Genomic DNA, 138,153 nt, shown 5'->3' with positions numbered 1-138,153 from the left:
ACTCATAATTCTTACTCCTTCACCATCATCCCCCCCCAGAACAAAGAAAAATTTTATTACTATCCACTTCTCCCAGTGAAATGTTTCTTAGAATTGGCCTTAAAGAGACAGAAAATTACCTCAGTGCAATTACATAAATTGTTGATGCCAGTCCAAGAAATCTTAATATTTCTTTTTGATTGAAAAGTACATATGTGCTTGTATACATATATTGCAACTCAGAAAAGCTACTGCTTAGCAAATAAAAGCATATTGTCAATGGAAAATTTGTTGAAATCCCAATTTCTAAAGGCTCTTATTTTTCTAGCAGCTTTTATATGTCACCAGTGCCATTGCTGAGAGTAGACTGATTTTGGGGGTTTACACAGGTTAAATTACCTTATGACATTGTATGATTGCTTTGGAACACAGCAATATATCTACTAGATCCAGTGCTTAGGTTCTAGGCACTAGCAACATTACTTAAAGCAAGGAGCTGTCATGAAGATTCTGCACTCACTCTCTGCCCCCATACAATTCATAAGGAGGATACAGGTGCTTCATGCTTCCAAAGATTTTAGCAAAAGAAATCAAATTTTTTGTTCCACACGTTTTATTCTGCTTCTGCTATTTACATAGTTAGGATATAGACGAAATTAAAGATTTCTTGCATATTAAATGTAGTGAGAGCTCAGATCTGAAGGGAGAGGGTTCAGGAGCTGTAGTTTTATTATCAGTAACTTTGGGCATCTGTCCCTGATCTTTCCCTGGGCCCGGGATTATAACAGTTATTTCTGCATTGATGGAGGAGGAAAAGAAAAAGAGGAGCAAATGTCAACACAGTGATGTGTTTAAAAGGTCAAAATTAAACATGAAGTTAGATCCGCCACGGGACAGGACAGCAGTGCACTAAAAAAGGAATGACCATCCCTGAGGAAGTGTCCTGGCAGTTCTGCACCAGGGCAACAGCCAGGAGTTTTTTCACTGTATTTGCCAGCAAGGACACAACTCCTGCCACAGTGGCATCAGGGACAGTGAAAAGCCAGTCTCTGTCCTCTGCATGGACTCCACCACTCTGCCCAGCTGCCGGTGGCTCTGCACTGCCCCTTAGGCATGGAGATGTCACAGGTCCAGCCTCCTGAAAATCTGCTGGGCAGTTTCCAAGCCATTGTCAGATCCCACTGACAACAGACCTCAAGGCTCTTCTTTCCTGTATGAAAACAAAACAAATATCTGATTTATCCCTGGTTTTAATTTATAATATCTAATATGACTGGAAACAAGTAATTTGTAAATATGGACAATATTTGACTAATTTTTAATTTTTATTTTAATCAATATCCCAAGGCATATCCCCAAGGATTTTTGTTAATACTGACTTTAAGCAATTAACAGATGTGATTCTTCTGCCAAATGTTAATTAAGGTAGTATAGTGAACAACCTGTACTAAGACTAGATCTTGAAAGGATGTGCAGAAATTCTTCTTAAAAATCTGGTGCTTTTCCACAGCAATTAACAATCCTTTCCACTCATGTTACGACGAATCTATAGGAATTTACAGGAATCTCAAAGCATTCGGGATCCCAGAGGATGCCAGGGGGTGATGCCAAAACTAATCAATGCTCTCTCTCTCACCTATCCACCCCCTAAAACTCATTATAAACAATTGTCAGTGACATTATAATATTTACTGCAGGATGATAAATAAATAAATAATAATTTTAAAAAAAGCTCCCAAACAAATACATTTTGAAACAAACAAAAACCCCAAAACCACCAAAAAAAACCTCAGAAAACCCACCGAAGTATCTGTAGGTTACAGGGAAATGTAAACGTTAACGAGAAGCTTTCCCTACCTCTTGTTTTTTTTTTTTTTTTTGGTAATATATTTCATTTTGTTTGTTCTGAGCACCACCTGCTGGATGTCGCCAGCTTGCACGAATATCCATCCCTGCAGTGAGGTTATTTTCACACACAAGCTGAGTGAGGTGGATCCTGCTCCCACATACAAAGACAACACCTTTTATATAAATATCGCCCCAATCCTTATAAAGCAGAGGCAAGTGATATATGTTTTACCATTTATTTCTAAACACATGAGAGGCACTCAGGAGGTCATGGATTGCATCAGTGTTGGAGGTGCTGAAATGAATCAGTGGTCAGTGGTACAGCTGAGTGCTCCTGCATTAGGCACTAATCTGCTCTGACCTCCAGACAAGCACTGGCCAGAGTGTGCCTGGGGAAGGACAAGCTCTAGTCCTAATTATCAGACTCATGTTTACTTGGTGCTAGAAGGTGTAAAAAGAGGGGTTTAACCTTCCACTTCTGTTTTAGGCTTACTATCCTGCCTTGTAATGTAGCGGCCATATTCTGATGTGTTTGCTCCTTTGAAAATCCCATCTGAATTTCCCCAAATGTCTGGTTACACTGACTCTGGTACTTCCCCATTAGAGCTTAGTAGACTTGTATGAGGAAAACATAATCTTATCTCATCTTGTGATCCCCAAGACACCTACTTTAGAAGCCTTTCAAACTATGTGCATGTAAGCTGTGACATTAAAGTGTCCAAACTGGTCTTTATTAGCTGCTGCTTAATTTTTTTTACATTAATTTTGCAAAATTTAGGGGGTTTTGACAGGTATTTCATGCAAATCTTGGGGGGAAAAAATAGCAATATTATAAATTGTTATCTGCTGAATTGCTAACACACAATTATTATCTGTGTGGAGCTGATACAGTTATGAAGAGAACTGTACCAATTGCTTTTGAGCAGAAAAGTATCCCTGACTGAGCTATACCTTGAAGAGCAAATGAGATAAAGAAGGAACCATCTCTTCCAGAATTGTCTTTCATTTTTTGCCACAAATCCCCTGACTTCTCCCTGAAAACTGAGGCAAAATGCAGATGTTGCTAAGGGCAAGGCAAAGCTAACTAGTGCAGAGAGAAGGAGCAAAATAGAACATACCTAGAACCCCGTTTGAGAAGGATTCTATCCATGTGCCCCAAAATTCAAGCTATTTACTCCATAAAGGACACATGTTAAACAGAAACCACTTCAGGACAATTTCCACTTGTTATTTTTCCTTTGGTAGCACAGGATATATAGACCAAATTGAATATACAGTCTACAGTGTTTACAAAAATAAATTTGTTCTACTTTGGATTTTATTGTGAATATATGAAGAATATAGGAGTCTAGATAATAGTATGTGTCTGCAAAGGGTAGATCAAGAACCATCACTGTGAATTTTAAAACACCCTCATAATTCCTTAGAGAATTCTTTCCTTAGAGACTTTCTTTTCTGAAATAGAAAAATTATTAAAAAGTTGGGGTTTTTTATTCCTTAGTCCCACTGTGATTGCTCTAGCATTCCAAAAGATAATATCCAGGGTTCATAAGCAAAGAAATAGATTGCTGGGTGACAGAACAAAAGAGTGAGAAATCATACGCCATCATCAAAAGATGAAATCAGATGCACTATTGTTAATAATTTACTCCAGATGGCACAGCACTATTGCCACTGTGATCCAACTGAAGTAGAAACAAAAATATTTAAGATTTATGGAAAGATGGAGGAAGCTGATGTTCTTATTGCCTGAGAATGTTCTTGCAATATCTGATAACATTAAAATATGTTTACTGAGGTAAAATCAGAGTGTTGTGCCATAACATAGGTTGAAATGGATCTTTGGAAGTCACGTGTCCAACTCCCCACCCAAAGCAGATACAAAGTTGAATCCAAATTTGAAACCATAAGGTTTGTCAAGCCAAATTTTGTATCTAAGGATCAAGATCCCACAGCCCCTCTTGGCAAACCCTTCCAGTGATTTATCACCCTCATCAGAGTAATTGGCTATGTCTTACCTCTTAATTGGGATTTTGACTGTCTGCGGCTTGTGCCCATTTGCCCCAGCACTGGAGGCTGTGCACCTCTAAGGGGAATCCGGCTCCATTGTCACTATAAACACTCACTAATCCATTGGAGAAAAAGCAGTTTGTTTGCTCTTCTGTGGGCTGGACAAACCCACCTCCCTACAACGTCTCCATGTCACATGTACCAGTCCCCCAATCATGGTGGTGGCCCTCTGCCATTCTCAGCTCAGCTAATCAGTGTCTTATTTGTACTGAGAAGCACAAAATTGGACGTAGTACTTTCAGGGCAGTCTTAGGACTGTTACACTGAATAGACAGCAGCAATCACATCCCTCTTCCTGTACCTGTGGTCTTACTAGTATAGTTATTGATGTTCTTAGGCTTCACTGAAATACACACAAACCAGCTGCATATAAACCAAACACTGCTGTGTACTGTGTTGCTCTAATATAATTGTAATGTTGTTGTGTTGGACTGTAACTGAATTTCCAGACACAATGTGTTGTTAACTGCTGGTGTTATTTAATTAATAAACATGCAATGTAAGCCGTATCATCTATTTTTAAGATAATATCTTAATGAAGGTCTGTAAGCTGGAGAATCTCTCCTATGAGCTATACAACAAAATACCATGTGGAAAAACGCAGCAAATGCAACTGGAGTAGAGGCACACACCACTTTGCACTGCTGCAGTCAGTTTTATCCAACACTAATGAAGCTTTGTAGAACTCCTACAGAGCAGATAATTGTTATATTATACAGAGGGGAGGAACTGAAGCATAAATAAGCAACTGAACTAATTTTGAAGTCCACAGTTATGGCCTAAATGACCTCTTACTGAGTGGGAGTTTTAGGAATGATTTAATTAGAGAAGAACTGGGTCAAGGCTAAATGCTTTTTAAAATCTCAAGCTACCTTTTCTAACTCAAGGTCAAGCAGAGAACAGAAATCAAAGAAGGCTCCCCTCCTAATCCTACAATTTATTTAAGCATATCATACTCATAAACAGTAAATCAGATTCCTCCTATCCATGTTCTAACATTCCCATTGGGAGCAACAGAGTAAAAAATATGATAGTATATGGATTTTTTAAACCATTTAATAATTCAGATATTTAGTCTTTATGTACAATACACTGGTGTCCAGAACACTTTTTACACATTGCAAATAAATGATATCCCATGAACACCATGTTAGCAGGGCACCATGTCAAGCTACCTTCTTAAGAACATGTTTTCATAGCATGATAAGACACTTTGCTTACCATCAAATCCTGAAATATCTTTTAGAAGATGTAAGGACTTTTTATTTAACAGAATGAAAATTTTTGTTAGAAGTGAGATAAAAGAGCTCACAAATGTTTCTAGGTGAACAGTGAGATTTTCTTTAATTGTTTTCTTGGAAAAACATTTCACGACTAATATTAAAGACCTTAAAATCAGGGGTGCTTATTGTATCACAAAGAAATTTACACTCTTGAAAATGTCAACTTTATAAAGTAATATAACAGAAAAATCAGGAAATAGCCACACAAGTTATGAGTGCCACAAGATGGCACTGCTTCGTGCCATCGGCTCTATTTTAAGTGCCCTGATACTACGAACAGGTTAACAGAGATGGTAAAATAAAACCCATAAAGGATACATGTATAGGTTTATATATACAAAATTAATAGTAATAAATTAACACAAAATATGAAATATTTGCTAAATAGCAGATTCCATAGAAATAGGGTAGAACTCATTCAGCAATGACATATTTGCCTCAATGTTATCCAGAGGTGGAGAAGGCCTGGAGGTAAAGAACTCATCATTAAGATGGTCTAGTATTAAAGCTTTCAGTGTAAGACTTAAGGTTCAGGAAATATTTGTCCCCACAGCATTCCTCAACCTTTTTCTTTTCTTTGAAAGATAAAATTCATCTACACTGGTTTCTATGGTCAGAATAAGTATTTTGCAGAAGAAAGGAATTCTGTAGCATGGGCACTTACACATTTGTGCAGAATGTGTGTATTAACATTATTGACAGGCCTAAGAAGAATTGTACCCAAGCTTCCCAGAACAGCAGCGTGACACAAAGCTCCATGTTTTGATCCTGGAGAACAGGAATTTGTTTCAAGTTGGGAGAAAGGTGGATCAAAATAACTTCTTGGGCACGCCCAATACATTCAGTTTGGTATTGTTGGTTGAAACTTAAGACAGCTGATGCTTATTCAGACCTAAAAAGTTGTGTCTCTTCTATTAGTGGGTTGCTCCATAAAGCTCAGGTAGCTTTATTCCCCACATTCCTGCATGAATTTCAAGATCAATTTTACCTGGAAGGTCTTGTCCTGCACCTTCTCTGCATTTCTCAGGGAACATTTTGTTCCCAAAGGCCTATGGAAGAAGGCATTCATTCCCACTGACATCACTGGGAAAATGTAGGCCGTTAAATCTTTGTCTGGTTAGCAGTCTTAAGTTCTACATACAAGTCCTGCTGGGGAGTGCGTCACAAAATTAATGTGCAGCCTGTCTGTGTGTCTGTGTCAACACAGGTGAGGGCAACTTTCTTTCTTGTGGGAAAATGTTAATTTACAATATTTTTCAGGTGTATCTTAGAAAAACAGGCCTGGGACATTTGACTGTGTTTTGAGTTGCAACTCATCACAAGTAGATCTGTGTCTTCAAACAAAGCCAACAATAAAAGGAAAATCTCTGCTGAATTTAAAGGGATGTCTGAAATTCTTTCCTTTTTGGATTATTTAAATATTGCCCTTATTTTTTCTACCTCTGTATTTGGAATATGCAAGAAAAGAAAATATTTAGCTACAAAATGTGCATGTCTGTGTACAATATTACCTCAAGTAAGAAACATCAAATTTGATAAGCATTGCTAGAAGCCTTTCTAAAAAGTATTAATTTGCTATTCTAAAATATTTTCCAACCCTTTCTTAATAGTAGAATCAATTAGGTTGGAAAAGACCTTAAGACGGAGTTCAACCATCAAACCAGCCCTGCCAAGCCCAGCACTAAACCATGTCCCTGAGCACCACATCCACATGCCTGCAGGGATGGTGACTCACTTCCCCATCCCAATGCTTGACAACTCTTCTGGCAAACAGATTTTTCCTAATACCCAATCTAAACCTACCCTGGTGCAACCTGAGGCCATTTCCTGTCGTCCTGTTGCTTGTTACTTGGGAAAAGAGATTGACACCCACACCACTACCCAACATGGTGAAGCACACTGCAATAGACTGTCTTGAAAAGCTACGACTTCATTGATCAAAGGTCCGTTCACCTCTACTATTGGAAAAAATATTTTTTTGCAGGCATTATTTTAGCAGCCTTCATGGAGAAGGAAAGCAGCAAAAAAAAAAAAGGGGAGTAGGATGAGTGATTTGGGATATTTTAATATATTCAAGACAGGAAACGAATAATAACTGTGAATCTTGGCAAAGGGTTTCTCAGCTCAGATCTTTATGTGTTTGCTGGGAAGGGAGGAGAGGGAGGAGAGACAGGAGCAGGGAAAAACAGACATAGTGTTTGGAAGGTTGGCTCAGGACCCTGAAAAATGTGTTTGTAGAGAGTTCCTATTCTGCAGATAGTCCAGCCTTGTCATGTCTCTAAGCAACAAGATCTATAATATGCACTTGCACTGAGAGAGAGTAAATTGCCTCAAATGTGCATAAATTTTAAGCCAGACCTGAATCTTTATTTAGTGATTGCTTTCTTATCACAGTAAGTAGGGGAATAAATATTGTCATGGCTTCAAGACCTTCATAAAGCTTATTATTTTGCAGTATTCATGTAATATCTAGAAATTATTTATATTCAGAGTTCTGAGTAATGCTCAAAATTACTGTGTGGGCAAGGCCCTTCACCTGCAAAATTCACCTCTTAATATTTTTCAGAGGATAGTGATGACAGAATGTAGAAATCTCTGGATTATGGAATATTCATTTGTGTTATACCTTTATGTAAAATACACATTTTTATCAATGCTTGTGATCTATATGACACTAAAGGTTTACATAAATAGTAATAAATGAATGCTCTAAATCTAGGAATAAATTGAGTTGAATTATGAATAAAAGATTTCATAATTCCATTAGAAGTAGACTTCTAAATTGCCACATGTAAATATGTAGTATACTACCTCTATTCCAGGTATATTTATATATTTACATAATTATATTTAATTCTTTTATAAAAAATGTCACAAATTAGATTTAAATCTTTCTGTTTATTTACAACACTCATTAAAAACTGTACAAGAGCTGAAATAATATTTTTAAATGGAAAACCAATGTTTTGAAGATTAGAAAAAACCCCAGTATTTATGGGACTTGAAAATTGGACTTTTTTTTCTTTTTTATACCTGCATTAAGGTAACTAGAAACATTTCAATATGACTGAATAAGTCTACTATAAATGATTGAATTTTACCACACAGAAACAACATTCTACAGCTCAAAGAACAAAGAGAAGATAGTAACAGCTCAAATGACATATTAAAAGTGTGAATTTGGCCATCATGATAAAGTTGGTGGTATTGAAGATATGGGAGATTTATTTATTCATTAAATATGCCAAGGTAGGTGTATAGCAACAACACTCTGACTGGTAACATTGGAGGTCAATGTGTAATCAATACAAATTGCTATATAACTGTATGCAGGACAATACAAATTAGCTAGGTTGGACAAGAACTTGGGGGAGAATTTGGTATCTGTACTTCCCTTGATAAAGTCTCTTTCATTGGTAATGTCCTCTGAACTGGATCATCTTGTCAAATAATAATAAACACCAAGCACACATACAGACTCCTACAGTTAGAAACATAAGCATAGGTGCCTCCATCTGAAGTTTAATTCCATCCTAGATGTATTTCTAGAAGACCATTAGAGAGCTGACGTGATGGTCCATGCCTTGACGTCTAGGATTGTCAGATACGTGTTAGTGTTGACTTGGTCCCTACCTGCCACTGCAGAATGGCCTGGATCACCTTTGCATTTGACACATCTCGTCAAGGCTTCCAAATATGCAAGGCATGTCAAAAAGCAGTGGGTACTTATGTGTGAGCAGGTGAACAGAGGATATTTTGAGTTTATGTATGCCTTCACAGCAAAAATGGCTCAGCAAGCACTCATCATCTATAATTTTCCTGGTACCAACTAGCTTTAGTATCTTTTTTTTCCCCTTTCTTTTGTGGAATCTCTTACATAGTCAGGTCTCTGTTTTCAGATAGTTTAAATGGTATTCATCTGTCCTATTTTTGATACTTTTATATGATCAGATCTCTTAGAATAATTTTCTAGTCAAGGTGGCTACGACACAATTTTAGACTGCAATTAAACTCATTCTAAGGTACGTGGTTAAAATAGGTCAGATGAATCACATGCCCATTTCTCCTCATTGTCTGTACAGTATGGCTAATTCAGGTGTACACCTCTAAAGTCAGGTCAAATGAATCATGCAATGTGGTATCTCCTCAAGGACAGATTTGGAGGGAGGAGTTGCATTCCTTCCAAAATGACTTGTTACCACAGTGTTGTCAGAAGTCAGAAAGATTAATTCTACTTGCATATTTGTGTGTGATTGTCATTTTGCATGTTATTGTTTGTAAGTCTGAATAAGTAAAAAGTTTCACCTTAGGAAAATAGGTATATCATTAATATTTGACTGAGCATTTTAAAATGGTTTGGTTTAAAAAGAAGCACATAATCATGCTTTCACAGCATTAGCCTCAAACATATGGCACAAAATTTGTTGGTTTTATGTCTTTCTGCCATGCTGAACACAGGAGAACAGCAAGCATTTTATGCAGCACAAGGGGGACCAGATAGACAATGACTTAACAATGCATAAAACCTAGCAGCGCAAGGTCCATGCCTCACATAAATTAATCATTAAAAGAGACTTGAATTTACACAGCTGGTTTATACCAGAATAATTATTATTATCATGTGCTTATTTTGTTCTGGTGCTAGGAGTCCTAGACCTAAATTTGCTCTGTCCTCTAAACAAATACTGAGAGTTGAATGAGGCCTTTCTGGGATGAATATTCTACCAAAAGCTTTTTTCAGCATAGAATAATCCTCTTCGCTTTTGATCCAATTCATCAAATATTCCTTCATGCAAATACAGTTCCTACTGAAACTGGATTGTACAGATCAGTGAAATTATGGAAGCTATAAATAACTGGCAGCATCTAAAAGTTCAGCAAACAGGAGCAGAAGAAAGAGCAGAAAGCAGGAACGAGGAGGATGAGGGAGCTTCACTGTCAAGCTGGCTTCGGTGTCAAGAAAATGCCACATGTTTACTGCTAGGCAATAAATAACTGCATATGGTCATGACATATGCATATGCAAGTTGCTAAAGCTCAAGGCGCTGAACAACTATGAAATGACAAGAAAGTTGAAATACCTTCCTGATGGAACTGAGGACCAAGAAATCCTTAAAGAAGGAAAAGACGTGGAGGACTAAACCTGAATATCCTTGAAGGAAAGTTCTGAAGAGCTGCATGAGTTCACATGTGAACCAGCTCTAGTGCAGCCTGGAGATTTAACATTGGAGGAGGTACATGCATATGTGACTGTGAAGCATCTATAAGTTAGTCAGACGAAGGATGAGAGAAACCTTTAGAATCCAAATATTACATAAAAACATATGTTACTAGTATTTACATTAAAACTGTTTTCTAAGCCTTTATGACAGTATTGTTTACCTTTACACGTATGCCTTCTTAGTGAGAAGGCTGCTCTCTTTAGCAACTCCCAGTTGGATGACCTGGTTCCACATGCCCAAAGCCTGGAACTTGCAAGAGCTGGACACCATAGTAATGGATCAAAGTTATGTTTAACACCTTGCTATTTCACAGGAATTGAAAACAGAGAGACACCGAAAAAGAGGCTTTATAGAAAGGGAAAAGAGATAGCAAAAATTACCTGTAGTTTGCAGTAGTCAGGGAGATGTGAATCTTCGTTAAAAGGGATGTTATGTGCCTCAGAAATTTTTTTGCCTCTACTTTTGAAGCACATTAATGATTATTATAACATGGCATTTTTTGTTGTAGCTTCATGCATTATATATTATCTATAACTATTTTGTCTCTGGGAAAGTTATGAATATTGAAGTTATTTTACTGTCTTGAATTTTGCATCCTAACTTCCTCACAAAAAAAAAAAAGGAACAAAGGGGGAAAAAAAGCATTAAACATGTTTTCAAATGAAAGATAGTCTCTATAAAAAAGATCATCTTGAAATAAGCCAGTAGACCTCCCAGGAATGTTCTATTACAAATATTGTCGCAGTTGGAATGAATACCTCCTGCAGCCTAAGCCTGCTACCATAACTGGTCTGACTCTGTTACAAGGCGTCCCAACAGGAAAAAAAAAAAAAAAAGAAAAAAGTAGGGACATTTTAACGACGTGCGATGACTCTTAAGGGCTGTCCTCATTGACTATGACACAAACATCTAATGTTCCTAGTGTCACTTTCTACAGTCAGCACTTTAATATGTGCAGCAATTTTTTTTTTTTTTTTTTAAGGAGATCCTATTTCACTAGATCTTTTGTAAGGGCTTTTTAGAACTGGTTGCACAGAAGCTGCCAAGACCCATATTTGCCAGTTCTTTGAACAGTTAAGCCTTCTCTCAAGTGACCTCTCTGGTCGCAGTTGGGCCACCAGCCCTACACTTTGTTCCTTTTCTTTTAGCATGCTTATAAACAAAAGTAGCTGCAAGTGTGTATCTATAAAGAAGAAAAGCCATACAAGGTTTGATCAAGAGCCAACCTGTACCTTTGCAACTGCCTATAAACATTTGGCTTGTGACAGACTCCACATTACCTCCAAATGTCTGTATGGATCTCTGAGACAAAAATGACATGCTCCTGCAGGCATTTGCAGGTCTGACAGAAATGCTGGCCTCTGATGAAGATTCAGAATAGACATGTACAAAAATGGGCCACTGGATTTTTAAATAACTGTTAAGAAAAATAATTACTCATTTCTGACATAACCAGTGGGAAGACAAGAGTTAGGAGCTTTGCTTTTCTAGAACACTTTTTGCTTGAGCTTAAGATACACTAACTTCCATTAAAATTCATGTCTCTTACAGAAATACACTGTTAAGTAATTATAACAGGACTGCATTTTGCTGGCCTTGGCCACATGGCACCGTGGCAGGGGCCATGACTGACCCTATTCCCCCATCCTGGGCTTTGGCACTGGGAAGCGGTGCTGGCGGGGCGAGGGCACCCTTGGTGCTCCCCAAACCAACCCCTGGCCCACACCCCACTGCTCCATGACACCTCATTTGAAACAGAGACCCCCAGCCCTTCCCAAAGTGCCTTCTGCAGAAAATGAATGGAAGCAGCTCAATATGCCATGTCCTTTGCAGAGGACCTCCAAGGGCAGCTTTTACCCCAAGGAGAGGCTGGGCTGGCAGGCAGAGCTCTCCTCCTACCCTTACTGGGCTCCAGGAATGTGTTGACATTTTGTGCTCATCACCTGGCTGAAGCACAGGGCCTATTCCTGGTTCCTAGAATGGGCTTGATTTGTGAAAAGAGGGTGTAGATGCTTGCTCTAAAATGACAGTAATTTTAAGTGAAGGCTTAAATCAAAGCTGTGGGAAACACAACTGATGAAATATTGAGATATCTGTGAAATAAAGTAGGGATTTTGAGAACTGCTTTCCAGATTAAGATGCCTCAGCCACAAATATCACAACTTGCACTCATCACTAGGCACCACCTATGTTTTGAGGTGACAGCTGCTGCAGAAAAAAAAAGATTTCTACAATCACAATACATTTTTGTGAAATACATTTTGAGATGTCTTCTTTTTCTTTCCTTCATAGGGTGTATCACTGCTATGTCAATTATCCCAGCCCTTTATTGCTGTTCTTAGCAACTTATCCAGGCCATGATAGCCATCATTACTTGCTGAGATGCACATAGCACAGCACAGTACTAATGCTCCAGCTGTGAATGGGAAATCAGGGATGGAGTCACATTTTTCCCTACAGCATGCAGGTAGTAATTAAAGCTACCAGAGATTTTCTTCATTGGATTCTCCCCTGGCTCCCTGAAGTTCCACTCACAAACTTTATTAAAATACAATCTGTGCAATGTTTTTCTGTGCAAGGTATAAAGTCCCCTTGAGAACAATTGTTTGTGAAGTGATGGGCTTTTGTTGTGCTTTAAAGTAGTTCTGATATTTCTGTGTATACAGGAATACACGTCACTGTACACATCCAAGTACTTTGTTTGAAGTTTGAGTTTTATCAGTCTACACTAACATAAACATGCCCTTGACAGTTATGGGACTATGTAGATACAGTGTCATAACATTTTAAGACTTCAAAGATGAATTCTCACTATTAGAGGGTTTTGGGTGTTCTATTATATGCACAGAAATGGTTACAGACAGAAGAGAAGGGAATCAGAATGCTCAGGTTTATTTAAGAAAGTCTGATAAATATTGCTGCTCATTTTCAGCTCTTACTTTACAACTTCATGCTTCACATTTTATACATAAAACTCCTCTTGGTATATTTGTGACTTTTCCAAACTGCAGACTAAAAGTTCAGTGCCAGCTAACTTTGTCTTCTATCAATTTTTTCAATGACAAGAACGTGTGCACATGTGCTTCCTGCTCGAGGTGAGATTCATATTTACAGGATATGGAAAGTTAGCATGACAAAAGTAATGACTGTGTAGAAGGAAACTCACTTTCGTTAGCAGGCATCCTATTTACTCTACTGTCACCTCCCATGATACGCTACATGCCATTTCAGACACCAAAGTTCTTTCAGTGAAAACTTCCTGCAGAGAAAATGGAAACTTTGACAGAAAAACAACAATAACATCAAAAAAAAAAAAAAAAAAAGGCTGCGTTTACCCTGGGAAAAAATGTATCAGTGAGATCCTTTCCTCAGATATACCCACCCAGCTTCTACTGAGTCCTCTGATCACATATGAACTTGATCACAGAAGATTATTGAGAATTATTTGGTTTAATAAATAAAAAACCCACTTTTTTTTTTTTTTTTTTTTATGCCCACTGCATTCTACTCACTGAGAGGCCTGGCTGTCTTCAAAATAGTTTTTCCAAAACCTTTTAATTATGACCAAAGCTTAATTTTTCTGTCAATGGCAGAACTGCAGGTCTCACTGTTACTGCCCATCTGCCTACATCTTTCCGCAAGAACTGGAAATTTAAGGGAAATCATTTTCCATGCACTTTACTCTCCTACAAGTCCTCTGCACTTAAAAACTGGGCTCCATGTGATTGCAACTAAAAGCACTGAAATGAACATGAAACCAGAAGAAATTCCTGTGAACTAGTGCAAAGACTAATTTTGATTAATTTTTTTTAGGATTTCCAAAACATAATAATAATAATATTAATTTGAGTGTTTCAAGAAATGGCAAGCTTTGCATTTTTGCTTTTAAAATGAAAGTTTAGGATGCTGATTTCACCCCAGATTATAACCACCTGCAACCATTTTTTGCAAAGACTATAACACTAAAATTTAAAAGAATGTCATTTACCCACATGATAAATTATATTCTGTGAGGCAAGATTTGACTATAAGTCAGCTCATATGAATGACTGAATTTAGAATCATGGAATAATATTCTTCTGTGCTCTGTGATGCATGAATTTAATTTTGCACAGTGATACGGATCACTGAAAATGACCATTTGCAGGGTTATGGAAGAGCTTGTCACTGATTAGAAACCATTGAGTGCAGCTGAATTTAGGAACAAAAAGGCTGAGAATGAGTATAAAGATCTGAAGTTTTAGCTTCTGAGAAAAAAAATGTGTGAATGGTTCACTAGTTACTAAAATAGATCGAGTGTTACAACAGCAAGAGCTTGTAGACGTTACTTGTGTAATAAAAATATGGGTGGTTGCAAATTATATTGCTGTGAAGAGCAGATGAGGAGAGACGCCTACTGAAACCTGATGCTGCCTTTGAACTTTAAAATTTTGACTTAATAAGCTTTGCAGTGGCACTGCTTAGCAAAGAGCTGTCACGAAGGGCAGATTTGTTTCACAGCAGAGTTGCTTTATTAAAAATCCTCAGCATTTCCATGAAGTCCTGATTCAGAAACAGAAGGAGGAGTTACACTGAACTTGACTGCTGACCTGACAGTGAGAATGGAGCTATTGTGCCCAGGACTGAATATGCATATCTGTGCTTCTCGCCGAGCTTCACAGGGCAGTTCCCCTCCAAGAGAGATGAACCCTTTAGAGATCTGAAAGCTTCTACTGCCAGATACTGAAACCCCAAAACAGACCCTAAAGTCTGTAGGTTTCATAGCCATTAAGAGGTTAAAATACAGCTTTTAACCTTCTCCCTTTTTTTCCTCCGCTGTAGGGTAATCAATGGACTGCAAGCCATGTGCAGCAGCGTGGCCCATGGCGTCATCTTTGTGCTATTCAGCAAACTGCAAGCTAGATGTGCTCAATTAATAGTAAAGATTGTCAGGAAAGCAGAGCTGGAAATGCTTATTTGGTACTGCATGAATTGAACCTGCTTGTTTGAATAAAATACTAATTACCTCACTGACTCTTTTGCATTAAGCCTTCTCTTTATACTGTGCTTTACTTGGTGGGAAGGAGTTAGTACAATTCAGCACAAAATGTGATACAAACTAATGCTTGGGAAGGAAAAACTCTAATGGCACATTAAGTGTTGTCAATTGCATGGCTTTCTCTATTATTGCTGAGCTTTCAGGATAAAGAAAATACCATCTGTAATCATTGGTTGCACAAATAAAACACACAGAAAGGAAATTAATTCCCTCATCTTGAACCTCGGAAAAAGGCAGGGCTCTTTTCTGCTCTGCATGTGTTACTAGGAAGACTGGCATGCAACTAAATCACATTTTTTCCCAAGGTTTTAACTGAATTTCAGACTCTGTGATGCAGATAGATCTGCTTGTGATTTTATCTAGTAACGATGACAAGAAAAGGTATTTTAGTTGACTTCTTCTGTGCCATCCTTGAGACATAGAGGCTGTCTTTTCTAGGAAATTTTTTAATCCTTTTTCAATCTTCATCTGCGGTTTTCTTCTTTCTTCATCCTGATGGAAGCTGTGGTGCAGTTAACCATTTTCTTGTTAAGGCTGCACTGAGACAGAGCTCTTGCTTCACTCTAGCAGCTCCTTCTAAAAGTGATACCAGCAGCAGTAACCACTTCTTTTAAGCAAAGACATGCAGAAAATGCACTGAAAGACTTAGAGAATATGCTTCATTCCTGTTTTGAGATCTGTAAGGAGTCAACAGAAGGCTTTTTATGTTTCATTTGTTTTATGCAAAATCACATTGTTCTACAATTCAGTGCTCAGTTGCTCCTCTAACAACTGAATGAGCAGAATTTTTGTCATAGGAGAAATAGTTTTGTATTGCCACCTATTAATGAGCTAGAAAAGATGTTTGCACATACTGTTGTCCAAGAAATACTTTTTTTTCAGTGACAAACTGAAATCTCTCTACAAGCTAGAATTGCAGGATGTCTAACTAGGACCATTGCAATAAACAATGCCAATGAAAGGAGACCCTCCGAGCTCTTGCCACCAGTGGTGAGAAGCTCCTCTCCCTAGAATGAAAGCTCAAGGCAACATCATGATGGAAGATGGCTTTGTGAGCTTTGGGATGAATGGATCTCAAAAGACACAACAGGGAGGGGGATGAGATTAGGGAAGGTGATGTTATTGGGTAAACAGAAGAAAGTGAGATGGAATAAGATATTGATTTCCTATTCATAGCAATGGATGGGAAAAATGAGGCAAAGATTTATGATCTATTGCTTACCTCTACTAGGTGGGAACTAAGAGCAGCTTTCTAACCCTTGAGAAGGTTATCAAGAAGACCCATCCCTTCTGCATCCCTGGAAGTTTTCAAGGCCAGGCTGTATGGAGCCCTGAGCAGCATGGCCTCGTGGAATGAGATGATTTTTGTAGAGGGATTCCTTATGGAACAAGGGCATATGATACCCCTGGAAAGATTGGACAACCCAGGGTTGCTGAGGAAAGGCTCCTGAACAGGCCCCTGGCTGCAGGCAGGCCTGGAAAGCACCTGGCTGCAGGCAGCCCTGAGAGTCCTTGGCAAGGTATACACTGGAAGGCTCCCCCTTGATTAGAGGCTGTCTAGAGGGACTGGGGATGAATCTTTGCAAAAGTAGATATAAGTTGAACAATATATACAATATAGTTGAACAGTAAAGGGAGAACAATGCTTAATCGTATTGGTGTACGTGTCGTTTATCTGGCCAGCTCTCTGGACTTGGTCCCTAACAGATTTTTAAGGTCCCTTCCAACCCAAACCGTTCTGTGATTGATTCTAAGAGAGGGACATGCTCTCCTGAGTGGTGCATGGCAGGTGGAGGAGTTTCAACGCATGTATGGTGAAAAAAGGCAAAGTTCAGACTGGTTGTAAGGCAGTGTCCTCAACACGAGGACAGTCACGGGCAGAACAGCTTTCACGCAGAGGTTATGCAGTTTCCTTTCTTGAGGCTTTTCAAGGTCCAACTGGATAAACACCAGAGCAACATGGTCTGATCTCACAGATGACCCTACTTGGAACAGGATGTTGGACTAGAAACTGCCTGAGGTCCCTTCCAACATGAATTTTTTTATGATTCTGTGAGCCTATGACTTTTTAATTTTTTGTGGACACAGATCTTTTTCCACACATATAAATGAACCTTCCATTTATCCTTACAAGTGACTCAGAATTAATCATTGTTCATTATAAACATCTGTTTGACTGCTATTGACTTTCCATAATTACCACTGTATTTATCTTTCAGATTAGTGGTATTTTATTTCATTTACATATAGACTCAATGCTTGTAAGAAGAGATGTTAAGGTTATTTAGAGAACTCAGAAGAACATGTTTAGCTTTTCTAGTTCAGATGCCAGAAAAGGACAAAATAGTTTACTAAGAATAAGGATATTTACTTCTTTTTAAGTAGTTTTAACATCATCTAGCTGGAGGATAGTATATGGGCTATAATTATTCTCATTCTAATAAGACAGAATAAAGAATAATGCAATTTTGGAAGTGAGGAAAGCATTATCTCAATGTTCCTAACACTTCTGTTGCTGTGCTGTTTGAATTACATGCTAGACAAATGATAGTCTAGGCTTGGAATGTCTAAATTGTAGAGGGCCTAAATTTTCATGTTGGCACCATCTCAAATGGAATCTAACAGTACTGATACATGTATACTTTCTTTGAATTTTGTACACCTTTTTAAAAAGGTAGCATTCTTGATTTTTCAGATTTTAGGTGAAAAAAATAATTATAGGAATGAGAGGATTTTTTTTTGTCAAATGACATGTAAGACAGTTTTATACTTATCTCCCTTGTTCTCAAATAAAAGAAAAAAGAAGAAAGAGAGAGGCCAGTCTCCTACTGGCTTGCATGTAGTATAAATGTTCTACAGTTTGTCAAACATGGATAAAGAGAAAAAAGAGCCCTGCAGAAAAAAACTCATTAGATTTACTCCAAGTAATTTTTATACATCCTGATATTTGTTTTGACACAACAAAGATGTACAAGTGACTTTAATAAAAGCTATAGCATGTGCTTCAAGTTATTTCCTATAGCAGAAGAGCCAAATAATTGTAGGAGAATTCAGTTTTTTAAATTCCTTGAGTTTGCTGGGCACTAAGCTGATGCCCACTCCAGGAACAACCAGACCATCTCTCTCCACACTGTGCTGGAGGCTGTCACATCTGCTCATATCTTCTTCTAGAGTTGATAAGGTGAGCAACCTCTTAATATGATTCAGTCAAAATGAAGTGACCCAGGAGAGACCTACTACTTAAACTGTTTAATCTGTCTCATTTTTGACTGTAATAGCAAATCATCCCAGAAAATCTTTGGAGACAATAAATACAGGCAAGCTGGGAGTGGTGATGTGGTGGTACCAATACAATGGAACTGAGAAGATGACATCCATTCACAACTTAATGCTCCTGCAGAGGATGGTCTGGATCCTGCAAATCCTTTCCAAACAGTCAATGCAAGACAGGGTATTAGATCATATTTGGTTTGATGTATTCTTTAAACAATGGAACTGCATACATAAAGCATGCATTAAAAACAGTATTTAAAGCTGCAAAGTTAAAATTTCAAGAATTAGGAAATATCAGAATCAAGATTTTAATGTACATTTCCCATGGTCCGATTGGGCACCTACCCTACTTTCTGGCTGAAAATCAGAGGCTTGGAGAAATGGTTTATAAACAAACATGAACATTCATGTACCTGGATTTTGCCAAAGTGTAAGTATTGGATCCACACTGAGATAATATGGGAAATTCAAAGCCTGGCTTTTCCTATTACAAAAGATAGGAATCTAATTTAGCAATCCAACTGTTACTTCAAAGCACTTGTGTAATTTCCTATAACAACTGCTCATCACTTCATACATCTTCAAATTGGACTCCTGACCTTTTTAAATTACTAACAAATATTTCAGCTCAATTGAAGTCCACTGACTGCCATGTAGCAACGGGGAAAAATCAGATGGCTGAAATTCCATTTCCATCAGCTCTGCCCCCCTCTCCTTTGACAGAGCCTGCTGTACTCAAGGAAAGCTCTACTGCTTATTTCCTGAAGCATATTTTGAATATTGTGTTGGTCAGTAGCTATATAAAGGTCTAGGCCACCTGAAAACTTCAGTGGCTCAGGAGTTGCTTCAGAAACTGTTCTCTTGCTATATGTACATTTAACTCTGATATGAGTACAGGAAAAGTGACTGAGGACCATTTCAGCTGTCTAATTTGAATTTATTCTGGGTATAACTGAGTCCTACTGGTCAGCAGAGAAAAATAATTTCAGGAGTAGAACAACAACAGCTATCATTTTCATTGAGGAGTAGCTGTAGGGCTGCGGTTCAGCCTACCAGCTATGCTTCTTCATTTATTGATGTTGCTTTGAAAGGAGCTACCTAGACCTGGCTGTTCAGAGTATTCAGACTCCATGATTTTGATCCAGGCTGAGAGCTTGTGAGGAACACAAATTAAAAAAAAAGAAAAAAAAAACCAGGAAAGAATAATCTACTTTTATAAATGTTCTGCATTTATAGGGTACTATACATGGTACATTTCTATAAACAAGCTTTGTCCCTGCTGAACTCCATGGATCTTATCAATTTTTTTTTTAAATGTTTCATAATACTAGAATATACCAAAGATACACAGGTTTCTGTAAAACGTCTTCTATAGCAAATATATTAAAAAAACTGACACATAACCACCAAAACCAGAAGACAGCTCTCTGAGAAATGTCCTTTCAATGACATTCACAGATGATATAATAACGCATATATATAGCACCTCAACTTCATGTTTGCTGTAGATGCTGTGTTAGCTTCCCAAGCTTTCAAGTCAGCATTTCTAGGTGTGGTAATGTTGGGAGCCTTTGCTCCTCTTCTTTTCTCCATAAGTTCTATGTGAGTTTGGTGAAAAATAGAGGATTTTCAATACAGAAAATAATAGAGAAGAAGCAGGGCTGTGGTTTGGGATAATCATGACTTCACAACACACAAGTTGGGATGCTTCTTGCTTTCCATGTTTGAGTAAAAGTATGTGAATCGTGCCAGATACATGTTTAAGCTGGATAAATACACTGCAGAAAATGTTTAACAGATTATTAAAAAAAAAATCTAACTCACATAAATTCCTAATCATCTATCTATAGCTCTGAACGATGGAAGTTATCCATCTTGTATTCTCATGATTCCTGCAGTATTGGTTACCTCATTTGCATAAAATGAATAGAATAAATTGTTACGAATCCAAAAATATACGGTTGCCAGGATACATCTTGCTCGATGCAAATGAAAATGGGTTTGTGCCGACCAGCTTAAAGTAGTTTGGAACTTAGACATTTTCTTATTAACATTAATAGTGATAAATGAAACATTACCTATACAGTGAGCTATTGAAATTATTAATATTTGTTTTGCAAGAGGAATGTTATTTCAAGAAAATCTGAACTAATGGTTGTACAGTGTAATTCTACTAAAATATCCTGAGGTTGCATTGTAGAAGCAGCATTCAGAGTGAATATTCCATGCTTGCTCCTTTATAAACTTTTTAATTTAAAAGGTAAGTTTCTTGTTAATTGTTTTTATGATTTTCAGTGCTACAGCCTTAATAACAAGTATCTATCAGTGTATAGAAACACTATTATTATGCTTTATCCATGCATAATATGGGGGTAAGTTAGTTACAGTTGACAACCATATCCAAAAAAAATCCTAGGGTCTAACCACATTTCTATACAATGACATAGAGAAACTCTTATTTAATATATATTATTCTGACTTGCTAAAAATGACAAAAATATAATTTATTTTTATTTTGAGCACTATATTTTATAAATCTCGAATTTTTTAAGCTGCACACATGCATATCAATATTTTTTACAAGCTTATATCAGAAGTTAAACCTTTTTGAGTAAATTTATTTAATTTGCACTGAATGCCTAATGAAGATAATTAATGCATAAAATAATTACATTTTTATTGTTTGTCATTCAAGGTGTGTACATGTCTTTAAAGGGGGAATATATATCCTATATGTTGACGTCCAAAGAGGTAGATAACAGATCAGATTTCCAGCTGTATTCAGATGAGACTCCAGTGTTTTTGGTGAGTGTTGTAGCTGTTCTAATCTGCCATGGCTGGTCCCTTGTCAGCAATGTCATGTGCCAGTTGATACAAGAGATATACTGTTTCTGCAGTAAAGGCTCAACGTGCTCTGAGAAAGAAAGCTCTTCAAGCTGAAGATACTTGAGACAATTGAGGTGAGCAAGTTTTCTCTACCCCGTTACTAATGGCTGGTTCTTTGAGAGGAGAGAAAAATATTGACAAAGCCACAGCAGCACTGTTCTTTCATAGGAAACAATTTCAGACACAAGTCAGAGTTGTAAAATTATAGATTAACTCCCTCCTCTCATCTTTTGGTTTGTTGTGTCTCAGAAGTTACTGGCTTCACTGCTAATTTTCAGTCATATAACTGAAAAAGAAGATTATGTCCCTAAATTATAAAATAGCCCTGAGGTTCCTCTTCACAAGTTACCATTAAAAACAATATCGGTGGTACTGTGAATTATACAAATGACAGGATCATACTGAATATTCATATAATTTATTTCATAGAATATATAATTATCCTTTTTTTTCTGTGTTAACTGCAAAAATAAAGGGCTTCCAGACTGAGGAAATGATTAAGGGGCTGATGGAATGGGCACTGAAATTAAAGACCTTCTCCTTTGAATTTGGTAATTTCTGAGGAGAGCTCTAAACCTTTCTTTTCCTGAAAATGCTCTTTGTACTAACCTTCTTCCTTTCAGTCTGCACAGAGCTAAAATGAGCATTAAGGAAGATTTCCTTTTATTCTACAAATATACTCCCACATGTAATACTGGAGAAAAGTGCTAGATAAATACATTAGTTCTGCCTAGCAAGTTAAACATCAAAAGCTGAAAACTCATGTGCCCATCTGTTCTGAGACTGCTGGTTGCATCCAGGTGATTTTGAATGCAATTCTGCATAAAGCCATGAGTTTCAAGACTTGCAAGGCACCATACTCTACAAAAGACTAAACAACACTGTTCCAGGTAAATAAAAAACCAAGTATTTGCCACTATTGCAGATGACTTTATGAATCATTCCTTTTTAAAAAAAGAATCTATGTCACCATTCAAATTTCAGCAGATATTATAAGGCCAGCACCTAAAAAATCCAGAGATTGCTGCTATGCTGCTATGCCCCAGTTGAGCCATGGCAAATGGTTGTGTATACATTGTCATAACTGTGAAATAAAATGTGTTAAAATCTCCTCAGATTTCAGATTGCAGATCGATTTGGATGGGATTCAGCGTGAGATTCAGACTCCTAAACTTTAGATGTCTGTCAGCAGGTGTCTTTAGCTAAGTGACTTAAATATCCACTGCAGTGATGACAGATGCACTTAGCAATGGGCATTCTGAGCTACATCTACAGGTCACAGGACCTACAGGTGCTTCTGGAAGACCAGTAGAAAATAAGGCAAGATACCCAAGGGTAACTTAAAAATCTCTGGGTGTTTGTGCTTATCCCATCCGTGGATCAGGACTGGGGTAGCTTTAAGCTGTGATAACACAGACCATTACTGGCTGGCCCATTGCACCTCTCACCAGAGAACTGAGCATAAGTGCCTACCTGCTTCTTGTGATGTGTGAAACAACCTCATGAAAGCACCAGACCTGGACTTTAGCACTGCCTGTAATGGGAGATTAGACACCTAATTATTGTCTAAGAAATGGAGGTGTCTGTATACCCAGATTTAGGGTATATGAAGGTCTTTTCTATTCACACAATTCACCTCATAAAGGCAAGCACATCCTTTCACCTGAAAAAGTTTAGGGTGCTTGAGGTATTGGGATGGCACTGGTAGAGATGAACCAGAAATTTATGGGTATCCTGAATCTCTTCAAAGAAAAAACTAGGTGATATGTGAGATCACTCACAGAGTCTAAGTGATAAGAAATTACTTTATTGAGGAATCTGATCTCTTTGTGTACAAACTGAATTTGTCTCACACAAGCACTAAGATAACAGTTTCACACATACAGTTGTGGCTTGGCTAATATGCCAGTAGCCAGTTAAACAATTGTTTTCTGGTCTCCAACGTCATCGTCCAAAGCTGAGAATCTGAAATCTATCACTCGCCTGCCATTTCCCCTACAGGCTGATCAACTTCACTCTTATGGTAGTATGTGACACTACATGTAGATGTTCTACAGTTCATATCATCAATATCTAGCAGTCCCTTTGTTTTGGCAGGATTTAAAAGTTGGATTTTTCTAACTCCTAAATATTATCTGTATGCAGAATAAAAATATTCTTCTGGCTAAGTCCTTGATGCATTCAGTGCAGACAACTTAAGAGCATACATAGCATGCGGTCATAGAGTCAGAATATTTCCAAAAGATGGGTGATAGCTGCCTCTTCTTTTGTAAAAGTATCCAGTTAAAGACACGACCATTATAAAGCAGTCAGAATGCATGCCCCAGAAAAATAATTAAAAGGGGACATTACGTTGCTAGCTGGGAATCTGAGGTTCAGTTCTTTCTCCTGGTTCAAGTTTTCCATGTGACTGTTCTTCCCACTTGAAAGTGGAGCAATGCTATTTACTTCTTTTAAAAAGTACTTTGAGACTCGTGGGTAAAAAATGCAAGCCAGCAGCTCAGTGTTCTACTAAGCTGGGTGCTGAAAGGGTAGCTATACTAAATATGTGCTACAGCAACAGACACACAGCCTTTTAATAGACTAAGTATGTCACTTGAATTATTTTCTAGACAATTTGGAATTTTCAGACCAAAAAAAGAACAATTCAAGGACATCTGGATCCAGCCTGGGTAAAGAGAAGCAGTTAAATCATGGAAGTGATGCTGCTCTGGGGTACTTGATCAGAGGGAGTGACAGGCCAGAGGGTCAAGTCAGCAACAGGCCCTACATCCTCATAGCTCCACCAAACCACTCCACTTCTCACAGCGCTCCAAAACTTGCCTTATTCATGAGAATCACACCTCTCGGAGCACAAAGCTCTCCTCAACACATTTGCCCGAGGCAGGAGGCAGCTGTGAACTCTCAGGCTCACAGGCATAGAGCTGTGATAGCTCTGTGGTCAGCATCACAGCTTCTCACAATTAAAGAGCTCAGCAAGCAAAGCCCTGGTATGAACAAATAAGAAGATATTTCTGTACTGTACTCCCAATACTGTCACTTGTAGGTTTTTTTGTTTTGTTTTTCTTTTCTTGCTTTCTTTCTTGCTGTTAATGACGCACAGACTGGCTTTTGGGGAAGGGGGAAACCGAGTGCTGCACAGCCGTTCTGGCGACTTTAACCTCATTTAACCCTCCGCACAGCAAGAGGAAGTACAAAGTATTTTCACGAGCTGTGAATGGGCTCAGATCTGGTTTTGACGTCTTGAGGAAGCGCTGTCTTCTGCAAAGCCAGAAATACAAAAAAAAAAAAAAAGAAAATGTATGTGAAGTCCCGAACTCCAGCGTTTGTACAGACACCGTCCCGTCCCACCTACCCCCACCCCGAAACAGAGGCCACCGCAGAGAGGGGGATGGAATCTCTACGAAACGGGGAGGGTTTGGGTCAGCGCCGATGTTCCCCGGCGGGGCGCAGCGCGGGTGACAGCCACACGCACCCCTGCACTGATTCCTGAGCGGACACCCCAGCGCCCCGACCCGCCGACTGGGGACCCAGGGCGTCCCTGCGTACGGTCTGCACTGGGTGGGGGACCCATCCCTATCCCTATCCCTACGCCTACCCCTACCCCTATCCCCATCCCCATCCCCATCCTCATCCCCGTCGGAGGCCGCCTCGCCCCGCGGCGGCGGGAGGCGGGTCCGGGGAGCCGCGCCCGGGGCGGCCGCCGGCGGGAGCCGCACGCAGCCACCGCGGGGCGGGGCGGGTCTGCCAGCGTCGCGCTGGGCCGGGCGGGCTGGGCCGCGCCGCAGCGCCGGCGGCTGACTCGGAGGCAGCGGCGGGGGATGGACGAGGGTACCTGCGGCGGCCAGCGGCGACGGGCGGCCCAGGTAAGAGCAGGGAGGCACGTCGGAAACGGGGGCTGCCGCCCGCCCCGGGGGCTGCACGGCGTGGGGGCTGAGCCACCTCTGCCGCTCCTTCTCTCGGCGCCCCCGCATCGCGGCGGGGCGGGGACGGCGCGCTGCAGCCCCGGAGTTTCTCCGCTCCCCTCGCCCCCTGAACCTCCGCAGCCGCCTTTGTGCCCGCTCTCCGGCCCCGGGTCACCCTCCCCGCGGTGCCCCTGCCCCTCGCATCGCGGGGGCTGCGGGCGGTGGCGGGGGGACGCGGAGGGACACAGCCAACTGTTGCCTGGGAAGCGCCGGCCCCGGAGCGCTGCCAGCGGCCCCGGGGCCGTGAGCGCCGGGGGGCCGGATTCGCCCCCAGCCCCGCTCGGAGAGGCATCGGGTGCGGTGCGAGCCCGAGCGGAGGCTCCCGATTGGCCTCGCCCAGCCGGGGAGACGCTTCCCCGGCCACTGGCTCTCCCGGGTAGGCGCCTCTGGGTTTTTGCTGCCGCCGGTGGATGCCGGAGCCGCCGCGGCCGCAGGGACGAGCAGCGCCGGTGCGGGAGCCGGCTGTGCCCGCGGCAGGGCCTGGGGGAGCCCGGCGGAGCTCCGCGCTGGCCCGGGCTGTCGGTCAGACAGCGCGTCGCTGTGCCTGGCAGGACTGAGTGCGGTGCGGGGCAAAGGGAGATTAAGCGTCAAACTTTGATTGCTCCGAAAACTTTCTGTTCCAGCTGCTGGTGGTTGCTGGATGCGGGGTGCCATAAGCGTGGTGTTTCCAGAGGGATGTATCTAGACAGGAGATGAAAGACAGGCTCTGTAATGCTGCATTCATCTCGTTTGAATCGCTGTACATGTTGGGAGGTGTTACAGTGAACAGATAGCTCGGTTGCATCTATTCTTCCTATTATTGTTTTTCTCCTAATTTGATTCCAAGACCGTTTACTTTTACTTTTTTTTCAATCTGGGGTTTGTTCTGCTAAGGTCTCAGTAATACATTACGCCACTGTGCAAAATCGAATGCTCCATAATTCACTGGCAACACAGCGAGTCACTTAACTGTACAGGCTTTCAGTGGTGCTGCTAATAACTTGCCGAGGGTGATGATGTGAGTTGGTTTCCAGCCTGTTCCTAGTCTCTAATTGCCATACAGAGTATCTGTTTTTGTTACCAGTTCTAAAGGCAGTTTATATGTGTTTGGGGAAAGGGTAGGTTAAGTGGGACAGATGTGTTTGCTTTACTCCTTCTGTTTTGATCATCTGCAAGGCCAGAAAAAAATGAAAATTGCTTTGGCAGTGAACTCTTAGGTGGGGAGATTTGGAATGAAATGCTGTCGTGACATGAGGTTGCCTTGTGGGCAAAGATTTTCACATGCTCAGCACAGCTCTACAAAAATACCCCAACTCCTGTTACACAGGGAAGAACTGAGCTGATACTTCCCTTTTCTCTGTTACGGTAACTTTCGTATTTCTATGAAATGTAAGGAAGACTGTTACATCAGCAATGTACTTTTTAAAAGTAATTTTAAAAAATAAACCTTGTAATTTCTTGTGTTTAAATCTGCTTTCTACTCTCCTGTAATACCCCCGCTCCCCCATCTCACAAGGCCCAAATTAAAAACTAATGATAAAGTCCTACTACTTCCTACAGTAGACTTTATGTTATAATGAAATGAAATTACAGATTATGGGAACATCATGAAAGGTTTGACTTAACTTTATAAAAAGCATAAGGTAGCAACTAAGAATAAAATTCTTCAGTTTGAACTGCTGTAGTATTGTTTAACCGCTGGTCTTTAAAGTTTCACTTGATGTAGACGATGGCAAGTATAAGCAAGGCTTTCTGAGTACTTATACAGTTTCTCAAAGACTCTGCAATATTTTATTTTATTCTGCTGTGTACTTTTCCAGTACCCTCCTCTGCTGCTGCTTTTGCAGTGATGCTTTGTTTATTGGCCCGTGAACTTATGCTCTTTATTAAAAACTGAAAATAAACAAACCACAAGCGATTAAAAAGACAATGTATGTCAGTAATTAGAATAAAACCTCCTTGATTAAGTAAGAAAGGAAAAATGGTGATCATCTTGGATACTACTGCATAGTTACTGTCGTCAGATGTCATTTTGCCATGACAGTGAGCCTATTAGTGAATTTTACAGTGGTGAGAAGATAATTCATTGTTAGTGTGCTTAGCTTGTCCTCATGACATCATTTTTGACGCTGTTTTGTCAGGCTGAAATATCTTGTCCTCAGCAGTATGGCAGCCTTACAAAGACATTGAGGATTTGCATGTGCAATATGTTGCAGATTTCCAGGTTATGTGATATACAAAATGAGCTTAAGATGTCTGTCAAAAATACTAGATGTTATTTAGATGAATAAAAATTCCTATACTTGGACAGAAATAATATTTTGTAGGTATACAAATACTATAAGTAAGACCTCTGTCATATTTTTATCTACTTCCAAATGCCATTCTAATTAGAGTTTTTTGAGAAACTGTAAACTATTTTTGTGGAATTACTGGCATTCTTTAGGAATGGATGCATATTACATGCAATAGCACACGAACTTAATCATTCAGTTCACATTTTATACAAACTAGAAAAATACTATTCTATATCCAAACCCTATGTATGATCCAGACATCATTAAGTCTCCTTTTAAAATCCCGTTGGGACAAACTGAGTTATGTTACTGGGACCTATAACATCAGTGGATAGCGGTGTATGGATGCTAACAATATATGTTAATTTCAAGCAGCCAAACCTCTTAGTGTTTCCTCTGTACTGAATTCAGTATGTATTTGGATCCATTTCAATATTATCAATCATTCTTTTAGCAGTGCTTTCTACTCATGTTATCTAGGAATGCAAAACAGTAACACTAAATCAGAGAAAACAGTTTGAGAGGCATGAATTAAAATATTTAATATATGGGGCAGTTTGAGAGCTGCAAAAAAATGCAGTCATAAATTTGAATTTTGTTGTTTAAATTAAAATTGTAATAGATGCTGCTCTGCACTCATGTGAATAATGAGCGCAATGTGACTGATTTGAGTTGTACAGGTCCTAATTCTTATGAAGTACCCAGAATTTACCATTCTTCTACTTACATAAAATTCCAATTCTCACTTCTAGTTAAAATGAAAAATGTGCCTAATTTTCTGTCTTTACATACTGCTCAATACAAGTTCTTGATTTAAAGTGGTAGCAGTGATTTTGTATTTAGTATTGTGGGTTTAAAATGTTAAGAAATGATGCCATCATGAGGATACCAACCATGAGATTTAGTTAAACATCAGTCAGCCTTACCTTAACTCAGGAATGGTTACTTTTGCATGCTAACAACTAAACTACTCTTGTCTAATTTATAAACTTGTCAATAGACTAGAAAACCAGTGCTCTGAGGGACTTCTTTATGTATATTACCTTTTTTTTTTCCCCTCCTGTCCACTACAGTACTTCTGTAGTGCTTTTCATCGTGGACAGGTAGACTTTTAACAACATGGTTTGGATATCAGCAGCGCAAAAGGTGAAGCTAATGCATAAGTCCCAGGATTATCTTTGAGTAAATCTGTGTAAGGAATTGATTATGTTTATAATGTATGAAAAGTAAATTTTGAAGGTTCCAGTAGCAGTGCAGGTTGTGGTGTTATGTGTGCCTGTCATAAGTGCTAGTCTGGTTTAGTTCAAGTCTTGGGTTAATAAATGTGATTCATGAACACGTGTTCCTCAGGCCTGGTGAAGAGTATCCATAGCATCCATACAGCATGGGAGTTGTCATGTCTAGAATATGACATGGAGCATACTGGAATCTTGAGTTTCATCCCATTTTTCTGTGGTGAGCTCGGGATGGCAGAGTGTAAGTTCACACAATATAATAACACCGTGGAGGTGGTTTGGTGTTTTAAGGGAATGTGTAGACTTATTTTAGATAAAAGTCATTCTGTACTGTCCTGTATCTCTCTGATACACAAAGGTTTAACTTAAAATTTAAATAGTTGTTAGAAGCTTTCTTATATATAATTTATGGCATTTGGGCAGGGGGGAAATCCTTCTCTCTGCTGTGTTACTGCCTGAAATCATAAATTATTTGAGTGGCCTATTTTACAATTAGATGCCTCAAAGCTGAGGTTGATGGTCCTAAAACCCGTGTCTGAAAGCACACTTTTCTACAATTTTTACTGTGAAGAAAATGAGATGCACAGAGCTTCCATTCTGCATTCATCCATAGCTGTTACCACCGAGGCTGTTCTGGAGAGTGGAATCTCTTTCCTGCCTCACTGCCTTTGGCATCCAGAGATGGGAATGTTCCCTCAGGATTAGAAAAGCTTGTTTTGCTAAGAAATAAGTGTAAGCTATTTACTCAAACTTGAGTAGAAGCATTTGCAATGATGTTAATCTGTCTTCATGTTTTATGGTGCATTAGTTGCATCCCATATTCATTGTGTGACACTTTATTCTCTGTCCTTTTCAGCTTTAAGTACCTTGAGCTCACATCACCCTCTTCCCGAGAGAGTGAAACAGTGTGTCATAAGCTGTCCTTTATTTAACCTGCAACCTTTGGAAAAATACCCAGAACAAAACAGTAATTAGGCCAGAGGGAGAATGACTCCTGCTCTGTGATTAAAGCATTCAGGTGAGAGAAACCTGGTTTCTATAGGTGTTTCATTCTTTCATCCAGTAAATATTTTTCCATTTCATAACTTCAGCAGGAATAGTCTTAGGACAGACAATAGCCTGTGGTTTAGGGCACTACCCTGGTGTGCAGAGATGTGGTTGAGAGCCAGTCTCTCAACCTGAAAAGAGCCTACCACCCACTTCTACTTCCTCTGTGGTTGCTTTCCTGATGCTTTTAAATAGCTCGGTGGTGCTTAAGGGCATGCTCCTGTCCTCTCATCTGAAACTTCAAAATTGCATGACTCCTTTCCTTGGGAGCTTGTGAAAGGAATGACTTTGTATCTTGCTTCTAGAGAGGCCTGAGGGTTTTACAACCCTTTTTAATAACATAGGTACCTCTTGAGCTTCCAGGAATAGGTGACATCAGTTTAAGGTAGAGCCTTCACAACTTTCTTACCTGTTAGGTTAGATGGCTTCCTGCTTGCTATCCGAGTTATCTTACTTTCCCTTATATACCCAAATATGTTGCAGCCATGCTCAAAATTCTCCTGTGAGTCCAATTTGGGCTTCTAGACTCATATGGGTTAGTAAATCTATGATGAGTATAGATTTTGAAGGGATGAAGGCCAGAATTCAGCAAGAGTAAGGACTTCCAGAGAAGGTCTTTTGGGTTTAGGACACAATTTGAGTCTGGTTTGATTCAGTTGTCCAGTGTAAATGTTTTTTCTTTGATGAGATGCTTTGCAACGTCTGTTGCATCTATACTTGGTTAGCAGATGCAAGGAGGCTGGAAAACCCATGTCCTGCATAGGCCCACGTCCTGGAGTACCTACTGGGATATTTTAAAACAGCTCAGTACTATTTGCCTCTGCAGCTGAACTGAGCCCAGTAGAGTCCTAAGACTATTGTTGCTTAAGCTGAATGTGGTTATACTGAGAAGTGGGAGGGAGGGGTTATTTTAATGTTTTTCAAAGATATTTCAAAGCAAACCTGCTTTTTGGGTTTTTTTTTTGTGTTTTTAATATCTAGCTTGATAATTACAATTTTCATTTTGCAGCTGCCCCAGATAAAATCTGGAAGGTTAGCTTGAGTTAATGGCTTTCTGGGAAGAGGGGAGAAAGTTCATCTTCTGGTTTCTCTTGTGCATGTTAATAATGGTGTGGAGCTGTGGGGCAAAAATTCATTACTGATTGTAGCTGGTATCGAAATGCTGAGTGGTAGTGCCACTTACAGAGCAGAACTGACTGAGGAAGAAGGAAGATTTTCTCTGATAACTGATCCGTATGATTCTATCTCCAGTAAATTGGTTCCAGAATTGTGTTTAAATAGCCTCCATAGGAGACATACAGTAGTATTTATTTGGTGTGGGTGATCTGTTGGTCCTAATTTTTCAGAGGGCATTGCTATAATGCTGTGGAAACTGGGGAGGGAAACAATGGCAAGGGGAAAATTCTATAACATTTCTCAGAGTTGTGAAATCTCTTCATATTTGAGAAGGCTAGACTGTTAAATTTGTTATGTTGTATTTCCAGGAACAGTCTAATTTTGTCTGTTACACTTTGTCCCACCCACATACACACGGTCTGACTCCCTGTGCTGTATTGCTCTGTAATTGCAGTGTTTTGCTTCAAGGATCATCTGTAGGCAGTTGGCGACTTCTTCAGATACAGATTTCATGATGGATATTGGCATCTTTAAAAGCTTCTGGGAATAAGTCCTCTCCCTAATAATTGATGGTGGCAGAGGAAATGGGTTCTGATATTTTGTAACCGTTTTCCCTATGTTTTTATTATTAAAGCATAAAAGCCCTGTAGGACTGACTGGAACACTTCCCTCACCCTCTCACAAGGCTGTGCTGCAGCAGGGCTCTGTAACACCAATTACTGCGGGGACAGTTTTGCTGTTCCAGATGAGATTGTGATGGGGGTGTTGGGAAATGAGTCTCGCTCAAAATGTGTTTTATGCTCTGAATACAAGAGATTGTGTTACTATAGTGCAATGCTTAGGTCTATGGGGTTCATGTTTTTAGTTAGTGAAGGTGAAATCCATTTAGAATTTTTTATCAACGTCTCTTGTATTCGACAGGAAAACAGAAAATATTTCCTGATCTTGAAGTATTTTGGGACTGTGTTGCCTGTAGAACTGATGTGTATTTCCATAACTAGATAATCTTACTGCTTTTATTAATTTTATTTTTTTCCCTGAAAGACAAGGACAGAGCACACATATTAGAGGTCCTACACGTACAGGTAATATGTTTGTCCGTTTTTATACTGTGAGACAGAAAATGATTGGGGTCTGACTACTTACGCCTTTGTTTTACAGAGGTTTTGATTCATTAAGGCACAGACAGTATCATGTTGTCCTTTACTGAACTAAAAGTAAAACTGCCAAAAAAAATCCCCTTTTGTTCTGCTGCTGAGGAGCACTGTGGGCTGCCAAATCCTGACAGTCTGAGTCACCACAATTGTAATAAAGTGTTTGTACTTTGGCGGTTGCTGTTATTCAGCGTCTTCTAAGTTATTCATAAGGCAAAGGGACACCTACAGGTTTAAAATACTACTTTTAAAAGAAATAGTCCATGTTTATAAAGAAACAACATTTTCAATAGGGAATTAAATAAACTGTGGTAACACTTCAAATCTTCTAAGGAGTATATGGTTTATCTTTAAGAAATATGCTTATATACATATATTTAACAAGTTCCATGTTTTGTGTAATAGCAATGCTAGACTTCAAAAAATGATGGGATAATTTTAAACTCCTTACTGAACTCTGCTGTTTTGGCCATCTGATCTGACCTGATAACAATCTGATAACCAGGCAGACTGCTTCCTTCCTAAAAAAAACCAAAAAAAAAAAGAAAAAAAAGTTTTGAGGACAGGGCCTCTGACCCTGGAAATGCTTATCTACATTTTAACTTTGAAGTGTGGGCTGTGACCCAGCAAACATAGCTCATGTAATTGAATTCAGTTGTTTTCAGCATAATTTCCAAACAAAGTAGTCAAAGTTTAAGTTCTAGTAGTAAAATTAAGTTGTAATAGTCAAATAAAACTCAGAATGAGGGCCCATAAAGAGCTGGAGGAAAGCAGGGTGGCTCTGACTCAGGGATGGTACCTGTAAGGCTGTCAGGTGTGTTCCCAGACTCACAGCAGGTGTCCTGCCTGTGGCCATATGCACACTGTGGTGCTTTGGCTGATGGATGCTGCTGCCTGTGCTTGGGTGGGACATGAGAGTACTTACAAATTCTTGATCCCATCACCTGTGCATGGAGAGGAGGTGTGTTTCTTTATAATTTCTCAATACTATAGCTGTTTATGGATGTGAGTCCTCATATTGTTTAGTATTAGTTATTGAGGCAGAAACAATGATTCCTTTCTTTCCATGGATAAAATAACAACAAGGCTTTTATTCTTGATACATAGGGAATTTTGTATGTTATTTACCTTTCCCTAACATTAAGCTAATGAAATTTCCACAGTTCTCTCTCTTAAAAAAAGCGACAGATTTGCTAAACTGGATTACTAATAACTTTCCCAGCTTCCATCTTGTAGAGCTGCTGAGAAAAAGGATCGAGGTGGATGTGGGTGGTAGTCACTGGGGCAGTGTGGGACACGTAAATTCTTGCAGTAGAAAGTACTATAATTTTATTGCTGCTCAGTGTCATACTATCACTACAGCTGTTTCCCAAAGAAGAGGTTTTCCTGCTATTGACAGGACATTCAGACAAAGGAAGGAGATGGTAGATAAGCAAATGCAAATATATTACATGCCTTCTATCCTTTGGTTTCTAATGCATGCTGCGGTGACGAGTTCAGCGTGAAACACTCAGTGACATGTAATTATATATGCATTAAGTGGAAGCTGATTCATAGTGTCCCTCTCTGAGAGTACCTATCCATAAAGCACTGAGGTAGGGATGCAAGAGGAGCAGCACAACTCTGGGCTGCTTAATTCATGTGGCAGTGCAGTCCTGCTCAGCTGCTGACTTCCTTTCTCCTTTTTTTTTTGCCCATAAAAGGAGAAAAGTGCTGCCATATGACTCGCTTTAGAGAGAATCACAAGATGAGGTTGGGGCCAGAGGGAGGGGGGCACGGGGGGGGGGAAATTATTCAGGTAGCTTTGTTTCTTGTACGTGGTACAAAACATTCTGCTTTCTGTGTTTAATGTGGTATTACTAGCAAAGTATGTGGTAGTATTTCCTTTAACTGACATTGAAATCAAGCATTTCATTCTTATAATAACTTTTTTTTTTCTTTTTTTTTCTTTTCTGCATGGATGAGAGATTCTGAAGGGAAGGGATATAAATGAGTTTGGAAAGGAGATAACTTCAGTTCTTAGGGATTAGGCTATCCTTCAAACCTGCAGACACTTTCCTGCTGGTTGTTAAGGAATGACTGTATGTGGTATTCTCCCATCTCGTGCCAGTGACTGTAGGTAGGCATGCCTGAATTCATTGCTTAATTTTGCACTGTTAAAATCTTCATCTCCAGTTTTTCCAGAAAACAGGCTAATTGGGTGATACTCTGAAGACTTGCTCAGAGATCAAATCTGGACAGCTCTGTGCCTTTTCACAAAACGTTTGAGCTCTCTTACTCTGCAGTCTCAGTGACTCTCAGTGTACAATAAAGCAAGAGTTCCTTTGACATATTCTGACAAAAAGCATAGCCCTCCCACTGACGAGGGTTACAGTTTTAGGCAATTAGCAACTTTAAAGAGTTCCACCCAGTTTCTGGCATGGGTTACTAGGTGGTGTTTGATTCTACATCAGAGTGCAGAGGAAGCACCAGGATGGTCAAGTCCAACCCATGCTGCCAGCTAAAGTCCTGTGTGTGTGTGTGTTCAAAGCCCTCTCTGAGTCAATGTTTCACAGTATTGATCGGCTTGGATTTAGTCAGCCTTGCACGTTCCCTTTATTTACTGATGCTGTGAAGCGATTTGACATGGGGGCATATAAATCAGATGTCTCTCTTCTTGCTCACTCCAACACAAGATGTTTTAGAAATCACAGCAAAATAGATGTGTCTGTGCAAACCAGACTTTTTTCTTTGACAACTATGAAAAATGGAGATCTTCAACCAAAACTTGTACTTTCATATGAATTGAAGCATTTTGTCAAGGAGTCCAAAGGGAGCTGGAGAAAATTAAGATCTTAGTAATGAACAGTCATTTCCTATATTTCCTAGCATCACCATTTTCTAGTAGGTATCCTGGGAAAAGAGCAAAAGGACCATACTAATTATGGATCTAAAGTAATTTTTTCTTTTTTTCTCTCTAGCTGTTGTTTTTGGGGATTTTTTACATCAGAACTAGGGTGTAGGCCAAAATCTTTGAAAAACAGATGTCTGTCTCATGCCTGCAGTGTTATCATCACTGGCATTTAATAAATTTTTTACTTCACATATGTGGGTGGGTTTTTGTTGTGTTTTAGACTTTTGGTTGTTTTTCTTGAAACATCTGATGGTTTTATGGTTTATTGGAGTAATGGTCTTTAGTTGAATGTTGATGTCACTGTTGAGATACATTTGTCATCTTTTCATCTCTTTGGAAGGCTGAAATTGTACCTGTAGTTCAAGACACTACAATTAAAGTATTCACTGGTAAATCAGAGTGTAGGAGTTCATCTGGGACTATTAGGTTGGAGCAGATGGTTATTAGGTGGATTATTAGATGGACCCACTGGACCAGATTGGCAGCTGCTATCCCAACAGTTATAAATGGGTGCTCAAGGTTTTACAGAGTAATAAGCAGTTTTGTCAATACTGAGGTGGGTTGACCCTGGTTGGATGGCAGGTGCCCACCAAAGCTGCCCTGTCACTGCCCTCCTCAGCTGGGCAGGGAAGAGAAAACATAATGAAAAGTTTGTGGGCTGAGATAAGGGGAGAGAGAGATCCCTCATCAGTGACTGTCATGGGCAAAACAGACTTCACTTGGGGAAATCAGTTTAACTTACTACCAATCATATCAGAGTAGGATAATGAGAAATAAATCCAAATCTTAAAACACCTTCTCCCCACCCTACTCTTCTTCCTGTACTCAACTTCACTGTCAAATTCTCTACTTCTTTCCCTCAAGCAACACAGGGGGACAGATAATGGAGGTTGTAGTCAGTTCAGCCCACCTCTGCCACTCCTTCCTCCTCACATTCTTCTTCTTCTCCAGCATGGGGTCCCTCGCACAGGAGACAGTCCTTCATGAACTTTCCTAACATGAGGGCTTCCCATGGCCTGCAGTTCATGAAATGCTCCAATGTGATCCCTCCCTCAAGATGCAGTCCTTCAGGAACAGCTTGCTCCAGTGTGGGCTCCTCTCTCCATAGGCCACAGGTCCTGCCAGGAGCCTGCTCCAGCAGGGGCTTCCCACAGAGTCACAGTCTCCTTCAGACATCCACCAGCTCGGGGATGGGGTTCTCCATGGGCTGCAGGTGGATCTCTGCTCTGCCCTGTGCCTCCATGGGCTGCAGGTGGATCTCTGCTCTGCCCTGTGCCTCCATGGGCTGCAGGGGCACAGCTGCCTCACCGTGGGCTGCTGATGGATCTCTGCTCCAGTGCCTGGAGCACCTCCTGCCCCTCTGGCATTCACCTTGGGTCTGCAGGGCTGTTGCTTTCATGCTCTCACTTCTCTCTTTGGCTGCTGTTCTGCAGCAATTTTTTTCCCCCCTTCTTAACTCAGTTATCCCAGAGGTGCTGCCACCATCACTGATGGGCTTGTCCTTAGCCAGTGGTGAGTTGTGTCATTCTGTCCTGTTCCCCCTCACTGCCCTCCCCACTACCAAAACCTTGCCATGGAAACCCGAAATACAATACCATTGCACTTAAGACTCCAAGGTAAGGAGTTGGCACTGAAGATGATGATCTGTAGGTCAGCAGTTGTGAAAGGGTTTTATGTTTTGGTACTGTCACGATGATTTTTCAGTCCCCTATGACACTGCATAATCACATCTATACAAAGTTTTACACACAGTAATTCTGGCCAAGTACAATATTTACATCCAGATTTGTACCACATTAGTTGTGTTTTCCTTTGGAAGGCTTTATGTGCCTCTCTGGTGTTTACAAGAACTTCTTGATTGTGTTCCTTTTTGAGAAAAATAAGGGCAAGTGCTTACAATTCAGGTTTGCATGAAGTTTTTTTAAGTCATTAATTTGATTTCTGACTTCAACAAAAGAAACAAATTTGTGAAGACATACATAACTTTGTGAATTATCGAAAAAAAAGATTTGTTCTTAAAATGCTTGTAAGCATTGATCTTGTAAGATGAATTTCTTCCCTGCCTATCACCACGATGTGGGTGAAGCTTGGAGAAGCAGAGTCTCAGCTGTGCATTGGGATGCAGTTGATAGAGCTATGCCCACTTCATACCAACTGACAGGGCCAATGTTCTACTGGCAGCAATCCAGGCTTGCCGAAATTAAGAAATCAGATGCTCATGTTCAGTCCATCTGAACACATTAAAAAGCTCCAAAACCTAGAGAGTGCAAATTTTCACTTGTGTTGCCTATGACACCTGTGGAAACACAAATGCTCAGCTCTTATGTTTATGTGGTTCTGTTCCCCTGATCTGAAAGCAACAACCACCTAGGTGAGGGTGACTTGTTAATTCTGAAATGCATTTGGCTGGTTATGGAATTAACTTCTAAAAATTATGTTCTCCAGAAGCAACTGGGTACTGTATTTGTGATGCACGTTCATAGTAGGAACTAAATGAGAAGTGGATATGGCATGCAACTCTACTGTTACATTTTTAGTACTTCTCATGACACAGCTTTGTTCTATGCCAACTAACACTCTCCCAGATAATGCCCAAGCATAGTTCTGGGGTTAGGAGACACGATGGACCATTTCCAAAAGGCTGTTTGGATCTGGCCAGGCTGTATGAAGGAGTAGAATTTTAGTTGTCCAGCTACAAGCTGTGACATGTTTGCTGGTTCCAAGCCCAGAACGTGGCTGTGTGCCCTGGTCTGTTTTATTTTTTGACATATATGTGGCCACAGATCCTGCTTTCCAGGAAGCTGGGATTCAGCAGCTTCTTTGGGAAGGCAGTGGCAGCATTGTCACTGTGTGCTTAGGAAGGTAGAAGAAAAATTCTTTCAAGCCTGGAAGTGAGAAGCTGTCTGGAAAGCAGGAAAAATAAGCCAGAGCAACTTAAAATCATAGAATAATTGAGTTTCATTTTTTTTTAATAAGACAAGCCCCAGGGAATACACAAGTATAATCAGCCATTTTGAAAGCACTTGTTTTAAAAAAAAGAATATATTTGAAGAATTATGGCCTGGCATTTTAAATCAAAATGAATAAACTGAATGTTAAGCAGATGGCATCTACAACATCCTCAACCAGAGGATGTATATCCTGGCAGTAGAGTAAAATTTATCCCTGGCCTAAGCTTTGCCTTCTGTTAGCTAAAGGAGCAGTAGCAACATGCTAGTGCAAACCTGAGTTGGCATGATCCTTAGCTTTTCCCTGGGGAATCCCTGTCTTAAGCAGATGTCTCAGCCCTCTTCTTCTAATTGTCTGTTTGCCTCCTGTCAGGGAGGTGCAAGTCTAACCTTATATTTAGCAAAAACTGTAGGGTGTGAAGTTTTGTGTGTGGGTGTTTTTTACTTTAAGCAGTGTTAAAGCTATTAGCATCCTAATGACTTAACAGTGTCTGGTCCAACAGACAGCTCAAGGGTTGACTCTAGTCAGTAGAGCACAGCCATCTGTCTCACCACCTCGCTTCTGCAGGACACGAGGAATAGCTGCTGGGATGGCATAGGCTTCTTGGTAACCTTGTCATGTATTTCTCCACCTGGAAGTGGTCCAGCAATCAGAAACTGAGCTCCCAGTCCCCACACTGACAGTGACAAGGCTGAGTGCCATCCCTGGGCTGGGAATTCCTGGTGCAGTTTGTGCTTTGAGGGTTGTGTGGGGAGAGAATTGGAAGTGCAGGTCAGGATGCTCTAAGCCCTGAATTACCTATATTGCCATTGACATCTCTCGCATTTTTCTGCGTAATATTTAAATAGTACTGGCTTGGTAGTAGAAGTTTTAATGATTCTGTGCTTTTTCAGTTTACACATAGATGTGTTCAGCTGCTGCTCCTTTTTTGTATTTTAAATCAGAATAGAATTCATTGCTTCATTTTGGAACTTTTACTTTCTACTTCTTGAGTAAAGGACTTTAAAACATGAAATAATGTTGTGGTTGCATATTTAGGATTGAGAGTTTGACCTCTGATGCACACTTCATCTCATTTAACTCTTCTCTTTTGCCTTTGAACTACATTATGTATTCTGTTCTGTAATGCAGCTTCACTTAACTCTTTATTTCCAAATAGAATTAATTTAACATCTTTGCTATTTATGCTTACTTGAATACTGATTGTACAGCCTTAATTATTTCTTACACAGCAGGAAACTTTCAAAATAGCAGCTGTGTTTTTCCTTAAGTCAAATTGGTTGTGAACTACGACTGCTCAAATCCCTAGGTGGATAATAAGCTTTATTCCCAGCAGGTCCCCCAGACTACTACACTGAGGGAACTGAACTGACTCCCATGTTTCATTGTATAAATGCATTTTAACTTGAATAAATTGACTTGCTGGATCTTGCCAAAGTAGTAAAAGAGAATTTTCTCTTTCGTGTTAATATGTGATACCTCCTTGTTAATATCCTTCCCTTAAAGCAGCATTAAGGTTTCTACTAAAGTAGAAAAGAGTGCCTTATTTATTTCAGTCCATTTTTATCAGGCTGGTGTTTAAGAAATGATCACTTTACTTTCTTTCTGACTCACAAATTCTCCCAAGGACAGGAGCAGTTGCTCATAAATATGTTTCTTCACCCTGTGGTTATGTAACAGTGTTGTAAGGAGTATCTTGATATTTAGTTATTTTCTAAACTCATTAAATTGTTGTTCCTCTTCATTCCCCTCAGCTTTCCTATGGAAAACTCTTGATACCAATCTTGGGGTGTTTATCTCCACTTTAAAAGGAGTATTTTAAAGATATGAAACTGGAAACTCTAAACTTTTCAGAGTAGTTTATCCTCCTTCCCTTCCATGGCATTGGCTTTCCCACTCAATGGCATCTCAATCCAAATGTGATACCTCAGTGAACTTGCCTTGCAGCCCATTCCGTGCAGTTATTGCTCACGAACAAGAAATGCTTCCTGGCATCTGTTCGTAGTCTTCTTTTTAATGCCCCTTTCATACCTGCTAATCACATTAACCCTGTGAATTACACTGACATTGTTTTTACATCCCGTTTGATTTTGTGTTTCATTTTGTTTTATACTGAAAGAAATTTAGATATCTGAGATAACTTCTTTAAAAGATTAAAAAGCAGACTTCCAGAATGTTGTGTGTATTTGATTAAAAAGCTAATTCAGTCGTAGTTACTACTTAAGTTGTGTTGAGGGATAGCTATTCTGTATAAGTTGCAAAAGTTTTGTAATTTTATAATTCAGCTGAAAAGGAGGTTCTCCTTGATAGTTGATGGGTTTTTATTTCCAAAATTTAGTTTTTCTATATAAATGTAATCAATGCTGGAATTAGAGAGTCTTTCAGGCCTGTCATTTTTTGTTGTTGTTGGGTCAAAAGGTAAGGGGACAAAACAATGGTATTTAGAGCTGGGTTTTGCAGTCCTGTAGCACTGGAGAGTCAGAAGTTGTCTCTTACTACATCACTTCTCTATGGGAAAGGGTGGGTTTCTGGGTTCTGTGAGGTGCTGCCAGTCCTTTCCCTGTCCTGAGGTGTTCCTGCAACAGTAGTTCACTACCCTGGTGTGTGGCAGTATGAGATTAATTGACCTTTGGCTCTGGGAGTAATGCACAGTAGAAGACACCTTGCAGAGTGCTCTTTGCTTTTGAAAAAAGGGAAGTTATTCTCTATTGAAGGCATTTAAGTAACTTTTCTGATTTTTACTCAGTAATTAAAACTGTTTCATTGATAACAATCCTTTTAAATAAATTTTAAAATTCACAGATTGCAGCCTCTGTCTAAGTATTGGGAAGGCTCTGGATCATCCTCAACAAGGTAAGAGTCAACTCTAGTACTTTCAGGCTTGCACAGAACAGCTGTTGAGCAGATTTGAACATCATTAATGATAAATGAACACTCAGCCCCCCTTGAATACCATCCTTTATGCAGTTTTATTCTTGCACCTCACTGATGCTTTCAGAATGCTATCTGGGCATAATATTCTCGCCTTGAGGTTTTTATTTGTTTGCTTTTCTCATTATAGAACAACAATTGAGAATAATTCTTCCCATGTACTTTTTTCATTTACTCCACTGTTTGTTTTGAGTCATTTCACTGTTATTGTTCTGGTCTGGGTAAACCCTTGGGACAGAATTGGCTTAGGCAGAGAGCAGGATTTGTTCACATCCCTTTTGAAGTCCTGGTTCTGTAATTTTTATGGGTCTCCTACTGACATTTTTTTTTTTTCCAAATCTTGACCAAGTTCCCATCAAACTCTCTGAAATATAAGTTGTAAATACCATGCATTGCTACAGAACTGGAGAGAATTTGCAGCCAGCAGCAAAGTAAAGCAATGCTAAAAAAAAAATGTTTTTCCCCTAGAGAAAGGGAGTTTCCTGATTTGACTGGCTACTAATTGGTACAAAGATTTGTTTACACAGAGGAGCTATTGCTAATTAGTTCCCTGTGTGGGTGTTCTACTGGGAAATTAGTGTTACATTTTGATATAATTTAATCATCTTTTTTAATGAATTGTTACAATTTGCAGTAAGGAACATCTTTTTAGGAAAAAAACGAATCTGCCCTGCACCACCCCTGAGTTTCAAAAGGTAATTCCTCTCCAGGCGGCAGTCAAGGTTACTATTTGGAAATTAAATGAATAAAAATCCATAATTAGATTAAACCCAGTTTTTAGTCACATGTTTATAAATATAGCTCCAGAAACACAACCATGTGTTTTTCAAAGCCAAAACTTAATTAAGCTGAATTAAGCTGATTTATGAACCGGATAGCTTGACCTCTGAGATTGTGAGGACAGTGAAACTGAATATTTGGGAAGAGTGTTTGTGTAGTTACATTAACATTATTGAGGTTATGGTCAAAACAGAAGTTCACTTCCAAGCTTTTCTGTGGGGAATTTATTTTCCTTTTTACCTTCACTATTATTTTGGGAGCAAGCTTGCACTTCTCTTAAGTTATTTTATTTAGAGAGTTGAAAAAGTAACATTAAAATAGCTGTCCTATAGAACCTTATGAAGGAGCCGGTCCCCTTGTTTTTCTAGTGGCCTCCCCTGCCTCAATACTTGCAAAATGAAATGACCACTATTGGGCATTTAAATTACATTCTTTATTTCAGTAGTTTCAAAAGATTGGAAAATTATTTTCTGAATTTAGAACTGCTTTAACTGGACTTTTTTCAATATAAATATTGTTTTACATAAATATAGCCTTTATACTAAATTGCTAAATGTTTTGGAAATCTATTCCTATTTCCATGATTTCATTATTATATCTTTTAATTCTTAATATAATGCATACCATTACCAGTGCACATTATTTTCCTTTGGCTGTACCAGTCTTAGCAACAGCTTATTATAAAATCCAACTTAAATTGAATCTGTTCAGCAGAATTATATGGAATAAAATCTAGTTTGAATACCTGATCATTTCAGCCCAGCTTCATTTTTAATGGTATTACTACAAAAATTTTTGGATGTTACAAATTTCACTTTGAATAGAATAATTTCCATTTCTCATGGAAATTTCTTTTTTAAGCTAGAAAGTTGCATTGCAGAATTGAGATAGGGAAGAGCAAAGTGATCCCAAGTGTAATCTTGAATGTTTTTCATGACAGACGGACGTTGAATGTTTAGCATCACCTCTTTGGATTTTTGAATGTGAATTGGAACCACTGTATTTCTAGGTAAGACATAACCGAGTGTTTGTGTTAAGCACCCCCTTCCTTTTATACCTGAATTGTGGGAAAGCTAAAGAGTGCAATATGCTGGACTTTGCTTTGTGCAATGCTTATGTATTTGTTGAATTAGTGCAATGTTATTTGAGATTTTAAGTACTAATAGTTCATTTGTCCTAAATTTCTATGTTCTCTGAGAGAAACCACAACAGCCACTCTTGTATGGTCAGTATACGTACAGGACTGAATTTTGTGATCAGGTGTATAGTTGTTCTATTAGCTCATTGTCATCTAGAGGGGTAGGTGAGTGCTGTCTGCCCCTTCTCTTGCATCAACACCTTCACTCAGCAGGATATGCTGGTTTAGGGAATTTGCTGCTGAAAATCTGTGGGATTGCAAAGGCTTCCCAGAGGATTACTTTTCTGTCAGTTTAGACCTCTGCATCAGCTCACTGCAGATTCACACAAGTACTGATGTCAGTGCAAGGGAATCAGTGCCAGTACCTGCAGCAACAAATTGTTTTATTGGCTTTGAACTCCTTATTTCTCTCTGCTCCAAGAAAAGGTTTGATACATGAGGAAGACTATGAAGGGGTTGTGAACAGCTGCAGACTTTAATAGCTGGGGAGAAAGCAGATGGGGATAGAGATGAACTAGAAAGTTTTGATCTGTAGATGTAATTAAGAGAAAATTTGTCACTGAAGATTACCTTCTTCTTAGTGAAATGCTAGAGGTCATGCCAGTCTGGCTTCGCATGTTTTCTACAAAGGTTATAGGGACCAGAAGGGAGATCTCTGTCACACTTCACATGCAGCTGAGTTGTGGCCAGCACTGCACTGGGGCTGCACAGCTGAGAGTCACAGACATCAGTTCTGGTGGTTGTGACCCAAACAGTGCTGTTTGCCAGCCCTTCCTGGACTCCAGGGAAACGTGAAGCAGACAGAACATTTGATCTGGAGTGCTTTGCAGCATGCAAAGCCTAAAATCTGAAAGGCAATAGTATCTTAACTAGTAGTTGTGTGGATATTAAGTATTGTGGATAGTAAGGCTGTGCGAGATGGTGGCTTTGATCCAGTGGTTTCTCAGAGAGATGGAAGCCACTGGGTATGGAAGGGATTCTTTAAGCTAACCCTGCTTTAGTAACAGTGCATGCTGTCATTAATTCAGCTTGCTGTGAGAGGCATCCAAAAAGTGATGCTGTGGGCAAAAGCCTGCAAAAACTTCCATTTGTTATAGGTGAAGATAAGCCCAACATGGCAGCAGCCTGACTGGGTTTCTGTCGAAGCTGGTTCACAGTACCCAGGTGAACCCAGGGCAGTCTGTCAAAATAAAGGTGTTTGCTGGTCATGTGGAGGTTTGTTCAAAAGAAATAAAGCCACCTGCAGAGGTGGAAGGTGTAGAGATTCATCACTTTAAGGTCACAAAGGATGTGGAACCAGCGTAGCTGACAGACAGCGATATTCCTGTTTCATTTCACTGGATGGCTGAACAAACCCAGGTCCAAGGGACGAAGTGGATGGGAGGGGTGGCAGCAGAGACTTCAGATGAACAGCTGCAGCCAGAGCTTGACAATTTCTGCAGTGTAGAAAATTATTCTCTGTTTTAAACTACTGATGTGAACTTGTAAGGACTGTATACATAAGCAGCAAAGCTATTTTGCTTATTTTATTTTTAGGTTTTATTTTCTCCATTAAAAGAGCTTCCAGCCTTCTATTTTGTTACAGTCATATGGGATTTGAAATAGGAATTATGTATATGACATACTTATTAAATTTTATAATAGCACTTCAACTAAAATTAATGGCCCAGGATGATCCTTCTGGGCCAGAGAGGAGAGAAACTCAAAAATGAGTGCTCAGCATGGACTTATCTACTCCACTGGGGGGGACTGAGATGAGTTGAAGGGAGATCTTGGAGGCAGCACAAATAGAATGAAAAGGAAGAATAAAAGGAAAAATGGTAGGAGTGATGAATACTCTTGGTGTATTAGAAGACACAGGAAATGAGGAGAAAAAAAAAAGGGAGTGAAATGAGGGAATAGAGATTTGTTAAATTATGGGCTATTTCATATTTATTCCATAGAAAATTAATATGACTGCAGTGTGGTTCACTTTTATTAAGTTCATTGGTAGGAAATAATAAACTGGTAGGAATTACACCCGGTAAGAAAATTAGTATTTTGTTTTACCTGCTATATTTGTGACGTCCTCACTGTTTGCTCTTTGAGATCTTTTACAGTTAAGACTTTTTTTTTTCAAAATGAAACCCTTAAATATGACTTCACTGATCTTAAATATTGGCTTTTTTTCATACTGGCAAAATACAAGCCGTAGAAGCATATGAAGATTTTTTTTTGTAAAAGGAAAGGTTCTGAAAATCAAATCTTAATATAAAAGTGACAAGCCAGTAATAAATTTTAAATACTAATGCAGCAGAAGCAATATTTTGTGCTCTTAGCTGTGAGCTGTTTGAGCTGTGCTGGGAATTTTACATGATAAGGTTTTAATTTCTGTCAGTGCAAAGAGAAAGACTGAACCTCGTACACTATTTTTAAATGGCCAATGTCCCTTACAACTTTTGAAAGGTGTGACATGTATTATTGCTTTAATTCTCCAGAGTTTGAATGTTCTTATCAAATTAAATAATTGTATAACTGTTTTCAGAAGTGTTTTGTATATACATGTATATGGTGATCTATTACTGTTGCTTTTTTAAATGACCTTGGGAGCAGGAGCACATGGGGTGGGAAGAGAGTAAACTAGTTTTCATTTTCAGTTTCCTGTTTTCTAAGAATACATTGGAAAGTTTCTTAGTTAAATAATATCATAACAGACAGTTGGAAGACAAACTATGATGATTATATTCAGGTCTTCACGTGGTAAGTATGTTCTTAAAATAGTAACTGCTTGACAAGAATTAGGCATCATTTTCTACCAAAAGTAGTGTGAACTGTTAAGATGAAGTTAGCGATGCAGGGAGAGCAAGATCAAACATTTAACCTAATCCAGACAATTAAGTTGGATGCCTAAAGTAGGCTTCACTAACTGCTTGAAGATTGATGCTTAAGTGCCAGAATTAATATCTAAAGCTGAATCTCTGAAGTGAATTTGTACTTCACACACAAATGTGTCCTTAGTTTACCTTAGGCCATGATAACTTACTAACATCTCGGCTATCTTGATACAATGAGGAGCACGGTGGTCGTTGAAGTTCAGAATGCATTTCAGACATTTTTTTAGGAAGTAATTAAAAGTTCATAAACAAGATGATAACTTTCCACGCCTGTTGCTGTGCAGTTTTTGAGACTGATTTTATCTCACATAGTATCTTGTATGGGCGTGTTCTGTACGGTTATGAGGAGTACCATGTAATGAAGTTTTCAACACAGACCTCTAGTCTAATTCATTGCCAGGTATTTTACAGATAAAATGCATAAATGTGTTTCAGGGAGAACTGTGAAGAAAAGTACTGTGGTAATTGTAGGGGTTGCCTTGTATTGTTGGCCAGATGTGTTTTCCCAAGAACTGGGTACACTCTCAATCTGGAATTCAGCTTTATGCCAGATTTTGGTCTGTAGTGCTAGACTGTGACTCAGAGCCTAAAATTAAAATGCTTTTCCTGAGTTTTATGTCTTCAAAGAAGGATGGTTTTCCAGCAGGTGTTAATGATGAGATGTCTGCTTATTTACAGACACCTCAAACTTAATGAAGTTTTTGAAATTAAGGGTAAAATTTTTCAAAAGTAGCAAAAGAGAAACTCAGTCACTTCTTCTGAAACAAAGGCTCTAATTTTTCACCAATAGGAAAAAATAAGGCCTTTTGTTATCTCTTTTTTAATAAAAAAACCTCTTTCACATATATTTTTCTTCCATGAAAAAGATTGTAAGCCCTTTTTTTGCAATGTTCACCTTCATTAGCACAACTTGCTGACTTCCTTCCTCAGCTGCAGTTCTTCCTACACTCAGAGGTCAGAAAAGAGCAGGATCAACAAGCCACACATCTGGCTGTCTCTCTTTCCAACTGGAACAAAGAAACAATTTTTTAATGGCTTTTTGAGTTAATTGTAAACAATTTGGTTTTGGAGTCGCTGACTTGCAGCAAATGTTTGTCGTAGGCGGATGTAGGGAAAAAGGACTATGTCCTAATGCAATTCCTCTGTGGCCAGCGAGGAGAAAAAAATCACTTAAAAAAAAAGAAAAGGAATGTCTTGCTCCTTGTAGCACTGAAGTATGCTGAGAATTTTGAGTGCATATATAAGACGTTTCACAAGCTTAAAATATATGTTTTGATGAGGCTGAGAGACAGAAGTACTTGCTCATTTAATTTTTCTGTAATCTTCTATACAGTAATACTGATTTTTCCACCTCCCTTTATTTTCAGGAGCTGTTTATGTATGAACAAACTTGACAGTGATAAAAGACCAGGGACAAACAATAGGAATAGGGAAAAACTATTTTAAAATGAGAGTTCTGTTCTAATACTTTTCTCTGGTATTTATATTGTTCCTAAAGGCATTTTTCCAGTAAACAATTGTCAAAACCCTATACTTACAGTCATTAACCTTTAATTAATATTTTGAAAACAAATCTTTACATAATTAGTGAAGTGTAGTAGTTTTCTTACTTTCCCAATTATTGTAATCTTTAATACTCTCTAGAATCAGGTAGCCTCATATCTAAATTATTAGAATTACCTATTTTTTTTTAAGTGTTTTATCTAAAGTAAACATCTGGTGTGACTTTTATACTTTTATACTTCACAACAGGAAATACTACACTTGTTGATTTACAGCACTTCTGAAACCCCAGCTACTTTTAAAATACCTTGTTGTAGTTTAATGTGTCTTATTTTTAACTCACATTGCTCCCATATCTTGGTTGCTTTGTTTAATAGGTTTGTCATGGTGGTTTTATTTCTAATAAATGCCTTGATCTGAAAAGTAAATTGCTAATGCTGTTTGGAATTATGCCAAAGCTTATGACAAAATTGAATAAAATGAATCGTTCAAAGGAAACGTTTTCCATCAATTTGTTTGTAGGAGGTAAAGTGTGCTGTATTATGATCACTTTTTGTCAAAATTAGGTGTTTGGGTTGCTAATGCCACTTAGTGGATATCTGCCTTAACTGCAGCCTGTTCCAAAGCCAAATCAGGCGCCTGACAGCTCTCTTGATTTGTATATTGGAGTTTTCCTCCTGCCTAGAATATGTTGACTATAGCATGTTTTCAAGAAACTTTTAATTATCAGGTGCATTTTAGGAAGTTTATTACAGCTAGTTCATTTCTTGGATTAAATGCATTAAAATGTAGGAATTATTTATTACAGAATTTTAAACTTAGAGGAAAATGAGGATTTTATTTGCATATTTCGTTTTATTTGAAACATTAAACAACCATCTTGGTCACTTTGCACTGATTCTTTAGGTTAATGAAATATACATTGATACTAAGGGGATAATTTTGGTGGTTTAGGCAATGCTTTGTTTTAACCCTTTTGGTTGGAACAAGCTGACAGTTCAAGAATGGAATTGAAGAGTTGAAAGTAGTGAGTGCCTTTTGTTTGGTGTATCCAAAATGGGAGTGGGATAGGCCCTGCAGTAGCTGGACTTCCTCAGACTTCAAATAATTGGTTAGAGCAGGGTGCGGATGGTGTCAGAGTTGTGGGTTTGATCCCTGTATGGGCCATTCACTTCAGAGTTGAACTTTATGATCCTCTTGGGTCCCTTCCAGCTCCGAATATGCTGTGATTCTCCTTTGGAAGATCAGAAAGGTGAGATAGACATCAAATGTCTGTTCTACCACCGTCATTGAAAGTTATAATTTCCTGAATATATTTTTTTTTTAATAAAGACTCTTTATTGCTAAGCAGTTTGGATGGTAGTATTAATAACTTGTTGTATTTGATACAAAATTTAAATATATTTTAAAAAATCTTTTATCTGATACCAATACATATACACATATATAATTTATATTGTATTTTTTTCTAATATTAGTGTTTTTAAAAAAATCTATAATAAAATAATATCATCCTTTTTGCAATTTAAAGGCTTTTTTTTATGGAAAAGATTTTTTGCACTTTTGAAATGCATATTGATTTAGGTCTTTCTTTTCGGTCCTTAAACTCTGTTCTTTGAACTTTTTTTTGACCTCAGTAAATTTCTGTTATTTCCTGTCAACCCTGATAGTCTTCAATCACTAAGTATTTTTTACCTAATCTTTCAGGATTTTCTGAAGTTTTAATTTATGCTGTTTTTATTAGTAAATCAGTTGAATAATTTGCATCTAAAATAGTAATTGGCTCAGAGGAGAATAAACCAAAATTCAGCTTCCAGACGTATTTTAGTGCTGTATTACAGGCTGTTTAAATTAATGGTGAAGTTTGCACGACAATACAAAGACTTTTGTTGGCTTGTGTAATAATATTTTTTATAAAATTTCTTATCTTCCATTTGTTTACAGTGAAATTAGGAATAATTGCAGGGTTTTATCTGCCTTCTGCCATCCTCCAGTGAACTCATGACATCTTAAGTCATGAGCTAAGAGGAACCTGAGCTGTAGGACTCTTTCTAATGCAGCTGAAGTCACCCAGGCGTTCCACCTGCCCATAGATGGCTTTCAGTCACCAAACAGAAAGCTTTGGTTGAGTCAATGAGTTTAATGTTTTGATTTTGTTACAGTTTTAATCTTGATGTATCTGACATTTTTTTTCTGTAATAAGCAGCCAGTTCCCAGTTCTTGGTTAAACAAGCTCATTTGCAAGTCCCTGTGTACATGCATACAGTGGGTGTTTGCATGTCTGTGTGTGTAGTTTTTATAAAATTTAAGTTTTTCAACAAAGTTTTAAAATATGTTTACATTTCCTATTTAAATAGTTGTTTATAATTTGAAATTTTCTCAGAAACTAATGAATGTTGCCTTTTCAGGGATTTGTTTATTTTAGATGTGACTTCTGTCACCTCCAATGTGAATGTCAAGTTAGTTACAAGTGAAAATGAAACAAGGTTATGCAAAAGTAAAATTTTAAATTTTGCTCTAAACCTAAATATAGTGTATTTTCTATAGTTCCTAATTCTAAAAGGCATGATTTGCCTTTGAAACAGGATTCAGCAAAGGCAGTAAGAAAGTCTTGGATGTGACTGCTTCCTTCCATTTTTGATAGCAGGTAACTGGCATTTTAAAATTAGAGATGTCATCCTGTGTATCTTTTAGTCAGACTACAAAACCATTTCTTCTTTCTCAACTTCTAGGCTGCTCCTTAACTTCAAAAGAAGTAATGTTATTCCGTACTGCTTGAGAAAGTGTAAATAAAACCAGTGTTCCCGTACAGATGGAGAAGACAGGATTGGTGCCAGAGCTGATGTGGCATGTGGCAGATGCTGGGCGGGGATGCCCTGCTGAGAACCCTCACCAGCCTCAGGATCTCACTGTGCTAAGCCTGAGCAGCTCCCATGTGCTGTTCAGTGTTTGAGTGGAAATGACACTAATGATAATTTCAGATGCAGCCACAGTTACTTTTAAGCTAAATTCTGAATTTCAGCAGGAAGAAAGGGAAAGCAATATGATTTGGTTTTTAATATTTGTATTAGTTCTGAAATGTGGTCATTATATTATTGTCTGAATTAGTTTGGGTTTTGCTTGAGCTGTAAGAGTAGAAGAGAAGGTCACCCACTGGTAAAGGAGCTGGAGCCCATGCAGAAATCCAGGCTGACTGTGCAGAGGGAGGTTGGTGCTGTTGGGCTGATGTCAACTGGTGTGAGGGCTCTGTGGCCTTTACTTAGGTGGGAAGGTAAACTATGGAAACAGTCAGGGAACTGGTGCACCTCATTTGTGAGAAAAGGCTGAGGAAGCTGGGCCTGTTTAGCCTGGAGAGGAGAAAACTTGAGTGTACGCTCCATCAGTGTGTGGAGAAGGAGGGGTGTCAAGAGGGTGGACCAGGCTCTGCTCGGTGGTGCCCAGCAGTAGCTCAAGAGGCAATGGCAGAAACTGATGCCCAGGAAGTTCCACCTGTACATGAGGAAGAACTTCCTTGTACGGGTGCCCGAGCAGTGGAGCAGATCGCCCGGAGGGGCTGTGGATTGCTCGGGGAGCCTGTGGGTTGCCCGGAGGGGCTGCGGATTGCCCGGAGGGGCTGTGGATTGCTCGGGGAGCCTGTGGGTTGCCCGGAGGGGCTGTGGGTTGCCCGGAGGGGCTGTGGATTGCTCGGGGAGCCTGTGGGTTGCCCGGAGGGGCTGTGGGTTGCCCGGAGGGGCTGTGGATTGCTCGGGGAGCCTGTGGGTTGCCCGGAGGGGCTGCGGATTGCTCGGGGAGCCTGTGGGTTGCCCGGAGGGGCTGTGGGTTGCCCGGAGGGGCTGTGGGTTGCCCGGAGGGGCTGTGGGTTGATCTCCCCCGCTGGCGCTGAAGCCCGGGGCGCTGCGGTGGCGGCCGTGCGGCAGCAGGGGGTGCTCCCGCGCCGCCCCGTCCCGCGCTCCCCGATCGGGCGCGCTCCGCTTTCCCTGGATCATGGATAATGGATAATGAGCCTCTGCAGGCTCGTGCATCCCACAGGACAGGGAACAAACTGGCATAAGTGGGCCTTGGACCGGCCGCCATCCGCACTGGTCAGTCAGCAAAAAATACATACATACAGGAAAGTGAGAGTAGGGTATAGAGTCACTACGGTGCATCAATTTTACTGTCTTAATAAAAAGTTATTGTGCAAATTTCATTACAATACTAGGAATGGCTTCCAGGAGTGATTAGAATTAATTACTGCAGAGCTTGCCAGGGTCAGTACATGCTTTCAGTTTTCATTTACACTTACAAGAAATCTAAGTTTTAATTAAAAGGATGGTTTTAATTCTGCACCATCCATAGCAGTCCTTCCCTGTTTGTCATTTTAGGCAAATGGTAGACTTGTTAATATACCCCAAAAAAGTTGCAGTGGTTTTAGCAGCTCATGTTGAGGCACAAAGCTTGTTTGCCAATCAATGTAAGTAAAACACATTATTTGAAAATAGATTTACTAGGGAACGTGCTTCTTAAAGTATTAGGTACAATGCAAAATTAAGAATCTCTTTGTGTTTGCATCAATAAGAGGGCTAATGTGCTTGCCTATTAACACAATTTTCAAGGCAGGCTCTTTTGCAGAAAAATGTCATGCACCCCTTCTGCCCTGTATGTCTTAATGAATTGAGTCTTTAATTTGAAAGTATGTGCACTAACAAAATGCTGTCAGAAGGGTTAAAAAAATTACACTGAGGTGATTAAGAAAAAAGGAAGAGTTTTGTTGAAATTTATACTTTTCAGTAATTCCTGCATACTTAAAGGTTAGACTAATGTTTTGGAGAAAACCTCTTATTGTTCAATATTCAGTCTCCTCATCCCTTAACTTGACTGTGAGAGCAGTCATTGAAAAATTCCAGAGTTTAGCAACTTTCTAACCTGCCTTATGTTTAATTTATAGTCCAGTATAATGATTAAATATTTTCTTCTCAGTCTTTCTGCTTACCAGTCTATCTGCATTTTTGGGATTGATTTGCTTTTTTCCTTGAGTTGAATAATTTACATTTGTATTTATGGAATGTCTTCTGGATAGTATCTCCAGCTTATTAAAGTATTTTGAATTATGATCCTATTTTCCAAAATATTTTAATTCCCTTCTAGCCTAGTGCGTATTTTAAAAGAGTATTTTCTTCTTCTTTGCCTGTTACTAATTAAAAGTATTGAACAAAACCAGATCTATACAACTGTTACTGTTTAAAAATACTGTTGTCTTTTTTTTTGCCAGTAAACTGCTGACAGCTGCTTTTTCAAGTTTTCAGTGTTCTAGCAAATTTATGGTAGTAAATAACATTTTCTTGTTCCTCATCTCTAGTGCTTTGTCAAAGCTCCCTCTATTTCTTCAATTCTGCCCTATGCTTATACAGGTATATTGATTTCTGAGCCTCTGTTTTATCTTTCTTGTCCATCAGAATAACCTGTTGTGTATTGTCTTAACTGCTGAGCTTTCTGCACTCCCTTATCCCTTAAATCAACTTGCCAAGAGACCTGTCCTTCCAGGTACCTGAGGTTACTGAAACTGCTTTTGTAAAATCAGTTTAATTTGCTGTTTTCTCCTTGGTTAGTAACCTCCTCTCTTTTTAATTTCTCTTGTATTTTCATCCTTATATTCAGTTATTTCTCTCCATAACTACCATAAAAGTAAAAAATAGCCTCTAGAAATGGCATTACTTACTCCAGAAGCCTGTGCAGATACATGGTTAATTAATCCTCTTGAAGCTTCTTGCCCCATTCTGTCACTCATACACCTCCATACTTCAGCAGAACCTTCTTAAACACTTTCCTAGGTTAGGTGGTCTCTCAGGTTGCTGTTTTGGGATGTTACCTGTTGTTTCTTTTTTTCTGTTTCCCAGACACACATAGAAGTTTTACTTTTTTTCTGAAATCTTGAATACATTTTTAAAATATACATTATCCTCCAGTTTATTTACAGTGGTTTTTGGGTTTTTTTCCCTAATGGAACTCTTGCTATTTCCATCAGCAGCCTTGCAACAGCCTTGTAATAGGTCAGCAAGTTTTCTTATTTTTGTAATGAGATATTAAATAAGACCACTATGACACAAATGGAAATATTTTAAACTAAAAGCAGCAAATCCCTAGAAAGATCCACATTTCATCTTTAATTCCTCAAATCTTAAGCTATTGGTAAATATTGTCAGCCATATCTGTCTTACTTCCACTAATGTCAATATCTTTGATTGAATTAATTGTCTGTTTAGTATTTTAAGATGTTCTTTCACTTCTCTCCCCTTTCCTAGGAAACAATACTTGTAAAGACTGTTTCAGATCCATATCTTATAGATTCTTACCCTCCAAACCATAAATACAAAATGGCAAAATGCATTATATCCTAGATACTGACACATTCAGAACAGATTGCTAGGAAACACGCACTAAGAAATCCAGCCCCTGTAGGATTTATGTTTGACTGACTGAGATTAGGTGTACTGTTTTGGTATTTATGTATTAAAATGAGAAGTGGAATAGAAAGAGAAGAAAGCTAGCATGCAAAGACTTAACTCCTGTTATCAACTGGCACAATAAATAACTGGAAAATAAAATCACTCTGAGGAAAGTTTTTACCATAGTTGTCCAGAGAACTAGAGTGTGATGGTTTTCATCTTGCTTCTCAGACACATGCATTGGTTTTTTTGTGAGTATAATAAAAATGCTCTGTGTGGCATAGTCATAAGGCTGAATAATTGAATAATCGGCAGTGATTTACAGGCAGAAAAGACCTGGAACATTTTTTTTCTTTTACTGATTTTCCATCCAAGAGTCATGTTTCTGATTCTATGTCTAAGAACTTACCTGATGTCGCATACATTTTTCACTCATTATACTCACAAGTGTTGAAACCAGGTACCTTCTCAAATGTTCAAATCATTAGATTGCCAAAACTGAGTGTGTTCTAAGATGGCTTATATCCTTTCTCACTATGAATTTGGTGAGAGATGATGAGGAAAAGAAAACTTTGAAGAGGAAGATGATGGTGTGGCTCTCTTACAAGAGGTTGGAGGAACTTGGTCAAACTCCACTTGGAACAAAATACAGTGGTTTTATTTTGAAAGAAGAAACACTCAAACTAGCCAAACCTGACATGTATCTTTTAAAAGTGTCTCCTTGCTGTGAAAATTGATGAGAGGCTCCATTTATTGTGTACAGAGTAATTATGTCTTTGGTTTGTGTAACGCATCTGTGCAGGCAATGCCATATTCAGACTAGCTTACTGTAGTTACTCTACACTCAGGCAGAAGGATCAAAGTGCAACAGTGCTTTTTTAAAGTCAAATATAATTTTACTCTAATTACTTAATTGGATTCCATTCTACATTTTTGTTGGTGGTTTTTTGTTTGTCTGGTTTGTGTTCTGTTTTGTTTTTTATTATGATCTATGAAAATCCAGATATTTTGGTTGTGCCTGGTTTTTGTTCTTTCATGACGGCTGCTCTGACATTATATACTTTAAAAATATGCAGGAGTTCAAAGTAAATTCAGGTGTGGGGGTTGGCATATAGAAAAATCCCCCCGTTGGATACCTTTTAGGTTCATCTAAGGTAATTTTTTCTTTTACCTTTTAATTTTAGAGAGACTGCAAGCCAAGCTCTGTAATCCTCGGGGCTACAGGTATTAATGTTGGCCAACTCTTTAAACATTTTATGATTAGTGAAAAACATATTTGTCATTACAAAGCATTTATTAATTCCATGTAACTTGCATCACTTTTTTTGTAGGTTTTAATTGTCAATTAAAACCTACAATCTGCATATCAGCAGCAAAAGCTCTTAGCTGGAAGTGTTCCTTAGCTAGGAATTTTAATAAAATGGTTGTTCAAAGAGGGAATGATTCTTTTATCTTGAGTTACTTTCACCTTGAGCAAATTTATTCTCTTATTCCACTCCTCAGTTCTTTATAGCTATTTTCTGGCTTTGAGTTTTGTTGGAGTTTCTTTTTGTCTGTTTATACTTCACCTGCCTATGGAATGTGTGGCACTGATTTTCCTTTGCTTGCGTATTGGTTGCCACTTGGTGGACTTTATGTATGTTATTTATGTTATGAAAACCTTATAAATACAGTGTTTAGAGGCCAGCATTGGGGATAATTTCTTTTTTCTGGAAAATGAATATAGCTTGCTTTCTGAAAAGAATTTGGGTATGTTTTTCTCTTATCTCTGCCTTTCTAGAGAATACTTTACATACTTCATTACCAAATATCTTTGGGAGTTTTGCACAATTAGTACCTCAAACACAAATGTATGACTAATTTTATTTTTTTTCTTAGTATAACAATACATTTTTTAATTTATTTCTAGAATGAAGTCCATAGAGGAATAATATCATTTTTAAAAACTAACTGTATTTGCACAACTGAGACTATTAAAGTATCAGTTGTTATATTTTTCTTCATCGATGCAACTGCAGTTTGTAAGATTTAAACACTTAGCAGTAAAACAACTGAAGATAATAATACCATATCCATGCAAATATCCTCATTTATAAGAAAATTGAAGTGATTATTAAAAAGAAACCTACTGTGGAATTTGATGGGAAGAAGTAATAGAAACAGAGAATCGTTTAGGTTGGACAAGACCTCCAAGTTCATTGAGTCCAGCTGTTGACCTGATCCTGCCAAATCCACCATGTCCCTAAGCATGACATCTATGAGTCTTTTAAATACCTCCAGAGATGGTGACTCTTCCACTTCCTGGGGCAGCTTGTGCAAGTGTTTGACAGCCCTCTCAGAGAACAAATGTTTCCTAATATCCAATCTAAACCTCCCTGGTGCAACTTGTGGCCATTTCCTCTTGTCTTACTTCTCTGCCCTGGTCCCACTGGCCACGCTATTGCTGATACAGGCCAGGTGCCATTGGCCTTGTTGGCCACCTGGGCACACCTGGCTCATGTTCAGCCACAGCTGACCAACACCTCCAGATCCTTTTGCTCTTGGTCACTTTCCAGGCACTCTTCCCCAGCCTTTAGCACTGCAGGGGTTGTTGTGAGCCAAGGGCAGGACCTGGCACTTGGCCTTGTGCAACCTCCTACAAGTGGCCTTGGCCCATCAATGCAGCTTGTCCAGATCCCTCTGCAGACCTTTCCTGCTCTCCAGCAGATCAACACTCCCACTCAACCTGGTGTCATCTGACACTGACCTGAATGAGAGTGCAATTGATCACAGAATCATTTAGGTTGGAAAAGAGCTCCAAGGTTATTGAGTCCAACCTTTGGCTGAACACCATCAGGCCGACTAGAGCATGGCACTAAGTGCCCTGTCCAGTTTGTTGAACACTGCCAGGGCTGGTGACTCCACCACCTCCTGGGCCAGTCTGTTCCTATGTTTAACCACTTTTTCCATGAAGAAATCCTTCCTGATGTCCAACCTGAGCCTTCACTGGTGCAATTTGAGGCCATATCCTCTCATCCTGTTGCCAGTTGCCTCGGGAAAGAGACCAACCCCCATCTGGCTACAACCTCTTTTCAGGCTGCTGTAGAGCGTGATAAGGTCTCCCCTGTGCCTCCTTTTCTCCAGGCTAATCACCTCCAGCTCCCTCAGCTGCTCCTCATCAGACTTGTGCCCCAGACCCTTCACCAGCTCCATTTCCCTTCTCTGGACATGCTCCAGCCCCTCAATGTCTTTCTTGTAGTAAGGGGCCCAAAACTGGACACAGCACTTGGGATGTGGCCTCACCACTGCAAATCCTCTTGTCCAGATCACTGGTAAGTGTTAAATGGGACTGGCCCCAGTACTGAGCCCTGGAGAACACCACTGGTGTCCAGCCACCATCTGGATGTAACTCCATTCACTGCCACTCTGTTCCAGACAGTTTTTCAGCCAGTTCCTGGTGCACCTGTCCAAGCCATGAGCAGCCAGTTTCTCCAAGATAATTTTTTGAGTCTTGCACTTTTGCTGTTTCCTTACGAGCACCTGAACCAACTGTATGAGTGAATATCAGAAAGATTTGGAATCACACTTTTGATCTGAGAGATCTTGAGATTGCTCAGATGCTGGTATATTTTTGAAACCACAATTAATTATTCATGCAGGAAGGTCGGTTCCAGTGCTTTAATGATGCTGATGTGCTTAGTACATTTCCCTCAGACTGTGGACTGGATACCTCCTGTCTCTGCCCACTTAAGGTGTGCCACTAGAAGTTATCATTCTGAATCATCCATTGCCACTCCTGAGCTTGGGAGCCTCTGTTTCTCCTGATACTCCCAGTGGAGTGAAAACACGCACAGCCCTGCTTTCGTTAGGATGATCTAAATGAGGTTAAGCAGTAGGTATTTGCTGATCCAGCTCATTTTGACAAAAGCCTTTCAGACCATGTTTATGTGAGCAGGCAGATTTAGGAAATATTATCTGGCAGAGGAGTACTGGTGAGCTGCAAAGGCTTGAGCTGGTGAATCTGTCCTTCACTAACACAATGTTTTAAAGCTTTGACTCTCTCTTAGATCTTCAGTGTACTACAGTGCTGCTGATGGTGTTGAATTGATACTGATTAAATTAGTCCTGTAAGAGAAGAAATCAGTCAGTACTTCTCTAGCAATTTGTATAGTACTTTAGCTGTCATTAGAAAGTGGTGCAAAACTTCACACTTGAAAATAGTGTAGTTGCTTAAAACAGTGTGTAAGTAAAGATTTTAAAGAAGAGTTGAATAACATGATATTTAGTTGTGGACATTCAGTGTTCAGTTAATAATACTGAGTTTGGGAACACTTACTAAATTTTCAGAAGTGGATTTAAGTATATAATAAATATATTTCAGTATACTTTCAGTATATGTTTGTAAAATCCATGGCAGATTTGTAGGGTTGAATCCTGATTTGTTTTGGAGGGGGATAGTATTTTATATATCACAGCTCAAAAATAAACTGATTGCTTTAGTGGGGTAGAAGGAGTTTATTTTCTCATACAAGGTAATACCTCTAGAATGTTGAAACTAAATCAGTGAAATTTTAGGAACACAGTTATGTGTTGTAAAACCAACCTGTGATATTTTGTTCAAAGCTAAGATTTAAACATGCTACTGGAAAATGGTAAATAAAATGCAAAATGCTAAATGTGCTTTCCTGTTCATTGCTGGGTTATGGTTTATTTATGTCTATGGGCTACTAATTAAGTGATGAGCATCAAAAATCAAGCAATGAGCTTAAAAATGTCAACAGTAGCTTAAAAGCTATTTTCTATATGCTTATGTAATATCTTAGGGTAAGCTTTAATGGTTTAGAAAGCAATAGCGAAAAACAAAATGCAAACATCATTTTCAACATGTCATAATTTTAAAAGCATAGTTAAAAGTTGAAATTTTAAGGGATTTAGACACTAAAGAGAAGCTGCTAGCATTTAGTGTTGCAGCATCAGCAATATTTTTATATATGCATTGAATCTCAGTTCAGCATTTAAACTGATTTTACAGTTAGTAAAATAAAATGCTTTCCAGTTTAATGAAATAGAATTTTATGCTCTTACGTTAAACCTTTGTGATTTGCTTCTGTACCTCAGCTGTTATTTGCATTTCTCCTGCAACCATAGTATATATATTGATCTGCTCAGAGTGTGTGCCATTAGTTACTTTGAAATCTCATTAAAATTATCCTGGAGGTGACTTTCAGTTCCTGAGGTTTGGAGTATGTTATTAGAGTTTTTAAGGAAAGACAGTTTGAAAGAGCCAAGTACTGGGAAGCAGCAAGCTATGCAGAATTAAATAATTCAGTTTGAGGGAAAGATTTGTGTTTATTAGAACTTCCTTTAAGGTGAAGTTTGGCCCTTTAATTCAGAATTAAAAACTTAGTGTTGAATAATGAGTTACACTTGAAAGTGAAAATTTCTTGGAACCAGGTATTGCTTTTAGTTTGTTTTTTTAGGAAACCGTAAAGAAATTACATAAAATCATAAATAATTAAAACATGTTTAGCCACTGCCTGAGCCATATTTTCTAGATGTTGATGTTGAATATGACTATTTTTGGGGTTGATGTGCTTTGAAAATAGATGATGTCAAACCAGAGCCTTGAGGATCACTGGAAAATGCTGCCTGCATGAACACGTGTACATAAGTTTGTGGTAGTGTTCTGTTTCATACTTGTGACCTGAATAGCTGGATCAGTTTCTACACAGGGATTGAAGGAGAGGGAATAAAGTGAAAAACAAGCTAGGAACTACAACAAAAGTTCCGGTACAATACTCAGAAATCTCCCAAGCCGAGATGTGCTGTACTTGTGTAAGAAGGATCAGAGGCAGAGCTTGGGCACATGACCTCAAGCTACTCAATGCAAATGAGGGAGCGTATCCTCAGGTTTTTGGCACAAAGGGTTCCTCGCTGTTCGAAGCATGCTATCAGCTAAACCAGTTCTGGATGCAGTGCAAGCTTTGGCAGTAGAAGAAATGCTTGGATACTCTCTGAAGATTGAAGGCAATGAGGTAAGATGTGGCTTAGAAAGAGCTGAAAGTGAAGAATCCAAGCTGAGTCAGTCATTTAGATTGTGATAGTATTACATAATATAACTTAATCTTTCAAGGTTATGAAAAGGAAAATAAGTGTGTGTACGTTACCGTGTTTCTCTTCGCTGATGCTGATAAAATGTATTATACCAGTGTGATGAAGATGTTAAATTATTGAAGATACAAGTTTTAACACTGCATAAAATCTATTTTGCTCTGTTTGCATGTTTTTCCCCTTTCTAGGCTAATCAGAAAGTCAAACTCAGTTTATAAGTGCTGATCTTGTTCAGAAAGTAAAAGTGTAAATATTTTTCCAGCATATAATGAATGTAACTTTACGAATAATGGGAAATGTTTCTTTATGTTTCAATTTTGTATATGCAAGATGTTGCTAATTACAAAGGGCTTGACAGTCTGCTGACTGGATTTGTTCTGGAGAGAAAATTTTGAAGTATTAAATGCAAAACAAAGCCATTTATTTATCAAAAGCCTTGCTTACATGAAACTGCATGTTCTGAACAGATTATTGATTAAATTTATATCATTTTATGGTATGACTGTGGCTGCTTTGAAATCTCCAAGCCTCACATTACTTTCCTAGGTTTTCCTGATGTAGAAATACATCCTTTATATGCACATAGAAATTAGGGTTGATGGTACTTTTCCTACTGTAATACTTGTGGGAAAACTTGAAAAAAGCTTTGTCTCCTCATGTGGAGTATCAGCCATGTACATGCTTAGAATAATTTTTTATGATCTGATCTCTTAAGTGGGAAGAGAGTTAAACTGAATTGCAGATGAACATCAGATGTGAGCCCCAAGAGCCATGGTTTAGAGTAATGAGAATATTTCTCTTTGAGGCAAAAATCAGTTTTCAATCTGTGTTTTAAATCTAAAATTACATTTTTCTACATCCCTCCAGGCAGATCTCTTTATCCTGATATGTGCTTTTCATGGTTTAATTTTTCTCTCTTCTGAGTAAAAGGTTACGTTTGACCAAGAAAGCTCTACTTTTACATAGTTTTAGAAAAACTTATCTTCATAAGGACTGCACTGGTAAAAAACATTTCTTCAAATCTACTTCCTTTTTATCTTCCATAGAGACTTGCTCTTTGAGAACTGGTCACTTTTCCTCTTGGGAGTTGTTCATAACTTGAAATGCAAAGAATTCCAAGATGATAAAAGATAGGGATAACAGATAAAAAGATAGAGTACAAAACTCCCCTTTTTCCTGTCTTTTTTTTTTTTTTAATGCATGCTTACATTTTTAGAAGCTAAAAAGCTTTTTAGCTGTCCTTTTTGATAGAATTTTATAGTAATATATTATAAAATCTTACTGATTGGAAATAACTAGATTTTTTTTTCCCTTATAGTGAGTTATTTTCCTAAAATGACATGGATTTTTTGCTGAACATTCTAAGACCTCAGTTTTTACTTTGAAATTATATTCAGTAATCTGGAGTCCAGCAGTTTAGAGAATTTACAAATAGAGATGTAGCTCTGAGTTTGTTTCTCCTGCTAAGTAAATAAACTCATAAATATCTGTTTATACACTGGGATGTTATCCTGATGTTTAAATTCCAATTTGTTGAATAGAATTATTTCAGTGTTTATCTGAGGTCTTCCTCTTTCTGCCCCCATGCATAAATATCATGACCATCAAAATGTTTCTCTTGGTCCAGAACTTGGCAAAATGTTGAATACATGATGCAGACTGTGTCAAGCCCTTAGCTGTAAGAGTTTACATGTATAACTGTTTATGATTTTGTTGCATTTACTAGGTTTGCTGGGATGGGTAATCTTCTTAAGGTCCTTACCAGGGAAATTGAAAACTATCCACATTTTTTCCTGGATTTTGAAAGTAAGTTCAAACAATTACAAGACAATGAGAGAATCTTTCCCCTGACTTAACAGCAAACTAAGGAAAAACTTTTAAAATCTAAATGCTTACAGTGTGTATTTTCCAGCACAACCAATCTGTCCAAGTCCTTGTCTCTAAAATCATTTGTTCACTCAGGACTGCTTTTCTCTTCCTTTTCTATTTTTCAGGAACCAAATGGGAAATCTTTTAAAAGTTCTCACTTGCACAGAGCTTGATCAGGGGCCAAATTTTTTCCTTGACTTTGAAAGTGAGCAAAGCTTCTTGCCTGGCTTGCCTTCTTTGCTTATTATTTCTTAATAAACTGCATGTGCTTATGCATCATAAAGCAATTCAAAAGGGATTTGCAAACAAATCAAATTACAATTCAGTAGAATACTGCTTTTTGATTTTTGTAAAACCGTACAAAATTACTTCATTCTGAGCAGAGAAAGGTAGATATGCAAGTAAAACCTTATCTTGAATTAAATTCAAAACATTTATGAGCCATTGTTAAATTTACACATGAATAAACTTGTTCTCAACTTTCTTTAACAAATCAGGACTAAAAAAATTATGATTCTTTCTTGAATGGAAATACATGTTGGAAATAAAAAGCTGAAAAAAAAAAGCAGTGGAGGTAGAACTACTTTTCTGGGATAATAGTTTCTAAAAAGTAGTGAAGTGGTCAAAGTGTATGTGCTTGATTGCATCTCTCTTAATTGCATGGTTATCAGTTTGCAGAACAGTATTTCCCATTCCAGTTTTCTTGCCACATCTATATTTGATTCAAAGCTGTTTTCACTTTTGCTGACTACAGTTTCCCTGCATGTACTTCTAGAGACTGTTAGCAAATCCCTTAATATGGGTTTAATTTGTTTTCACTACATACGTGAAAAGCATTTTCTTTGAAACACTAACAGTGTATGATGTTTTCTCTCTTAATACCTCTATTCTAAAAAAATAAAGAAAAGCCAAAAGTTTAAGGAAAATCCAGTGTTTTAAAATACTTTCCTTTTGTAGCATGGTTTCAAAGAGCATTTCAGGTGATTATACACATATTTTGTCATCTTGAAATAGTTTTGTTCTTTAATCATTTATTCCTGAATTATTTTTCTGAAAAGAGTAACTGACATGCTGTAAGTGTGTATGTCTGTGTACACTCAGAATCACCACTTCCAGAAGTCATTTAGACACATACTTAAATCTCATGAAATTGCTCAAACCTGCTTGCTTAGGTGAGAGCTAGAATGTATGACTGGAACTGTACACGTACCTTAATCTTCTCATCTAGATCTTAATTACCTCATTATGAAAAAACAGTTTTAAATGATGAGAAAAAGGTTAATTAGTTAGTTTGGGTTTAGAAGAAGGTACCATGAGCCATGGTATCTTCTCTGTCTGTAAAATTTGAAAATTTTACTGTCAACCCAGGATGTCAAACTTATATCCAAACCACCACCTAAATTTTTTCTACCAAACTTTTGAGGGCCTTGGCAGTGCCCTGTGGCTTTGCCAAGCTATTGTGAAAGTTTTCAGCTGCTCTGAGCTTCCAGGTTTAATCAGCCCCATTGTGTCCTTGTTGGCAAGAATGTGTTCCTGACCCAGGCTGCAGGCTTGGCAGGAAACAGCTGGCCTGGCAGCGGGGAGCCTTGGTAGAGGTGGTGGTGAGAGGGGGAAATACTGAATTTGTTGCCTTGGCAGCGAAGGTTGGTTTTTATTCCAAAAGCATGTGGCCAAGAACTGAATGAAGCACCCTCTCCCGCAGGAGATGCCAGTGGTTAGGGCACACTAGTAAGGCACATCTACCTGGAGAGGAACAAAACTGTCAGCTCCAAATTTCAGGGAGTTTCATGCTCGTGAGTGAATGTTTAAAAGTTTTTCTCACAAAATACAGTCCCAGAGGTTTTTAGTGGCACAAAATCTGTATTGGCTCAAGGGATGTGACTGAAAAGGGCTGTGGTTCTGTGCTTTGGTCTCCTTTAGCTCTCCTGCTTTTTTGGTCTTCTGGCCATTGTGAAGTGGAAAAGGACTCTCTGAATGCGTGAACACGGGTCAGAGTCTGGTGTGGGCTTGCTGGACGTGTGGCCTTCTGTGGCCTGAGCTGTCAGTTCAAGCTCATGGGTGAACATGATCACTACAGTTGGCTATTCAGAGGATGAGGGGTGTGCTGAGCTGATGTTTTACTGTATTCATTATTTGCATCAGCATATTGCTTTCTAGTCTCTGTGTGCTTTTTCATTAGCTGGCTACAAAAAAAAAAAGAACAAAGAAGTTTGACATCATCTCTTTTCCCCTACTTTTGTGCAGGTGACCACATTGTCAGTTGCAATTCTTTTTAACACCTAAGTTTATTCATCAATCCAAACTGGAAACCAAGTTTTGTAACTTCATGGTCATACTTGAAAAAACTTGAATCCAGCATTAGTTTCAGTTTATGCTGTAGAGCAAAAGCAGTTCTGTTTGGTCCCCAGTAATAATTTTAGTTGAGCAGTTACACTGGGTCTCTGGAGAATAACATTGTCCATGCAGGTGGAAAGGCCTTTTCTTTGAGGGGTATTGCAGACTAAATGCATTCAGCCAAATTACTCTTTTTTAAGGTCTACTGAAAGGTTTACATAAAGAAAAATAGTTTCATCCTTCATAGAAAGTGCACCATATTGCTATTTTACACTTGGATCTTGATGGGAATATTTTTAATCAAACTGCTACCTCTTAGGTTTGATTATATACACCACTTACTTTACCTTAATTCCTTCTTAGCTCTCAGTTTGAAAATAATGTTAGGAAAAGTCTGGCAAATCTTGAGAGTCTGGATTTCAGGATTCCATGGCAAATTCTCTTGAATGGATTTTGTCAGTTCAAGAACTGTTTTGTTCTCTAAATTTTGACCTTATTTAAATTAGTTGCAGATAAATGAATTCTGGGTATCTGAGCACTTTCTGCACCATTTTAAAATTGCTCTTTTTTTGCAGAAAATCTATTGTCAAATTACTGCTGCCTTTTTCAGGCAAAGTAAACAAATAATTCCACATGAATTCTTGGAAGTAATTTGAAAGTGGAGGCAACAATTTATTTCAAATATAAAAGATAAAAGTTTATAGATTATTTGGAGGAGATGTCCTTAAGTGACACCTACAGTCCCATCCTCTCCTCAAATACTTTTTCTAGACCTCTCAAACCTTATTGTGAGCAGGTTCTTTTTTTTTTTTTTTTTTAAATTTTGGCTAGGTGGACTTGATCCTAGTTAAATCCCTCTCATCCCCTTCACGAATCTTATTTTCTAGGATTCCCTCATGCCCAGAAAGATTCATGAATTTTTTAGTTATAGTTCATGTATGATTAAAAGGGTCTGTTATTAGAACGTGTCTGGCAGCAGAGCAACTGCCCACTTTTTGTATAATAGGCTATTAATTAATACCCTTTCTGCACAGACAGCGAGGCTGGGGATTTGGTTGGGGTCCAGCCTGAGGGAGGGTGCACTCAGTTCCTGAGCTGTGGAGTGCCCTGAGCCAGAAACTGCAGCTCAGTCAGAGAGGTGCTGTGTGTCCATCCCCTGTCTAATGGAGCTGAAGCTGGGCACTGATCTCCCTGGCACAGCACCCTGCCTGGAGCCAGTATTAACAATTTAGTGAGCTTAACTTTATTCCAGCTAGTTTAGAAGGAATGAGATTCAAAAATCCCTTGTAGCCTGGATGGGGTACTGCTTCTATCCAGTACTGGGTGTTCTTTAATGTATGGAGTATAGCAGGTTCTGGTACCCTCTAGAGTGCATTACTCACTGTAATTGTAATGCCTTTGCTCATTTCTAAGAGTTTTTCTTTTAATTTTTGTCCCAGATTGCCATGGAAAAAAATCATCGTCATGGTGATAAATCTGAAATAGGACTTTAGCATTATGCACTAAATATGTGTACTGCTCTCTAACTTGCTGGTGATGGAATTATTTGCCACATTCAGCAGTGGACAGGACAAGAAGAGCTGAAAGCAGAGCCCATGAAAGCTCTTGTTTAACTTGCTTTCTTTTGCTACGTTGTTGAGGCCAGAAGGGTATAGTATTTTTATGACAAATATGATTCTACATTCACTGAAGTGAGAGAACTAACCAACCTCAGTGGGAATCTTCTTAATCACCTGAGGGTGGAATAAAGTTCTGAGCTTTTGATCTGCATTTCAGATTCAGAAAGGGAGTGTGAGTTGGAAGTGCTTCTTTTAATACTGTTGTTAGTACTGTTCATAGTACTGTTCTTTCTTCATTAAAATTAATTACTGAGATATTGTTACACTTCATTTGGACATCCTTTCTATATTTAGTCTTGTCCTATGAGTATTAATGTTTGACCTACCTAGCAGTTTCTATGGATTTTTTGTAATGCACATTTGGTGAAGGATGAGGTAGATACCTTACACTGTTAGGAGGGTTTTCTGAAACAAATGACAGGTATCTTGCTAAGAAAATAATGATGACCCCACTTTCATGCTTCACCATTCACCTGAAATGCTTAATGCATCCACAAATGAATTGTAGTGGGTCCAGGTTTCTGCCTGCTCTTTATGAAGTCTGTAGTTCCACACAAAACATGGCATAGACCATGTGTAAATGTGAAAGAGAGCATGTGTTCATGGAATGGATGAATTACCATATCCTGATTATTTCTGATGCATCCAGTGGAAATGTACTTCTCTTCAGAGCTAAAGTTTTCCAGTTTTGCTGGTAGAATCTATATATGGAAGATTCAAGCCTCATCTGACTCGTATTAATTTGATACAGGATACAAACATGTAGTTGTTTGGTGTAGGGTTCACATTAGAAACATTTGTCCAAAGGGAGGTAAAAGGGTTCTTCGCTATTTTGTCTTATTAAAGACAGAATACTCTGAATGCTAATCATGAGTACTCTAAAAACTCAGACTTGAAATGCAGTGAGTCTGGCCATTATGGTAACTTGTTACTGAGAGGGCTTGGAGACACTGTAGGTTAGTCAGTAGCAGTGGTTTCATTTAGAGATGGGCTCAGGTTCCTGAAGCACTTTCTGGTTCTCTGGTGGTGTGGGGATAAGAGGTGAGCACCTCCAAGCAGTGATTCCACACTGTGATTCAGGATTGGCATTTTTTAATTGAGAGCAGAGAAACTAGCTTTGGTTTCATTGGAATAAAAACCAGTTTTAAAAGCCAAAATCTGTCATGAAGAAGTCTCGATTTCTTTTAGTTGCTGTTGCTATTATTGTTGTTGTTGACAGTAAGATGAAATTGTTTTCAAAGTGATCCATTACAGTTATTTTAGCTGACCATTTTTGACAGGATCTTCTTGTAAAATCCCTTTTGAAACATGACCATGGTCTTATCAGAACATCTGATTGCATAACTTTTTTTTCATAAATAAGATGCATGCTTTTTTAAAAAAAAAGCCTGGATCATCCTCCCTACCTTTCTTTTTAAGCTAAATACTTCCAACATAAATATAAACTGCATCCGCAAATGCCAGCTAAGCCTGTTGCTCTGGAGCCTTTGCAGTCCTTTTTCTCTCCCTTCCCTTTCTTTCCCTCTTCCACATACCTACCTGCCTCTTGCTCCTTCTTCCCCAGGTGCTGGGATACTACAGAAAGCTCAATGAGTTTCAAATATTCCTCCTTCCACCAACTTCCAAAAGATGAATTCAGAAATTTTGAAAAACACTTACAATAAAGGGTGTTACTAAAGGCCATTTTGAAGTCCCAAAATGCTGGGCCATCTATAACATTTACATCTCCCTTATGCACTAGTACTTTTAAAGCAAATAAATTGTAAAAATTAACATAGAAGTACCTTGTAAACCAACAAATTTAAACAAGATGCTTCAGGTGACCTGCACATGCAAATTTTACATTCATGAACTGCCCTAACAAATTATTTATTCTCTTGTGCTAGTATTCACTCAAAATGTTATTTTCATTAACTAATTTAACTATTAAAATACCGATACTGATTTTTATGTGACTCCTACCTTCCCCTGCTCTGTTGTTGTATGGTATGTAACTGTTTTGCAGGATCTCTTCTTTCGTTCTTAAAGTCAGAAGGGTTTTCTGTTTTGCTTTTTATCACAAGGTGGCAAACGCCTTATGGTGTGTACCTGAGATTTCTTGCAGCTTGAGGAAAGAACCAGTCTGGAACACTGTAAATATAATGTGACTGATGGGTCAGTTCAACAGCCATGTCCCAGATGAGATTTTCCTGTGGGGACAGTTTTTTCCTTCTGTGCTCATTTCCCTCACTTCTTGAAGGATAGTGGGATTTTTAGTTACATGAAGTATTTTGGCTATAAAACCCAGCTAAGTTCAGTTTATGTTTATTTTCACTTTTTAAATAAGATAAAGGAAGACTTCCAGAATAAAAGGAAAGTCCAGTCAGTATTACGTGCCCAGTTTTGTTGGACTCATGGTACACAGGAATATGGGAAAGGTTTTAAGTACGAGTTGCTTTGGAGCTACAGACATGTAAATCTCAGCCATTTGTGTCCCATTCATGCAAGGTCCATAGATAACTTGAAACATTTAAATAAATTATCTGAACCTGAAACATCGTGGAGAGAATGCCAATTTTCCATACACTCCAGTGTGAACCAGTGCTTTTGTTTCTAATGGGGACTGGGTAAATGAATCCCATTCTGATACATTAGTAGAAAACTCTGTCAGTTTTCTTAAGGAGAGTGAGATGACTAAATAGAAAAAGTATTTTTAATATTTCTTGTCTATTAATGTAGAGATGAATACAGCAGCTTGTCCTAATTGGTGAGCTTTGAACTGAACTTACCTCATTGCTTTTAATTCAAACAAGTAGTCTTTAAGTTCTAAGACTCAACTTCAAGGTAGTTTTTTTCTTTCATAAAAATTAACATTCTATCTTTACAAGCTAATACAAATCTAAGGGAAAAAAATAGTTTTGTCTCTGTAGAAATCTGCTGGGACAATGTCATTGTTCCTTCACATATAGACTGCAATCCCATATATAGGTTATCCAGTCTTTGGTCAGTGCCTGTCATCTTTATGTTTTAAAGCAAAAGAAGACAGAAGAACTCTACCTTGTCTAATGTGTTAGTGTTCTGGGGATAACATCACTCTCTGGTGTCACACTGCTGTGTAAATCCCATAGGAGGAGATTTGAATAGGAAAATTGATCTACTTTCAAATGTCATTTCTCTCAAAAATAAAGGTCTACAGGTCACTCACACCCTGAAAACTGATTACTGACAGAGCTGGATTTATTTTAGTGGCATGAATGATCCCTGACATACATGAGGAAAAAATTATTTTTAATAGTACTGTATCTGTGTTTTACAAAAGGAGAAATAAATTACCCTGGTTAAGGAAGCCTGGAGGAAAGTCAAAGTGGAGCAATATCCCACTGCTCCATCCATTGAAAGGCCTGATTTTATCCCCAAGCTGCAAGAAAAGTGAGCAATTTTTTGTGATTGAGCCATGGAGCTAGTGAAAGAGAGGGACTGATGCATTATCCTATTTTCTAATAACATTGCTTTATGATACTGCTGCTCTTTAAAATGCTGCATTTTGAGAAGAGGCATTATGAGCCAGAGCATACAAAAACGGTACTGTTTTTCCTTCCTTGCTATAAAAAGCAGAAGCTTGGATGTTAGCAGAATGGCAGTATAATTGTATATTTGAAAAAAACGTCATCAGAATGGAGTTACACACAGTTAAGCTGGATGTGGTATTGTTAAGTAGAACTGAGTAATCTTGCCATTTGTACTGCAGCTTCCTTTTGACTTTGTGCATTTTGCTTTTCTCATTCTTAGATGCACAGCCCACGGATGGAGAAAGGGAGGTCTGGAACCAGATCAGTGCAGTTTTACAGGACTCAGAAAGCATGCTTGCAGACCTTCAGGCTTACAAAGGAGCTGGACAAGAAATTAGAGATGTATGTTTGTTAATTACAGTTTTTTGGAAGCAAAATCAGGCAAAACTCGATGTGTTCCCTGCTTCTGTTCTCTGTCCAAGCACATTCTATGAACTCAAATGAATATCTCCTTAAAATTGTATTTATAAAATACGTAACAGATTATGCATAAAATTAAGTATAAAGCTCTAATTTGAAATCATTAAATGATGGCTGTTGGAACTTCTTTCAGGTATTCTGTTAGTAATTAGTTATTATTTTTCACTTCAAGAAGCACCATTTCATATACCTTGTTTCATGTATCTCATGGCAGAAGTCAAATTTGAGGACATGGAAGAATCCTCAGGTGTCAGAAATACATGATACAGATAGTTGTTCTTTTGTGTAAATGGAATAATGAATTCTAGTAAATTATAACTTCACATCCACTTTAGAGGTATCTTATTCTGTGAAACTGGTCCTGAAGTAGAATTTTGAACTGTAACTTAGAATTTTTCTCAGGTGACCAAAACTTTTCCTTCATCAGATTTGCAGATGCTCGTAGTGTGAGCTGTTGGTTACTTAAGAAACTCAGCATATTGAAGATTTCAAAAGCATCAAAACCTGAAAAGAAGGCTACTTTTGCAACCAGTAGTTACATAAAAGGTTTTACCTGATGCTTCTACAATAGTTTTGCTCCCAAAAGAATATGTCAGTGGTTCACTCTTATGAATGATTTTAAAACAGTATGTTACAGGGGTGAGGGAAGGTGAAAAACATGGTATTTTTTGGAATCCTATGCAATGTAGTTTCTCAGAGTTCTTCCATGCTTTACAATACTTTTTAAAATAATGTAGAAAAATTCCAAACCACCTCTTGCTTGTTATTCGTTTATCACAGGTCTTTATGGTAATATTTTCATTTCAGGCAATACAAAATCCCAATGATATCCAGCTGCAAGAAAAAGCATGGAATTCAGTCTGTCCCCTGGTTGTAAGGCTAAAGCGCTTTTACGAGTTTTCACTCAGACTAGGTGAGCCCTGTTTTAGTATGTATGTTTAATAAGTTTTTTATATAAAATGAAAGAGGAAGTTTTGTCTTTCCACAAGCTTTTAAAGAGTTTTAGAGTTAATATTATTTCTGTTTGATATCAACAGACATTTATCTGCAATTGCATTTATTGAGGCATCTCTTTAATCTTAATTTCATAGTTTGTTAGTTTGTGTATATTACCTAAATAGCATACAAGCAAAAAACATGATAAAACTATAATGTTTTTCACTGTTTCCTGCCACTTTTCTGCACTTCACTGGTCCTCGTTGGACTAATGGAATTTATTTTTTGTAATTTAGATCCTTTGGAGTTTTAGAAGGAATGTAAACCAGTAATAGTTTGAGACTTCTTAAAAGCAGGGATAATGGGGAAAGAGTATCAGTAAACTCACAGGGTGAAAATCTAAAGCTGGATGTGTTGTACACTGACTTTGTCATCCCAACAGACACAAAAGGTGATGTAGTTACTTTTTAAATTAGGATTCTGGAATGCAAATATATGTATGAAATGAGAGGGCTCCCAGTGCAAGGGAATTCTTCTACAATGTCCTCTAACTATGTCTTTCACTTTTTGAGTTATGCTAGTAATTACAGGCACAGAAGCTGATTTATATTGCTATCAGTGCCTAAGAGTACACTTTTAGTAACAGAGATGCCAGAATAATCTCTATACTGAGCTGTTGGCTAATTGAGGAAGATGAAAGTGCTGGATATCTGAATGCAAGAAAAATGCTTCCACTAGCATTTTTGATAGGGATCCCAGATAAAGGGTGACAAAAATGGAAAAGAGTTCAGTGATACAAAATGGAGAGAAAATGGCAGAGCCTGAAGAGGGAGGTGTCTTCAATTAATGCTTCTCACTTCAGAATAGTAAGAAAAACCACTTCTGTTATGTCTCTGCATGTTTGGAGGGTTCCCTCCCTTCGAATGCAGTATGTTTAGATATGTAGTTAAAACTTTGTCTTTGTGTGGACTGACTACAATTTGTGCTTCTGATTTTTATTCAGAGAAAGCCCTGCAGAGTTTGCTGGAATCCTTGACATGCCCTCCCTACACTCCAACTCAGCACCTGGAACGGGAACAGGCTCTAGCAAAAGAGTTTGCAGAAATCTTACATTTTACTCTTCGTTTTGATGAACTTAAGGTTAATAAAGTCTTTCAATACATGTTGGCTTTTGCTGTGTATTTTGAACCAAAACTGATTATTTCCTGTTTTTCTTCCTGGAAGATGAGAAACCCAGCAATTCAGAACGACTTCAGTTATTACAGGCGAACAATAAGTCGCAACAGAATAAACAACATGCATGTAAGTAAATAAACTCTGATGTGCTGCACACAGTGAGGTATTTATTTATCAGGATGCATTTATGCCATTTGTGGTAAAGTTTTTGCTTTTGATTCAGTAGCTGTCATATTCTCTCCTTCACACCGAGAATTAATCAGCAGTCTGGATGAAGTGATTAGAGAGAACTATTCATGCAACAGTCTGCTTGCTGACATGAACATGTACTGTATCTTTTTCTTGCTGCTGGCAAGATTTTAAAGAGCTTTACTGACTATTTTTTCTCCTGTTTTCATCAGCTAGACATTGAGAATGAAGTGAACAATGAAATGGCCAATAGGATGTCCCTGTTCTATGCAGAGGCCACACCAATGCTGAAAACCCTCAGTAACGCAACAACACATTTTGTGTCAGAAGTACGTAAAGGGGGAGAAAGGTCTAACACAGACATTCTTGATTTTAATTTTAAAAGATAGTTTACTGAACACTGACTTTTTCTTACCCTTCCAGAACAAAACATTACCAATTGAAAATACAACAGACTGTCTAAGTACTATGGCCAGCGTATGTAAAGTCATGTTGGAAACACCGTAAGTTTTATCTTAAATCTTGGGAGGTTTGTACAACAGAACTTGTACTTTAATTAGTCACCTGGGATAATGCAGTTTTTTCCAAGTGAATTCCTGTGTCTTTGCCTTAAGTTGTTACTACTTTTGTATACAAAGCATGACCTGGTATTAGAAAGCCTTGCCTCCTAACCACCTTATGATATCTTTCATGAATCAGTGCTGAGTTCTGTTGGGGAGAGCTTACATGGTCAGCCTGCATTTCAACAAAAGGTTAAAATATGAGTGTAATAATCTTATGCACTCACAGGCTTCAGTGTCTGTGTCTTGTCTAACCAGGGCCAAAGGCTGACTGCTGCCTCCTGCTTTCCCATGGTGCTCAATTATTAGCACACAGAGGGGCAAGATTTTGGCACTTCCAAGCAGCACTTTAGCAAATACACAAGAACTATTTCAAGGATCATTTAAGTAGATCTTTTTTTGTATGCAGCCATCTTATTCTAGATATGAAAAAATTCAGCTGTATGAATTTTCATTCATATAAATGTATTCAGCTGTACAATTGTGTTTGTATCTGCTAGTGTAGATAATAGCCAGTGGGCTATTTTTTTTTTTAATTATTATTTTACTATGCATTTGGTGGAGTATATTTTAGGTTAGATGTCTCTTTGACTGGAAAGCACATACAAGATAGAGTCAAGGTAGTCTTTCTGCCTGTGAATCATTTGTTCATGGTACCATGTAAAGGGTAGAATTCCTGAGGTTTGTGTTTGTTCATGAAAATTCTGGAGAAGTGTCTGTAGGGATGGGACTCATATCACAATCCTGAGGCATCATAAAAGTAGTAATTGAAAAGTAGCCTTATGACTCAGCTCTTTTTTTTGACAAAAGCAGAGAAAAAGAGTTGTGAGTCATCTAAAAGATTATCTGATATTTAATTCTAATTGTGGGATAATCAAGCATTTTCACATCAAAATTTCTGTAGCCTTTAAATCTGTTCATGTTACGATGCAGTGGAAGAATAAAAGTTGAAGTTATTGTAAACTGAGAGGTTCTACAGTACAGAGAGAGAGAGAGCACAATGACTATTACAATCCTCCTTGGTGAAGCCCTGAACTTCCCAGCTGCTGAACTTAGATCCCACTTAACTATTCCAAAGTAGGAATTTAAGCGAAAACGTAGCTTTCCTTTGAGGTCCCAGCATGTGGTGTTTCTGAGTTTAAACAGAAGTATGATCAGTCTCCATTATGTTTCCTGACGTTTTCCCTGAAGCCATCATCACATACATTTTGAGGATCCCAACTGTGCGTGGGTATGACAAGAGGTTTACATCTTTGTACTCTCTAACCATTCTTCTAAGCTGGCAAGGACTTACAGAATTCACAGATATTTAAAGTCTTACTAGTGAGCATCTGCAACCTTAAAATACACCTTTGGTTCAGATTTCATGCACTCACAGTCTAGTTTTTAAAGTTGTCTAGTAAAAGGTCTAGAATGTTTATTTCTTTTGTTCTGTTTTCCAGAGAGTACAGGAGTAGATTCACCAGTGAAGAGACCCTTATGTTCTGCATGAGAGTAATGGTGGGAGTTATTATTCTGTATGATCATGTTCATCCTGTGGGAGCTTTCTCAAAGACATCAAAGATTGATGTAAGAGAGGCCTTTCTTTAAAACTCTGAAGGTTTGATAATACTAGTCTGCAGCTCTTTTTCAGCACAAGCTTACAGCTTGGTATAAATAATTTTAATTACTTCTGAATGGCAAAATTTAGAATTTGTCTTCACCTGTGCACTTTAATACATCAGTTTGTTTGAAAATAAAATAAGGACCAGCTATTTTTATTTTCTTGCACACACAGATAATAATTTTTCTTTGTTATCTCTGCTTTCTTGCCAACTGTATAGTTAGGCTAAAATAATTTCGTATTACACCTAGCCTGGAATATGTTCTGTGGTCATAATTTTTTTTAAATCATGTAGTTTATCAGTGAAATGCTCATCTTAGGCAGTAATTTTCTTGTAAATAAGTAGGTATTCAACGCTGTCTCTGCTTTGTCTGAGATCTGCATCAGCAGAACTGAAATGTTACTGTTGTACTGTTGATAATGACCCTTCAGTTTTATCTTTGGCACGGCCAGTCACAGAGAAATCAGCATTATTTTTCCATTTGAGGAATTGCAAGCACACATTAAAAGAGTACTCATTTTTTCTACATGTTTTTACAAACCTAAATCTCATGCACCACTTTGTTATTACTTAAAAAGATGCCAAGTCTTTCCCTTTACAAGAGAGCCTGCTACAAAAGAAAAGAAAAAAGCATATATTATTGCCCTCCATGACACTGGGTCTTTGTTAGCATTTTGCATCTGCAGATACCAGAATTTTGCCCCATCTCCTCTTTGACTCTGTACAGGGGGAAAGATTTGTCACAACAAGGTGAATAGATTTGCTCAAGGTCATGAAGCAGATAGAGGCTGGGACTTGAATGCAGATTTCTTGACTGCTAGTTCAGTCTCTTGCCTAGGGAAGCAACACAAATGAAATTCTGATAGGCCCTAATATACATTGTGTGTACTTGGTTTCTCACATTTATCCTAAAGCCGTGTAATCGTACAGGAGAGTTAGCTAGATGTGAGTGGGAGGCAGGAGATGTATGACACAGTTTTAAAAAATGACTACGTGGTTCCAAATCTTGATTTGTGTAATTAGTTTAGCAATTTTTATGTAATTAAAAAAAATCTCCTAATGTTTCAAATGATGAGTTTGTTTTACTGTGGTAAACAATTCTTTTCTCCAAATTACTCACTTCAGGCATTCAAGCCATTTCAAGAGACTTTCAGGGACTGTGGAGTATATTACCCTTTCCTTACTCTTTCAAGACTGGAGGCTGTATTTCAAGCTATTAATTACAGTCTCCTAGCTTAGACATCCTAATTGTTTTAGGGATTCTGATTCTAATAAAAACTAAAAAGAATCGTTTGAATTTTTATCCCCTTTGACCTGGTCTGGTCTGATCAGATCTGCTGGGGCAGGTAAACCTGTACTGAGTGATGTGCACTTAGACTTGAGTTTCTCTAAGTTAGACAAAATAACTGTCACTTCAAGGCACATGATACTGGCCTGAGAATCTCATCTGATCTGTTATTTGCAAAGCAAGTTAACACCTTCCAGGTAAAAATGAGCCAGCTGAGCAGTGAGCAGTGTCTGTTGGGCTGGTCACTGTTGAGGATGCTAAGCTACATTTTCTGATTCATTTTTGCTGGCAAATAAGTGGACTTCAATTAAGTATTTCATCATCCATTTCCTTAAAAAGGCAGAGTGCTCTTTAGCTGAAAAGAAAATCTGACATGTAGATTTAGCACTCCAGTGTGACTTGGAAAATTAAAGGATTCTGATCTTGACTCGGCCGTGTCTTTACCTGTCGCTTTGAATAAGATGGAATTAATCTAGGCTAATTTCTGGATAGCTAGATTAGGATGTCTTCATAGCAATGGGAAGAAAGAAGTACTTCTGGGGCATAATTCATTACATATGAAAATACATTCTGAATAGGTGAGAATAATTTCTTTTTTCTCTCTATTGACTAGCTAGGGAGTCTGTACAGTGAGTCACATGAGTTCTACTCCTGCTTTCTCTGCTTCATTTCCCCTTTTGTAAATTTGGACAGATTTCAGCCCATTATTTACAGTCTCTACAAAGATGTTCATTTGGTGTGGTGTTAAAATCAACACCATGGACTTCTTAGATTAAATTTTTAACCACTAGTTATGAAACAAATCATAAGTTGTCACTGGTTAGGTTTACAGTTAAAAACTGAATACTGAAAATTACTTCCTTGTATGCAAACATAAAAAGTCTAAGCTGAAACATCTCTTCTTAGAGTTCTTAACAGCAATGACATGGAACTCCCAAACTCTCTTTTTTAGCTTATATCAGCTGGTTTTGATTTTTATATTTTTAATTTGGAATTGGAGAAATTGTGTGCAAGTTAAAATATAGACACTTGATATATAGTTTACTCTCTACAAATGCTTATTAAAATAAATGTTTTCTCCAAAATTGGGTTTTTAACTTTGAGATAATTTTTAATAAGTTACAATGCTTTTATTGTGTCATCTAAAGCAGCATTAACGCTCAGTAAGAAAAGAAACCTGTATATGGTGAAAATTTTCCTTGTTTTCAGCTAGTGCAATTCATATATTATTGTTCAATAGTGGCATGCTTCTGTTCCCAGATGAAGGGATGCATAAAAGTTTTAAAGGAACAACCACCTGACTCTGTGGAAGGACTTCTGAATGCTCTCAGGTATGTGTGGTTCAGCCTTAGAAAATTCCTCTTTGTTTTTCTCCCACTATCTTTATATTTAAGACTTCACTTTAGAAGCTTGATTTAATAAGATTATCCTTTCAGGTTTTCCTTCATCACCTGGGGTTTTCTTGATATTCATTTCTTTCCATTTAATTTCACTTGAAGAAACAATTACTATTAATATTGTAAATAGTGTATCCTAGCTAAGATTTGCTATATAAAATATCCCAGCATCTAGAACATTTTAGAAATGAAATATCAGATTTCTATTTCTCAAACCCTTGGTACTTCCCGTCTCCCTTTCCATCTTAATAAGACTTTTTCTTTTGTTAATCTTGCTAAATTAAACAGCTTCAAGAAAACAGCATCCTAAATCCCAGTCCTGTAGCTGAATGTTTATGGTGCTGTCTTGGGAAGGAAGACACACAGGAGTCTGACACTTCTCTGAAGCTGAGAAGGGAGTCAGTACCAAGTTTTTCAGAGCTGTTTTGAGTTCTCTAGTTGTTGAATGCTTGGATAGAGGGAGAACTGTACCTCCATATTTGCTTATCATGTCTTTTGAACTAAAGTTGATGTGGAGTTAAATCTACAAGTATCAAGTGTGTTTTGAGTTTATGTAATAATCAATCTCCCTATGAGCATAGGTGGTGGAGAATGTTTGGGTTTAAATGGAAAAAACACACTAAAGCTCTTCAGTCCTCTCAGGATGTTTAAGAAAGCTGCTTAAAGTCATAGATTGTACCAAAATTCAGTCTAGGTTCCTAATTTATTTTAGTATTTACTGTATTTCTTATGTCTTTTCATGATTTTGCTTCTTAGGAGGCTTTTAACTGGAAAAAAAGAGAAATAATTTTGACCCAAGATGATGACAGTGTCATAGACAGATAGCAAACAGGATTTAGCCACAGTTCTCCACCTTTTAACAGGGAATAATTTATTGCATAGCGTATTTAGAAGATAAAGAGCGCCAGACTCTTACCAGTTAAATTCCAGTGATCAGTAGAGGAACATGTAAATTCCTCCTTTGTGTAACTGAACTGTGCTGATTTCAAAAACAGGCTCAAGTGCTCAGACTTTTCCTATCCCTGTTCATTTCATAAATTATTGCTCTAACTTGTAATTTCTAGGTTCACTACAAAACACCTGAATGATGAATCTACTTCAAAACAAATTCGAGCTATGCTGCAGTAGTATCCAGAGACAAGTAGATGTTTGTATTGATCACAGAAGATGTGTATGTTTACATAATTTAATACAGTTTGATGTTAATACTTGTGTGTATTTACATAATCATTTTCTTCACATTGCTAAAATATATGAATCTGTTCATAACCTAACTGACTTTATATAGTGCAACCTAAGTTTTTATGCTAGCCTTTATCTTTTGACTTTTAAAATACTTTTTTACTTAGATACTTCAGTTATGACAGTTTATCTGTGCATTTTAATCCTTAAACACCTTCTCTATCAGAGAAGTAAGCAGTAGTGAAGACAAAATGGAAATCAAACTGAAACGTCAAAGGTACTGCAGAAAAGAAACTTTAAAGAAGAAGAAAGTTAATATAAGAGAAAGTAAAATGCATTGGGTATGTTTTAAAGAACGTGTGCACAGTTTTTTGATCAGTTTTAGGATCTTGTCAAACTAGTATGCATAGAAGAATACCTGAGTGTTCATCACTCTCATAAAAAGCATTGTCTTTCCTGTAATAAGTGGAGATCCACCTGATTTTAAGGATTATGTGCTGTCTGGCATCCAAAAATGTATTACAAACAGGTACTTTTACCTTTTTAATTAAATATAACCTGTACCTTTCAACAATTGAAGTCATTAATATTCATTTTCAGATTCAGTATAAATATACAGAAAATATGCTTAAAGATCGTTGATAGATTTTGAAAACTCTGTATAATTTTATTAGATTTAGAAAGGAAAGGGAAAATGCTAATGCCTTGACTTAACTGGAAAAGGTTTGTCAGTGTAAATATATCACAATGAACATTAACTCCCAGACAGCTCTAGCTGGTAAATAAGTATTTTGCTGATCTAGACTAGTACACTCTTCTGTAGCAAACTTCCCTAGTGTCAAATCAGCCTCATCATACTAGGGATGCTTCAAATTTAAGAGCTGAACTGTTCTTAGGAACTCCATCAAGTTCCTGATGGTGTTATTCATTACATGATTCAGAGTCAGCACAGAAATATTTATCAGCTGACTGCTTTTCACTGGCTTTTGAGATTTGATTGATACTTCAAGGAGTTAAGTTCCTTGCTGAGTTGTTTGTTCCTACTTTCTGGTAAATTTTCCAATTAATGGAATAGAAATACTTTGCCAAAAGCAGCAAAGTGCTTATGCTCTGTTAAGTGTGTCTAGTGGGTGGTCTGCAGTTGCTGTACATATTCTTGCAGAGGTCACGTTCTGAAAATGTGTTTGATTTTGTGTACTTTGCTTGCATGTATGTGTGGAAACTCCAGTGCTTGTGCACAGATTCAGATTTGTATTTGCTTATTCCCGTGTAGATAAATCAGGGTTTGTGTGCCTTCACTGGAAGTTTCATGCACATCTCTTCTAAAAACATTACCTTAAGGCTTTGAAGATGCATTTGGTCTGCTGGAACTCGGCTGCACTGTGACAAACTGTCATTGAACTCAGTCCTTAAACAGTATTAATGTCACGAGTTCTCTGGAGTAGGGATTGACTTAAGAGTTTATTTCTGAGCAGAGCAACCACTGTGAGGTTTCTCAGGCCTGATCAGAACCCACAGGTGCCAGTGTCACACATGCCATGATGCTGGACAGCACCACAACTCCAGCATTCATGTCACACCTCTGCAGGTGCAGCAGCCGGTTGCTATGTTGTTGTCGGGGACAGAATTAGAGCTCACTCACATTAGGTTTTTTTCTTTTTCCGAAAGCAATGATCACACTTTTTTCACAGTAGTAAATCCACTGTTTACAAGCTCAATTTTTAATTAGGGGGACATTTAAAAATGTATATTAGGGAAAATCCTGCTTTGTTCATAGTCACTTCCAGTTAGGTGAATTAGGTGGCTATTCTGGTGAGCTTTGGAAACTGAAGTTAATATATGCTTACCTGCAATTTTTTTGTCAGACAATGAAGTCTTATCTTTAAGTAGCCCAGAAAAAAGCTATTTGTCACTTGTATAATAAAAATGTAAACCTTAAAGCATTCTGTGCGTTGTCATGTGCTGTTTGCTGAAGTCACGGGATTTCTTTGCCTGCTTTGATGTTTTTGTACAGAAGTTTGTTTGAAATAATAAAAAATTTGGTACAGTAAACTTTGGGACTCCCTATATTTAGAGACAACATAAACAAGTTGAGAAATACATCATTTAGAGTTCTGGATCATATAGTAGGCTCACCTTTATGTGTCCAGTTTGTTGTTTATTTTAAAAGCACTTGTTTCACTTGTATGCTACAACAGTATAACCTCACATGACATTAAAAATCCTGGTTTCCTGACATGTCTTAGCACTTGTTTGCCATCATGACCAAGGAAAATTGTTGATACTGCTGAGGGCATGAATCCCTTTTCTGACTTTCATATCTTCACATTAGCCATCCTGGCCTATGGGGGCCATCTCAGGTTGTGTTTGTAATCAATAAGGTCACCAGAAGATGATTCATTTAATTGTAAGATAAATTCAAATAAGTTGCTTTTGGAAGAAGAGCTATATAGATTAATGGTCAAAGTTATTGATCTCCATTTTGTCAGTGCTTCTTCTTATTTTGTCTCATCATTATGTAAGAGTACATGTTTGTGGTATGTTAAATATTTAAGCCTCATAATGAGAGCACTTCAGAATGCTCATAAATGACCATGAATAGTTTGGGTCAGAAGAGCCCTAAAGATTTGCTAGTTTTGTGGTGGAAGAAAATACTATTTGAGGGTTGTATGAATTTGAAAGACTAAGATTTGTCACTAAGAACGATTGAATGTGTTTGAAACATAATTTTTGACTTCTTAGCTTTCTGCTGCTAGTAAGTGGCTGTCATGAAAGATAGCTTCTGAGACTGCATTTACTGGTATCTGGTAGACCACATCACTCAGATAAATTATCTTACATTTTCCATGTCTACTAAAATTTACAAACCAACAAAAAGTCCTCTCTGTGTTGATTTCTGTGTTGTATTTCAGCTAAATCTAAACTGGAAGTAAGACATAAATATATGAAATTGCTTGCATTCTTACATATGTTCTGAATTAAAACAATGTAGGACATAAATTCTTCATGCAAAATGATCTGTCCTTCCCCTCCCCCATTTACTTCTTGAGCCGTTAATTGTAATCAATATATTCCTAGGACAATACAGTGCCAGTTCAGTAGATTCCCATTTGGGAAATGGTGCATCACTTTTTCATGCCACATCTGAACCAAAGCAGTACAGGTGTCCAGTTCCCAGTCTGTCAAGGTCCCTCTGAATGGCAGCACAACCATCTGGTGTATCAACAGCTCCTCCCAGTCTTGTATCAGCTGCAAAATTCCTGAGGGTATGTTCTGCCCCACCCTCTGGGTCATTAATGAAGATGTCAAACAGTATTGATCCCAGTACCAACCACAGGAGAACAGTGCTAGTAACTGTCCTCAAGATGTATTTTGTGCTGCTGGTGACATCCCCTTTGAGCTTGGAGTATAGCCAGTTCTCAGTATATCCCAGTGCCAGTTTATCTCATCCAGAGTTCACCAGTTTGCCTCTGAGGAAGTTACAGGGCCAGAAGCCTTGCTGAAGTCAAGATAAACAAGACATTGGCCAGCTCAGTCCACATTTATGGCGCATCCCATCAGGTCCCACTGATTGTGTAGGTCCAGCTTGCTTAAGTGTTCCCACCCTGATCCCTGATCTGCCCAAAGTCTTTCTTGCTCCAGACTTTCTCTCTGGTTTCAGGGGCTTGGGATTCCTGAATGTAAATCCTACCATTAAAAGACTGAGAGGCAAAGTGGGCACTGAATTCCTTGACCTTCTCTGTGTTCTTTGTCACAGGTCCCATACCCCATTTAGCAGCAGGAAGACATTTTCCACAGCTTTCCTGTTGCTACTGATATACCTGTAGAATCCCTTTTTTATAGACCTTTATGTCCTTCACCAAATTTCATTTCAGAAGGGTTTTGGCTTTCCTAAGTCCAACCATGCCATCTTTGCATGTCAGAAGAGACCATTCTTGAGCTTGGAGGAGGTGGTCCTTGAAAGTAAGCCAGCTCTCCTGGACAAATCTTCTCTGTGGGGCTGTATGCCATGCAGTGCTTCCAACCAGATCCCTGAACAAGCTAAATTAAAATTCCCAAATTAAATCTTTTTTTGTAAATCCTCTTGTGGCTGTGTAGTCAGAAATAAGCTTTTAAAATTGCACGCATTCTTGGACTATTAGAAGTATGTAGTTCTGTGAACATCAAAAGTCAGGAAATACAAAATCTTGTATATCCAAAAGTCTTCAAATAGATGCAAATAGTTGGAAGAGATGGGGTTTTGGTTCTTTTTCTTTAAAATGTGGGACACTAATTACTGTTTCCTTGCCTCAGATGAATTCTCTAATCCAAAATTACAGAATCTGTTACTTCGTACTGTGAAGTGCATTAGGTAACGCAATGCAAGTGAGCAGGCTGAAGCAGTGACATGGATTTGAATTGCCAATAAGAGAATAAAACCCCATTTTTGCTAAAAAGCCAGTATAGCAAACGAGTATTTTAATTTAGCTGTCTGTAATGCTTCCTGCTATGAACTAATAAATGTGAATTCTTTGCTGCCACATAATCCAGATTCAGCAAACACAGAAATCTTTCATAGGGATTTGAGGCAAGTATAATGCAATGGGTTTCAGTAGAGGGGTTTCTGATTGACACAGGTGTAAACAATGCCCTTTGTCTTTCCTCAGTTGTGGCCTTTGACCCGGGTTGCTTATTACTGAGCAAATTGAGTCTTCTTCTCGTGAGGATCAATGGCATAATGTTATAATCTTGCAGGGATCTCCTGTGCATGACTGCTTTGAAAAATAAAGCTAAAATGAACAATCCAGTACGTGTTCTAGAAAATAAGTATATAGTTAAAAGGCAGGCCAACCAAGCACTATTCCCTAGTTTAAGAGGAAGAAACATAATGATTTTCCAACACATCTTAATTGGGGGTCAAGCTGAAATTGATATAACTCTCTTGTCTTGGGTATTTGGGCTGTTTACAATTAAATATGTAGACTTTGGTATTAAGAACTTGACATACCTCTTGACATTTTAAAATTGCTCACAGAACTTAAAGGTTAGAATATCTGTATGTGGCTTGTATCAAAAGTGCTACTACAGCTTGTGAAAATTCTCATTCTGTGAGGATCCATTTCATGTAAGATAATGGATCTTGGGTTTGTTTTTGGTTTTGTTTTCTTTTTTTTGGTTTTACTTTTGTTTGGGGCCGGGTTTTGTATTGCATACAAGGCTGTGGTTAACTACAGGCACTTTCACTATTAAACTCAGGCTTAAATAACATGCAGCATGAGAGCTCAAAGGCTCTTTAATAGAAACCTTCCCAAATAAGATTCCTTACAGGGGAATTGAATTAGGTTTCTTAGATGAACTTACTGAACAAGTTAATGTGGTCCTAGTTGCTGAGATACTGAATATATCAGTATAAGACTGAAGCAGGTATTACATCTCTATGGAAGTTTTTAGTTTGGGGAAAGAAAAGTTGTGGTATATAGCCAACCTAATTAACGGATTCTTTAGAAATTTTTATTATGGATCAAATATATCTATCAAATGAAACAAACATATTTGTTCTGATTAATTTTGAAATGCTCATATTCAGGTATACATTCATAGTAATATCTATGATATTTATACAATGAGAGATTTTTTGTAACCACTGACTTAGCCAATTCTTTGCAGCTGTGTTTTAAAACTACAGAGTGAATGCCACATTTGTTTTACACAGCCTGTCAGATTGACATTTATAACATTTGAAGCTTAAAATTCCTTTTGTTCAGTGGTTTCAGACTCACATTGAGACCCACTGTTCTGATTATATGTTGTACAACTGTAATTAATTTGAGATACACACATAAGACCATTTTTTTCTTTATTCTTATCATTTGCTATATAATTGGCCAGAGTTTTACATAATACAAGGTTAGGTTAAATAAAATCAGCAAAAGTACTCAAATACATGCTACCTGAAAATGACTTTAAATTATTTTGTTGAAAAATATTACTTCTGAGACAATATTATTTTTCAAACAAGTAACAGCATTTTTGTATTTTTCAAATAGAAACTGAGAGTTTACTGTTACAGATATTGCCTGGGTATGTGAGTAGTTTAAATCAAGAAGTGCAGTGTAACTGAGCTGAGAAAAGACAGAACAATTTTGTTAGAGTTTGACACAGGTTCCCAAGACACTGATCACTGTTCATGTTGGAAAGTTAGAGATTCTTCAGTTCTTTCATACTGATGAAATTAGGAAAAAAAAAAAAAAAGTAATTTGTCTTTGACCCCAAGAACAATTTGAAATGCCATACTTAATAAAAATTAGCCAGTCTAACAAGCAAATGTTGTGGGTTTTAGCTTTGAAATGTACAGGCTTAAATTTAATACAGCATATTTTCATGCCAGAGAGTAGTGGGGACATTACCATGTGAAACAAAAGGTCCAGGAAACAGTGGAGATTTGGCTCTGCCAAAGTCTGGGATTTTGCATGTGTGTGGAAAGTTAAATTCTCCTGGGGTTTTCATTCAATTGTATCATAGTTGTATTGGAAACTTCTGCTGGACGAATTCTGGGACATCTTCTATTGACTATATGGGTCAAGAAGGAAAAAAATGAAAGATAGCCTTCTAGACTTGGCAATATCAGGTCATTTAACTCCCTGATTCTAAGAGCAAAATGAAAATAATTCCTGTTCAGAGTACTGGTATCAGAGTTCCTAAAATGTCATCTCTCACATTCTTTTTAATGACATTAATTTTTTGATCTCTTTTTATTCTCTCTTTTCAAAATTAGAAAATGTATTTTTGCCTCCACTTGAAGTAGACGAACTCTTCCATAGCTTTGTTCATATTAACCTGATATGCTGTTTGAAACACAGAATTTTATGTCCTGCCTGACACAAACATCTTGAAAATACAGGTGACAGGTGTTACAAGCTTAGTTTTCATATGACATTACAAGGGAGAGCACTTGGAACAGCCATAGGCTTTGCTTGCAGTAGCAAATTATGGCATGTGTGCAGTCCTCAAAAGAGTATGGACAGACAGACCTCTAAACACCCTTGTTCTTTGTGTTGGGGTAGACTAAATTGTTCCAAGAAGTCGTAGAATGGTTTGAATGGAAGGGACATTAAAGCTTTCAGTTCTGACCACCCTGCAGTGGGCTGGGACACCTTTCACTAGACCAGGTTGCTTAGAGCCCTATCCAACCTGGCCCTGAACACTACCAGGGATGGGCCATCCACACCTTCTTTGGACAACCTGTTCCAATGCCTCACCACCCTTACATTAAATAATTTCACATTAGATATTATTCCTAATATCTAAATTGACCTACTCTCTTTCAGTTTGAAGGCATTCCCCCTAGTCTTGTCACAGGTTCTTGTAAAAAGTCCTCCATCTATCTTGGTGGCTCTCTTCAGGTACTGGAAGGACACAATTAGGTCATCCCAGAGCCTTCTCTTCTCCAGGCTGAAAAATCCCAATTCTCTCAGCCTTTCCTCACATGAGAGGTGCTCCATCCCTCAAATCATCTTGGTGGCCTCCTCTGGACTGACTCCAACAGATCCATGTCCTTCCTGTGCTGGGGACCCCAGATCTGGATGCAGCACTGCAGGTGGGGTCTCACCAGAGCAGAGCAGAGGGGCAGAATCCCGTCCCTCCCCTGCTGCCCACGGTGCTTTGGATGCAGCCCAGGGCACAACTGGCACTCTGGGCTGCAAGGGCACATGGCTGGGTCATGTCCAGCCTCTCACCCATAGCACCCCCATGTCCTTGTCAGCAGGGCTGCTCTGCATCTGTTCATCCCCCAGCCTGGATTGATACCAGGAGTTGCCCCAGCCCTGGTGCAGCACCAGCACTTGGTCTTGTTGAACGTCATGAGATTCCAATGGGCCCCATTCTGTGTCTCTCCACTGTTGCCTGTGGAGATCCTGGGTTATTACCTTGGATGAAATGCCAGCTCTTACAATCATCTTCAGCAGAGGCAACAGAGTATCTAAGTGTTCTCAGTAACTGAAAGTTTTTGCTTTGAGCAGTGTCTGTTGCTGTCCTGTTCTGGGATTTTTGCAACAGCAAGAGGGAGGCAACACAAGCAGCATTATAAAATAAATGACAGGGTTTTCATTCTAATTTAGCTTATCTTTGAGGATCTGATTCAAAGCCTGTTTGAGTCATTAGCTTTCAAATTGCCAAGCTGAAAATAAACCAAAAAAAAGCTAAACAAAACTTCACTCTTACAAGCTGTAACTTTTTCTTATGTGTGCTTATAAATCATCTACTCTGTCTAGTAGCACTCAGCTACCTGACAGCATCACCAGCGATGCTAATTTCCTCGACAGGGTTCAGCAGTTCAACCTTACTGGGTTACTAGGAGCTCCTTTGACTTACCCTCTCAGGTCTCTTCCATCTGTATCCACTTAGAATAAATGTCCTCTAAATACCACATTTTAAGACATGTTACCTTACATTTGCCAAAACATGAGTTCTGCCACAGGAGTGGAGACTTACCCAGCATTTCTTTAGTAACGTCTGGGTGCAATTCTGTTCTCATTGTATATTTTAATTACAAGAATCTTAATTGTAATTACAAGTAATTTTTAATTCTAATTACAAATAATTGTTCAAATGGAACTATTCAATAGATAAAGCATCTACGTTGGCAACAGTATGCAACAGCTCATAAAAACACAGAGTTTTTTTATCACATAGATTCTAGAAACAGCAGCAATTACTAAAATAAAACTAAACAATAAATATAAATAATATCTATTTATATTTATTATATTCTGGGGGTTTCCTTGCATTTTAAAATAAATATATTTCCCATTTCATGCCCATTACTATGTTTGTTTTCTTTGAGATATAAGGAGTGTTTGCTGATAGAACAAGGTCTAAGTGGGGATTCTAGAGCACACAGAGGAAAGATTTTACTCCTGAAACCATTCCAAAGGTTTGGCTCATCCTAACAAAGAATAGTAAGCATTCAGCTCAACTGGAGATCTCAGCATCAGAACAAACCATTGTTTAATAACAGCTTTCAAAAAATATTGATATTTTGCATTGGAATCCACTGAAGAAAATTACAATATACTGATGGGAAAAAACTAACAAAATAATTCAAACTTATGTTGAGTTTCAGCTTGCGTTCAGTAGAAAGCATGAATCTTGTCTGACTTTGGAGCAGGTTTAAGCTGATTTGTAATGATTGCCTTTGTTTTGGTCAGATCAGGTGCAACTAAACATACATCTCATTCTTAAATTTATTGTGATAACATGAGTGAGAATTTTTCTAAGTAAAGTTGAGGGACTGGGTTGTTTAATAAGAGTGAATTTGCTTTTATTGTTTGTATTTTTCCCTGAGTTAAACTTGATTACTTTGCCCATGGCTGTCAAACATTCTGCCAGCCATGGGCAAAGAACTCTCTGCTGGCATAACCCCATTAATATAAGTGTCCTAGACATTAAAACCAGCCTTTCTCACACATGTGGTGCATTGCATGAGGCAAAGGCTTTCATGTGCTATTTATACATTGTGAAATGCAAGACAGCATAGGAAAGGACAGAATTTGGCCCTTAGTTTAATCTTATTAGGCATTTATTTTTTCTGGGCTTTCACTGTGAGACAGATTTCTCCCTTATTACCAGTCCTACTCTGGCAACTTTTTTTTCCTGTACTTATATTTCATATAACTTTTTTATTTTACTTCTAGTCAGATCTGCTTTTGTCTTATAGGGAAAGAAAATTAAGAGACTGGTCCGTTATCTCACATTTCAGTTAAGTCTAATATATATTTGCTTAGGGGTAAAAAAGGTTGAGGAAAAAAGGGAAATGTCAGAAATGAATAATAAATGGCATATAAACAGAAGCAGATTTTCTCTGATATGTTACCCCTGATAAACTTGATAATGTTTCCCAAATGTGTTGCCTTGGTTCAAATCCAAATCTACTGGTCAAGTTTTACGTGCTATTTTTAATTTTACTGCTTAAAAAACTTTACATCATCTTGTAGGAATTCCCTCCTACTGCATAGCTGTATCTAGTTATTTGTAGGTTAAAATTCATCTTAATATAGATTCATATAAAACATGTGTCAGCACAGAGGCAGCAAAAAGGCAGATCTGGGTGGGTAAAACAAGCTGGATTTTCAAGGAAACTCTTTTTTCTTTTTAATGAAATATGTTTTCCTTTGAGGTCAGTCTGCTGTTTGATATTGTAGACTCAAGGTCTTTCCATTCAGTAAACTTTCCTTGCCCTTTAAACAGTGAAATCAGAACGTGAGAGGCGAATACAAACAACCAGGGACAGGGAGACCTGGAAACATTTAGGATCCACAAAAAGCCTCTAGAACTAGGCAGTGAACTTGAGACATTGCAGAGCAGTTCAGCTTTTTGGAATGCTTAAAAACAGAAACTGTCTCCTATAAGCATTGACTTAGTAGAGTTACTCTACTTCTACACTGATAGTAGTAGAGATATTTATAAAGAAGCTTTCTCAACATAAAATATTAAAGATGTGGAAGCATTAAAATTGATGGAGAAAGGAAGGGAATTATACTTCCATTGGCACAATACCGAGGTGAGAAACAGAACTCTAGTAACAGAAGAGCTTTGCAGTGTTACTTGCTGCTCAGTCCATTATCCCACAGCACAGGAGATATCACAGAATCACAGAATATTTGGAGTTGGAAGGGCCCACAAGGATCATCAAGTCCAGCTCTTAAGTGAATGGCCCATATGGGGATCAAACCCACCATCTTGGCTGTATTAGCACCCTGCACTGACCAGCTGAGCTGATCTCATATTCTGCAAGTAATATCCTTAAATACTGAGTCCGTGCTTCAGTGCCCCAGCCTTAGCTAATTGCAGTATTTTGGAATAGGTTGGGCCTGATGAACTTCATCGTATGGAATTTGATGAACTGGGTTAGCACAGAGTGTAGTTACTTCTAAAGGGGAGGTGAGTCATGTGCCTGCCCTTAGAAACCAGGTAGGTGTGTGAAAATAAGCCTGCATAGATAACAGACTGTGCCAGACCATGTCAAAGTTTCCTTAAGAGAAAGAAGTAGCACAGAAGAAGCAGCAATATCAAGTTAATTTGCCTCCATGAGGCTTTTGGTACTACCCCACACAGATGGTCTGTAAGCAGCTAAAGCAATGTGGTCTAGATAAATCTGTCAGAGGGTAAATAAAACCCCTTTCTGGAATGCAGAAACTCCAGCTGGACAGGGCACAGGGTGAGGACTGAGAGCATCTTCAGCCATGCTCCAGTCCCACCCTGTGCCCTGAGAACCCACAAAGGTCTGTGTACAGCTTGAGCCTTTGCTCTGTCAGTTGTGGCAGGGTTGTCTTGGAGGCAGAGGCAGAACAAGGGCATGGCTGTGGCCACATCCTGCCAGTCAGCCCACTGGCCAGGGACATGTTCAATTTATTAGTAGTGATGTAGCCTTTATGTGTAGACACTTTGGATCTTACTCCAGGTAACTGTACTTCAAGAAGACAGAGCTGTTGGGTGGGGGAAAATAAATGGTTCACCAGACAGGTTTTGTATTCCATTATAACTTTTGTGTAGTTATTCCTTTAAACAAACAGCAAAATCTGTTCATTTGTATTAAGGAAAATGTTCAATTAAGTTGTTAATTATTAAGTGATATAATATAAAAATGTAGCCAGCTGATAAAATACAACCTCTGCCATGCAGTCTAAAATGTGAAGGACTTAGACGTCATCTCTCATACCTTGCTGAAGCACCATAATTGATTTAAAATGTAGGAGTTTATCCTGACTGAATTTCGTGAACTGTAAGGCAAAATACTAACTTTCTAACAATATTTTTAAAGCTTCAGTAGAAATTGATGGATAAGATATCCTTGTGCTGGCTCTCACTAGCAAAGCCACCTTTTTGCCTTTATTTACCAGTTCCCAGAACAGGAATAATTATGGAAGGCTAGATCATTTAATCAGTGGGTTAACAGGGCTTGCATGAGTACCCTGGAGTCAGAGATTACATTTGTTTTTCTTCCTTATTTGAGTGCCCTTTAACTATGAGGGGTTTGCAAAAGCCATAAATTATAATTAATATAATCTGAGAAAGGTGAAGTGTAGCATAATTGAATATGGGTAAAATGTTACTCTCTCTTATTCCTGCTATATAATCATTATCACCAGATAGTCAAAATAAGTAAGACAAAAACAAATTAAAATCTAATTGTTATAATGACAAATTTAATAAACATAGATGCCAAACAACAGCAGAATTTTGTGAACCATTCTTTATCTCACTTCCATCAGTCCTTGATCTCATCTGGGGATGAAAAAACTCCTCCCTTTTCAGCATGAACTGTTGAGAACAATGTTTTTGCGGCAAACTTAAACAAGTATTACACACTTTATTATTTCTTCCCTTTTTTTTTCCCCCTCAGTATGGCTGTAGAGTAAAACCAGGGGCATGTGAGTTACAGCTGACACAGGCTAAATGCTGAGCCATGGAGTTCCCCACCCTGTGGCTCACTCTGCTGCCAGCAGCTGAGGGTCTCGGGATCTGCTCAGAGGAGCTCCCTGTCCCTGGCCAGGGCTGATCCCACAATGTGTTCCTGTGGTCTGCAGGCTGGTTTCAGCACTCTTCGTGCTGAAAGGCAGGAATCCAAGCTCTGTTACATCCTGCAAAGAGGTCAAAGAAGGAAGCAGGACACAGCAGCAGTAACAATAAAAGGAGAAAAATGGGCTGTGTACAGGACTGGAGGAGAGGAAAGCAGCAAAAAACACAAAAAGGCCTCTGAATGAGTTGGAAGAGGGAACAATACAGCTTTTTACAAACCACACTCTGTGGAAAATGATGTGTGTGCAGCTCAGAACACGGGTTTCCTCACTCAGACGCCTGTGTAAACATGGCTGAGGAGCCCAGCTCTCTTCTTTTGCATATTGTTTATATTTTTATGCAATTCCATTAGTTTAAAACCCATCAGAAGGCAATTCTCAAAAAAAAAAAAAAAAACAAACTCAACAAACCTTTCCTTTAATCTAAAAGTTAGGAAAATAAATTATTATCCCTCTGGTAAAAGCTTAAGAAGAGAAATCTCATCTGTTAGATACACATAATATTGTGCCATTCATAGTGGGAAGGTAACAAGGGCAGGGCAGTATAGAAATTATATATGCCTTGTATCCTGTTGAAGCACAGAAGGGTGCAGGTGCAGTTTTTGAGTGCCTGTCACTGAAAGCAAATTAATACAAAGATACAATGATTTCTAGAGAAGGCAGCTGAGATCTCTGGTGAACTGAACCCTTCCACAAGATTTCCACCTGAGTAAGGTCTTGAAAACTGAGGAGAGATCAGTGTTGGGTTTAATTCTGGATATATAACAGGAGACATATAAAGCCACCTTACCATGTCATTTAGGTTGTGATTTTTGCTTGTGAGAGCAGATTTTTTGCTTGTTTTGTCTCCTGCCTTGTTTACACAGGGATTACTACAGGTGTTATCTGCAGTAAGCATTGGCAGCAGGTTTACTATCAGCTCAATGACTTGTGGGACAGCCTTCTCTCTGTTTTGCCCTACTTAATCATAACCAAACTGGAAAGACAACCCAAACCCCACATAGGTACCACAGAAGTACAGGGTCAAGATGGTGCAATCAGAAGTCAGCATGGGCATAAGAAAAAAAAAACATCAAAGGGGGAACTGCAATCTTGTAATCCACCTACCATGGACATTTATATTTCTTAAGTACATTACTTTTCTCCTATCCTATTTAATCCTATTTCCAATGAATTTCCCACTTGTCAAGATTTTGAACTCTGTTTCTGATTTTCAGTGTTTATTGGGATGCAATTGCAAGGTGCCTTTACAAAGTCTGTGGCTGAAAGGACACACTGTTCTGAGCCAGGTGTCATGTCACTTTCTCATATATCATGTGCTGTGCCAACTCCTGTAAATGTGCCTGAGAGAAAGCAGGGCAAAATGGCACCATTTTTCAGTAGCAAGATGTACCTGAGTCTTTTTTCTCAGTCCTTCCTACATTGATATTGCCTACAAATATATTGGAAGTATTCTCTAGTCTATTGGCCATGACTTCCTCGGGAGAAGAAATTTGCACCCACAAATCTTTTCCTTCTGGCAGTGAACTACTGATTACTCTATTTTGCCTTTATGAGATTCATTTAAGTGAATTATTTTGGATTAATCTGGATATTTTGTTTATTTTTTTTTTCATTTTTATAGGCAGATTTGTCAACAATAATGTTCATGCTAAGTTGGTAATTTCTAAGGACAAGTATTGATGTGCACTTTTAGGGTATCCTTGGACAGGAGCTTTATATGTGGAGAGATGTTAAATCAAAAAACTGTCCCTGCCAACTGTGAGGAATATATTCCTTCATCAGTCTTCAAGTACACTGTGTCTAATTTTTAGGAACTTTTTCTTCATATCAAAACATCTGATTTGGCACAAATCAGAATAGCTCTATTTAATGAGTATCTCTAATTAATCCAAGTAGAGGATGTGACCTTACCAAGCACTGCATTCTGAGGCAAATTATGGACAGTTTACACTTGAACCCTGTGGAACTACATTGCCTGTGTAGAAATACAGGCTCCTATTTTTGGTGTTCATTTATATAACTATATAAAAAAAAGGCAAAAATAGAAGACGGAAAATTTCAGTGTGAGCTGAGGATAAAATGTAATTTTTATCTAATAGGCCACAGCAGCTACAGAACTACCAACACTAGAAGTGATGATGATGGGGACCCCTGGGCATCAGCGGTATCTTCATCAGTGCTGGGAAAGCTACACACACAGAATCTGCAGAATGGGTTTTAGCTATATTAGTTTTGTGCAAAGCATGGAGGATTTTGGATGCATTCATCTCTGAGGTCAGGTGGTAGGTGCTGCAGACTTAAAGTGTGCTCATGCACTCTGCATTCTGCTCCTCAGACATGATAAAGTAAGAGATGGGTACACCATGCTGGCTTTCCAGGCAGGAATACAATTTCATCATCACGTCCTTTTTCACTAGTCTCTGCCAGAGTGTACAACAAATGCAGAAAGCTTTGTCATTCCCATGGAAAAAAAGCTGCAGTACCACTCTTTTGAAGAGAGAAATTTATCTGACTCTGATGAAACTTTTTATTCAACTCTCAAAAAATTAAACAAGAAAAATCAAGAGATGGATGAGAGGCATGTGCAATTTCACTACAAGAAAACAAAGCTTTTACCTGAGGAGACACTGGTCTTGGAGGGAAGAGATTTTACATGTATGGATGTAAGCCAAGCTGTGATCTTTAGCATGGTTTATTTTCAAGCATAGACATAGCCTGAGGTCATCAGGCACGTATTTCCCACTTCTTTAATGTCCAGTCTGCAGATCAGATTGAAGAAATGTGAGTTGCATTTCCCCCTCTTCTCCAGCAAATGAAATGTATGTGGTGGGGGCAGGACTGTTGTGGCTTATTTTGCAAAGGCAAGAGCCCACAGATGGACCTGAGATGAGGGAAAGTGACATGGCAGAGTTTGCATCCATGTGCAGCAGGCCCATGTAATAATTAAGCAACATGTTTGGGTGTATCTGCCTTAATTTTTTTAATATATATCAGGGGGATGGAGTTTTTGGAGCAGGTCTCTGACCCATGTGGTAGAACATGTCTTGGAGCACACAAAACAATTACGGTGCCCTGATAGCAAATGAGGTGATATGCTCCAAATATCACTTCACAGCTCTGGCTTCTAATGAGCATTCAGTTCATGTCCCCAGAATAGATCTGGCCTTACATAAGACCTCCAAAACATGCATACAGGGGACATCATGTCAGCACCATGAATTTTGCTCTACAGATTCACTCCTTTTCAGCCACTAAAGTAAATTGGGCCAAATCCATTGTCATTTAACACTAGTCAGTTATATATAACTATACAGTTATTACAATGCATTTTATCACAATCAACTGGACATGATGGTAAAAGGCTCAGCCTCTTCCGTGATCTCCCAGCAACCACCGGAAGATGTAACTTGCATCAATATTCATCTTTAGAAAAAATTTCTATCAAGCTGACCAGTGCTGCAGCATATCAAACAGGAACCAATGAAAAAATAAAAAAAAAAATCCTCCCAGAAAATTATACCAAAAACCAGCAAAGTCCAGTTCCCTACAACCAGGTGAACTCCTGCCTGTGAACATCAGGGAGTAAAGCATACTACTATACAGCAGCTTACTTACAAAGTAATTTGATGAAAATGAACTTCCCTTTAAAATTCTGCTGTTGCAGTGTTGCATAATAAAATAGTCCCAACATTCTGTAAAACTTAGAATTCCCAGGAAACCAGCCTGAATTTTTGCCCATGTCTGGAAGTGTGCTTCACTGGAGGCAATTTCACCCAGATGACTAAACTGGGATCCAGTTTAGGATGATCATCCCAAGGGGCCAAAACTTTTTCCCATGTTCATCTTCTTATTTCTAGCAGTTGCTTGTAATAATTTCCAAGTGTGGAAGCCTGATAGGGTGAAATGATGGAGAACTTTTTGCTGTTAGCAGCAACCTGAACTAATTCTGCTTTATTAACATTGTGCGGGATAATTTCTTCCAAACTGTAAAGGCTTCCTGGGGAATATTTCTAACAAAATCTTCTAGAAGTTGGTTTCATCGTGAGATAAAGATGTTTTCTAAATTCTGTACTGTATGTTTTCTGTCAGAAACATTTAACAGCTGATTCTAATCTCATTAGGCAATCTCAGTAATCTAAAACTAATATACATGTATAGAAAATTGCTCATAGCAAAGTTTTTCATTAGTGAGAACAGCAAGGAACAAGTTGGATTTTCAACACATGGACAGAGACTGTACACAGAAGGATCAGGTACTATAATTTATGGGAATGTATTATCAGGGCAATTAAAAATAAATACTGTGACACAAGTAACTTTTATCAGTGCAGGTAGCCAAACATTAATGGCATGATGTTACACCATATGGTAGTGTTCCTCAGAAAATGGCATAAATGTTGTACAATTCCCCAGTGTGAATAGTTTCATTAAACTATGAGGAACACATGAATGACAAAGCAAGCAGGTTTTTTATTGTAATTTAATATTTTGATTATGCCCAGCAGTGCTTCTCTGAGTCATAGTGAAGAGAGGTATTCCCAGGGTTTCTGTTCAGCTGTATTCACTCATCTAAGTCAAATTCTTTGGACTGGATCCAGCAACTTTACACAAGTGCAAGTTCTGCCTGCTAGAAATGTCAAGATCACCTGTGATTTCAAAGCAAAACTTATGTGCTTGCAAACAGTTGTGCCCCAGCACCCTAACAGCCTCATTAAAGCAGGTCTCAGGAATGCAGAAATCCAGCACCAGAAAGTGAGCAAGTTAAAGGGGGGTGCAGGAGGAACATGTAAAGCACCAGTTAGGGAACTTCACCAGGGTCTCAAAACTAAGATATTATCTCTATTAGCTAGAGATATTAGCTAATATCTCTATTAGCTAAGCAAGGTAAAATACAAATTGTTTAAACCACTTATTAATTAATTAGAACCACTTTCACTTTCTGCAAAGTATCACAGAAAATTTCTGATAGATATCACCAGTTCATGCCTTAAACTGAGCACAGGAGAGTGGTTGCATCAAGCAAATTCATTGAACAGCATGGAAATGTCAGCAATGGTTTGAGAACGAGCAGTCTAAAATAATCTATTGCAAATTATAGAAATAAAGGAATTAGGGGGGTTATTTTTTTATGTAAATCCATACAGCCTGCAGCTGGTTTATTCAACAAGAAGGGTAGCATTTGGTATACAATGCCAATCAGAACTTGAATTTTTTGAAAGTCTCTCTAATACTGTATTGAATTTAAATTTTTTTAAATTTAAAATTAAAGTATCCCTGCCTAAAATGACTTTACTGCACTGCTTCTAAATGGCCTGTTTATATGCTGACAAAATCTAAATAAAATCTGACCATCAGCAGTATGAAGTGCTTCATGAAATTAGTAAAAGCAGGTCTGTGTGTTTTGTGAGGTTTGGAAATTGCCAGACTTAAGCTGATACCAGGTTTCCCTTTTACCTTTGAAAGCCAGAGCAGTTCACCTCAGCTTTCTATCTTGTTGCTTTTCCAGTCCATGTAGCTGTTCTTTGCATGGCTGCTTTCTCGTTCAGTGTCTCGGTGTTATTACCCGTGTAGCAGCCTGCATTCCTCGTTGCTCACCTGAAGTTTGAATGAGTCTGAGTTCCTCACCTGCGAGCTGGGTAACACTGTGCACTCAGAGGCCTCTCTGTCAGTTTTGCTCTGTTTCACTGAAGTATTAGTATTTGTGTATTGGCTGTTAGCTGGGGCAGTAATGGGTACATCGGGCAAGGTCTGTCAGGAGCAAGCTCAGACCATTTCTTATTGCTTCCCCAAGCTTATCTTTATGTCTCTGAATCATCATCTACAGGTACAACTACTGCACCCTACGTGCACATCAAAGACAAGCATTTAATCCCCTCCCTAAAGCACAATCTCCTCCCCCTGCCACAAATTAGCTATGCTCAATAACTCTGTTTGCAGGGAAAGCACACCTTCATGCTGGTGATCTTTTTAAAGATCACTTCTTTCCATTCGGTCCTTATCCCCTTCCAAGGCTAATTAATTACATTATCTGTTTTATAATATTTGTACTTAATCCTTCATGACCCTTCTTGTCTCATTATCTGACATATTATAGAAAGTGAGTGAAAAAATCCAGGTTAAAGTGCAGGGTAGCTCCTGCTTTCTAATCAGATCTTTTTTTAGCTTAAAAGTGTCACTACTGCTGTGCTAACAGAATTTTTAAAGCTTCATTTTTTTTTTTAGTAAATATGGGTTTGAAGTACATATCCAAGAGAACTTTAGATACTTCACAGCATCAATAGGGCTACAAAGATGATCAGGGGAGGGGAGCATCTCTCTTAGAAGGAACAGCTGAGGAAGGTGGGCCTGTTCAGCCTGGAGAAGACTGAGAGGACACCTCATCAAAGTCTGTAGTTATCTGAGGGGAGGGTGTCAAGAGGATGGACCAGGCTCTCCTTGGTGGTGCCGAGCAACAGGACAAGAGCCAACAGGCAGAAACTGATGCACAGGAAGTTCCACCTGAATGTGAGGAAGAATCTTTACTGTGCAGGTGACCACACACTGGATCTGATTGTCCAGAGAGGCTGTGGATCTCCCTCACTGGAGTTGAGGCACAGCTCTGAATGATGTGATCTAGGGAACCCTGCTTGAGCAGAGAGGTTGGAGGACATGACCTCCAGTGGTCCCTTTCAGCCTTAACTATTCTGTGATTCTGTGATTCTGTGATCTTAGACAGCTTTGAGAGAAGTGATTGAATCACAGAGCTAAATGTTTCGGTTACTGGAGAGCAAAATAAGCTGCTGTAGAGGTGTGGATATTTACTCATATGGAAGCAACTAGACTGAAACATCTTGACCTGCCAAGGAAGTTAGATAGTTCCTGTCTTTTTGGAAAATAACCATATATGTTCACAGGCTAACATCTTCTTGAGCTGGGACTTGTGAAAGACTACTTTCAACTGTCCAGTGAAGGATGGAGCAGGAGGAATCCACCTCTTCTTCTCCTGTTCTTCTCCAAATGTCTCCTTCCAGGAGTCTTGAGTAATATAGTCCATAACATTTGTGCAGTAGTCACATCTGATGGCAATTACAACCACAAAGCACAGAGTACTAATGGATGAGTAGGCCATCCAGTGCCATCAGGGACTAAAAGTGTGAGGGAGTGATGGCAGCCAACACCCAGGAACATGGATCAACGAAAGGTCTACAGGCTTGGGTCACGTCAGCACACACACACAACACTGCACACACAGACATCTGGATAGCACTGCCACCCCCAGCACTGTCACCCAGCAGCAATGTCACCCTCCAGCACTGTCACCCCCAGCACTGTCACCCCCAGCACTGTTACCCCCAGCACTGTCACCCCCCAGCACTGTCACCCCCAGCACTGTCACCCTCCAACACTGTCACTCCCAGCATTGTCACCCCCAGCACTGTCACCCCCCAGCACTGTCACCCCCAGCACTGTCACCCCCCAGCACTGTCACCCAGCAGCAATGTCACCCTCCAGCACTGTCACCCCCAGCACTGTCACCCTCCAACACTGTCACTCCCAGCATTGTCACCCCCAGCACTGTCACCCCCCAGCACTGTCACCCCCAGCACTGTCACCCCCCAGCACTGTCACCCTGCAGCAATGTCACCCTCCAGCACTGTCACCCCCAGCACTGTCACCCCCCAGCACTGTCACCCTGCAGCAATGTCACCCCCAGCAGTGTCACCCCCAGCACTGCCACCCCCCAGCAATGTCACCCCCAGCACTGCCACCCCCAGCACTGTCACCCCCAGCACTGCCACCCCCAGCACTGCCACCCCCAGCACTGCCACCCCCCAGCAATGTCACCCCCAGCAGTGTCACCCCCAGCACTGCCACCCCCCAGCAATGTCACCCCCAGCACTGCCACCCCCAGCACTGTCACCCCCAGCACTGCCACCCCCCAGCACTGTCACCCCCAGCACTGTCACCCTCCAGCAGTGTCACATACCCCAGAAGCCACTCCCCCAGCAGTGTCCCCCAGCCGCGTCCCGCGGGGCAGTGCCGGCTGCGGCCGCCGGAGGCCCGGGCGGGCAGGGGCGGGGATCGGGCGCTCCGTGCCGGCCACGGCCCCGCAGTGCCGGGGAGCGCCGGGGGAACCGTGTCGGATTCTGCTCATCCATCACCCGCCGGGGCTCTGCCCGGCAGCCCGGGATGAAAGGGCCCCGCTTTGTCTATTGTCGCTCTCGCCGGCCGGGCTGGAGCTGCTCCCGCCCCGCCGCGCTGATGCGAGTCCCGGAGAGCCGGGGCTGCCCGGCCGCCGAGTCAGTGAGAAATCGTTTTGGGGCAGATGTTCTGTTGCTTTGCCTTCCCTGCGATTCCCTCCCTGTCTTGAGGCTCTGGACCTTTGCCAGACGCGCCCAGCGTTTTCCCATCATCGCCAGGGTCTGGTTCGGCTGTGCCCGCAGTCCGCTCCCCCGGGGACGAGATCACTGACAATATGGACTCTGCAAAGCCGCACACAACTCCCTGCAAGCTTTTTGTTATCCGTTAGGCACATAATAAATTTTAAAATTATCTATTAGACGTGCACTAGTAGAGTGTAAGGAGCAGTGTTTCAACACTGAACTACAGGGACAAGAGTCTGCATCTTCAATTCTGCAAGGAACACCTTGTCCCAGTAGCAATCTGAACATGGGCAACCTGTTCTGGAAGCACCACGAGTGGTGATGAATGATGTCCCTCAGGGGTCTGTATTGGGAACACTGCTGTTTAATATCTTCATCAGTAACATTAGGATCAAGTACATCCTCAGAGAAGACTGGGAGAAGAACTCATCGAGAGCAGCCCTGCCAAGAAGGACTGGGGGGGTGCTGGTGGGTGAGAGGCTGGACATGACCCAGCCATGTACCCTTGCAGCCCAGAGTGCCAGTTGTGTCCTGGACTGCATCCAAAGCACTGTGGGCAGCAGGGGAGGGAGGGGATTCTGCCCCTCTGCTCTGCTCTGGTGAGACCCCACCTGCAGCACTGCATCCAGCTCTGGGGTCCCCAGCACAGGAAGGAAGTGGATCTGCTGGAGTCAGTCCAGAGGAGGCCACCAGGATCATTAGAGAGATGGAGCACCTCTCCGACAAGGACAGGCTGAGACAGTTGGGTTGTTCAGTCTGGAGAGGAGAAGCCTTTGGGGACACCTTAATACAGCCTTTCAACACTTAAAGGGAGTTGATAAGAAAGATGGGGACAAGAGTTTTTAGTAGGGTCTGTAGCAACAGAACAAGGGGTAACGATTTTAAACTTTTAAAAGAGCGTAGATTCAGGTTAGCTAGAACCATGAGGATGGTGAAACAAAGAAACAAGAGTCCCCCAGAGGTTGTAGATGCCTCACCCTGGAAACATTCAAGGTCATGTTGGACAGGGCTCTGAGCTACCTGATCTTGTGGAAGATGCCCCCATTTGCAGGGGGGTTGGACTAGATTACCTTTAAAGATGCCTTCCAACCCAAACTATTCAATGATGCTAAGAGCTCAATACTGCGGATGCAATCAGCTCATGCCGGTTGACTTGGAAGCCCAAGGACAGGACTTTGTCTCTTTCGTGCTCCCAGGATTCTGGTCTCCAAGGAGTTCACATGAAAAGGAGAAAGTGAGGCTGCAAAAGGTGCATTGCTGTAACAGGGCACACAAAGTGAAGGCTATTAGCAAAATTCATGCCTTCTTGTAAGGTCTTGAGTTATCTCATAAGGAAAAACATAAATTTCTTAGAGAGCTAAGAGTTCTGGAAATAAAATACAATCATGTTTTCAATCAATATAAATCTGCATATCACCAGTATGGTATGTAACATAACTGGAATTTTAATGCTCTGAAAAGAAAGAAATGTCTTTTTCACATTAACATTAGCCTCTCACTATTATTTCTCACCAGTCAAAACAGGGGGTTCTGTCTCACTTTAAGTCATTTTGCAGTAATAGGAAAAGGAGCCCTTGGTTAGTGGTTCTTTGGGTTTTTTTTCATTTTTTCTCTGAAAATCTGCTACCTTTGACATACTTCTCCTCTTTCTGGAGTTCTTCCAGTGACTTTGGTTTGTGCAAAATTCACTTAATGACATGCTTTTTGAAATCCCACCTTATAATTTTCATTTAGAAGCTGTTGGAAAAATAAGATTTTAGTGGGAAACAACCAGTAAGGTTGACAGCATGCAAGTAATGCATATATAATAAGGGAATATGATGCATTTTCAATCTGTTTTTACAAGAACTAGGGAAGAATGGACTTGCAAAGAGACTTCTACATTGCAGGTTTTCTCAGTGCAACTAACTCGACCAAAGGTAATTTTTGTGATTAGTGCACAAGAGGTCTGGATGCAGAGGTGTCACAAACATATAAGCTGTACTCTTGTATTTGTATGCTGCTAGCTTGAATTAAGCTCAAGGTGAGATTTTACTTCTCCTGGCCCATGAGAAGACTCTATTCCCTTAGAACAGTGAGGCTGAGTTGCAGCTGCACAATACCAAAATAAGAACAAATATGAACTGCTCCAATTCTCATTAAAGTGCCACCTGTTAAACATCTTTCAGGGAAGGAATATTGAAAGCAAGGATTTAGCATTTCTTACACCTGCTGTCCCATGGAAATTTCTCCTTTCCTAACATTTGTGTCCATAAACTTTTGATGATCATTGTAGCGTAGCATATTTCCTCCTTAGCAATACCATTTCAAGAGTGTTCAGTGGCTTCTGCCCCCTGTGATCACACAAAATGCCAATTACCTAGTAGTATTCCCACTCCCTGCTCCCAGCTAGCTGGTATTATCTAAAATCAAAATATTTCTTGTGGATAGATTCCATGTGCTATTATCTACATCAGAAAAAAAAAATAAATAAAAAAGCCCCAAATCCAAGTTATCTCCCAAGTCCAGAAAAGCCACTTTTTCAAGACATCTTTGTGTGCATAAACTTGATATTGTTTAAAAGCTTTGTAGTGCTACATATTGAATAGGAGAGGACCAGACTGAGACATCTTACAGAGATGAGGCTGCACTGGTCAGCAAACAATCTCTTCGTTCTCTTGGCAAGGGCAGGTAGATGCAGAGATGTTCTGGTGAGAAATGAGGTCTTTTGTTGTGATTTACAAGTTCCTTGGGTGGTGGGAGAGCTTAGGAATGGAGGCTGCTCTCTTGGCAGCTGAAGGATGTCTTTTTTAGCTCAGGAGATATTTTCTAGTGCTTTTTCTACCAAACTGACATTTGACATTGCATTTCAGAAGTGCATGAGCAATTTTGATGAATCCTGATTTCGCTGTTTCCCTTGTGACCAGAGTTTCATGGCCTAGTGCTTGTCAGCTGAGTGGCAGTAGCTCACTTTTTGTGTGTGCATTTAGTCTGTAGCAAATGTGGTTAAAAATAATCACACCAGACCTAGGTGGAAAAGGTAATACTTGCGTGTTATCCTTGGTGGCAGCAATGGGCTGCATTTAAGTACACGGGAGCTGCTGTGGTTCAGCTGATGCAAGGTAACTCATTAATATTCAATAACTTGATAATGTATCAGAGCCCTCCATTTTCTTTAGCTCCTTTAAAAATTCTTAGGCAGGGATTGTACCTTGGGAAGGACCGTCTGCCTTGGACAGGTATGATTTTCCCAGGAGTTTAAGCTGCAGCAGCTGGAGGGTGTTCTGCCCTTGAGATTCTGCTGTGAATCACATCTAAGTATGAAAAAAATTCAGATCCTACCCTGGCCTATGGCTGCTACAGTAAATCTGTAAAAATCACTCCTACTGAGCTGTATGGATCCACATAGGCCTGTGCAGAATGTAAATCACATAATCCTGAGAAAGCTGCCGGGGCCGCGCAGGAGAGAAACTGCAGCATGCACAGAATATGTAAGAGTGTGGAAAGGCAGGGTCTTCCCCCCACAGGTGATTTGTGAGAGTTAACATTTGGGTTGTGAGATATTTGACCAATGCCTTATTCTCCCTCAGATTGTTTGGTAAGGGCTAGAGGGGAAGATGCAAGCAGTCCCCTGAAGCATAAAAACCCCTGAGCTGGGGGACGGGGTGTGGGGGGGCAGGCAAAAATAAGTGTCACAAAGCAGATTTTTAAAAACAGGGAATTAAGCTCAGGATATGATATGCCTTCTGTCAGCTAAAGTGGATTTTTATGGATATCATCTCGTGGTGCTTGACTGAAGGTATGGCAGGAATGCTGGATAGGTCAGCTGGGTGAGGAACTGACATGTCCTAAAGGATAAAGATATGATGCAAGAGAAATACCACCATTAAAACACGTGTTAGGATATGTCAGGACAGAAAATTATCAACTTTTAATAGTCTTCAGTCTGCACAGCAGCAGTGAGTGGACCATGAGATGTTTTATTGATGACACCTTGCACTGTGAGACAAACTCCATAGATAAAGATTTTCAGGTTTGCTTTATGGCCTTTCCAATAAGGAACAATCTTTTTTCAATAAGATAAGAATTATTGGCAATCTTTTAAATTATAACAGATGTCTGAAATATACTTTAGCTAATTTAGCTTTAATAGTAAGATAATTACAGAGCCAATACATACCTATTGATTGCTGCAATTGTGTCTACTGACCTTCATCATCTATTTACTCTTACATGTGCACAGCCTGCCAGATCTTTCAGTTCATTTTTTAAAGTCTTAGAGGGGGCCCATATTAAGGATATTGTTAAGGTTATTAGGTATTAAGGTTAGAGAAGTTTCTGCATACAGGAATCCAATTTCAGTTATTTAGAAGTTTTCCTATTTTCTTGGCTGTATTTTTTTTTAATCCAAGAGTCTGTCTTGTATGGAATTCTGAGCATATGCACAGAAATTTTTATTGAAAATTCTTCAGCTGTTTCTGAAAACTAATACATGAGTTTTAAGAAAAGTTATATGATTTTATAGATGTTACAGAGAGGTGATCTACTTAAAGTAATTGAATTACCCACATGCTATGAGACTTTAAATATGGAAGGGGGGGATTGTGCTTTTTACATCTTGGTCTTCGTCTTCCCACAGCAGCACAACATGTCACCACATTCTTCCTGTAAAGTCATTCCTTTTCTCATTTCATTGTCTGCACTTTTACAGACCCACATGTTCTCAGGCCAAGGCTTTTTTTGTATATGAGTGGGAGCTTGGACAGAGACCTCCCAAAGCCCTGGCCCAGGAAGCCGGTGTGACCTCTCTTTCTCTGTCCAGCCTGAGGTACATCCTGCTCACAATTTCCTCCCAGTCTCCTGCCACAAGCTGCTTTTATTATTATTATTATTATTATTATTACTACTATTATTATTATTGTTTTGTTGCCTTTTTTTTTTTTCACAGAAACACAGTGTCAAGTTCAAACCCTCATTTCATATTCCTAAAACTTTGCTGTTCGTGAATTTTATTGTGGATTCCTTTTCCCTATATTTTTTTTCCTCAGTTTTCCTGGGATCTTTTCCTTTTCTGAGGCACATTTAACCCTGTCTGGATGCTTCTAAATTCCTGTAGCACCACACTAAAACTGCAGCCTTTTCCCTATAGGGGACCAAAAATATTAGAAAGAGTGGTGAAGCTCCTTGAAATTTCACCTGCACACCTGCACAAGGGTGAGGCTCCATTTGCTACCTCGGGGCTCACTCACACCTCATGGCCTCATTCAAAATCCTCACTCAGGTAAAACTGCCCTTGAAATCAATGGCTGTAGAGACTAATTAAGCGCTTCTGGTCTGGAACCAGACATCTTGTTGGAAGCTAATTAATGATGATTCAAAGTTGATGGTCTACAGCAAATAAAATAGGCATTCTTGGTTTTCTTTTCTGCTCTTCTGGGAAAGCTGAGAGTGGCTGAAGAAAAAATGTTTGTGTTGATGTGCTTCATGTGTGGCTGTATGTTGGTGGCTTCTTTTTGTGACTGTTCAACACTGCACAAAACTTCTTGCTAAAAGAAAGAAACAAATGATAATAAAATTTTAAAAAGGTGCTAACATTCACATCACTCTTTCAATGACCATGTCTGGGCTGTGTACAACAGGATATAGTTCCTGTAGACACAAGAATTCCTGTAGAGCTGAGTTTATTATTTAAGAAAATGTGTTCTCTGGTAACAACAAAATAAACTAGTTTGTACTTAGGATGATGTTGTAGAAGCCTGGGTGCTGATGTGTCTTTGCCAGGCAAATTGGCCTGAGTATTTTCACTATAGTCCGAGATATGTAGTTTGTGTGAGAAATTTTCAATGAACAATACTAAAACACTAAAAATTGTCATTTATGACTTTATTTTTTCTCTCAACGACCTTTGGAATGTCATTCATGCTGATATTCATGGACAGCAGTTTTCAAAAAATAAGCACAGAGTAGTAGTTTTTTCTGCAATATATTTCAGATGTGGTAATATTTCTCTGACTCCATTTCTTTCCTTGACCAAGTGGGGGTGTTCTTGGCATAATATTTCTCAAGAATACAACCTACAAATATATGAAAATTCTCTGCTGACACCTGAGAAGAGCTGGTTTCCGTCTAGGTTCCAGGTCTGAGAGCAACCAGGTCACCACTTTGACTGGATCTTAGGAATGGTCTTGTTCTGAGACTCCTATTACAACAAAATCCACAGCAATGGTTCTGGAGAAATGCATTATAATTAACATAATCATAATCAAACATAACAATGTGAAATAATTGCCCTGACAAAAATGTTCTGTTTAATGTTTAAATCTCTAGCTGAGGGAACGGGGGGGGGGGGGGGGGGAGGTGGAGGTGGTAGAAGGTTGTTTATCTGTTTTGTTTGTTTTACTTAATGGAACAAAATAAGAATTCTGCAAATAGTTTCCTGTAGTCTATAAAAAGCCTTTTTTTCTGAACTCAGTTGTTTATCCTACCTCTGTGAGTGATTAAGTAGCTCTGGAACTACATTAATCTTGACTTAATGTTTACATGGTTGTATATAGACTTTTATGCTTTAGTACCCTTATACCTAAAAAGACAAAGGAGTCATCATTTGCAAGGACCCTGTTGGACAGGGTGAAAAATGGTACAAGATTTCAAGTCACAAAGAAAGGCTGTGACCAAATCAGGAAATGAAGTCAAGGTAGTGCCAAATATAACACCATCTTTTCTATTTTCTTGTCACTCTTTAATGATTAATAAAAATAAGAGTTAAGTAAGTAGCTCAGAAAACTGATCCACTTGTCCCACTGCCAAGTAGAACTGAGCATGAAGAAGATTCAATTCAGTTTTGCAGACCTTTACATTAGAGCTGTGGAGTTTCTCTTGAAGGTAACTTCTACTTCCCAAAAATGAAAGTGCTGTCACCTGAAATATCTGCTCCCTGGTCATGTAAGTGGGGTAACCAGCAATCAACAGTCATGGCCATCATCATCATCATCGTGTAAGGTGAGAATTCCTCAGCTTACAGGGACCATGAAATTGTGATCTGAAAGTAATGAAGAGTTTAACATTGTGGATGGAAGGGATACTAACAGGAGGTGTTGCTGGAGCTGCTTTTCCAAATAAAGCATAAAGTTAAATTTCATGTTTCCTTTGTCCCACACAGTGCTCTACGCACAAGCCTGGACTGACTCTTCAGCCAAAAGGTGTGTGTTTTCAAGAGCATATCTGTACTCACTGTCATCTCTGCAGACATCATAACCTTGACACAAGGCATGTTTCAGCTTTTGTTATTGAAATCACAAGCCAGGAGATAATATCCTAGGTCCATGTGATGGTCCCTGCAGTGAGCAGTGAGAGATTACACTCCACTTGTGCATATACAGGAATCTGTGCACATGGGTCTGCCATACTGTCCATCTACATCCCAATAACTCTGAATCACTTAACTAGTTTCAACCCAGGATAGCAGAAGTTAGCAGAATTTAAATATCCAGTTCTGTAGGAATAGGTGGCTGACCAGGAACAAGAGGTGTCATTAGTGGTCTAATCAAGTCAGATCTTCTCTAATCACAAGGTTGCAGTGTGGTCTCCACCCACTGGAGAATTCACACAGAAGACAACTATTATGACTGCCCCAACCACAGGAAGAGTTTTAATTGGTACTCACAGCAAAGAACCCAACCACAAGGCACAAATCCATTAAAAATCCTAAGCTTCATTAGATCTGTTGCAGATGGATCTGCTTGTCTCTCCAGGAACCACTCTGTACTTTATTTGTGGCAATTTCACTAGACTTTTCATGTTCCATTTCATTTGAGCTAATCTCTCTCCATCACAGCTGGCCTGCTGAGCTCTGAGGAACAGATGTATGTGGTCACTGACTGCTGCTTGGCAAACCTGGCTTGTGCCATTTCAGCACTGAGTGATTCTGCCACATCTGCTCCCTTTCTGATCTCTGAGCACTTTGAGCTATCACAGGGCAGCTGTGAATCAGTGAAGGTTTCACAGAGAGTCCTCTTATATTTACAGGGAAAAAAAAAATGTCTGCAAGTCCTTTATTTGTCTTCTTTTTCCGAAAAGACCACCTCCAGTGTCCCAATGTTTGCTAATGGAGACAGTGAATTAGTTTTGGAGCACAAGTATTTAATCCCTAAACTAAATCCAGTTGTCTGAGCAAGCTTGGTATGACCTCCTCTTATCAATAAAGTGGTTTTTCCTGTCTCTGTAAACTGCAGATTTTCCTCTCTTTGTGAATTGCTTAAAGGCACCTCTGCAGAGAGACATTCAGGCCAGCTGTTTTTAGGACACATTATAGGCACTCCTTCACAGTGCCTATGTATATTACTAATGTGCAGGCGGGATGTGTTTGATGGGTAGCTTTGATTGGGTATCTAAACTTGGACATTTGAAAATGTTACAAAATATTACTCAAAATATATGGACAATAACCTGTCACATACATATCATAAAGCAGGACATAATTTCCAATTGAGAAAGGAGATTTGAAAGTTAAGTGATTTTTTTGGTGACAGCCCAATCCTAATTTGAAATAAACTGGCATCAGCAGCCATCAAAATCAATAAGATCACGTAAAAAAACAGCAGCTAAGGATGTGGACTTTAAAATTTTTATCTTCACTAGGTAGAAAATGCTAGGGAGGCAGCTGTGGCCTTGAGAAGAGCCAAGCAAAACCATTCTTTCTCTATGCCCATCTCTATCAGCAGGGAAGAAATGCTGACACAAAAAAAGCGTCAACCCAAATGGACAAGAGGCTGGTGAAGTCAGTCTATTTCCACACCAGATGGGAGCTCCATATTCTCTTTGCCAAGAGTGGACAAGAAGATACAATTCCCCATGATGACAATGGAGTCATAGAGATGTTAGCTGCCCCTTCATGTTTTATTTGTAGTGCTCTTTAGCTATGGAAGAAGAAAAACCCTTGAGCTGTCATCGTTAGGTTCAAATCAGATGAGCTGCTTTAATTACCAGATTCCTAAAGTCCTCCAAATGCTCAGGCCCTTTATATAGGTTACAAGGAAAAGGAAATACAACAATTAATGCTTATTCAAAGTTATATCTTACCCTTGTGGGATATAATCAATCCTTTATGTCTCTAATTACAATAAATCCTATTTTATATTAACATATAAGGCTTTTTGATTCAGATTGCTTTCCTAATTATTATAAAAATTATTAACCTCTTTATCCATTTTTAATGTAAAATTCTGCAGTATATTGGAAGTACATGACAGTACCACTCTAGATTTTAAGACAGGCTAGTGGAGAACAGCTGTAACTTACTGAGATAGCCAAGAAATTTCAGAAAACTGCCTAACCCCAAACAAGTTTGGCTGCAGATTAATATCCTTTTGCCTTGGAAAACATGCACTGCAATATGCAAAAGCCTCCATCACATTTTTATGTCACCCAAGGGCAACAACATAGAGGGCTTTAACACAATTTAAGGAATACATCATCAAATTTTTCTGAAATATTCCTTCTCTAGGTACAATTCTAGAAGTCCTTGATTTATGTTAGGTCTGATAGGTTTGGTGACTACTGTGGAGCATATTCCATTATGTGTGATGTGTGATATTCTTTTATGAAATCAGCTAAAGGGAAAGATGGGACCACAGTACCTATTACCTTTTAATTTTTTGAAACCTCAGGATACCAGAATTTCTTACTTTTAACATCTTCATGTGAATATCAGGAAAGAAATGACCACTACTGAGATGTGCATATTCCTGGCAAGAGGCCAGGCGTTCCTGTTCAGTTACATTGCAGTGCTGGCACCAAGCCAAGGAATCAGCAGTTTTGCTTTCCATAAGGAAAAAAATTTTCCCAGAGAGTTTCTATGTGATGGGGTTTTAATGTGATCCGAGATGTTTCTTAGGTCTGCAAGTCTTTTCTGTGTGGTGAAAGGAAGCATTATGAAGAGGAAGGCCCTAAGACCTGGCAGTCAGGGTGTTTTTGGAGGTAACCCTACGCCTGCTCTTGGCGTGCTGTCCCTCACTGCATGCAGGGAAACTGTGTTTGGTTAATGATATCTGTAGCTGGGGACTTCAGAGAGCTGTGACAAACGCAGCTGATTGATTGCTTTTCTCAGGAGTTGCTTGCTCTGTTTTTCAAGTGCAGACCAGCTGCTGGGAGATGTTACATCAATTCTTGCTGTAAGCCACAGCTCTTAGTCTGAGGTGCTACTTCAGCCTTTTCTGGAAACATCAGTTCCCCCAAACTGAAACCATGGACACTGTACAGGGGCATTTGATTAATTTTCCTTTTGTATTTTAAGCAATATCTGTTAGCATTCAAATTATTCTCTGCTTCCTGCAATGGTCTCTAAGATAAGAGTGGTTCAAGAATGTTCGTTTGTGGTAATTAAACCGTCTTGGAAGTGCAGTGTCAGGAAATGTATGGTTCTCTGCTCTTTTTTCCCCTTCTCTTTTTTTTTTCCCTCCTGCCAGCTACTTGTCTATTTATAGAAATATACCTCACCATTTACTTCAGAGCAGTGACACGGAGAAGCAGACATTTAGAGGAAGTCCATTCACTTGACAAAAACATCCATTACCTTTATCACCAGTGGAGACCAAAAAAAGAATCAATTACAATACTTCACTTGGGAATGACTAATTGGATTGTGAAATATACTGACACTCTGAAGTCACTGTGGTGAGCTAAATACTGGCACATGTAAAAGTCAGGAAATGTAGATAAGATGCTGATTCAATTGATTTGAGGTTAGAATGCATTTTCAGTTTGTGTTGATGTTCTAAGCTTGTCTAATTTCCACCAAGTCTTATTAATCAATGGTCAGGGAATTAGCTCAGAAGAGAGAACTGCAGAGGATTTGCACCTACTTGGTTCAGCTCTGAAATTAGCTGAGTGCTAAATGCACCACATCTCATCCTGCAGTCACAGATCAGCTGTCAGCTCCTTGTTTAATCACAGAACCACTTACAGTAGTCATTTGGCTGGATCTAGTGGTGCATCTATCATATGTCCCCTGTCATCCTCCTCCACACTTGCTAGCACCTTCAGATTCTGCATGTGAAGGCAGAGAACAGAGGCAAAGGGTGTTGCTGGGTGGCCTCAGCTGGATGTGCTCTGACTCCTGCTGCTGTTTGTCTGCATTAATGTACTTTGAAAAGCTCCACTGGATGTTCCAGGGGACTGGAACTTCATCTTAGGAAGATCCTTGGCACAACTTTAGCTGGAGCCATCCTTCCCATTCCAAATGCCTCAGAAATGGTTCAGAAGTTATCATGGGGCAAATACCATTTCCAGAAGGCACTTTGGGTGAATGGCTTCCATTTGGGCATTCATGCTGGGTGCAATGTTCTCAACACAGGTTTTACTGTGTTGTTTGACCTCAGTGGCAGAGAATGATATGTCTCAAGTTTAATTTACTGGTGCAGTTTCCATGCTGCAGTAAGTAACTTTTCAAGATAAAATACTGAAACTCAGGAACTCTAACCAAGAAAAATGAGGTTTTTTATATATACTGCAAAATAATCAAATAATGTGTTAATAAAACTCAGTCAATTCAAATAGAAAAAGCTGCAGATGGATATAATAAAATTATTATGCTGGCTTAGTAACAAGCATGTGGTTAATTACTGAAGGAGACTTGCATGTGCTATGGGGATCCTTTCTTTCCCATTCCCCTGAGCTCCAGGAAGGAAGAAGGGGTGACCTTCCTGCCCCAGTGGAATCCACCCTACAGACACATCCAAATCAAAAGGTAGCTTTTATTTCTAGGGCTTTCTGAAAAGCTTCTGAAGAGGAAAATGCTTTGGTCTATGCAATGTCCTGGGGGCCTGATCCAAGCACTTTGCAAGCAAAGAGAATTGCTGAGTTTGCTACAGAAGGTGAAATCTCAGTGCTATTGAAATAAATGCTGTCGTCCCCTTGATCCACTGAAGTTAGGATTTAAGTTCATTTCTTCTTCAGTTCATCATATTGAAGAATTCTATCTCCATATCTCTCAGCTTTAACACTTTGAAAAAACAGTAGTTCAGCAACATGCTTCAGTGTAGTCAATGCTTCTTTTACCTACAAAGGAAATAAAAGAACATTCTACAGGTATACTTAATTAAAACTGCTTTCTAATTGATTTTTTCTAATATATTTGGTTTAAACATTAGAAGGGCTGGTCTTGTTTACAAAATGAAGTGTTAGATTCTCTGGATTCTCTCTCTGAAATTGACTCAGTCTCCTTTGTGTCTAAGGGATTTGTGATTCATCATGGTGTCAGGAAGGAATGTTTCTGTTAGAACTGATCAGATTATTCACCACAGCAGAAAAAAAATATTCAGGAAAGAAATGTGTGTTTATGACCTGTGATCTGAAGAATAGATGCTTTGAAGGGTAGAGAGTAAGAGCCTATGTCTACTACTAAGCTCAAGGCAGATGCAAAGGGAAGGGAGAAAGTGAAAGAGAGGTAAAAAAGGTAATTTACTGCATATTTTTAGTTATCAAAAATAATATATTTTGATATATTTTAAATATAATAATATTTAAGTATTATTATTAAATAATAGTCATTTTTATTACCATTAAATAATAATACTGCATATTATTTACATTGCAAGATACTTTGATGCTGGACATCTCGTGAGAAATGGTATTTTAGGTACATTCTACCAGTGTGGAATAACTGGCACAAGAACCTTTCCATTTTCAGGCAGGACCAAGGTGTAATTTTACATTAAATAGAGTGCACATGGCCCACTGGATGACGTGATTCTATTGAGTGGGACTTGGCACTAATTCTGTGTCAAACATTGCTGGAGAGAGCAGTATCCATAACTTAGATGGACAAATATCAGGGGAGGAAACATCTGAAGTTGGAATAACTTACCTATGGACAGACAACAGCAAGCTGGCAGGACTGGAGGTTAAACTTGGTTTTCTAACTCTTAACCCTGCTTGTTCAGTGATAACAGGCAGAAGTATAAAACAAAGCAGAAATTGCAATGAACTCCTCTCTCTCTTGTCCTTTCTTTTCCCTTCCCTTTCTTCCCTAGCGGCTTAAGGTAAAGCTTTCACTTAAAACATGACTTCCCAGCTAAACTGTTTCCTTAAACCTCATTAAAATAAGTTTTGAATCAAAGAGGATACAATGTTGTGTCACATAATTTTTGATCAGTTATTTCTGCTTGTGGATAAGACACAAATCTGTTTATTAATATAGAGACAAAGCTAAGAGTCCAAAATGTAGCTTCAGAAAAAGAACTTAAAGAACACAAGCTTGTTAAATAGAGATGCCAAGTGATTTCTGTGTTCAAACACAGGGCACATAGCAATTCTGTATTTTAGAAATGTTTTCACACATGGTGTGGATGCCTAAATGAACATGTTCTAGAGCTCTTGAAATCCAACAAGTTTAGAAAATTGTGATGTCATCATGAAAAAACAGATGTTTTTACAAGGAAGCTCTCAAAGTGTATACAAGAACAAGTACCCATTTTTTCAGTTGTGTCACATGCAAAAAAATGACACTCACACCAACATCATTGCCAAGGGTTTACACCACATATTTCCAGTGCACCTATTATGGAAATAAAAATTTCACTGCCAACTGAAATTTTATGTGACCATGTCCACATTCTGTAGTAAAAGTTGGCTTGCAACTGAAAAGTGAAACACTAGAGCCTGAGCATGGCACTGAGGAAAAAGACCCTCACTTTTCCCATGTTTTCAACTAAGTAGAAGATGAGCTTCTTAGATGAACTTAATTTTGTATAAAAAGGCATTCATGATTATAGATGTACTGTGGGAAAATGAGTCTGGCCAATGAACTGGAATGAGGTGGACAGGAATGCAAGCCGTAATTTCTTTAAAGTCCTTTGGCAATATCCAGTTAGGTTTATCACAAAACAAGAATGATATTTGACACAGTAAAATCTTTGTTTGTGTTCTCTTCCTGTAAATCTTTACACTAGCACCTATTTACAGCATTTCCATTTCCTGAAAAATTACCTTTAGTAATCCCTTTCGGGAATTATTCCCATGTTGCCGTCAATAGATTTTACATTGTTCTTAAATGATGACAAGTGTGCAGAGACCCCAACAACTGGTTAGAGCCTTGACAACTGCAAAACAAAGATGTTCTGTGCTGGCCTAAGCTTGCGAGAATGCAGAAGTGCTGGAGCCAACCACATATTTTGGGAGTTTTCCAGCTCTGTCAGAAAACCCTTTTTTTTCTTGTTTGGCAACAAATGGCACTAATGAGAACAATGAATTTCAGTAATTGGGTTAAGAGGCTTAAACAAACAGCCTAACTAGAACAATGAAAGATGAAGATGGGAATATAGATTATTGTGAGCTTATTGTCATTGTAGACTGATGACAGTTTAGTGAGCTAGCTGACATTACCATTATTCATTTCATCACAAAGTTCATTCCAGACCTGCCCATTTCTCTATCTGCTGTTTGGGTTTAGGAGCAAGCTGCATAACAGAACTGGAAGAAAGTAAATCTGAGAGATGCTGCGGGGTGAATTGACTGCACAGGAAGCACATTCCTTGTTCGGCCAAAGAACAGCTGTAGTTTTTTTCAGAAAGGAAGCTCAGTCCATGAGTTAATGTCTCATAAGATTTTAGAGAATAAGGTTCAAATCCCTGCTCTTCTGCACATTTTTTGATCTTGAACAATTCACTTGAAGTTTCCGATTAGCTAAAAATGGCACTAAAATATGGAAACAATTCTGTCTTGAAGGAGTGTTGCAAAGCTTATGACATGCTCAGATACCAGATAGTGAATTCATTTAAACATCTTACAAACCACTGAATAATATATTGCAAATTACCCTACTCATTGGCTTTGGCGGAAACCTGAAGCCTTGTGCATGCAGGTTGATGTTTTCTGGTGGTTTTTTTTCTCTGTGAGACTTGTTCAATGGCTCTTTACCTGGCAAGCTGCTATATGTTTTCCAAATTTGCCCTTTTTTAAAGCTGTATAGTCAGTCATGGCAAACATGTTTGCAAAGAAAGTTCATGTTTAGAACAATTAGTAGAGAAATGAGGAGGGACACTTCACTGGAGTGGGAACAACTTCATTTTAGTATTCAGGACAGAAATTGATGTAATCATAAAAGTCAGTTTTGCTGATAAATTTCCTCAGGAACAAGTGAAGCTTCTTTCCATGCTTTCAAGCTTCCACAATGGTGTAACAGGATGTGTTCAGATAAAGGTAAGAATGGTCTTGGACTGGAAACATGCTGCTTAAAGACCCGTGATTGTAATATTTAAGGTGAAGAATATATATCTCAAATATTAATTATTTAGTATTTACTTCAAAGTGTCTTCAGAAGGGTTCAATTTACAAAGGCAAAACCAGTTTGATGGTGAGGAGGGTTTGGACTGGAAATTTAGACTGATGATATGTTTTGCTTTAACACATATTTGCTACATACCTAAACTTTCTAATCATTCACATCCAAGTCTCTCAATTGTTTATAAATACACCTGATTACATTAAGAAGTAAGACAGCAGTTAGGAAAAAAACCCAAACACAATGATATACAATACGTAACTTGCATGCTAAAAAATACTGAAAAAAATAATGTTAGAAACTAAAAATATGGAGGAAAAACGTTAGCATGATAAAATGTAGGTTTTTAAAGTATGTTGGTATAGAAGTATATTGAACATAAAGTGATGTTGGAAAACATCAGTGTCATAATGTTGGAAACAAATCATCAAATTCTTTTTAGAAGACATAGAATAGTTAAAATTCATAAAAATAGCTGTATTCCTAGAAATAAAATGCAGATGCTGTACTTCTACCATAACAAATTTCTTTCTGTCTTGTTGTGGTCTGAGGAAAATACAAAGGAACTTTAAGTAGAATTAAACAATTCTAATTCAGTGGGAGCAGATAGTTCGCACACAAATTGCTCTAGGAAATTTTTAATCTTTAATTCTCATTTTTAACAAATTCTGGAATACCAGGAAAATTCCAGAAGACTGAAATTGAATTTACAGTGAGCCAATATTAAAAAAAATCTGACAAGATGATTGGAGTCAGTGTAGGTCAATTAGTCTGACATCTGTTCCAGAAAATATAACAGAAAAGCTAGGAAGAGAATCAGCTGAGAAATAATTAAAGGATAGAAATAAAATTAATTCCAGACAACATGGTTTTATGAAAAGCAGATCATGTCAAAGAAATCTTTATTCTTTGATGAAATTGCAAGCTTGTTTGAGTAATCTGATTTTTGTAAAATATTTTAATTTGGCAGCACAGCATGTTCTGATTTAAACATTGGCATCATATACTATTAATAAAGCAAATGTTTTATGAATTAAGAACTGGTTAAGTGATAGATCTTAGAAAGAGATTGTCTCCAGGAAATTATCAACAGCTGAACATACTTATAATGGAGTTTCATGGGGATCAGTAGCAGACCTGATACCATTCAACGACTTCACTGATTATTTTTGAAAGTAAATAATAAATCACTTATGATAACATTTGTAATTAAAACTGAAAAAAGAAAAACAACTTGGTAAAATAGTACATAAGGATAAGACAATGAGGCAAGACAATGATCTTTTCACAAACAGGACCCTGAAAAAGACCTAGGGATCAAAACGAAGGAGCAACCTAATGTGAGGTCTCAGCATGGTAAAAATGCTGATAATCAGCTGTAATTGCAGTCTACCTGCAAATGCAGCCATGCTATTCTTTGGCTTCTGGCTCTTCAGTGTGCAATCAGCACTGGGGTGTCTGTGCTGCACTTCTCTACACTTCCTCTTGTGCTGGTTTGTATAAACTGAGACAGCTCAAATGCCTTGGATGCCTCTGCCAGCATGATGTAGTTTTGCCCTTGATCACAATCACACTACTTTCACAGGGAGAACATAATGGGTATTAAATAACCCTTCAATCTAAGAGGAAGGAAGTAACAAGAACCAATGTCTGGAAGCTGAAGACATGCACATTTGAGTTAAAATGTATAATTGTTCCTATATACACATCACTGGAAGAAATTATCAGGGGAATGTCCAGCTCTGGTCAAGCCTGTGCCTTTGGAAGCATGTAATTTTGTGAAAGCGGGTGGCAAATTCCATGAGACCTAGGTGAAAAAAACACTGTGTTGCTCTCACTACTGTTTTTAAGAACAGTGACCTGGTTGCAAGTTCTGTTTACTGCTCAGAACAATTAGCTTGCTGACACTGATTTTGGAGGGGAAAGGGTTGAAATCTCATATGTATAGGCAAAGAACATAATATGTACAGAAGAATCTGTAAAGGAAAAGAAAGTTCATAATACAAAGCACTAAAAGTCAAATCTGAAGCTCTGCTCTCAGGCAACAAACCTGCCAATTGAAAAAAGAAGTCTTAGATTGCCCATGGTTAATGCTTTTCAGATGACAGAAAGGGTATGACCTTGAGAGGTCATCCCCTATCTTAAGTCAAGATCAACTCCACTGAAAGCTGATTAAGAGAAAAATGAAATGCCAGAAATGTTAAACTCACAGGTATAAAAAATGTCCTTGCTGCAACAACATAAATGACTTCTAATCCAACCGAGCTCCCCCCTGTCCCAGGCATGGCAGGGAAATAAGAACAGCTTCCCATGCAATCTGTGAATGCGTGGACCCTTCCAGAAGAATCCTTAAATTTCCCAAATGTGTTGTTCTCTCAGACACTCCAGGCTGCAAATCTGTGTATTGCAACTAGTTTGAGTCAAGGATTAAACTGTCCTGACCCTGAGTAAGTCCAGCTAGTGTGGAAGTGCTGAACAGGTTGTATTTCAATCGCAGAATGAGAACAATTAGGTCAACTACAAGTGAACGAACTTCTCAACATAGAAAAGACTCCTTATTCAAGAATATACTCTTTTGAAACCAATTTTATAGGAAGATTCTGTAGTCAGTACCCTAACTTGCCTGTACTTCTCCTTCTGCCCACTGCTGAAACTAACCCTTCTGGACTTCAGTTCCTGTAGAATCACTTTTCCTATCTGACAATAATTCCTAAGGGATCTTTAAATAAAGGTTGTTGATTTGGAAAACCACAGTAGTTTGCAATGAAAGAGTGATTTTGAAAAATTTTCTTGGTAAAAGGACCTTAACAATCACAGCCTATTCAGTATTTTTTAGATGGTGTGTAGTTGTACATCTTCAGTGCAATTTCATTTAGGAAATGTTGCCATAAGATGGGCTGACTGGGGGAGCATGCTACTGGCAGTGTTCATTTTCCATTATGAATTATCTTGGGATGTAGATGCTCTCCCATTAATGATTTGAGTACAAATATTTAAATATTGACTACAATATTGAAAGAGATATCCTCCTTCCTTCTAGACAAAATAATGCAAGAAATAAAAAAGCACTGATACAGCTGCTTTGGAAACATCTGAACTGCTACTTGTGTAAGACAACGATTGACAGAATCTACTTGAATTGTATCTTACAAACCCCAGACCAAGAGATAAAGGAATGTAGAATTGATAACATTACATCAATTTTAATAAGCAAAGCTTGACCTAAAAATAGTCCAGAGGAGGCCACAAAGATGCTGGAGCACCACTCCTGTGAAGACAGGCAGAAAGGACTGGGGCTGTTTGGCCTGAAGAAGAGAAGGCTCTGGAGAGATCTTATTGCATCTTCCAGTACCCAAAGGAGCTGCAAGAGAGCTGGAGAGGCACTTTTGACAAAGGCATGTTGTAATAGAGGGGACGGCTTTAAACTGAAAGGGGGCACATTTAGGTGAGGTATTAAGAAAAAATTCTTTCCTTTGAGAGCTGTGTGACACTGGATCAGGCTGTCCAGAGAAGTTGTGAATGCCCCACCCCGGGAAGTTTTAAGAACAGTTTGGATGGGGCTTTGAGTAGAAGGTGTCCCTGGCCATGGCAGCAGGGCTGGAACTGGATGATCTTTAAAGTCCCTTCCAACCTAAACCATTCTATGACACTATGAATGGCATGGTCTCCTTCTGCTCCCTCTCACTTTCACAGGGGTGTCTGTCAAGAATAATATATTTTACAGAATTACAGAATATGCTGAGTTGGAAGGGACCCACAAGGATCATTGAGGCCAACTCCTGGCTCTGCACAGGAGCACCCCAAGAGTCACACCATGTAGCTGAGAGCATTGGCCAAACACTCCTTGAACTCTGTCAGGCTGGTGCTGTGACCACTTCCCCGGGGCGCTGTTCCAGTGGCCAACCACCCTCTGGGTGAAGAACCTTTTCCTAGTATCCAACCTAAACCTCTCCTGATACAACTTCAGGCCATTGCCTCAGGTCCTGTCACCAGTAACCACAGAAACCTATGGTTTTCAATTTACAAAGACTAAGAAATTGAAATTACTTTTTACATTTTAAATTTATTTTAAGTGAGAACAAATTTTGAGACAAGAATTGTAGGTTCTATCATAAAGGCACTTGCACTGGTATGAGAACCTGTATTAACTGGGAAGAAACTGGGGTAACAAGAGAGCAGGATTACCTTGTCAGCAGAAGGATAGGTGAGCTCAAGGCAGCTGTGAAACCCCACTTGAAGTCTCTTTTATCAAGTTAGCCTGGAGCCAGAACTCCCTGATGGGCCAGCTCTTGTCCAAAGCAAGTGGAGCAGGTCTTCAGGCAGGGGTCCTGTCTTACATAGGAGCTCTGGCCACACATCTGTACAGTAGAGGTGGCTCAGGCCCTGGCTTGATCTCACACTGCTCAAACAAGTGGTGCAGACATCACAGTGCTTCACAGACCCTCTTATGCTGTGTGTGATGCACATACACAAGTAAAAGAATGTGCCTGATCCAGTTTTAAAGAACTTAAAAGACCAGTCTAAAAACAAAGTTAGGAGGTGGCAGAAACCACCAGATGCAGCAGAAAGAGGTGTGTGGGAATTTCCATGGGAACAGTGGGTCAGTTGTCCTTCCATTAAGCAGCTATTTATACACAAGGTGAGACTCTAACAGTCAACACGCAGCATGTAAACCACTTCTCAAACTCAGATCACACAGATGACATTGCCATTTTCTCCCAATACCAAAGGCAGTACAGCAGCAGCTTGTGTCTCCTAGTGCTTTCTCTAATGGACATCACAACCATTCTCCTTTGGGATAATGTTTGCTTTGCAGTGCCAATCCCAACTGATATGCTCAATAACAACTCTTTGGTCACAGGCTGGAGGCCCTGTTTGATGAGAAATATCAAGGAGGTTATATGTTTACTATCCAGATTCCAAGGCTTAATGATCAGGAGGATGGAGAGCAGCCAGAATAGCCTCTCCCACAAGAGTGGGGGATTACTTCTGCTTCTTTGTGGGCTTACTGACTGTCTTCTCCAGGTTAGTAAACACTGGTGGAGGAGACACCTGTGTTATTCCATCCCTGGAAGTGTTCAAGGCCAGGTTGAATGGGGTCCTGAGCAACCTCATCTAGTGGAAGCTGACCCTGCCCATGGCAGGGAGGTTGAAACTGGATGATCTTTAAAGTCCCTTCCAAACCTAACCATTCTATAATTCTGTGATTCTATGAGTCTAGGAGCCTATCAAATGCAATTGATAAAGGAGGAGAGGAATTTAAACAGTCTCTCTAAAAGAGGTCACACATTGCTTTTGCTCAAGTAAACCCAACCTTTGAGCCTAATGCATCAGAGAGGAATATGCAAAAGACTTCATGTAGGAGATAGAAGCATTCTTATAGACTTAGGTTATATGAACCCCTGTCACACTGTGTTACTTATGTGGACAGTAAATAAGTCTTTGCTTTAAGAAAGAGTATGTGTTGGCTCATTGTTGACAGTCATTAAAGGAAAACCTTTAAGCAGCTTCAAGATGTGTTCAGCAAATATATTTCTCAGTCCCGGCAGCGTGGACTGAATTTTCTGCTCTGCTCCTAGTCTCAGAGGTTATCTAAAACAGAGTCCTTAATAATTTTGTTGGAACACTTCTCATGCTTTACTATAAGCACAAACTTATATTGCTGTAACTTTCTAAAGAGTTACTCTGGAAAAAACTCACATACAGATTCAGTTACATGGGTGAAAAATATCAGCATATTCTTGTCTCTATGCTGGCTACCCTCATCTGAACACCTCTGTACAGGCACTTCTTCATTGCCTGGAACTGTAGTCACACTGTGCTCGATAAAGCACCCTATGCTGTGCTGCTGTCTTTCTGGCCTGGGGCAAGAATTGACACTGAATTTTTAACTTGAACCATTAAAAGCCAAAGGTAGTGTTGCTGCAGAATGACAGCTTTTCCTCTCTACCTCCAACTGCCCACATCACACTCAGCTTTGCAGAACTCTTTGAACTTATGGGTTCTCTTTGGTGCAATGCACAAGTACAAAGAGTAGAGGCTTCAGCTGTGAGTTTTCATACATGTGCAGACTTCAGCGGTCCTGAATGCATAAACTTTACCAAAAGTGACACTGTAATAATATTTTGTCATAGAACATTCCTATTTCGGGCGTTATCTTAGGGCTTTGCTACTCAGATGTAACCATTGCAGAACCAAAAAAGAGCTACCAGCTCAGAAGGTGGAGTGGATGTCAAGTAAAGGGCCACCGGCCAACAGAACATGAGAAAAGAATTAACACATTTCGAGAGGACAGCGGCTGGGCTCTGAAGGATGAAACACAGTTCAGTGTTTCTGTCACTGCTCCAGCTGGCTGACCTACAGATTGGCTCCAGACCTGGGAACAGCTTGACCAGTTATCAGCCCAGAAACAAATGCTTCAGCAACTGAGCATGTCAAATAGAAAAGAAAGAAAGAAAGATAAGTGCTAATGAGATTTTATATGGAATTTTGTAAGTGAAATATAGAAATAATGACATAACACATCCAAAGTCGTAGTGCTTGGGAGGGGAATAAAAAAAGAAATTTTTGTCTGGATTTGGAAAGTGCTAAATTTAAGAATTTAGAAAGTAGCAGACATTAAATAAATAAATAATGAGGCCCACAAAGATGAATAAACTTTACAGACTTACATTACCAAGGGTGCTAAAAGGAGTGTTGGTAATTATTAAACATACTTCCTAATTAACTGGCAGCCTGTTTAGATCTGTTTATTGTGGAAATGCAGAATCTCATTCTAAATCTGAGTAAGGTAGCATATCCACCTGGGGAATGTGAAGCTCATGGTAGAGGATTTGTCTCAGTCTGCAACTGTATAATTACATCTGTTCATGATATAAGTAAGTGAGTTCCTTATGGGAGGACTAAAAAGCCATTGGATATAGGTGGAGCATCAGTTCATGCACTGTGTGCTTGAAGACTGAGAGAAAAGGTATAAATGTGCTTATTTCTACACACAGTAGGTACATCTTTATTAGCTATGTAAAAATCTGTAGAAGCTCTTTTTTCCTCCATTGCCTGAGTCACTGAAAAATGAAATGTTGAGAAATACAATAATGCAGAATGTTTCTCAGCTACTGGGGGAAGTGAAGAATACAGGAGAAAAGTGTAGACTCATGAATGAATAATGCTGAAAGGATGAATATGACGGGAATGTATGAAAGGCAGAATGTGCCAATTCTGTGGGCGCAGGAAGGACTAAACACCAGTTTCTTTCGTGAGTGGAGGTGCTGCAGTGATGTCTCATGGATTGCTACAGCTTTAGTGTTTCATTCAATAGTAAGGTGCAGGATTATTGTGCTTAGTAAACGGATCCTGGATGACGTTTCCTCAGACTTTTTGAACTGCACTGGTGTGTCTAGGTCTTCTTTTGTGTCACCTCAATTTCTCCTGAAGTTATCACAGCATTTGCTTCCTCAGGTGCTGCAGTCAGTCCTGCAATGCCCTGTTTTGGTACCCAGTGAGTATTGGTTAGATGATGGAGCATAAACCTGCTTTATCTGTGAGCAGTGACAACAGGCCCAACCACATATCCAGGGCAGCAAAGCAAGAAGTTGGATTGCATGTTTTGGATCTTATCCTCCTCTCTTTCCTGCATTCTCAGGAGATACTCAGCTTTAGAGAGATGGACTCTCTAGCATGGCTTTAGGCTGTCTTCTCCCTCTGAGTTTCTGCAATACACAGTAAACATAACCAGGAATAAGGAGAAAAAAAAAAGGGAAATTCTGAGCACAAAATCAAAGCAATTCTTGCAGGATGAATAAAATACAAATGTGTAAGCAAAGAAAAGGACTTGAACACCTGCAGTAATAAAGGCTCTTCTGCAAAAATATGTTTCAATATTTAAATAACCATCTCTGGTAGCCTTTTGGGTAAAAATATAGCTTGATTGCTGGCCATTTCCTACAATGGAAACTTGAGGGCCATCCAGTATAATTTTACTGTAATAAATAGAATCTGAAAAAAGCAAACTGTAAGGTGGCAAAGCAGACTGTTTTTCTGAACTGCTTTTCCCTCTGAAATATTTTGTTGGCATGACATACACTGTTTATTGCTTTACATGTCTTTATAGCCTTCAGCCTCTCTCTCTGTCAACACATTACTCTTCAGCTTCATTGTGCTCTTCTGTCTTCTCTGGTGCCGTGGGAACATAAAGCAAATGATTCTACTGTTCCCAGCTAGAAATTGTTTTTCATTATAATTTCAAGAGGGGCTTTGAAGTATCTACTTAGGCTCTCACAGCTAATAAGCAACAAGGCAGTTGCTATGCTACTTGTTGATTAAATGAAAACCAGACCCGATAACATGTCAAATCTTCCTGAGGGAGGTGTTTCTCTTATGGAGATGAGTACTGAACAGTTAAGACCTGAAGTTGTATGTCTAAGGTTAAATGCCTAAATGGTCATTTTAAGCTCTGAAAGCAATGAGCTGGCTATCTGGAGCCAGAGTGTCAGTGGGTGTAAAACGTCACTGACACTTCCCAAGCATTTGGGCACTAGGGGCTTTGAGGACAAAATGTCCATTTTATATTCTGAGCATTAAAATTGCTAAATTTTCATTTAAGAACTAAATAAAAAAAATTCTTCTTCTGAGGTGCAATGTGACAGAAAATTCTAATGACACCCAGGAGAAGATCCTCAGTTCTGCCAAAACCAAGATATCATATTTATGGCAATAAATAACATGTAATATAACATGAAATAACATTTCATACTTGTCACAGTTTGAAAATTACTTTATGCTGAAAAGCCCAAAATACTATTTATGTTTCTGAAACAGAGTATAGACCTCTAAATTCAAGACATCAGTCTAATCTAAAGCCCAGAATATGTTTAGACATTGGAAGTTTCTCATATATGTTGAAACCCTTAAGTCAGATTTAACACATTCTGAGAGCACTGAGTTTGGAATAAAATAAAAGTTGCAGTGACTTTCACAGTGAAACATAATAAACAGAGGTTCCAGAGCATTAATGGTTTTGTATATTTAATTTAAAATATCATACTTAAAACTGCAACTCTCTTTTTTTTTCATTTGCTGTTGAAAATGGGTAACTCTGCAGCAGAGGATGTGACAGTCATGAAACCAAAGAAGGAATAAGTAAGAGAAAGCATAATTTTATAGCACAGTGATTTAAGCATTGTTGGAAGAGAATAGAACTGGTTCTGCTCTGTACATCATTTCCTCTTATGTGTGTTTATCTGGTTCAATTGAAATGCAGAAGCAATCTACAGCAGCAGAATAGAAAATGATATTACACCATGTCTCATTTGCTGTATTTTTGGTCCCACACTGTGGTTAGCATGTGAACTGCTTGAGGAGTGGTGAATGTACCTACAAGATAGTGGTTATTGTCTTAGAGATCTGAGTTTAGTTGCCTTAAGCTAAGACTGGCTTTCTTCTGTTCCATTTATTGACAGCAAAATGCTTGATTTTGTAGCTGCTCACAAACCATTAGGATAGCAAAGAGCTGCATTCTGGCTTAACTGAGGAGGAAACATCAATTACATGTAAACACTGGATGGCAAAATTCAAGGCAAAGGGAGATGGACATTTTTCAAATACATTTCTATCTCCAGCTGGAACAATCAGCCAGCTGCTGTCTGCACGCTCCTCTCCCATGTGTGTTTTCCACCCCTTCTCCAGATTATCTAGATTTGAGGTGATACATTACTGTCTGTTGTATCATAGGACTTTTTTGGAATGGAGTTCTACACAAGAGTGATCAAGATGTGTTATCTACCAATGTTTTTCTTGTATATGATGTGTTAAAGTTTCAATGATTGCCTTAATGCCTTCCCCTGTATACTAGGGAAGAAATAACTGTTCATTATCAATGTGTTGTTAGACAGTAACACTGGAATTTTTCTGAAAATAGCAGTTTCTGAAAGAAAAAATACTTTAGATGTTACAATACTAGCACACTTATTCTATTAATTTGTGCTTTCTGAAAAGGACATGAAAATAGGGAGATTACCCTAGGGCAGTAGTGTCCACAGCGACTCCCACTTTATACCTTTATTTCACCTTCATAAAAGGAAATTATATGCTGGGATAATTTTTTGTTTATTATGTCAGATTTCCTTTATTGTACTTGGCAATTTCATCCAATCTGTGCACTGAAAAAAAGAAATCTTGTATTTCCAAAACAAACAAAAGTTCCAGTTGCATGGTAACCAGCCCACACTAAGGCCTAGAAATATCGCGTCCAGAGGACTCAGGACTTTGCCAAAGAAACAGAGTGCTTTTAACTGATTTCTTCATAAGATAATAACAGTGATTTTAACCACTACATCATACAAAATGATGCTGTAGCCAAATTCTTTACTGCCACTGAAGTCAAGGGAGTTACGTTGTTGGCGAAGGGGATTCCAGCTCTTCCCCAGTAGTTTGTTCTCGTGCAGCCTGAAGAGGGGAGTTTGCCTCCACACAGGGGAGGTCTCACCAGGCCACATGCCCGTTCTGTCGAAAAGGAACTTTACTTTAAAGACACTGTGAACTTTAGAACCACAGAGCAAGAGGGCATAAGAATAAAGGGCAGGGGGGGATGAAGAAAGGCCCCTCAGTGTTTGCCATCCATCTCATATTACAGAGATAAAAAGACAGACACAGTTTCATGATTTTTCTCTGGGCATTTCATATCGACTTGATAGTTTCAAAGGCTGTAGTTACTTTGGCTCCCCTGATGATGTAGAACCACTGGAGATATGTTTCAAGAAGCTGGAAGGAGCCACGAAACTGGTGGAAGTGCCTTGCTGAGTATCATGAGACAGGGTACCATGGTTTAACCCCAGCCAGCAACCAAGTACTGTGCAGGCACTCACTCACTCTTCTCCCCTACCCCAAGGGGAGGAGGAGCAGAATCAGAAAGAAAAAGTAAAACTCACAGGTTGAGATAAGAACAGTGTAATAAATGATACAAAATAAAATACAATTAATTCTACTAATAAAAAGGAGACAGAGAGATAAAACACAAGAAAAGCAAATTATGCATGACACCACCCACTGACCAATGCCCAACCCATCCCTGAGCACCAGCTGTCTCCTCCCAGTCAACTCTCCCCCAGTTTATGTACTGCTCTCTTAAGCAAGAGAAAAGAAGGTCCTAAACCAAAAACGTCTTCACAGTTCAGTTTGTAATTCATCTTAATGAATAACAAGCTAACAAAGTTTCTTATTCATAGCATGTGGTTTCTCCATAATCATGAACTTAAGCAAGTGAGCTGACATCAAAGTAGTCATTGAGATAGTCTTGATTTTCTGCCTAACATTGAATGCACCTTGGACTACGGCTTTCACATCAATGTTTCATTCAGTTATAGTTTTTGATTCACTTCGATCCTCAACCAACCTTTAATCCACAGACCACGGCTGGGGTAAAAGAGTAGTTACTGTCTATGGCAATGTAGACATTGTGCATTGAAATCAGTATTGGGTGCTTAACAGAGGGAGCTGGAAATACCTGCCATAATACAAAATTTCAAAGAAGGTAAAGATCACCATCATTGCTGGATACATGTTTGAGTGGGCAGGGTACACCTGACTCTCACTACCAAAGTTTGGAGACTCTTTTGATTCCAAAGTTGATTCATTTTGAATGATGGAGTCGAAGTGCCATTTTTTCAGTTGTGTTTTCAGCCTGAGCACAAACACATGCACACAGAGGCACCTGGTATTCCAGGGGTATGATTCCTCACAAGCATATGAACTCCAGGAGAGAACTGTTAATTACTGGGAGGACTGGTGATTCAGCAGACTGACAGTGGTGAATCTCAGCTGAAATGAGCCATGTTTCATTCACACCTGTTGGTTTGCGCTCTATGTCCTCAGTTTTGTGAGCAACACTTGGTCCTCAGATTTGCCACAGTTCAGTCTGACACACCTGTTTGTGGCAGCCCAACCCACGTGGTCTTTTTGATTGCCCCTCCATCTCTCCTTTTGTCCCAAGTCCTTTACTTACTGCATTTTTGACTCTGCGCTTGTGACAGAAAGAATCTCTTTTGACACTTTCAGGTCTATAAGCTTCTCTCTTGATTTAGGTGTTCTCTCTCTTGCTAACCACAAAAGTACCAACCAGACACAGTCCCAGTAATACATCTTGGCTTGTCCAGTCTGTCTGGACATAAATCTGGATAGCACAAGGTCAATAGTCTCCTGCTCTGTGGTTGTCACTGAAGGATCTATGCTACCCATGCCCTCCAGGGTGGACTATCAGACTTCTAATGATCTAGTTTCAACTGGTGTGGTTGACTGACCGGAAAAATAAATGGGTGAAACTCAGACTCTTTGATCTAGGTATGGTGCTTTTGCAGCAGATTTGCTGTTGGAATAAGACAGGATTCAAGAGAACCAGCTGGAGTCTGGTATGTAGGATTTTCTGGACTAAAGCCAGGGAGCTTAGTTAATAAGTCAGCAAGACAGGCTGCTTGATCTTCTAATTGGCTGCCAGCTTCAGGCTCTGAGTACCCAGTTACTTATTCAGGGACCAGCACAACTGAAAAAGATCTGTATTGGTACAGCTTTCATAGTTGGTTTATTCTGCAAAAGTGGTTGAATTAATCTGTCTCTTTGCACATAAAACACAGGTTGCAAGTGGCTTGTGGGCTGCAGAACCTCTGAATCAAACTGTGCCCTTTACTCTATTTGAGCGTCACCATCCTTATAAAGAGCTGGTGTTAAGTTCTGTGTTGTTTTCTCAAGACAATACCAGACCTGAGGTCCAGAAAGCCCTCTGTATTGTGTCTGTCTGAGCTAGAGATAAAACAGCATATGTGATACCAGATGAGACTATTCTGTTCCACAAAATTGTCTACACTCTCAGTAGTTGTGATCACATACCTGTTGTAATGGGGAACAATATCTGATTGCAAAGGATCCTTCTCTAAGACCTGTCCTACTTGAGTCTTTGCCTTTGGACATTTTGTTTCAGAATTATAGTCTGAGCTGAACCTCACAACCAGGAACCTGTAAGATTTTTTAGGCAATATGAAGTTAAACACCTTGCAAACAGGCAGTTAAATCTGTAGAAAACCTCTTGTAAAGTGCATGCATCAAAAACAGTGCCATTGTGATGTTCAGGCTGAGAAAGGATTTGGGGGAATGCTGCCTTAGGAGAGATTTATGTGTGCCCAGGACACTGAGGTGGGAAAAACAACATTTAAAAGAGAAGCACTGGTCACTCTCCAAACAAGTGTTGAGAGCCTACTTCTCAAAACAAGTAAAGAGAGCTTATCAAGAATGATTTTTTGGGGGGTAAAGTGCTGGGTGAAAAAGGCACGAAACTGTTCTAACAGGAACAAACCTCCTCTTGTTTGCTTCTTCCTAAATTCATCTAAATAGATCTTTGTATAATCTGTAAATAAAAGAGATTGGTGAGACACGTGAGTTGAGCATTCATACCTCCTGTAAACTGAAAGAAGCTTCAAGGCTCAATTGTTCTCTAACCAGGAATATCAAAGGAGGCACTGTAGAGAGTCCCTTATGGAACTGAATTCAGAAGAGGCACAAAATCCTTGAGCATGAAATAGAAAAGGGTATAGCTGAATTATCCCTGTGGAAAATCATGGCACTGCAGAATAGAGAAATGAAAGAGCAGGAAAGCCGCCATGGTGGTGGCAAGAGAGGCAGAAAATATCTACAACTGTATATGAAATTATGTGGAAAGTAAGGGAAGAAGGGAGGTCATGTAGTCTAGAAGAGAAATTATGACAAACAGGCAATATGTCTGGGCAGCAGGGATGTTGAGGACAAGACTGATTTTGTTGGTACTGTGGAAAAAGAAGCAGCAGGACATTAGGGTGGGGAAAAGGGTGAAAGAAATGAAAGGTGACATGAAGGTTGAAAGCCTGAAAAGAAAATGTTTCAACCTCCAAAGATCCAACTGTGATTATGCAGCTGTCAGCCCTGCCCCTTTAATTAAGTAATTGATTAATTAAAATAAAGCACTTAATCTCTCCATTTACATATTATGCCTCCCACTAACTAGCACTGACTGTAGGGTCCTCATAAGAAAGCTCCTTCCTATTTGAATTCATGTTGGTTCCCAAACATATTACTTTGTAAATAGGAAATGACAACATTGGCTCGGTGCCTCAGTATCGTGGCAGCATTGCCATATGTCAGTATCATGCTAAACATAGTAAGCAGAAGACCCAACAATATAATTATTGAGGACATCTGTCAGCAGCACAAGCTACATCTGGGATTAGTAGCTGTAATACTGGGAAGACCTAAGAAGCAGAGAGGAAAGTCCTTTTGTGTTGGCTTGGATTTTCAAGAATAGGAGCCAGATCCTCAGCTGGTGTAAATTTAAGCCATTCGAAGAAGCTAATGAATCCTGCATCAGCTGATACTAGCTGAGGAACTGACACTGAAAATGAGGCCAATGTCATTAAGTATGAGGTTTAATATTTTCTGTGTGAAGGTAGAATGCCTCAAAACAATCTGAGTTTACAACATGGAAGATCTTTTATTAGTAGAGCCAGCAGGTACAGACTGTCTTTTATCTCAGATCTGAAGGACTGTGGACAAGTCTGGAAAGCTCCTGAAGAATATTAAAAATTCTCTTTAATGTTCCTTGTACATCAAGCATGCGGTAATTTTATATTTCAAATAATTATAGGTAGAAAAAAAAAAGAATCTTTTGAGCACATTTAATAACACTTGCTAAATTTTCTTCACCCACGGCAGAGTTTATCTTGTAGTCTGCACAGGCAGACTGTCCTGTGAAACCAGTGACACTTACAGATTATACCTATTTATTAATCTGAGGGCAAGCTCCTGTTGGGAAGCCAAGTAGCTGCATTAATGGAATGCTCCTTTTGAGTTAATGTCCCCTGTAGAAATCATATAGCCATGTCTGTACCATGCTGTGCTCATTCTGACATGCTGTAGTTCTCAGCAAGCCTTAATATTTCAAACACCAGGTTGTCCTAATATTGGTTATATGGCATCTAGGATGGAGGCTCTCTCTGTTTAAATACATGGCAGAAAGGCTTCACTCCATGCATCTGCACACAAGCCCTGAGGACTTCCAGTCTGCTCCCAGCCCCGTTGTTTGAGCACCAAGTATTTGATGATGAGTTGTATAACTGCCTTTAACAGAGAAGCTGAAGGGATTATGCCTAAGAAATGTTAAGAAGCAGATTTTGGGCAATACCAAGAAAGGTTGCTTTCTGAAAAAACTGCCTAGTGATGTATTAGATGAGAAATAAAGGAGAAGAAAGGTTAATCTCCCCAGAGAAAAGCTCTTCCTTCGTGTGTCACATGAAACTTTTCACTCATTTACACTCTGTATTGATCAACAAGGGCATCCTTGCCCCCAAGTCAGGTTTGTAATAAAGAGAAAATGAGCTCGTGTACTTAAGTCTCCCCACTTTTTAATTTTTTTTTTTGCTTTGCAAGATTTCTTTGAGCCCTAAATCCATAACCTATATGTAACAAAGGATTACAATAAAACAGCAGATTACAGAATTGACAGAATGTAAGGTTTTTTTTTTTTTTCCTTAAACTGAGAAAAATCTTTCCTTATACACTACAAGTTTGGGGGAAATCTAAGAGAGGTATGCCTCTTCACTCATTCAGCAGGAGATTCACCAAGACACTTATGAATGTATATCTGTGCGCCTGTACATGAGCTAAGTGTTTAAACTCTTCCTGTAAGTCAGCAAAGACTCATCCCAGGAAGCCTGTACATCTACAGAGACACCCAGCTGACTAAAGGCTCTACTTGAACTCCGATGCTTTGAATTGCCTTGCTGAGGTGTTCATTGCTCTTTTGTGACTGTAGAGGAAGCATATGGAGCCTAAATCCATAACTGAGTGCCTCTGTACATCCCCCCAGCAGCATACTCTGTTTAGGCTGGCAAACAAGGTAGCCAATTAAACAAGGTTAGAAATATTAGTTATTGTGATGAGATGTGAAAAAATAATCTGATACAAACCTATGACAGCACTAAAGCCATCAATATATTTTCATGTGCATAACACATAAAGAACTTTTTCCTTCCAAAATTCAATTGTGTCCTTGCTGGATAGGACAAGAGGAAAAAGGGGTATGAGCCCTGAAATGAAGAGGCCTCTGTCTTGCTCCTGTTGGTGCTTTTCAGTGGTCTGGACACTGCTTGAACACTGTGTTAGTGTGATGATGAAAACACGTGATTGTTAGTTGACTGCAGGTATTTTTCTGTCAAAGGCAGGATCTGAATGAGCAGTGGCTTTGTTTAATTACATTTCTTAATAAAACAGAAAAAAGCTCATTTAAAATTGTTTCAGGCCTCTGGTATCCCAGCAATACATCCTCCCCTTTTCACATGACAGAGTAGCTGAGAAAATTTTTACCTCAGATAGAAAAATAACAAAAGACCAACCAATCAAGCGGAAAAAAAAAAAAACCAAAACCAAACAAAAACCCAAAACCAATCCCCCCCCAAAAAAAACCTCCCTGTCCCTACACACACCAAACCAATCAACCAACCAATCAAACCCCCCTAAAAACAAAACCAAACAAACTCAACCAACCAAACAAAACGTGACAGGTTATTTAGATGGCAATGGAAAAGTTAAAAAAATTAAAATTGGAAATTTTTTATTGTTTGATTTTCAGGAATTTTTTTCCTCAGATAAATGAGGATAGCTGTTTTTTTATTTTTTTTATTAAAAGGCAAGACAATCCAAATGGCTTGAGCCTATGGTCTGACCCTGAAAACATAAATTTTTCTGCATCAGTAAACCTCATTGACATTACTTACATTTGGAAATCTCTGTCTTGTTCCAAGTGGGGCTAAAGTGAGACTCAGGTACACATCTTTACCTTGGGGGTAGATTTCACTATTACTGTTTGGGGGAAACACCCAGTTCAGAAAACTACTCTATTTCTTTCTTTAAATAAAAGATGTTTCAGGAACACAGACATACAGAATGAATAACTAATTCTTGTCTGATTGCAGCTCTGGAGTGAATTTTGATGGTCGAGTTGAAAATAGTGCTTGGATGAAAAGGAGTCTATAATGGAAACCATGCAGGAACCACCAGCAGTGCCAGCAGAGAGCTCATAAGAATATCAGTCATATGGGGAACTGTGCACCTATTGGACGTTTTCACCAAAAGATTACCTTCAAAATCTATAGCCTCAGTTTCCTGAGTTTAACTGTGTTTGAATGATCTGTGAATTATAGGGTAATGTGTATTTAACATGCATCTCTATAGGAACTATACAGTGTGTCTTTATTTGCAATGCCATGGACCTTACAAGCATTCATTTAGGTGTAGCTTATTTAATTTTTTAATGGGCTAATCCTTGTTCTTTCAGGAGAGTTTTTCTACATACAAAGCAATTACTTAAACTTGTGTTTGTTTAGCTCACCTAACCAGAGCAGTCACGTAATCTTTGGGCTTTTTCATATCTTGCCAACAATTTTATTAATGGAATCAGGCTGTTCCTGTCTGAAATATTCTCTTGCAAATGTTTCCAGACAGAACAAGAATGTGAATAACCTAGTGTTCAGCAACGAGTTTTAAACAGATTCTTATTCTCCTGTCTGATTTTGATAAAGTAAATGCAGTAGCACATAGACGACATTTATACCTTTGCAGTTGATTTTTGTATATGGCAGTTAGCTAATGTTTGTGTTCTTGCAGGGAGGATTTGAGAGAGAGATGGAGGATGGAGTTAGGAGTTTTATTTGGGGATTTCCAAATCTCCCCCAAAGCACTACATTTTTTTTTTGCTATCATGCTGCAAGGCGTGGCTGAAATTTTGACTTCCATTTTCTCAGTGTCCTGCTGTATCATTTTGTTGCTCGGACTTCTACCTCTGTTCCCCCTCATGAGGGCACATCCATACACACACATCAAACAACAAAGAGAACTTAGATTCCAACCTTTGTTAAAACCCAAACTGTACATCCTAGCCGTTGCAACAGCTGCTTTTTTGGCTACCAGTTTCACAAAGGCATTTCATGACTCCTTATGGCAGCTCTTTCTTTATGGAATTAATTCAGTTTAACCCTCAGGATAATGGCATTTACTAAAAATAAATGAATAAATAGCATCATTATTCTATTTTTATACTTGAAAGAACTGGGGACTGACTCTCATTTTGGTCAAAATCATAAAAATTCTCCCGACATCAAAGCAACTACCTTCATGTCGAAGTGCTGTAAGCTACTAAAGAATTTGGCCAGGCCATTTCTTGTTGTATGGGAAACATGTAAATTGTGATTAAGCCTGTAAAAGTGAAGCAGTCACAGCCCCTTCTCTGCTGTACATTCAGCAGTCAGACTCACCATTGCTGCATCTAAGGCCAGGGTGCATTAGGGCATGGCTAACATCTATTATATATTTGCTTATTTCTCTCCTTCCCAGACAATAATCATGTGCAACAACCAGTGGAGTACTTAGAGTACACCTATGTGCTTGTCCTGCTCAAGGTAAGGTCAGAGATGTGCAGATTGCTTTCTCAGCAGGAGGTGGTGAGGTTTGTTGTAACTCTTTGTTCCCGTGGGAATTTATTTCCCAGTTTGGGTCAACTCTGAGGGAACTTTGTCTCATGCACTGACACCCTTACAAAAGTCTTACCAAAGCAGCTACTTCCTTTGGCTGGGAAAATTTTGCTGTGCCAGCTTTATGTGTGCTTTCCTCTCAGGATGCTACCAGTGGGCTCACTTTGCCTTTACGTTTTCCTCCTTCACAAAAAAAGAGCTCTTGCTTAACTTTGCACTTTCCACTTCTAAAGTAATCTCATATCCTTCAAGGGGAAATGTCTTCATTTTATACTGCACCATACTGAAAGCAGTGCCCCCAGAGTAATCCTGGTTTCTACCTCCAAAAGCACCACCTGGAGTTTACAGTTGTTGCAAGCTAGCCATCCAAGGGAATTAAATGAAGAAGAATGTAAAAATATTTCACATCAGGAAAGAGGGAGAAGGGAAGCAATCAACGCAGAAAAGTAAATATATAGGGGAAATTCATCATAATGGAAGAAACACATTGAGAAAAGGGGGACTTAAAAACAGAAGAAAATTCCACATTTGAAAAATATAGTAATTGTGATAAAAGCCCATAAAAATCAAAATACAATTGCAAGGTACAGAATTTGAACAAAAGAGATGCCTGATTGGTGAACATGCTGGCTTTGCTCCCTGCCAGTATCGTTACTTCAAAGTGGTGTTGAACAGTGTTACAGTCATGAGTAGGAGGCAGATAAACTGTTAAAGCATTACCTGCTACACAGAACATTATTTGCCAGCAGACTGGTCCCAGGTTCTTAATTTTAAAAGAGCATTTGCATGCTTAATTTTATGGCAACACATTGCCTTCAAATTGGATTGAATTATTGCAGTGTTTTAAAAACTTGTGATCTGATTCTGCAATTAAAAAAAATATTACATGTTGTTGCTTCAAGTACAGCAGATTCCTTTCGTTTTCATCTACAATGAAACACTTTGGTACAAGGGGCTCTGAAGACAATTTTTAATGTTGACTCCTCTGCATTCTGGCTTCATTTGTGGAGATACACAAGCAGACACAAAAACAGCCTCAAACACACAGCTTTTGTACTTCAAAAGGGATATGTCCCCATTTCTTTCTCATGCCTTTTATTCACAAAGCAATACAGAGCTGATCTGACAAAAATACTTTTCTTGACACAGTAGTCAAAATTATCCTGCCTAATTCTGAGAACTCTTTTCCTGATAGAGCTACCTGGGAGCATAAAGACATATTTAATTTGTATCTCTTGGAAAAATTGTGGGCTGAGATGTAGAAGAACATAATTATAATTAGACCTGGAATCTTACCAGTCCCTGATCTTCACGAGATAGATAGCTCTCTGAATGTACATAGGGTCTTGAGGACTATAACTGCATTGGGAACTTAGATGCTGACCTGCTTCACACAAAACATCCCTACCCTGGAAGGCAACATGCTCCCTGGTCTTGACACCCTCCAGTTGTCCAGAGTGCTTTCAGTATCAAAGCTGGTGAGTATGCTGTGAACTGATTGCCCAGAGTCTCCCCAGAAAGAAAAAAAAACTGGTGTAGCTCCTTTTATCACTTATTCACCTGGAATGAAGAACATGCTCTGATATAGTGGGCTTGCTCTCATCTGCTTTATTTCATTCTTATTACTACATAAAAACCAGTTCTTTAGAATGCCTTATTTTTACCAGTTCACAACTAAAGAAGGTTGTAACTAAAGAAAGTAGAGAAACAACTCAGGACAATAAGGGCAGAGAAATATTTCTGTGGGAAGGTAATAACTACAAGTCTTTACACTAAAAAAAATCAATCCCCCAACCAAGTGAAATCCTTCTTACTTGGCAAGAAAGGCAAGTCATGTGTCTTTGCAGCACCTTGACAGAATTTATGTTGCACCCTTACCCCTTCATCACGGTCACCTGTTCATCCATGGGTCATGATGGTCCTGCCTGGAGCAGTGCACCTGTGTTTTCTTTGCATGGAAACCAAGGATGGGAGGGAAGAACAATTGACTTTCAGCAAGGCCAAGGCACACACTTGAGATGGGGACCAGACAAAGTCTAGACAGGTTCCTTAGCTGTTTGGTTATTTTTTAAACATTCTTTAATACTAAGTATTTGGTTTTTATAAAACATTCAGAATGTTGCATGTATTAATCTTCTCTGGGTGAAGTATTAAAAAAGTCTTTTTCTGGTCTGTTCTGAGTCTGTTATTTTAATAAATGCAACATCTCCTGTTTCTTATATGATTTAAATGCTAACATAAAAAACATTCAAAAAGACTAATTGGAAAAATACATGTCTGAAAAAAATGTTTTCAACTCATTTGAAGGAGGACTGAGAGTAATGCTATGTGTTCTTATTTATAAGGCTTTAGTAAATGAAGGATTTTCAGATGCTGATTCTCTGCTTCCCATTCTACACTGCCTTGTATAAAATAAACTCTCTTGCACTTCGGGAGGGGCTGACATTCCCAGGGCTGGACTCACACAGTGTGATGGGAGTCTCTGTTCCATACACAACTGCTGCTGGCCACCTTCTCCACACAGATCCAACAACAGCCCCACAGTAATGTGGAAAGCTGTAAAGCTGATCAGTAGAACTTTGGTCAGCTGCTTTAACAATGCTGCCTTTAAATCATGTATTGTTAAACCAGTTATGTATTAAAAATAACCTCCATGAAAACAAGCCTGAAAGATAATGGCTTGGATAATGAGTCAATAGTTCCAGAGATTCTGAGAGACATGACTCTAAGTCTGGAATTTATATACATTCCTGGTATTTTCCCATCTCAAAGGCACAGTAAAGCTGCTTAAATATAATGGAGTGGGGGAAATCAGCCACACCAGATGATTCATGTGTGCTTCTGCCTCCACTCAACTCATATTTTAAACATCTCATTGAAATTTATAATCAAATACTTCTATAGTTTTCTTTATGGCATTGGTAAACAATGGTCCCTTTGTCTACAGTCTGTCTCAGAAATATAAAGTCAACTGTACTTCATGTTGTATTAGATCTAGGTATAGGAGACCTTTGTTAACCTAAGTAGTTTAGAATTTTCCTAGTTATAACTGATTTTCTTAGAACCCTGGAGTTAAATTTACATTGGCAAATTCATAGATAGGTCTTTGCCAAGAGAAAAACTCATATGGAAAAAGATATTTCACATCCATGTAGTTGATGAATATGTCTGATAAAGCAATTGAATAATATGTTATCTTTAAAATATGTATGTTTTTACTCTGTGAGTGACATAAAAGTTTAGGTAGCTTTAGCACCAAATCTCTTTAGGAAATAAGAGGTGCAGAATCAAAATGTTTTCTATTGTTATTTGTTCTAGATTATTGTCCTCTATTTGAACAACCTAGATGCCAAAATGCAACTGTCTTGGTCTTTGTTCTCTTTTGAATTTTACAACTTAAAATGTATATAACTTATCACAATCACTGTGCTTTTCACTTGGGAAAACTGACTTTCCCAATCCTTTTTTTATTTTGTTAGAATCATGCAGGACCTTATGATTGTGGAAATTGTATCATTATAGAAATTCAAAAGAGTGCAATTAAGACACTTCAATGAACATAGCGGGGTGCTAACACATATAGAAAACAGCAAAAATGAAGGAATGTCAAGTAAATGCATGCCAGACTCCACATCAGAGCCAAGAGTGATCCTACCATCATTCTCTATGTAGATACTTTCTTTTTATTCAGGTCTTCCAATAAAATAGAAGAATCACCCAGCAGGCTTCAGACAGTTAAAAGGACATGGATCTAGTAGACCTTCTAAATCTCTAGTTTTTAAAATCTTTCTTTAAGGCTGAAGTGTAGATCTGAAGCAAACTCATTAAAAAATGGGATGTGAAAACAGCTGTAAATTTGTAAGGCGATGAGGGACCTCCTCTGGAGAGAGTGTCAGACAGAGAGTACACAGTACACTGGGCACAGATGTGAGGAGCCCGCTTTGTTGGGCACTTACAGCATCTCTTGTGCATTTGATCCCAGCAAGCTTGACTTACTGAAATGCAGCAGGGTGGGCAGTGATCTCAGGATGACTGTTCTGGGCTTTCAGTATGCCTGGCAACCACAACCAGAAGATGCCTGATGACCACCTCTGTCATATCTGAATGTCAACCATCTGGTCAGAGCCATTATTTTGTGTGGTGCATCAAGCATGTTTCTGGAGCAAATGTATTTCATCTGGCAGAAGTGGTAAGAGGCAAATGTACCATTAGTCCCCACAATTGTTCAGGCTGAAGCCTGATGTGTTCCTCCCTTGAGCTGGAGATGGCTCTGTCTTCCAAATATTTTAACTTTCATTTGCAGACCTCTTCCCTATTTCACTCCACAAAGACTCATTATGAAATAGGGCATTTGCCAGATAATCAGGGAATCATAAAATACATCTCATTGTCAAGGAGTTTTTTGTGGTAACATCCTCTTGAATTGCTCCAGTATCATCTCTATGTAGATACAGAAATAGCTCCACACTTCTTTCTTATTTACATTATAAGGTTATTTGTGAAATATAGAGCTGTCTACCATTGTTCAAACACATGTAGTTTAATTATCATTTCAAGAAATAGGCTCACTGTTTCCACAGAATAGCCATTACCTTTTAGAGTTCAAATACGAGCAACCAATTCAATCGCCAGTTCACATTCTGGCAAAAATATTATAAAGTTTGTTTAGATATTTTTCAATCAAGTCTTGCAGACCAATTATCACACTCCTTTGATAGTTCCTACTTGGGCAGAGTATAATTTGTATTTTTTAATCACTTTTCATGTGCAGATTCCTTTAGTCCCTTTGAGATATGTTAAAGGACATCAGAAACGTGCATTATAGTTATACATACCATTATGCCTGAGTAACCGCAGGGTACTGCTAATTCTGCTGTTAAAACATTCATAGCTTTAACTGAAATACAGTTTGGATAACAGACACAGCTCTCTTACCCACCTCAGTCAACTCTTTGCAGTACAGTTTCGGGATTTCTCATTAGCTAGCATGTCTGCCTTCTGCCACAAACTGACTTACATTCCTCCCATCTGTTACAAACCCAATTTAATTATCAGTCACTACTATGAACATGAAAACAAACACTTTTCTGCATGAAGGTTCTGCCCTTTTTCCCATTGTCAGAATTTTTGTGAGGTAGTGTTTTGAAGTAAAGTTTTCATAGAAGGTTAATTCAAAAAATCTGTTACTGAATACACCATGTTTTTATTAGTGTTATGTTACAAACCCAGTAAGATCAATCAGTAATTCAAATGAAGCCTGTATTTTCATACTGATTTATCCTATTATTTTTCTTCTTGAATGTTTGCAAAATGAAACATTTTTTAGAGTATTTCTACGAGTA

At 38.9% G+C, this 138,153-nt stretch overlaps 1 protein-coding gene across 1 annotated transcript; it reads left to right on the top strand.

Moving 5' to 3' along the window:
• Window positions 1–25,335: 25,335 nt before the first annotated feature.
• Window positions 25,336–78,102, top strand: CYRIA (CYFIP related Rac1 interactor A). The gene is made up of 13 exons (XM_082277025.1): window positions 25,336–25,465; window positions 41,037–41,087; window positions 42,886–42,954; window positions 61,701–61,780; window positions 69,565–69,686; window positions 70,572–70,677; window positions 71,704–71,840; window positions 71,925–72,002; window positions 72,278–72,394; window positions 72,489–72,568; window positions 74,068–74,194; window positions 76,778–76,848; window positions 77,979–78,102. Exons 4-13 carry the CDS (start codon window positions 61,711–61,713, stop codon window positions 78,040–78,042), a joined length of 972 nt encoding a protein of 323 aa, XP_082133151.1. The 5' UTR covers window positions 25,336–25,465; window positions 41,037–41,087; window positions 42,886–42,954; window positions 61,701–61,710; the 3' UTR covers window positions 78,043–78,102.
• The last annotated feature ends 60,051 nt before the right edge of the window (window positions 78,103–138,153 follow it).

This window comes from Coloeus monedula (assembly GCF_965178545.1).
Source record: "Coloeus monedula genome assembly, chromosome: 2".
In the NCBI taxonomy this organism is placed as follows: domain Eukaryota; kingdom Metazoa; phylum Chordata; class Aves; order Passeriformes; family Corvidae; genus Coloeus; species Coloeus monedula.
The sequence above is the reverse complement of the archived record's forward strand: the minus strand, read 5'-3'. Positions and strand labels throughout refer to the sequence as shown.

Excerpts from the sequence above, each read along its gene's own strand:
- CYRIA (XM_082277025.1), top strand. The coding sequence starts at position 61,711 with ATGGGTAATCTTCTTAAGGTCCTTACCAGGGAAATTGAAAACTATCCA. Across the intron at positions 71,841-71,924 it reads TTCGTTTTGATGAACTTAAG|ATGAGAAACCCAGCAATTCA; the intron begins GTTAATAAAGTC and ends TCTTCCTGGAAG. Across the intron at positions 72,569-74,067 it reads AAAGTCATGTTGGAAACACC|AGAGTACAGGAGTAGATTCA; the intron begins GTAAGTTTTATC and ends TCTGTTTTCCAG.